At 44.2% G+C, this 144,179-nt stretch overlaps 2 protein-coding genes and 5 long non-coding RNA genes across 8 annotated transcripts; 4 read left to right on the top strand and 3 right to left on the bottom strand.

Annotated features, from left to right (window-relative positions):
- Window positions 1-6,534: 6,534 nt before the first annotated feature.
- On the bottom strand, window positions 6,535-24,186 carry LOC115138361 (mitogen-activated protein kinase kinase kinase 7-like). Its single transcript, XM_065025647.1, has 15 exons — window positions 23,885-24,186; window positions 23,684-23,778; window positions 23,168-23,278; window positions 22,839-22,904; window positions 22,561-22,606; window positions 19,712-19,850; window positions 19,319-19,447; window positions 19,028-19,152; window positions 17,291-17,421; window positions 12,043-12,130; window positions 11,725-11,852; window positions 10,048-10,198; window positions 9,820-9,881; window positions 9,495-9,610; window positions 6,535-9,175 (listed from the first exon to the last, which is right to left on the bottom strand). The coding sequence occupies exons 2-15, from the start codon at window positions 23,747-23,749 to the stop codon at window positions 9,004-9,006; spliced, it is 1,530 nt and encodes a 509-aa protein (XP_064881719.1). The 5' UTR covers window positions 23,750-23,778; window positions 23,885-24,186; the 3' UTR covers window positions 6,535-9,003.
- Window positions 24,187-37,709: 13,523 nt separating this feature from the next.
- Window positions 37,710-66,620, top strand: LOC115138362 (rab3 GTPase-activating protein non-catalytic subunit-like). Of its 2 annotated transcripts, XM_029675152.2 has the most exons (34): window positions 37,710-38,115; window positions 38,966-39,048; window positions 43,147-43,267; window positions 43,381-43,462; window positions 43,762-43,809; window positions 43,907-43,982; window positions 44,074-44,175; window positions 44,285-44,384; window positions 45,349-45,447; window positions 48,138-48,286; window positions 48,451-48,530; window positions 48,834-48,923; window positions 49,097-49,236; window positions 49,407-49,596; window positions 49,668-49,811; window positions 49,945-50,027; window positions 50,133-50,197; window positions 50,295-50,385; window positions 50,468-50,595; window positions 52,891-53,104; window positions 53,524-53,621; window positions 53,882-53,987; window positions 54,298-54,458; window positions 54,522-54,696; window positions 60,494-60,661; window positions 60,751-60,857; window positions 61,052-61,118; window positions 61,197-61,267; window positions 61,631-61,666; window positions 61,791-61,865; window positions 62,938-63,153; window positions 63,236-63,538; window positions 63,675-63,839; window positions 64,005-66,620. In XM_029675152.2, the coding sequence occupies exons 1-34, from the start codon at window positions 38,007-38,009 to the stop codon at window positions 64,155-64,157; spliced, it is 4,095 nt and encodes a 1,364-aa protein (XP_029531012.2). In that variant the 5' UTR covers window positions 37,710-38,006; the 3' UTR covers window positions 64,158-66,620. The 2 variants fall into 2 exon arrangements, with proteins under 2 accessions (XP_029531012.2, XP_064881720.1); XM_065025648.1 differs by having other exon boundaries at window positions 54,298-54,696.
- On the bottom strand, window positions 65,348-70,621 carry LOC135574346 (uncharacterized). The gene is made up of 3 exons (XR_010465377.1): window positions 68,066-70,621; window positions 67,567-67,705; window positions 65,348-67,262 (listed from the first exon to the last, which is right to left on the bottom strand). It is a non-coding gene; the product is annotated as an uncharacterized LOC135574346 (long non-coding RNA).
- A 2,424-nt stretch (window positions 70,622-73,045) lies between these two features.
- LOC115138364 (uncharacterized) lies at window positions 73,046-76,256 on the bottom strand. The gene is made up of 3 exons (XR_010465378.1): window positions 76,015-76,256; window positions 75,004-75,166; window positions 73,046-74,620 (listed from the first exon to the last, which is right to left on the bottom strand). It is a non-coding gene; the product is annotated as an uncharacterized LOC115138364 (long non-coding RNA).
- A 567-nt stretch (window positions 76,257-76,823) lies between these two features.
- Window positions 76,824-78,412, top strand: LOC115138363 (uncharacterized). Its single transcript, XR_003864925.2, has 2 exons — window positions 76,824-76,943; window positions 77,560-78,412. It is a non-coding gene; the product is annotated as an uncharacterized LOC115138363 (long non-coding RNA).
- A 20,289-nt stretch (window positions 78,413-98,701) lies between these two features.
- On the top strand, window positions 98,702-100,187 carry LOC135574183 (uncharacterized). Its single transcript, XR_010465210.1, has 2 exons — window positions 98,702-98,825; window positions 99,454-100,187. It is a non-coding gene; the product is annotated as an uncharacterized LOC135574183 (long non-coding RNA).
- Window positions 100,188-136,261: 36,074 nt separating this feature from the next.
- On the top strand, window positions 136,262-138,267 carry LOC135574347 (uncharacterized). The gene is made up of 2 exons (XR_010465379.1): window positions 136,262-136,797; window positions 137,456-138,267. It is a non-coding gene; the product is annotated as an uncharacterized LOC135574347 (long non-coding RNA).
- The last annotated feature ends 5,912 nt before the right edge of the window (window positions 138,268-144,179 follow it).

Genomic DNA, 144,179 nt, shown 5'->3' on the forward strand with positions numbered 1-144,179 from the left:
GGCTAGGAATGAAAACAGCATACAATGACGATAATCCTATGATGATCAACCATTAATAAAGGACAAAATAACATCCCATCGTCATATCAGCCCGAAGCCATAAAAAAGCTACAATAACAATTAAAAAAATTCATAATAATAATAATGCATCTCATTGATGACACATTTAAACACATTTATGATTGTCATCACTCAGAGCAAACAATCCCCCAATCCCCTTATTGCACATCACCAGTCTCCTTGAGTAGCAGAGATTCTTGTCAGACTCTATTCACATCACTGTTAGACCTCAGGACACAGAAAGCATGATCTCATCCTGCTACAGATCCATGACTGACTGACTGAACAATAGCCAGCATCAGCCTTGTTCACAACCCCATTCCCCATTATGCTACTAAAACCCTACACAATCACCATCAAGTGATGATGACATAGGCTATATAATGGTAATGCTACTGATAGTATATTTTTCTAAAATAAATCATATTATGGCCTATGAGTTTCAAGTTTCAAAGCATATTTGCGGAAGGCATATGACCCTCTATGTGTCTGTTTGAGCATGCAGCTAAAGGTGAGAATGCCACAGGCAGGAAACAGTGGGCTTTGACATGATACATGCTTGTTAGTTGCCTACACAGAAATCCTATTTAAAGATCATTGTTTCAGGCTGTAACACAGAATGTGTGTAAAATATCATGGCAAATCTCTCCACTGGCCAAAAAAAAACCTACCTACATTTCATTTGAATGATCAATTCTAGACAATAATCATCAACAGCCATTTGTTACATAATTAGACAAATACAATTCAGAGGTTACAGCAGACACGAGACTGTCCACTCCTCTGCATTATGCAGAACCATATTGGTTCAGTATGGAGGCCACTCTAATATAGGTTGAACAAGGCAGCAATAGTCAGGCAGAGAGAGTGTGTTTTCTAATATAGAGACAGCGGATCCCCAAGGAGCTTTGCACGCTATAACGTTTTATCAGGTTGTCACAGACTTGCTGCTCCTGGAGCCCATTTATTTTCCCTGTGTGGCATGGGCTGGCTAGGACAAGAATTCGGCCCAGGCATTTTATCCACACCAGCCCACATCAATGCGCACGCTGCCAACTCATATGCTCAGTATGGTGGAAAGAGGAGTGTCTTTGTAGTGTATTTCTTTGCTTGTATGTGTGTGTGTGGCAGGGGGGGGGCTTAAGTGTAGGCCTTGTCAAAGAGATTGGGCTGGCTTTAGAAAGGACTGAAAGTTGGGGATGGACTCAGAGTCACAGATGAAGTTCCGGAGCCTAGGAGCAACCCTGGAGAAGGCCATGTCGCCGAAGCTCTGGAGCTTCGTCCTGAGGATGACAAGGTGGCCTGCTGTGGTGGAACAGAGTGCACGTGTGGGTTGGTAGGGAAGAAAAAGGTCTGAGAGGTAAAAGGGGGGCAAGATCGTGAAGGGCTTTGTAGGTCAGAAGGAGGGTCTTGTAATCAATGTGTTGGGAGACATAGAGCCAGTGGAGTTCACAAAGGAAAGGGGTGATGTGCTGCCAGGTCTTAGCGTGGGTGAGGAGTCGGGCTGCAGAGTTTTGAACCATTTGGATCTTATGGAGAGAGCTTGAGTTGTTTGCTGGAGAGAACTGAGTTGCAGTGGTCAATAAGACGGGAAGAGATGAGTGCATATATGAAGGTTTCAGCGACAGGATGGGAGAGGATGGGAGAGGGAGGACCTGACTTTGGCAATGTTGCAGAGGTGGAAGAATGAAGAAGACAGTCTGTCTTGTGTGGTGGTCAAAGGAGAGGGTGGAGTCCAGGATGACACCAGGGTTGTGTGTGTGGGGAGAGGAAGAGACTTGGGGAGAGGAAGAGACAGGGGTGTCAATGGTGAGGTTGCCAGTTTTGGGGAGGTTGGATTTGGTGCCTATGAGGAGGAGTTCTGTTTTATCACTGAGACCTTGAGTAAGTTTTGTTGCATCCATGTTTTTATTGTAGAGAGGCAGGATTCAGTGTGGGTCAGAGGTGGGTTGAGGAGGGATTTGGTGCTGTTGTAGAACTGGGTGTCATCGGCATAGTAGTGGAAGTCAAGGTTGAAGTGACGGAGGATCTGACCAAGGGGGCTGATGTAGATGATGAAGAGTAAGGGACTTAGCACAGAGCCCTTGGGAACACCCTGTGTAACTGCAGCTGAATCTGAGGTGTGGACATTGAGGGAGATGTAGTGGGTCCGGTTTGTGAGGTATGATTGTAGCCAGGACAGTACAGATCCCTCAACACCTAGACCCTCAAGCCTGATGAGGAGGATCTGATCGCTCACTGTGTCAAACGCGGCACTCAGGTCGAGTTGAGTCAGAATGTTTACGGCACCAGCATCAGCAGAGGTGAGGTCATTGACAACTTTTGAGGGGGCGGAAATCAGACTGGAGGGACCCTACACACCCTACTTAGACACAGGCAGTCGTGCTGACCCATAACATTGGCAGGACAGTACAGCATTTCTCAACCTTTCCTGTACCAGTGACTGGCGAGACATGGTCCTCCTCTTGTTTAACCAGCTCATGTTTAAAACCAATGCAAATTTGTAACACACTGGAGATACAACTCATCACTATAACTGGACTTCTGTTCTAGCCATTTTGTTTAACTCTGTTGTGCTGTCTGTCTGTCTCAGCATCTTCTCTGCTGTCACTCTGTGCTTCTTTTCTTCTCTGTGTCTGTCGGCTACCTATTTTGCAACAAAGCCTCCTTCACTCATGCTGCCAAACATACCTTCGTAAAGCTGACTATCCTACCGATCCTTGACTTCGGCAATGTCATTTACAAAATAGCCTCCAACACACTACTCAGCAAACTGAATGTAGTCTATCACAGTGCCATCCGTTTTGTCACCAAAGCCCCATATACAGTACTACCCACCACTGCGACCTGTATGCTCTCGTTGACTGACCCTCACTACATATTCGTTGCCAAACCCACTGGCTCCAGGTCATCTATAAGTCTTTGCTAGGTAAAGCTCCGCCTTATCTCAGCTCATTGGTCACCATAGCAACACCCACCCGTAGCACACGCTCCAGCAGGTATAGTTCACTGGTCATCCCCAAAGCCAACACTTACTTTGGCCGCCTTTCCTTCCAGTTCTCTGCTGTCAATGACTGGAACGAATTGCAAAAGTCACTGAAGCTGGAGTCTTATATCTCCCTCTCTAACTTTAAACATCAGCTGTCAGAGCAGCTTAGCAACTGTACCTGTACACAGTCCATCTGTAAATAGCACACCCAACTACCTCATCCCCATATTGTTATTTATCCTCTTGCTCTTTTGCACCCCAGTATCTCTACTTGCACATCATCATCTGCACATCTATTACTCCAGTATAAATGCTAAATTGTAATTATTTCGCCTCTATGGCCTATTTATTGCCTACCTCCCTACTCTTCTACAGTACATTTTCACACACTACATAGATTTTTCTTTTCTTTTGTGTTATTGAGTGTACGTTTGTTTATGTCTAACTTTGTGTTGTTCTTTTTGTCACACTACTTTGCTTTATCTTGGCCAGGTCGCAGTTGTAAATGAGAACTTGTTCTCAACTAGCCTACCTGGTTAAATAAAGGTGAAATAAAATAATAATTTTAAAAAACAAGTCTATCTGTCTGCTTCATCCGTATACATTATAAAACCCAAGCAAACGGCTTAGGCTATATTTCAAATTAGTACCTGTCATATGTGATCCCCCGAATCATTGCCTGAATCATCACCAACCCTCAGTGTTCATTACTATTACAGGGCTACAGACTAACATTTTCCCCTGGTGTCACTGGTGCCACTAACTTTTACAGTTGGTGGCACCAGGCCAGGATTTGGTTGGACCCAAATCACGAGTTATCATCTTATAAAGTCATTCACAGTTCTTTATTAAGAAGTGTAATAAATAGACTACTGATGTATTCAGGAAATAACTTATTTCATATAACATGTCAAAGCAGGAATGCATGACCAGAAATTGTCATGACTTTTGGGCTGACAATTAGACTGTAGTTGCTATATTTTACTGTCAATTTCCAGATTCTTTTGTTCAACAGAGATTAATTCCATACATCTTTGTGCACTAACTAATATCATAGGCGTATTAATTTGGGGTTACACATTAACTAGATCGCTAACTCTAAATATACTACTCACTGCTAGTAGGCTTGTATATATCCAACAGTAAATGTAATGTCTTTAAAAAGCATTGCAGTTGTAGGCTACTACCCATGAGACCTATAGGCCTATGCCATTTCGTGTGCGTGCTGCTCCATATCTCAATGCCTTATCAAATATCTTGGTTGTAAAATAGTTGCTATTGAGCTGAATATTAAGAAATCAGTCATTGTACCTACAGAAAGCTGAGGCACTTCACTAGGGACAAGGGAACAAAGTTTGAAATGTTATATGATCAGAACACACTTATCTCTCGAGCGCATGGGGGAGAGGAGAGTGGCTCGCTCATTATAGCAGCAAGCCCCACAAAACAGGAACAGGGGCAGGGCACACACTTTCATGACAGAAATCATGAGTTACTGTTTGACCAAATCATGGTTTTAGCCATCCAAAAATGGGATGTTTTGTGTGAGGTGACAATGTAGAATGTGCTGTTTCTGTATTCATAGGTTGCACCTCTGTCACGTCATGCCATGCCATTCTTATGAACATTCTCAAACCGCCCGCTATCGGTGGCGCCATAGTGGTGCCCTAAAGTGATGATAAGCAAAGTCATACCGGACAGAGGCTAACTAGCTACTGTTTAGTCTAAATTACACTATAGTGTCTGGAAATATGCCATTTCTAAAATATTAGCGGGAAACAACTTTGCCAGCATTATCATGTTGTCAAATTTACTTTAGACAGATGGCAATGTTGTCATTAACTAGCAAAGTTCGTAAAAAAATATTGTAATGAAACAGGCAGGGAGCAGGTCTCGAACCCTCAACCTTCTAGCCCGAGATTCGGCGAGCTATCGACTGTGCCGCAAAAGCATGCTCGTGCGGCAGAGTCAATTTCCGCACTTATAAACCCAGGGTCGTTACACTATGTTAACGTTAGCTATCTAAAATCTGGTGGCCTCCCATCAATCTTAGCTAGCTAGCTAGCGAATGTTATACTGCACCTAAAGTCAATCTGGTGACATCAAAATGTTTTCTACTAATTATTTGCCTCCTTTTGTATTTCCAAGCCACTTCCAAGTATTTTTGATGAAATCTTCGTCATTGCTCATTTTTGCCAGAATTGCCAGATGGGCAATCCACCCCTGATGTGTGGTATTCAGATTGGCCCACATTTTCAATGTCAAGTGGTATAAATAACCAAAGCTGATTCTCACTGCAGATATATCTGTTCAACAGCTGGACATGGTGTACTAAGTGGTAATGCAATGAGCCAGTGATGGGAAGAATCACACATTTTACACTTGCTTCAAATGCCAAACTGACAAGTCCCCCAGGAGGCCATGGCCTACACTTGAACATGACCTGAAATTGGAACAAAATTCTGCAGTCACTTCTCTAATTTCCTCTACTTTCTTTTAAAGGAGAGATTAAAGATGACACAGCAGTGACAGATCAGCTTGTTATTTTTCTTGATGGAAACATGTAGGCTACATTCCTGCGTGGGCAGGTTGGTGGGTGGGTAACTGGGTTCAAACTCAGTCCAAATGTTTTGTTTAAGACTGAGGGTTGTATGGAAGCATTCATACACAAAACATGAAATCAAACAACCTTATCAAATTGCCAGGAATCACAGTCTTATTGCAGCCAAGATTATCATACTCCTTTTGACCTAATTAAGCTACTGAAATAGCCTACTTTGGTAACTATGGAAACACTTTCAAGTAAATTGGTTTCGCAAACATTATGAACACAATATCTATCATACATACAGATGAAGGATCTTAATTTGATCACCCTGTTGCAGGAGAACTTGTAGTGTATTTGAGGTTTAAAAAAGGCTTCCGAAATAATTTCTACTTTGAAATTTGAATTGATTTTCTCTTATGAAAAATGTATCAACCCTACAAAAAAAAAAAAAAAAATACAATCCACATAATCATTTACCTTTCCTGTTGCTGCAGGATTATTTTCCTGCTGTAGCAAACTGGCTCAAATTAAGATCCCACATCTGTACTGCGCAAAATAACATTTACATTTTTGGAAAGAACTTCATACTCAGAACAAGTCAATGTAAGGGTCAAAGGCAAAGCATACTCAACATGCAGGGAAAACAACTGTATGAAGACCAGCATTTTCACATTAGCTGAGCAGCTTGTAACAGGAATGCCAGGAATGACAGAGAGAGTGAGATCATCAGTCTTTTTCGCCAACACAAGCCAGTCATGTTAATCACTAGCCAGTGATTTAGCCGTCATATCCCCACTGCACTGCAGACAAAGCAAACCCCCTCTGTCAGGACTGAGCAAGCCCTTTGTCATCACACTGTTTCAACCGCGAGACAAAACATACTTCAGAGACATACAAATTGTTTCAAATTTGTTCCATACCATACTCATATACTTAATTTAGATGTAAAGGAGTTCATGACTTTATTCAGTATGTTCGATGAGAATGCAAATGGCCATATGCACATAAGTTTATTTTGAAGAGGGGCTACCAAAATGATTTGGTATGCATAAACGCATGACCAAGCACAATGTTTAAATAGAGGATATACAACAACAAAATAGTGCGCAAAGGGTGTCACCAATTTACAAAAAGGGGGGAACAAGTCAATTGAAATAAAGGACATTTATGCTGATATTATTCTACTTCCCCAAAACACTATCTGAATAAATATTTTTCTAAGAATATATCAAACCATTGAAAACATAGATAATAGGAAATGTTTTATGCACTCAAGCATACAGGCGTTTCAGAACTGCCAAGTGACACACAAAGTGCAGATGAAATCAAAAAGATATGCTAGGGCAACAGATTATATTATATTCAATCACGAATGCCTTAATACCAAGAATGTAAAAGCAGCCTTTTCTTGTGTGCATTCACTTTTTTATTTCAGTACTTTTGAAGTTCTTGAGATATACATTCAAAAGTGCATTGACAACCTTTCCGATTTTGCAAGTCAAAGCGCTATTCAGAAAAATACAATACATAGTGAGATACAACCTTTGGCAACTTGTGAACACACACGCACACAGAGGGCAAATCAAGCAAACAAGTGTATAACACATTTGTGGAAGTACTGGAACAAGACCAAACTCAAAGTCCACAACCAGCACATACACATTTTTAGGAGTGAATACAAAAGTGAAATATTTGACAAAATGAACAAAATATAAACACAAATACTGAGTGGACTACGTGGTGGTGGTATTCTATGAGAAAATATATCGAAAACATCTAAGGCAGATAAGACTTGAGAAAGACCTCAAAATATAGGCTACATAAAATTACTAAAAACAAAGATCCTTTTGAAATATTGTCATTGCTTCTCAAGGAGCCATTGCATATACATTGAGTACAAAACATTAGGAACACCTGCCCTTTCCATAGCGTAGACTGACCAGGTGAATCCAGGTGAAAGCGATGATCCCTTATTGTTGTCACCTGTTAAATCCACTTCAGTCAGTGTAGATGAAGGGGAGGAGACAGGTTAAAGAAGGATTTTTAAGCATAAAAGACAATTGAGACATGGATTGTGTATGTTTGCCACTCAGAGGGTGAATGGGCAAGACAAAATATTTAAGTGCCATTGAACGGGGTATGGTAATAGGTGCCAGGTGCACCGGTTTGAGTGTGTCAAGAACTGCAACGCTGCTGAGTTTTTCACACTCAACAGTTTCCTGTGTATATCAAAAATGGTCCACCACCCAAAGGACATCCAGCCAACATTGGAATCAACATGGGCCAGCATCCCAGTGGAACACCTTCGACACCTTGTAGAGTCCATGCCCTGACAAACTGAGGCTGTTCTGAGGGGAAAAGGGTGTGCAATGCAATATTATGAAGGTGTTCCTAATGTTTTGTTTACTCTGTGTACGTAAAAAGGGAATACAGATATAAGAATGAGTATAAACATTTAAAAACACAACTTAGTAATCTATTTGTCATCTCCATACCAAGCTAGCTGTCACAGAGAGGTCAGAGTCAGACAGTGAAAACAAGCTGAGTCACTTCTTTTACAACCAGCACCTCTAGAACAGTCCTGGGGAGGGTATAGTGACAGTCATCTGCTACAAGACAGGAAACACCTCAAGTCATCTGAGGTGTTACTGCAAGTCACCCCCCTTCACATCATCAATCATTTTCTACAAAGCCTTTCTGATAATTCCTGGATGTCGAGCTATGGACAGAAGTTGCCCTTAGGCACAATGGTGAGGGGGGGGGGGGGGGGTACTAAACTGACCCAAGATCAGTCTCTAGGGGCAACTGCATTTTCCTCTTGATGTCAATAGCTACAGTAGGAGATGACTTTACAGGGCCTCAGACTTTCCTTGTTCAACTAGTCCAGTGTACCTCTGGCAGAATAGAATGACGTCTTTCCGAAAACATGCATGTAAATGAACTTAGCTGTTCTTAATAGGTCTTGCACAACATTTCGCAACATTGTTGTACTGAACGCAGCTCTGGATTGAGACAGGTGGAGTATGTTGTTACTGTACAGCACATTGGGGAGCAAGAATCTGAGGGGAGACATGCTTTGTGCAGTCCGCTGCTGACTGGATCAGTTGGGGATCTACAAAGCATTCATAATGACATGGCCTTCCGCTTTGGCCAATGATCCAGGAACAGCTTAAGAGCAACAGGGAAGAGTTCACTAAATGGCCAGTCTCTTGGGCTGCTCATCTGAAAACAGTTGATGAGAAATATGAAGCAGTCATCACAAATATGGCAGGTATATTTGGCTGCAAATCCCAAAACAGTTGAGGGTCTACAGAGGAGACCACACAAAATGGCCCCTTGACAGTCAATTTGGCTGCTGATGATCTGAGGACAGTTCTGGGGCAGCAAGCACACATCAAGAGGTATTCTAACTCTTCTGTTGTTGCTGACTCTGAATCCGCTCCAGCTTGTTCTTACAGATGTGGAAGTAGGTGGAGAGGCTCTTGTTCTCGTCCAACAGTTTGTTGTGCTCCTGAACCAGACGGGAAGTATTTTGCTGCTCCCTTTCATCCTGGTCCAGCTCAGAGATTAACTCCTTCCTACACATCCCCACGACAAAGGGAGAGAGAACATGTTTAGCATTTAGGTAGCCTGCATTCACTGTCACTCTACAACTAATTACTACATACAGTAAAATACTACAATATTCTGTACAGGAAACAATGTTATTAGATTCAATTCTAATGAATGTATTCACGTTAAGAGTAACTGGTATCACAACAAATAGAAGTTAGCAAAACATCTTCGACAGTAATTAATTAGACATAACACCAGATTACGGTGCCATCTTCAGTACAGTTTGTACATATTGGACAAACATCTTCTGCATAGGGAATACTGGGCTCATATGTGACTTACTTTCTCTGGGTGAGTAGGGCAATTTCAGTCTCCACTTTCAGGTACTCCTGGGCCATTCTGCAGTGCTGCTCAAACACAGCCATGGACTCGTTGGAGTTTGAGAATGGGGCCAGGGGCTAAACCCGACCCAGGAATACACACATTCTTATAATGAACAGTACTTGACTTTTTAAACAAATGTAATATTTCAAGGGGAGGACACATGAAATCCAAACAGGGCAGTGAGTAGGCTATGGAGATGTAAGAATGTAAAACATTGCTAGTTGGTTATCAGTATTAGGATTTAGTATCTGTCAGGACTGAGGATGAATGGAGAAAACAGTACCTGCAGCTGGTGATCTAGTGTCAGATAAGCCATGGGGATGGAGCTGTCCAAACCATTAATATCTGAGGACATAGAAAACATAATGGTGAGCATATACTGTATGTTGTATGGTACTGCCCCCTGGTGAACACTGTAGTGACAGTGTCAGATATTCAGTAGGTTTCATGCATATACAATCTTTGGTAAACTAGCTCTATTGTTTCAACCAATACTAAATAGGGCCCATACCTGTGGGACTGATAGGTGCTCTCAGCTCTGGCCCTGACTGGCCAGCACATTGCCCTTTGACCTCAGTGGGGGCAGGGCTCTGGGTACGCTCAGGCAGGCTCTCCATACTAGGCCCTCTGGATAGGGGCAGGCTGTGGCGTAATGTTCCCCCCTGAGAAAGAACATGAACAGCATGAACATGGATGGGATGAGTTATTACTTTAGCTTTTGCGACAACTAAACTCAGCAAAAAAAGAAACATCCCTTTTTCAGGAGCCTGTCTTATAAAGATAATTTGTAAAAATCCAAATAACTTCACAGATCTTCCTTGTAAAGGGTTTAAACACTGTTTCCCATGTTTGTTCAATGAACCATAAACAATTAATGAACATGCACCCGTGGAACGGTCGTTAAGACACTAACAGCTTTCAGACGGTAAGCAATCAAGGTCACAGTTATGAAAACTTAGGACACTAAAGAGGCCTTTCTACTGACTCTGAAAAACACCAAAAGAAAGATGCCCAGGGTCCCTGCTCATATGCGTGAACGTGCCTTAGGCATGCTGCAAGGAGGCATGAGGACTGCAGATGTGGCCAGGGCAATAAATTGCAATGTCCGTACTGTGAGACGTCTAAGACAATGCTACAGGGAGACAGGACGGACATCTGACCGTCCTCGCAGTGGCAGACTACGTGTAACAACACCTGCACAGGATCAGTACATCCAAACATCACACCTGCGGGACAGGTACAGGATGGCAACAACAACTGCCCGAGTTACACCAGGAACGCACAATCCCTCCATCAGTGCTCAGACTGTCCGCAATAGGCTGAGAGAGGCTGGACTGAGGGCTTGTAGGCCGGTTGTAAGGCAGGTCCTCACCAGACATCACCGGCAACAACGTCGCCCATGGGCACAAATCCACCGTCGCTGGACCAGACAGGACTGGCAAAAAGTGCTCTTCACTGACGAGTCACGGTTTGGTCTCACCAGGGGTGATGGTTGGCTTCGCGTTTATCGTCCCAAAAAAATAGCGTTACACCGAGGCCTGTACTCTGGAGCGGGATTGATTTGGAGGTGGAGGGTCCATCATGGTCTGGGGCGGTGTATCACAGCATCATCGGACTGAGCTTGTTGTCATTGCAGGCAATCTCAACGCTGTGCGTTACAGGGAAGACATCCTCCTCCCTCATGTGATACCCTTCCTGCAGGCTCATCCTGACATGACCCTCCAGCATGACAATGCCACCAGCCATACTGCTCGTTCTGTGCGTGATTTCCTGCAAGACAGGAATGTCAGTGTTCTGCCATGGCCAGCGAAGAGCCCAGATCTCAATCCCATTGAGCACGTCTGGGACCTGTTGGATCGGAGGGTGAGGGCTAGGGCCAAATGTCCGGGAACTTGCGAGTGCCTTGGTGAAAGATTGGGGAAACATCTCACAGCAAGAACTGGCAAATCTGGTGCAGTCCATGAGGAGATGCACTGCAGTACTTAATGCAGCTGGTGGCCTCACCAGATACTGACTATTACATTTGATTTTGACCCCCCTTTGTTCAGGGACACATTATTCAATTTCTGTTTGTCACATGTCTGTGGAACTTGTTCAGTTTATGTCTCAGTTGTAGAATCTTATGTTCATTCAAATATTTACACATGTTAAGTTTGCTGAAAATAAACGCAGTTGACAAATGCATCACCTTTAAAGGTTTGAACTGAAGTGGAAATTTTTCGTTTTTCAGGGTGTCATCTCTCTCTTGACAGTTTGTTCCATGCTCCATGTTGCCTTCGGATCTGTAGCTGTTGATAGTGTTGTCTGCATTGGAACCTACAGAAGAGAAGATAGCTTTTTTAAATGTTTTTCCAGAAACTTCTGTAATAACAGCAACTTCTGAACTTCATTAATATGCATTTCCAAAGTTTTGACTCAATTTTAATACAAGATATAGTGTTACTTGTCTCCAAATGTTTATATAATCCATAAACTTTCAAAGCGTATCTAAATCTATGGAACTCACCTGTGCTTGTGGCTGATGAGGAGCCACTCCTGCTGTTGCTTGGACACTGGTGGGGGTACTGAAGAGGCTCATCAGACCCTGGGAAGTACTGCAGACACATGGGAGGAAGAGTGCAATGAACAATGCTTACAGGAAATGTATACTGAACAAAATATAAAAACTCAACATGCAACAATTTCTAAGATTTTACTGGGTTACAGTTCATATAAGGAAATCAGACAATTTAAATTAATCTATGGGTTTAACTGGGAAAACAGATATGCATCTGTTGGTCACAGATACCTTTATAAAAAATAAATAAAGTAAAGAAAAAAGGTAGGGGCGTGGATCAGAAAACCAGTCTATCTGGTGTGACCACCATTTGCCTCATGCAGCGCGACACATCTCCTTCGCATAGAGTTGTTCAGGCTGTTGATTGTGGCCTGTGGAATGTTGTCCCACTCCTCTTCAATGGCTGTGCGAAGATGCTGGATATTGACGGGAACTGGAATACGCTGTCATAGACGTCGATCCAGAGCATCCCAAAAATGCTCAATTGGCGACATGTCTGGTGAGTATGCAGGCCATGGAAGAACTGGGACATTTTCATCTTCCAGGAATTGTGTACAGATCCTAGCGACATGGGGCCGTGCATTATCATGCTGAAACATGAGGTGATGGCGGCGGATGAATGGCACAACAATGGGCCTCAGGATCTCGTCCTGGTATCTCTGCGCATTCAAATTGCCATCGATAAAATGCAATTGTGTTCATTATTCATAGCTTATGCCGGTCCCAGACAATCCCGCGGGTGAATAAGCTGGATGTGGAGATCCTGGGCTGGCATGTTTACACTTGGTCTGCGGTTGTGAGGCCAGTTGGATTTACTGCCAAATTATTCAAAACAACGTTGGAGGCGGCTTATTGTAGAGAAATGAACATTCAATTCTCTGGCAAAAGCTCTGGTGTACATTCCTGCAGTTAGCATGCCAATTGCACACTCCCTCAAAACTTGAGACATCTGTGGGATTGTGTTGTGTGACAAAATTGCATATTTTAGAGGCCTTTTATCGTCCCCATCACAAGGTGCACATGTTTAATGATCATGCTGTTTAATATGCCACACCTTCTTTATATGCCACACCTGTCAGGTGGATGGATTGGCAAAGGTGAACTGCTCACCAACAGGGATGTAAACAAATGTGTGCACAAAATTTAAGAGAAAGAAGCTTTTGGTGCATATGGAATATTTCTGGGATCTTTTATTTCAGCTCATAAAATATGGGACCAACTCCTTCAATGTTGCATTTACAATTGAAGTCGGAAGTTTACATACACCTCAGCAAAATACATTTAAACTCAGTTTCACAATTCATGACATTTAATCCTAGTAAAAATTCCCTGTCTTAGGTCAGTTAGGATCACCACTTTATTTTAAGAATGTGAAATGTCATATTAATAGTAGAGAGAATGATTTATTCATATTTTATTTATTTCATCACATTCCCAGTGGGTCAGAAGTTTACATACACTCAATTAGTATTTGGTAGCATTGCCTTTAAATTGTTTAACTTGGGTCAACGTTTCGGGTAGCCTTCCACAGGCTTCCCACAATAAGTGGGGTGAATTTTGGCCCATTCCTCCTGACAGAGCTGGTGTAAATGAGTCAGGTTTGTAGGCCTCCTTGCTAGCACACGCTTTTTCAGTTCTGCCCCCAAATTTTCTATGGGATTGAAGTCAGGGCTTTGTGATGGCCAATGCAATACCTTGACTTTGTTGCCCTTAAGCCATTTTGCCACAACTTTGGAAGTATACTTGGGGTCATTGTCCATTTGGAAGACCCATTTGCAACCAAGCTTTAACTTCCTGACTGATGTCTTGAGATGTTGCTTCAATATATCCATATAATTTTCCTCCCTCATGATGCCATCTATTTTGTGAAGTGCACCAGTCCCTCCTGCAGCAAATCACCCACACAATATGATGCTGCCATCCCCGCGCTTCACGGTTGGGATGGTGTTCTTCGGGTTGCAAGCCTCCCCCTTTTTCCTCCAAACATAACGATGGTCATTATGGCCAAACAGTTCTATTTTTGTTTCATCAGACCAGAGGACATTTCTCCAAAAAGTACGATATTTGTCTCCATGTGCAGTTGCAAACTGTAGTCTGTCTTTTTTATGGCGTTTTGGACCAGTGGCTTCTTCCTTACTGAGCGACCTTTCAGGTTATATCGATATAGAACTCGTTTTTACTGTGGATATAGATACTTTTGTACCTGTTTCCTCCAGCATCTTCACAAGGTCCTTTGCTGTTGTTCTGGTATTGATTTCTACTTTTCACACCAAAGTAGGTTCATCTCTAGAGATCTCCTTCCTGAGCGATATGAAGGCTGCGTGGTCCCATGGTGTTTATATTTGCATACTATTGTTTGTACAGATGAACGTGGTACCTTCAGGTGTTTGGTAATTGCTCCCAAGGATGAACCAGACTTGTGGAGGTCTACAATTATTTTCTGAGGTCTTGGCTGATTTCTTTTGAGTTTCCCATGATGTCAAGCAAAGAGGCACTGAGTTTGAAGGTAGGCCTTGAAATACATCCACAGGTACACCTCCAATTGACTCAAATTATGTAAATTAGCCTATCAGAAGCTTCTAAAGCCATGACATAATTTTCTTGGATTTTCCAAGCTGTTTAAAGGCACAGTCAACTTAGTGTATGCAAACTTCTGACCCACTGGAATTGTGATACAGTGAATTAAGTGAAATAATCTGTCTGTAAACAATTGTTGGAAAAATTACTTGTGTCATGCACAAAGTAAGTGTCCTAACCGACTTGCCAAAACTATAGTTTGTTTTAACAAGAAATTTGTAGAGTGGTTGAAAAACTAGTTTTAATGACTCCAACCTAAGTGTATGTAAACTTCTGACTTCAACTGTATATTTTTGTTCAATGTAGATATAAAATCAAACACTCAAACTGTGGAACAAAGACACCATTTCTTAATAACTAAGGGCCCGATTCAGACTTCGGTCAGAAATGTATGCGCCTTTTCAACGCATTTTGAATGAAGCACTTCTCAGTATTTGTTATTCCGACTTAACCTTTATGCAGGTGCGCAACGCAATGTGCTCTGAATAAATGCAATTAAATCGCTGAAAAACCCTCCCACTTTCCTCAAGGACTTTATTAAATTTATCTAAAGCCATCCCTTTAAATACAGTGCATCTTTCATTAGAATTTTCTCGACAGACTCAATATAATATATAGGGAGAACGGGTTCAGAACGTTAGGGATCAATTAAAGAAAGCCATCTATATACAGTGGCTTCAGAAAGTATTCACACCCCGTGACTTTTTCCACATTTTGTTGTGTTACAATTGTTCTTTTTTGTCAGCGACCTACACAAAATACTCTAATGCCAAACTGGAAGAAAAATTCTAACATTTGTAATTAAAAATACAAGAAATAAACACTAATATATCTTGATTGGATAAATATTCAACCCCCTGAGTCAATACGTGTTAGAATCACCGTTGACAGCGATTAAAACTGTGACTCTTTCTGTGTAAGGCTCTAAGCTCTTTCCAAACCTGGATTGTGTTGTGCAAAATTTGCCCATTATTCTTTTCAAAATTCTTCAAGCTCTGTCAAATTGGTCAGGGCGTGAGTTGGGGTGGGCAGTCTGTTTGTTTTTCTAGGTTGTTATATTTCTATGTGTTTGGCCTAGTATGGTTCTCAATCAGAGGCAGGTGTCATTCGTTGTCTCTGATTGAGAATCATACTTAGGTAGCCTGTTTTCCCCATTTTGGTTGTGGGTGTTTATTTTCTGTTCTGTGTTTTGTTGCACCGTTCAGGACTGTTCGTTTGTCGTGTATAGTTTTTTTTGTTTCAGTATTCATTCTTTATTAAGTTACAATGAATACTTACCACGCTGCACCTTGGTCCTCTCTTTCTCCCGACGACAACCCTTACATTTATCCTGAAAACTCCCCAGTCCTTGACGATTACAAGCATACTCATAACATGATGCAGCTTGAAAATATAGTCGTACTCAGTAATGTGTTGTATTGGTTTGCCCCAAACATAACACTTTTTTACCCATCTACCAATAGGTGCCCTTCTTTGTGAGGCATTGGAAAACCTCCCTGGTCTTTGTGCTTGAATTTGTGTTTGAAATCACTGCTCGACTGAGGGACCTTACCTTACAGTACGTGTGGGGAACAGAGATAACATAGTCTTTCTAAAATCATGTTAAACACTATTATTGCACACATTGCAACTTATTATGTGACTTGTCAGTCTTGTCAGAATGTCAGTCTTGCTATAACAAAGGGGTTGAATACTTATTAGCTCAATATGTTTCAGCTTTTCATTTGTAACTAATTGGTAAACACTTCGAAAAACATAATTGTGTGTAGGCCAGTGTCAAAAAAATCTCAATTTAATCCATTTAAATTCAGGCTGTAACACAAAATGTGGAAAGTCAAGGGGTGTGAATACTGTCTGAAGGCACTGTATATGATACAAATTGTTTTTTTTTTAACTGAGAAAAGCCAGGGCATATAATTAAAACATTCTAGAGTGCATAAATCTACTTGGTAGGTTAGGCGCTAAATAAGCCTATAGTTTGGGTCTCCAAATCAAATTTCATCCCCTCAAATTACGAGGACATACAATAACAATTGTGAATAAAGGCACAGCTATTTACAGCCTACTTCACTGTGGAGAAGGGTCCGAAATATATGTCTTGTTGAAATGATTTTCAGTTTGCTTCTTTGTGACTGGTTTTACATTCGTCTCCAGCAATCATAAGGAAAAATATTTTTAAACAATTGCCATTTGTAGGCCTAATTATAATCCCTTTCTCCAAAAGGATAAAAAAATAACCAAGCTCTTATCAATTTATACATTTCAGTGCATGTAGAATGGTGTTATTTCTATTGGAAATAGTCCATACTTTTCTACTTGGAAACGACAGGTGCTCGACCTTATTCATGATTTCCTGTAGACACACCTCTGCCACACCTACATTTCTATGACCTCCACCCCAAACAAATAGCTGGCTGTGTTTCCTCATACTTAAGTTCAAGGTCAGAATACTCAGAGAAAAGGGAATAAAGTTCCATTTCCGCATGTAACTTAGGTCTGAATTCCCCTCTAAGAGCGAAGTCTTGAAATTGCAGGTATTACTAACATATATGGGTTATTATTAGAGTTGTGAGTGTGAAGTTCTGAGAACATGGGTCTGTGGGGTTTTCCAGTACTGTACCTTCATGAGGCTTGCCATGGTGTTTCTGACCTCCTCCATGGAGGGCCTCTGGGCAGGGTCTTTGTCCCAGCAGTGTGTCATCAGGCCATCAATGGGCTCCGGGAGGTCCTTTATCAGGGGTGGGCGAGTACCTGAGAACACATACAGGAGACTAACGTGTCAGTGGGTAATGTCAGTCTAAAGTGGCTTCCTCTACTCACCTTCTTTCCGTCATTTAACAAATAGGTGAGGCTTTCTTCAAACTTACACAATCGTTCAAAAGTTTGGGGTCACTTAGAAATGTCCTTGTTTTCCATGAAAATATACATAAAATGAGTGTCAAAATGAATAGTAAATATAGTGAAGATGTTGACAAGGTTATAAATAATGATTTTTAATTGAAATAATAATTGTGTCCTTCAAACTTTTCTTTCGTCAAAGAATCCTCCATTTGCAGAAATTACAGCCTTGCAGACCTTTTGCATTCTCGTTGTCAATTTGTTGAGGAAATCTGAAAAGATTTCACCCCATGCTTCCTGAAGCACCTCTCACAAGTTGGATTGGCTTGATGGGCACTTCTTACGTACCATACAGTCAAACTCAATAGGGTTGAGATCCGGTGACTGTGCTGGCCACTCCATTATAGACAGAATACCAGCTGACTGCTTCTTCCCTAAATAGTTATTGCATAGTTTGGAGCTGTGCTTTGGGTCATTGTTCTGTTGTAGGAGGAAATTGGCTCCAATTAAGCGCCATCCACAGGGTATGGCATGGCGTTGTACGGTGTTGCATCGAACCCACAAATGCTGATACTCCAGATACTCAACTAGTCTAAAGAAAGACAGTTTTATTGCTTCTTTAATCAGAACAGTTTTCAGCTGTGCTAACATAATTGCAAAAGGGTTTTCTAATGATCAATTAGCCTTTTAAAATGATACACTTGGATTAGCTAACACAATGTTCTATTGGAACACAGGAGTGATGGTTGCTGATAATAAACTCTGTACACCTATGTAGATATTCCATTAAAAATAATCAGCCGTTTCCAGCTATAATATTCATTTACAACATTAACAATGTCTACACTGTATTTCTGATCAATTTTATGTTATTTTAATGGACAACAAATTTGTGACCCCAAACTTTTGAACGGTATTGTATATTCCACCTCACTACACAGAGTAACAGTCAAAAGTTTGGACATACCTACTCATTCAAGGGTTTTTCCTTCTACATTGTAGAATAGTAGTGAAGACATAAAAACTATGAAATAACACATATAAAATCATGTAGGAACCAAAGAAGTTCCCTTTTTTAAAGTTATTTACATTTTCCGGATTGACTGACCTTCATGTCTTAAAGTAATGATGGACTGTCGTTTCTATTTGCTTATTTGAGCTGTTCTTGAGCTGTTCATGAGGTAGTCCAGGTGACTACCTCATGAAGCTGGTTGAGAGAATGCCAAGAGTGTGCAAAGCTGTCATCAAGGCAAAGGGTGGCTACTTTAATGAATCTCAAATATAAAATATACTTTGATTTAACACTATTTTTGGTTACTACATGATTCCATATGTGTTATTTCATAGTTTTGATGTCTTCACTATTATTTTACAATATAGAAAATTGTAAACAATAAAGAAAAACCCTTGAATGAGTAGGTGTGTCCAAACTTTTGACTGGTGCTGTACATTTTCCTCTTTATTCCTCTGTGTGTGTGTATGTATGTAACTAAGAGTCTATGGCTCTGTGACCTCTCACCTCTGTGCACGGCCCACATGATGCAGAAGGCCGATCCTCCGATCTCGTCAAAGGGCTTCCTGCGAGTGATCACCTCCCACAGGATGATACCCCAGCTGAACACATCACACTTTTCACTGTAGTTACTGCCTGGACAACAGAGTCACAGAGAGAGATATAGGTGAGTGAAGGAATACAGGTTAGACTGAGACCCTAGATTGTTCTATTGGTGACACAGAGAGAATTGGTGCTCAGACCATTTTAGTCTTTTGCTTTTGAATGAAAGGAGGAAAGCGCCTTGCTATAGGATACATGCCTTCAAACACTTCTGGTGCCATCCAGGCTGCGCTTCCTTTGTTGTTGGTCATGTGTGTCTGAATGTCACAGGCTGTCCCAAAGTCACATATCTTCAACACTGTGCCCCCCTGTACAAGTAGCAGACTGAAACAAATGTCTATGGTTTAGGTTCAGAGAGTGCAAAAACTTCATTAAATATGTAACAGACTTGTGTTCATGAAATTCTGGTAACTTTCCCACAATTCCCCCATTTTCCAGAAATCCTGGTTGGAGGATTCCCAAAGTTCCTGCTTATTGCCCCGTACTTCCAGGAATATTCAGGAAAACTGGGAACATTTGGGAAAGTTTCCAGTATTTTGTAACCCTAAAACAGACAGTTTAGGAACAGCACACACAAAAGGGTCATACTTGGGTGGTTTGAGGTCTCTGTGAATGAGGGCCTTGGGTTTCATGCCATGGAGATAGGAGACCCCCTGAGCACACTGCAGACACCAGCTCATAGCATGGGATGCACTGTACTGGGGCAGGGGCTCAGCTCCATGCAGCACTGGGAATGGACAGACACAACACGGTCAAAAAAATATTTATGTATTCTGTCCTTATTTATGACACTTTTTGGGGGGCCAATTATAGTCTTCAATAAAGGGCAAAAAGAAAAACAAGTTCCCTATCTTCTCCCCCTTCCACTTGCCTCCTCCATTTTTGTAGTACTGCTTTTATCAGTTGGTTGTAATTTTGGACAGAGTAAACATTCCCATATATGTTTGTTAGCTGCACCTGTGGCATAACTACACCGTATATTTGAATTTAACCATATTATTTATTGGAATATTTGTTCTGTCTTTTCTGGAGGATAAAACTGAAATTGCAACCAGCTTTGTATGGCTTGTTTTGGAAAGGGCGATATTTTCAAAAAGGGTCCATTTTCATTTAACTGAAAGTGAGAGGTTGTAATCTGGATAAATGCCATTTTTGAACAAGGGATGAGCCATTCTTAATAATCTACTGGAGATCCAATTTGGGTTTAAGTATAACTTTTGTAATACTGATCATTTTAGTGAGAGGTTTAATGCTTTAATATTTAATAATTTTAGCCCCCACCGAACTCATATTCATTATATAAATATGCACGTTTAATTTTGTCTGGCTTGCCATTCCAAATAAAGTGAAATCATTTTTGTTAAAATAATTTAAAAGACAACTCGTTTGGCATAGGCAGGGCCAATAGAAAATAGGCAGTGGTGTAAAGTACTCAAGTAAAAGTACTTGAAAGTACTACTTAAGTTGTTTTTTGAGGAATCTGTGCTTTACTTTACTATTTATATTTTTGACAACTTTTACTTCACTACATTCCTAAAGGAAATAATGTACAGGTAATTGATGCAGGTACCGGTTTGAGTTTTTACTTTACTTTCTATACCGGTATTTGAATGTTTGGTTTGTTAAATGTGATACGCCGTGTGTAATGAACATTGTTGTATTTGCTGCATTGACCATGCAGACTGAACGAAGTGTCTTGTGGTTGAGAAACATCAAATGCGCTCCTTGAGTGACAGGGGGCGTGGCTTGGTCTGTGTGGAAAGTGGCTTGGAGCGAGAGAGATGAGAAGTAAACTATAACTTTTTAAACTTTTCTTCTTAATATAAATCCACTATCGTTCTATAATGACACTATTAGTTTGTGTTTCTTACATCAGCAAACAGCTAGTTTGTATTTTCTTAGCAAGTTGCCCTAAATCTTGTGAGATGCTGATTGTTAGCCGCTAATGCTAATAGCTACTAATAAATGTACTAAGAGCAAACGTAGCTAGCTAATAGAGACTGATTACTAGCGATGGTGTGTACCTAAATCAGCATGTTGTTTGTACAACAGTATATTCTATATCAAAGAGGAATATGCAAAGCAATATTATATTTTAGCAACATGAAGTAGCTAAGAGAAAACATGCAATGTAGCCAAAACTTTTAAGGTCCCCCTAGGAAACACTTATCAACAATTTAGTTCCTACCCTGTCGCAATAACTCCTCCCTGGCATTTTAATTTGTTGTCATCTCAAACAACACGTTATTCAAAGTGCCCACTATTATATTCTAACTATAGAATTATAATAGTCATATTTCCATGATTCCAACAGTTTTGCTCTAATTGGCAAGTCAAATCGCAATTGCAACATTTGGTTAAAAATAAGTCCTATATGATTTGCCCATATCATGCAGTGTGGAAATTCTCTCAATTGAACAGTGGTGTAAAGTACTTGAGTAAAAATACTTTCAAGTACTACTTAAGTCGTTTTTTTTGTATCTATACTATTTTTTTTACTTCACTACATTCCTAAAGAAAATACTGTACTTTTTACTCCATGCATTTTCCCTGACACCCAAAAGTACTCGTTACATTTTGAATGCTGAGCAGGGCAGGAAAATGGTCCAATTCACACACTTGTCAAGAGAACATCTCGGGTCATGTACTGCCTCTGATCTGGAGGACTCACTAAACACAAATTCTTCGTTTGTAAATTATGTCTGAGTGTTGGAGTATGCCCCTGGCTATCCGTAAATAAAAAATGGTGCCATCTGGTTTGCTTAATATAAGGAATTTGAAATGATTTATACTTTTACTTTTGATACTTAAGTACATTTTAGCAAATACATTTACTTTTGATACTTAAGTATATTTAAAACCAAATACTTTTAGACTTTTACTCAAGTAGTATTTTACTGGGTGACTTTCACTTTTACTTGAGTAATTTCCTATTAACGTATCTTTACTTTTACTCAAGTATGACAATTGGGCACTTTTTCCACCACTGTAAATAGGTAAACTGGGATATGACTAAATCATTTAATAATTTTTCCACAAATAGGTATTTACCATTCCATGGTAGCAAGATCTTATCTATTTTTGCTAACTTTCTGTTAAAATGTGTTGCAGCTCCTTTATTTCTTTAGGGATATGAATACTGATTGTGTCCACATCCCCGTCAGACCATTTTATTGGTAAACTACACGGTAATGTAAAAGTTGCATTTAAAAAAAATGTAATATGGTACACTTATCCTAGTTCGAGGTCAGAAAAATTATCTAGATCCTCTGAGGTTGTGGAGGGATCCAGATTGCAGATTTAAGAGGACGTTTGAGTCGTCAGCATACAATGACACCCCTATGTATTATTGTTGGATCTGATTTCAATAGCTAACATTTCGATGGCCATAATAAATAGATATGTCGTCAGTGGAGAGTTAAAGAGTCATTTCTTACCATTGTATAAAGAGCCACCTTCAGCGTATTCCATAACAAGACAGACCTGTGTGTGAATGTTTCAATCATTGTGATCAAAAGGGGAAAACACTTACACTAGGCATACTGTATGGGATTGCAAATCTGGTGTCAAATTAATGTAGACAAAAAAGTGTAGACCTAATAAATGAATAATAACTACTAATAATAACAACTAATAAAGGAATAATGACACTACAGTATATCGTTGAACACCAGGCAAATCATACTAAGAAGACAACTTTCCTGAATGTACTTACTGGATTATGACATGAACCATAGAGCTTGACAATATTTGGGTGATTTACTCTGGAAAGCTGGCGGAGCTGGATGAAGAAGAGACATGGATAAGTGAAATGGACCTCACCATCTAAACACGCACGCACATTTCCTTTCCATTGTAATTGGATATCATTTGACTGCTGCTACCTAACATAAAATGTGTCAATAAATGTTAGAGGTATTTTTTTTTAAAGGATGGATATTATTGTGATAACAAGACAAACGCATTTCAACAATACACTATACCCAAAACCAGGCTTACACACACAGAAAAAAAGTGATTTTTCAGGCAAGGATGTTCCTGTACCTCTACTACAAAAGCTTTCCTCTCAGATTCACTCTCTATGGTCTTGATGGCCACATCTTTGCCTTTCCATTTGGCCTTGAAGACAACTCCAAATGTTCCTCTGCCAACAACCTGGAGAAACAAATGTCACACATCCATAAAACACTGCAACTCTAGTCTAGTAGCATGTTTTCAAGGAAGACCTTGCATTTTCATTTCTGTCCCTTCTGTGAGTCTTGGACAGACAGGCTCCCCTCTAGGCTATAATTTGACATGTTTCAGAGTGGTGGTCTGTCTCGTTCTTTTCTGTATAGTCTACAAATCATTCTTGATACTGTAGCTGGTGTTTTGAAATAGGTTATCTTGGCTCCATAGTTGAAATGGGCATTCAGAAGTTACATGGATGAACACAAAACTAAACTTCTCTACTATTCAACTAGGCTAGCTAGTGTGATTTCTCTCACCCCTGCCTGTCTTCATTTTCTCACTCATTGAAGGCTGATGGTTTGGTATGTATAGCTATCATACGACACTTACCTCTTCAACTTCTATATCCTCATATTCTATCTCTTCAAATGGATACCCAGGAGGTGTCTCGAGCATCTTGACGGCTTTAGACTCCTTACAATAAGCTAGAAAACAACAACATATTGTATTAGCGTACTGTCTGTCGTTAAAACCTAGTTATTTCATGTCATAACCCCTCCGTAATCGTTTCCATTCGCTGGTGAAACATACATCAGAACAGGAAGTATGAGTTGGTTGTCCGTTCCTAGACCAAGCCGCTGTTTCGAACACTCAGGACGAAGAGTTACATTTTATTAAAAGTGATAAACTATGAACAGCTGTTTATCAGCATTCTGTCTGAGTAAGTTTGTTACAACCGAAGTGGAAAACCCAATGGAGTGAATAGCAAATTAGTACGAGTTTTATAGGTTTAATGTCAGAGAAGAGTCCAAACAAATGCCGTTTGTTCCATGGTTTGCGCAGTGAATGTTCCCAGCCTTGGGGTGCATTCAAGAACAGTAAACTCTTACATATTATCAACAGTCGGTGCGGAACTCTCAAAATACATCCCAGGCTCAACCCCAGATTGAAAAGAGGAGCACCTCCAACAAAGATCTGATAGATATAACAGATTATTATTGTAGTGCGTGAGCGTATTTATTGGGTTGTCAACCTTTGCTGATCTGAAACAAAGCTCACTTTTATTGTTGCATCTGCCTTCCTGGGCGATAGAGGGCGACATACACGAGAGCGCCTCTGAATATACGTGCCTGTTTTTTTTTAATGGTTAGCTATGTGTCAAAGTACGTGTCATACCGCTGAGAAGTGACCAAGAATAAGCAAGACCTAGCAATAAATAACGACGTGACCTCGGCGATTTCGATTCAAAATAAAAGTTCCGGGAAATGACGATATGAAATTATACAAATGGTCGGAATTCGTAAAATGCTATTAGGAAATGTTAGCAGACTTCGAATTGATCACAAAAGGTCAAAAGTTAATGGCTTTAAAAGAACACATAATAGCATTAAAATGAACGATTACTAGATAGTTATTATGGTAACATAATAACTATCTGGGGGGGGGGGGGGGGGATTAAAAGCCAATTGGAAACTGGGGAGGATTAGGTGACCATGATGTTATGAGGGCCAGACAAAAAGTATGTATAATGCAACTATTAATATTAATAGCAATAACAATTTTAATATAGAAAGAATTATATATATATTAGTAGTTATTATATTTATAATTTAAATCACATTGTGAATTAACACATTTGTATTGCACAATGTTACGTACACTCTTCATATTGGACATAGTGCATTCGGAAAGTATTCAGACCCCTTCCCTTTTTCCAAATTTTGTTGCGTTACAGCCTTATTCTAAAAATGGATTTCATTTTTTTCTCTCATCAATCTACACACAATACCCCATAATGACAAAGCAAAAACAGGTTTTTAGATATTTTTGCAAATATATAAAAAATAAAACACAGAAATACCTCATTTACATAAGTATTCAGACCCTTTGCTATGAGACTCGAAATTGAGCTCCGGAGCATCCTGTTTCCATTGATCATCCTTAAAGTGTTTCTACAACTCCATTGGAGCCCACCTGTGGTAAATTCAATTGATTGGGCATGATTAGGAAAGGCACACACCTGTCTATATAAGGTCCATCCGCCCCAATTCAGATTATATAATTTTCATAGTCATGGCATGCTATTGAAGATTAAAAGCACAATTTTTTTTTTTTAAATGACTAAATATTTTTTTTAAACTAATGTTGTGGATTTTTGTCCATCCTCTCCTGATTCTGAATGTATCATGTTCATAGTAATGGCACGCTTTGTGTAAGAGCTATTGAAGATTGAAAGCAAAAAAATTAAACAATTCAAGATATTTTAACAACAAAAAAATAGCAGTGGATTTGTCTCCATGCTCCCCTGATTCAGGATATATAATTTCCATAGTCATGGTAGGCTTGTGCAAGCGCTATTGAAGATTGAAAGCACAAGAAAAAATATATATACAGAATTTGACACAAAAAGCTGTGGGTTTTTAATCATCCTCCCCCAATTCAGAATATATACTTTTCATAGTCATGGCACACTTTGTGTAAGAGCTATTAAAAATTGAAAGCAAGCGCAAAAAAATAATATATATTTAGATATGACATTTCACACATAAAAGCTGTGGAATTTTGTCCATCTTCCCCCAATTCAGATTGTATAATTTTCATATTCATGGCACGCTTTGTGTAAGAGCTATTGAAAATTGAAATCTCCCCAAAACAAAAATGACTCCAATAAACTAAAGCCATGGATTTTTGTCCATCCTCCCCTGATTCAGAAAACATAATTTTCATAGTCATGGCATGCTTTATGTAAGAGCTATTTTAAAATGTAATCAAAACAAAAAAAATATTACATTTCACACAAAAATAAGCCATGAACTTGAAGATTGAGCTACTGAAGATTGAAAGCAAAACAAATACAAAATACAGTCAAATAACTAAAAGCTGTGGATTTTCGCTGTCGAAAATCTCTTCACAGCCATTTTTCAATCTGTATAGCACAGCTGTAAAAATGTTGGTCCTAAAATGAAACTAGTATACATTCTTATTTATCACAATTTTCTTTAAACAATTTTGGTCTTTAATGCAGGGCCGACAGACAAGTTCCTTACTTTCTCCCCCTTCCCCTTGCCTCTTCCATTTTTGTGGTAATGCTGCAATTCGTTGGATGTAATTTTGGATAGAGCAGACATTTACATATATTAGCTACATGTGTGACATAACTCCAACACTCCTTTTTATAATATCATTTACAAAGACTATACCATTATAAAACATTTTTTGATCAATTATTATATTTGAGTTTAACCATAATATTTGTTCTGTCTTTTCTGGTGGATTAAACTGAAATTGCAACCAACTTTTTCTGGCTTGTTTAAAAACAATAGCAATATTTGGAGACTATTTCATTTTCAAATAACCGAAAGTTAGAGGTTGTAATCTGAATAAAGGGAAAAAGGCCATTCTTGAACATGGGATGAGCCATTCTTACTAATCTGTTATAGAACCAATTCGGATTTAAGTATAGCTTTTCTTGACGGAAGCCTTTAGTGAGAGGTCTAATACTGTCACGTTCTTTCAAAATCGAACCCAGAAGCAGACCAGGACAAGGAGAGTAGGAAGAAGGTGAGTATTTATTTACAAGTGAATGTGAATGGGTAGATATATCCAGGTGGCGTAGCGGGCAGCGGTGGTGAGTTGATGGGAGTAAATAGGTGGATCCAATGGGGTAGCGGAATCCTCCGACGACCAGGCGGGAATGGGGTAAATGATCCGGGTGAGTAACTGAAGACAGAACAAACGGAGGTAAGTTTAAGGCAAGCAATACGTAAAAAACAACAAAACAAATTCTATCCAACTTGACGCTGATACTATGGCACAACATACTGTTCGTGGCTAACGATCCGGCAGGGAATGGATGTCAGGTCAGAGCCTTTGAAGGGGAGAGGTGATGATCAGGACAGGTGTGCAGATTACTGATGAGATACAGGTGCGGGTGAACATCGATCTCCCAACAAGCTAATTCGCCCGGCAACCAGACAGGGTGCGTTCCAGGACACCGGAAACACACCCCAGGACAGAAACACAGGCAAACACAGACTCAGGATTCGTGACAAATACTTTAATATTTAATAATATCTGTCCTCTTGCCATTCCAAATAAAATTGAATATTTTTTGCTCATATCATTTAAAAAACAAGTCGTTAGGTGTAGGCAGGGCCTTAAGCAAACAAAGAGGTTAGAAAAATGATCTAGATCCTCTATGAGGCTATGGAGGGATCCAAATGGTGGATTTAGAAGAAACTGGAATCATCAACGTACAATGACACCTTTGTTTTTAAGCCCTGGATTTCTAGCCCCTTGATATTAATAGCAAACATTTCGATGGCCTTAATAATAAATAGGTGTGCCGGTAGTGGACAACCTTGTTTTACTCCTCTTGACAGTTTAATACTTTCTGAGAAGTAGACATAATTTAATATTTTACACCTTGGGTTACTATACATAACTTTAACCCATTGTATAAGAGATTCTCTAATGCTGACATATTTCAGGCATATACAGTGCCTTGCGAAAGTATTCGGCCCCCTTGAACTTTGCGACCTTTTGCCACATTTCAGGCTTCAAACATAAAGATATAAAACTGTATTTTTTTGTGAAGAATCAACAACAAGTGGGACACAATCATGAAGTGGAACGACATTTATTGGATATTTCAAACTTTTTTAACAAATCAAAAACTGAAAAATTGGGCGTGCAAAATTATTCAGCCCCCTTAAGTTAATACTTTGTAGCACCACCTTTTGCTGCGATTACAGCTGTAAGTCGCTTGGGGTATGTCTCTATCAGTTTTGCACATCGAGAGACTGAAATGTTTTCCCATTCCTCCTTGCAAAACAGCTCGAGCTCAGTGAGGTTGGATGGAGAGCATTTGTGAACAGCAGTTTTCAGTTCTTTCCACAGATTCTCGATTGGATTCAGGTCTGGACTTTGACTTGGCCATTCTAACACCTGGATATGTTTATTTTTGAACCATTCCATTGTAGATTTTGCTTTATGTTTTGGATCATTGTCTTGTTGGAAGACAAATCTCCGTCCCAGTCTCAGGTCTTTTGCAGACTCCATCAGGTTTTCTTCCAGAATGGTCCTGTATTTGGCTCCATCCATCTTCCCATCAATTTGAACCATCTTCCCTGTCCCTGCTGAAGAAAAGCAGGCCCAAACCATGATGCTGCCACCACCATGTTTGACAGTGGGGATGGTGTGTTCAGGGTGATGAGCTGTGTTGCTTTTACGCCAAACATAACGTTTTGCATTGTTGCCAAAAAGTTCAATTTTGGTTTCATCTGACCAGAGCACCTTCTTCCACATGTTTGGTGTGTCTCCCAGGTGGCTTGTGGCAAACTTTAAACAACACTTTTTATGGATATCTTTAAGAAATGTCTTTCTTCTTGCCACTCTTCCATAAAGGCCAGATTTGTGAAATATACGACTGATTGTTGTCCTATGGACAGAGTCTCCCACCTCAGCTGTAGATCTCTGTAGTTCCTCCAGAGTGATCATGGGCCTCTTGGCTGCATCTCTGCTCAGTCTTCTCCTTGTATGAGCTGAAAGTTTAGAGGGACGGCCAGGTCTTGGTAGATTTTCAGTGGTCTGATACTCCTTCCATTTCAATATTATCGCTTGCACAGTGCTCCTTGGGATGTTTAAAGCTTGGGAAATATTTTTGTATCCAAATCCGGCTTTAAACTTCTTCACAACAGTATCTCGGACCTGCCTGGTGTGTTCCTTGTTCTTCATGATGCTCTCTGCGCTTTTAACAGACCTCTGAGACTATCACAGTGCAGGTGCATTTATACGGAGACTTGATTACACACAGGTGGATTGTATTTATCATCATTAGTCATTTAGGTCAACATTGGATCATTCAGAGATCCTCACTGAACTTCTGGAGAGAGTTTGCTGCACTGAAAGTAAAGGGGCTGAATACTTTTGCAGCGCCCAATTTTTCAGTTTTTGATTTGTTAAAAAAGTTTGAAATATCCAATAAATGTCGTTCCACTTCATGATTGTGTCCCACTTGTTGTTGATTCTTCACAAAAAATACAGTTTTATATCTTTATGTTTGAAGCCTGAAATGTGGCAAAAGGTCGCAAAGTTCAAGGGGGCCGAATACTTTCGCAAGGCACTGTATATATACATTCCAGTCACACTTTATCAAAGTCAGCTTTGAATACCAGGTCTGGTTTCCCAGATTGGTCATAGTGTTCTATTGTTTCCAGTACTTGTCTTATATTATCTCCAATGTATCGTCCATGTAAAAAACCTGTCTGATTACGATTATAAATATCCAACAATACCTTTTTAATTCTATGCGCTATGCATTTTTCTTGAATTTTTGTATCACAACACTGAAGTGCAAGGGACCTCCGTTTAAAAAAAAAAATGGACTGGATCTTTATATTTAGCACCTGGGTTTTGTTTCAGTAATAGTAAAATCAGACCTTCTTGCGTATCTGATAATCTACCATTTTTATAGGAGTGGTTAAAACATGCTACAGTAATAATGGTCCTCTGAGTACATCAAAAAAGGTTTGATATACCTCAAATGGTATGCCATCCAGCCCTGGAATTTTCCTGGAAAATTCAGGCCCCTTTACTTTTTTCACATTTTGCTACGTTACAGCCTTATTCAAAAATGTATTACAATGTTTTTTTCCTCATCAATCTACACACAATACCCTATAATGACAAAGCAAAAACATGTTTTTAGAAATGTTTGCTTATTAAAAAACTTAAATATCACATTTAAATAAGTATTCAGACCATTTACTCAGTACTTTGTTGAAGTATCTTTGGCAGTGATTACAGAGTGGGGAGTTTCTCCCATTCTTCTCTGCAGATCCTTTCAAGCTCAGTCAGGTTGGATGGGGAGCGTCGCCGCACAGCTATTTTCAGGTCTCTCCAGAGATGTTTGATCGGTTCAAGTTCGGGCTCTGGCTCTGGCTCTGGCTCGGCCACTCGAGGACATGAAGAGGCCTGTCCCGAAGCCACTTATGCGTTGTCTTGGCTGTGTGATTAGGGTTGTTGTCCTGTTGGAAGGTGAACCTTCGCCCTAGTCTGAGGTCCTGTGTGCTCTGGAGCAGGTTTTCATCAAGGATCTCTCTGTACTTTGCTTCGTTCATCTTTCCCTCAATCCTGACTAGTCTCCCAGTCCCTGCCGCTGAAAAACATCCCCACAGCATGATGTTGCCAACACCATGCTTCACCTTAGGGATGGTGCCAGGTTTCCTCCAGACGTGAGTGACTCTTGGCATTCAGGCCAAAGAGTTCAAACTTGGTTTCGTCAGATCAGAGAATCTTTTTTCTTATGGTCTTTGAGTCGTTTAGGTGTCTTTTTTGCAAACTCCAAGCGGGCTGTCATGTGCATTTTACTGAGGAGTGGCTTCCATCTGGTCACTCTACCATAAAGGCCTGATTGGTAGAGTGCTGCAAAGATGGTTGTCCTTCTGGAAGGTTCTCCCATCTCCACAGAGGAACTCTAGAGCTCTGTCATAGTGACCATCAGGTACTTGGTCATCTCCCTGACCAAGGCCCTTATCTCCAATTGCTCTGTTTGGCCGGATGGCCAGCTGTAGGAAGAGTCTTGGTGGTTCCAAACGTATTCCATGTAAGAATGGAGGCCACTGCGTTCTTGGGGACCTTCAATGCTGCGTTAATGCTGCGATTTCCCGGATAGACTTGTGCTGCAGGCCGTGCTATCTGGGATCCTTGGGACGTCCCTTCCCCATTGAAGTTGGAATTTAAAATGGTTAGGGTAAGTGTAAAGGTAGGAGTTAGAGTTACTATCTTGATTTCGAGTTCAGTACATCTACTTCCGGGTTGGAGCGAGCGGTCGCATTCGCACTTCGGCCCGCAGGTAGTATAACTTTTCATTACATTTCATTACATTTCACTATAGCACAACGGTTTGATTTGTCTAATCTTAGCAATTTCTTCTTAGCTAGCTACATAGCCGTCTTTGTATCAAAGATAATTGCGTAATTATCGTATTTCGTCGTCCTAACGTAGTCTACACTGCTATCTGCCCAGCAGCTAGCCAGCTAGCCAGCTAGCTAACGTCCACCGTCTACCGAATAGCAGCACTGTAAAAACTATTACACTCAACTGAACGACTTGATTAGTGTAGTGTTAGCTAGCTACATAGTTGTCTTTGCTGTCTTCGTATCCAAGATAATTGTGTAGTTTAGAGTGTGTAGTCTTAGAGTGATTATCTTAATTTACCGAGGTTAGCTAGCCAGCTATTTGTCGTCCTTAACGTAGGAGACACTGCTAGCTAGCCAACAGCTAGCCAACAGCTAGCCAACGTCTACCGAATAGAACTTCCTCACTCAACAACCCGGTCGCATTCCGCTTCGCTCCACAGGTAGTATCACATTTTCATTTCATTTCATTACAGTACAACGGTTTGATTTGTTTGATCGTAGCTAGCTACATAGCTAGCTACATAGCCGTCTTTGTATCAAAGATAATTGTGTAGTCTAGAGCGATTTTCTAGGTTAGCTAGCCAGCTATTGTCGTTCTTTTAACGCAACGTAACGTAATCAACACTGCTAGCTAGCCAGCTAGCCCCCGAATAGCAGCACTGTAGAAACTATCACACTCAACGGAACGACTTGATTAGTGTAGTGTCAACAACGCAGCCACTGCCAGCTAGCCTACAAAGTCAACAACGCAGCCACTGCCAGCTAGCCTACTTCAGCAGTACTGTATCATTTTAATCATTTTAGTCAATAAGATTCTTGCTACGTAAGCTTAACTTTCTGAACATTCGAGACGTGTAGTCCACTTGTCATTCAATCTCCTTTGCATTAGCGTAGCCTCTTCTGTAGCCTGTCAACTATGTGTCTGTCTATCCCTGTTCTCTCCTCTCTGCACAGACCATACAAACGCTCCACACCGCGTGGCCGCGGCCACCTAATCTGGTGGTCCCAGCGCGCACGACCCACGTGGAGTTCCAGGTCTCCGGTAGCCTCTGGAACTGCCGATCTGCGGCCAACAAGGCAGAGTTCATCTCAGCCTATGCCTCCCTCCAGTCCCTCGACTTCTTGGCACTGAAGGAAACATGGATCACCACAGATAACACTGCTACTCCTACTGCTCTCTCTTCGTCCGCCCACGTGTTCTCGCACACCCGAGCTTCTGGTCAGCGGGGTGGTGGCACCGGGATCCTCATCTCTCCCAAGTGGTCATTCTCTCTTTCTCCCCTTACCCATCTGTCTATCGCCTCCTTTGAATTCCATGCTGTCACAGTTACCAGCCCTTTCAAGCTTAACATCCTTATCATTTATCACCCTCCAGGTTCCTCGGAGAGTTCATCAATGAGCTTGATGCCTTGATAAGCTCCTTTCCTGAGGACGGCTCACCTCTCACAGTTCTGGGCGACTTTAACCTCCCCACGTCTACCTTTGACTCATTCCTCTCTGCCTCCTTCTTTCCACTCCTCTCCTCTTTTGACCTCACCCTCTCACCTTCCCCCTACTCACAAGGCAGGCAATACGCTCGACCTCATCTTTACTAGATGCTGTTCTTCCACTAACCTCATTGCAACTCCCCTCCAAGTCTCCGACCACTACCTTGTATCCTTTTCCCTCTCGCTCTCATCCAACACTTCCCACACTGCCCCTACTCGGATGGTATCGCGCCGTCCCAACCTTCGCTCTCTCTCCCCCCGCTACTCTCTCCTCTTCCATCCTATCATCTCTTCCCTCTGCTCAAACCTTCTCCAACCTATCTCCTGATTCTGCCTCCTCAACCCTCCTCTCCTCCCTTTCTGCATCCTTTGACTCTCTATGTCCCCTATCCTCCAGGCCGGCTCGGTCCTCCCCTCCCCGCTCCGTGGCTCGACGACTCATTGCGAGCTCACAGAACAAGGCTCCGGGCAGCCGAGCGGAAATGGAGGAAAACTCGCCTCCCTGCGGACCTGGCATCCTTTCACTCCCTCCTCTCTACATTTTCCTCTTCTGTCTCTGCTGCTAAAGCCACTTTCTTCCACTCTAAATTCCAAGCATCTGCCTCTAACCCTAGGAAGCTCTTTGCCACCTTCTCCTCCCTCCTGAATCCTCCTCCCCCTCCCCCCCTCCCTCTCTGCAGATGACTTCGTCAACCATTTTGAAAAGAAGGTCGACGACATCCGATCCTCGTTTGCTAAGTCAAACGACACCGCTGGTTCTGCTCACACTGCCCTACCCTGTGCTCTGACCTCTTTCTCCCCTCTTTCTCCAGATGAAATCTCGCGTCTTGTGACGGCCGGCCGCCCAACAACCTGCCCGCTTGACCCTATCCCCTCCTCTCTTCTCCAGACCATTTCCGGAGACCTTCTCCCTTACCTCACCTCGCTCATCAACTCATCCCTGACCGCTGGCTACGTCCCTTCCGTCTTCAAGAGAGCGAGAGTTGCACCCCTTCTGAAAAAACCTACACTCGATCCCTCCGATGTCAACAACTACAGACCAGTATCCCTTCTTTCTTTTCTCTCCAAAACTCTTGAACGTGCCGTCCTTGGCCAGCTCTCCCGCTATCTCTCTCAGAATGACCTTCTTGATCCAAATCAGTCAGGTTTCAAGACTAGTCATTCAACTGAGACTGCTCTTCTATGTATCACGGAGGCGCTCCGCACTGCTAAAGCTAACTCTCTCTCCTCTGCTCTCATCCTTCTAGACCTATCGGCTGCCTTCGATACTGTGAACCATCAGATCCTCCTCTCCACCCTCTCCGAGTTGGGCATCTCCGGCGCGGCCCACGCTTGGATTGCGTCCTACCTGACAGGTCGCTCCTACCAGGTGGCGTGGCGAGAATCCGTCTCCTCACCACGCGCTCTCACCACTGGCGTCCCCCAGGGCTCTGTTCTAGGCCCTCTCCTATTCTCGCTATACACCAAGTCACTTGGCTCTGTCATAACCTCACATGGTCTCTCCTATCATTGCTATGCAGACGACACACAATTAATCTTCTCCTTTCCCCCTTCTGATGACCAGGTGGCGAATCGCATCTCTGCATGTCTGGCAGACATATCAGTGTGGATGACGGATCACCACCTCAAGCTGAACCTCGGCAAGACGGAGCTGCTCTTCCTCCCGGGAAGGACTGCCCGTTCCATGATCTCGCCATCACGGTTGACAACTCCATTGTGTCCTCCTCCCAGAGCGCTAAGAACCTTGGCGTGATCCTGGACAACACCCTGTCGTTCTCAACTAACATCAAGGCGGTGGCCCGTTCCTGTAGGTTCATGCTCTACAACATCCGCAGAGTACGACCCTGCCTCACACAGGAAGCGGCGCAGGTCCTAATCCAGGCACTTGTCATCTCCCGTCTGGATTACTGCAACTCGCTGTTGGCTGGGCTCCCTGCCTGTGCCATTAAACCCCTACAACTCATCCAGAACGCCGCAGCCCGTCTGGTGTTCAACCTTCCCAAGTTCTCTCACGTCACCCCGCTCCTCCGCTCCCTTCACTGGCTTCCAGTTGAAGCTCGCATCCGCTACAAGACCATGGTGCTTGCCTACGGAGCTGTGAGGGGAACGGCACCTCAGTACCTCCAGGCTCTGTTCAGGCCCTACACCCAAACAAGGGCACTGCGTTCATCCACCTCTGGCCTGCTCGCCTCCCTACCACTGAGGAAGTACAGTTCCCGCTCAGCCCAGTCAAAACTGTTCGCTGCTCTGGCCCCCCAATGGTGGAACAAACTCCCTCACGACGCCAGGACAGCGGAGTCAATCACCACCTTCCGGAGACACCTGAAACCCCACCTCTTTAAGGAATACCTAGGATAGGATAAAGTAATCCTTCTCACCCCCCTTAAAAGATTTAGATGCACTATTGTAAAGTGGCTGTTCCACTGGATGTCATAAGGTGAACGCACCAATTTGTAAGTCGCTCTGGATAAGAGCGTCTGCTAAATGACTTAAATGTAATGTAAATGTAAATGTAAATGTTAATGTTTTGATACCCTTCCCTAGATCTGATTCTCGACACAATCCTGTCTCGGAGCTCTACGGACAATTGCTTTGACCTCATCGCTTGGTATATAGACCTTATATATACAGCCTTTCCAAATCATGTTCATTCAATATAATTTACCACAGGTGGACTCCAATCAATTTATAGAAACATCTCAAGGATGATCAATGGAAACAGGATGCACCTGAGCTCAATTTCAGCATCTCCAATCAAAAATGTAATCTAGAATCGGTTTCCTATTTCGTAACAAAGCCTCCTTCACTCATGCCACCAAATATACCCTCGTAAAACTGTCTATGCTACCGATCCTTGACTTCGGCGATGTCATTTACAAAATAGCGCCCAATACCCTACTCAGCAAACTGGATGTAGTCTACCACAGTGCCATCTGTTTTATCACCAAAGCCCCATATACTACCCACCACTGCGACCTACCTGTATGCTCTCGTTGGCTGGCCCTCACTACATATCCGTCGCCAAACCTACTTGCTCCAGGTAATCTATAAATCTTTGCTAGGTAAAGCCCCGCCTTATCTCAGTTGGTCAACTGGTCACCATAGCAACACCCACCCATAGCACGAGCTCTAGCAGGTATATTTCACTGTTCATCCCCAAAGCCAAAACTTACTTTGGCCGCCTTTCCTTCCAGTTCTCTGCTGCCAATGACAGGAATGAATTGCAAAGCTGGAGTCTTATATCTCCCTCTCTAACTTTAAGCATCAGCTGTCAAAGCACCTTACTGATCACTGTACCTGTACACAGCCAATCTGTAAATAGCACACCCAACTACCTCATCCCCATATTATTACTTACATTCTTGCTCTTTTGCACCCCAGTATCTCTACTTGCACATCATCATCTGCACATCTATCAATCCAGTGTTAATGCTAAAGTGTAATTATTTTTGCCTCTATGGCCTATTTCTTGCATACCTCCCTACTCTTCTACATTTGCACACACTGTACATAGAGTTTTCTATTTTTATTTTGTGTTATTTACATTACGTTTGTTTATGTGTAACTCTGTGTTGTTGTTTTTGTCACACTGCTTCACTTTATCTTGGCCAGGTCACAGTTGTAAATGAGAACTTGTTCTCAACTGGCCTACCTGGTTAAATAAAGGTAAAATAAAAAAAATTGAGTCTCATAGCAAAGAGTCTGAGTACTTATTTCTGTTTTATATTTTGAAATAAATTTGCAAACATTTCTAAAAAGCGGTTTTCGCTTTGTCGTTATATGGTATTGTCTGTAGATGGCTGAGGATTTATTTTTTAAATCCATTTTAGAATAAGGCTGTAACATAACAAAATGTGGAAAAAGTCAAGGGGTCTGAATACATCTGAAGGCACTAGCAATAGGCTATAATACAGAGACCTACATATATCACACACACCCAACTCTCTTATACCTTCCCAGTCATTGCATGTATCTAACTGTATGTTACATCACAATACAATGCAACAGAGCAACAAACCATATGTCCAGAGTTAAATATGCAAAATGTACTGCATTTCAACTGAGTTGCTACTCTTTAATGGCCACAAAATGATCAGTGATAAGTGAATTGTTGTGCTTAATGTTTGCTTAAAGTTTTGAAAAATGAGCCATTTTAATGATCTGTTTAGATTTCTGTGCTTAGACTTGTGAAAATATACCACATACTTGAGGAAATTGCTCTAACTTCATAAAACAAAACGGTAATATGTTTATCTTTTAATCATGTTTATTTCCTTCCTTATTTCCTTTCCTTCCTATCTTATGAAAACTGCACTTCAATTGAAAAGTTGTCCATTGTGGCACATGTATTTGTGTAAATATAACCTATCGGTCTCATATGAAAAAAAAATATTCGGATTGGGCTCCTGAGTAGAATGGATCACCCTTTTTAATTTAACACAATGTACAGGAAATTGTGTACGGTGCCAAAGGCCTATGTATATCCAATATGAAAAACATACTGCATTAAAGCTGATCCCCCACAAAAAAAATTGAAATCAGAGTGCCGTTTAACTGCAGCATGCTGCAAATACTGCATCCAAAATAACACAGTTTTTTTTACTAGAGTAATTTTGCAGTGTAACTGCAGTATAACTGCAGTTATTCTGCAATTACTGCATCCAAAATACCACAGTTGACTGCAGTTACTACACTTTTACTGCAGTTTCAAAACTTCAATGTTTTTGTAAAATAATAAATTATAGGAGTAGACCTACACACACAACAAAACATTATTGACCATTTAGGCTTGAAAAGAAGAAGAAAACTCACAAAATATCTTATAGAAATACTTTACATTATTGTTTGTATGATAACGTGTACAAAATGTATTATGATAACTGTGCACATTTTCCATCATTTAAAAAAAACTTATTATCAATTTACAAAGCATGCAGGACGGGACTCTTATTCTGAAGTAGCCTATTCCAAAAATCCGTGACCTGTAAAGTGTTAAGTTATTCTTGCCTGTTTCACAACGGTATTTGTCGTCACCAAAACACTTCAAGTAAAGAGTGGAAACCGTGCAAATAGTAACGAAAACCACTGACAGCAACAGCCTGTACACTTCATTTTCTACCGATATTCCTGGGAACGTTACAGATATCAACACAACGTTTCGCCGAGGACTCTAGTCTTGTCTATTGTATAGATTAGCGAAAACTTAATCGTACTGCAACGTTGTTCCCCCCCTGTTGGACTGTAGCTGCTAGCTAGCCTAGCTGGCTAATTCCCTGTATCCGTTCTGGTCGGGACTGCATCGAAATGTCCTGCTGCCTGTTCGAGTACTGTCGGGTCCAAGAACTCAAAGCAGTCCGGGAGTTCTTGTTCCAGAGCCAGCAAAACAACAATTCGTCGGCGGACAAGAAAGGAGGTAGCTAACGCTCAGCTCTGGGAGAGAGAAGTTGCTGTTTATGACCAACTTGTGTGCTTGCTTTTCAAAAAGAGACTGCAAACGTTAATGTTTTAGCTATGGGCGAAGTCACCTATCGTCTAGTGTCTGCAGAATTTGCCAGCTGTCGAAGTCGCACTTTTTGTTCGTGTTCTAGATGTTAGAAATGCCAGGGGCACGGAATGTAAACAATGCATCTCTTTAAATCCTTGGCCTGTCACATAATGAATAATATAATTAGAGATTATATCAGTTAATATGCGCAAGGTGTAGTGATGGTGAGCCGGAGAGTTGCTTCGCTCCGCAGTGACAGCGGGATGCAGACAGGGATGGAAAGAAAGAGGGGGGGGGAGGAGTTTTGCCCTTTGTCGTATGCAATGAGTCATCCTACAGGAGGGCATTTTAACAGATTACTGCATGATACTGGACAAAAGAAGACACGCACACAATCCACATGCATGCTCTTAACCCTGAGCCTGTGTGCATGCATGTTTCAGTAAGACCATAGCAACAGGCGTCTCCTTGGCTGTCAATAGGAGTTCTGTCAATAGCTCTCCTCCCACTCATTGATATTTATAGCATCTCTAACTTCATCCGTTTTCTCTCTTGGGTCAAGGGAATTCTCTTGTCCTTCATGCTCTTCTCTCTCTCTCTGCTTTCTCTGTTAGTGTGACCCCACCAGTTTGAAATATGTTGTACAAGTGTGTGTGTGTGTGTATCATCACCTGGTCTGAATAAATGTTCAACTTTATAGCCTTTATAGCTTTTAAAACTGACAATTGATTCTGGATTGCACCTTGAAATAATTTGTGATTTCCTTTCTCCCCCTCAGAGAATGAGCTGGCCTGGGACGACTCCAACTGGGGGTCATGGGATAACCCTGAGGCCAAAGAAGTTGGAAGTGGGGAAACCACGGTCAGTTTGTCTGTCTCTTACATTCTTGTTCTCTGTAGTGGCGATTCCCTATGAGAAGCCACTGGCACAGGAGAGAGCTATCCATAACATGTCCTCAAATCAGGTTTCCAAACGTTAATCTTTTTGGCTGAAGTTCAAATTTATTGCGCATATATAAATAGCTTAAACACATTCCTATACTAAAGGTGCAGAGATGCATTCTATAAGCTGTATCTGTGATACGGTAAGAACTGTACGTGCTCTCCTCTCACCTCTGCTAACCCTGCGCTATCCCTTCCCGGTCACCTGCGCTATCCCTTCCAGGTCACCTGCGCTATCCCTTCCCGGTCACCTGCGCTATCCCTTCCCGGTCACCTGCGCTATCCCTTCCCGGTCACCTGCGCTATCCCTTCCCGGTCACCTGCGCCAGCCCTTCCAGGCCACCTGCGCTATCCCTTCCAGGTAATCTGCGCTATCCCTTCCAGGCCACCTGCGCTATCCCTTCCAGGCCACCTGCGCTATCCCTTCCAGGCCACCTGCGCTATCCCTTCCAGGCCACCTGCGCTATCCCTTCCAGGCCACCTGCGCTATCCCTTCCAGGCCACCTGCGCTATCCCTTCCAGGTCACCTGCGCTATCCCTTCCAGGCCACCTGCGCTATCCCTTCCAGGCTACCTGCGCTATCCCTTCCAGGCTACCTGCGCTATCCCTTCCAGGCCACCTGCGCTATCCCTTCCAGGTCACCTGCGCTATCCCTTCCAGGTCACCTGCGCTATCCCTTCCAGGCCACCTGCGCTATCCCTTCCAGGCCACCTGCGCTATCCCTTCCAGGCCACCTGCGCTATCCCTTCCAGGCCACCTGCGCTATCCCTTCCAGGTCACCTGCGCTATCCCTTCCAGGCCACCTGCGCTATCCCTTCCCGGTCACCTGCGCTATCCCTTCCAGGTCACCTGCGCTATCCCTTCCCGGTCACCTGCGCTATCCCTTCCAGGCCACCTGCGCTATCCCTTCCCGGCCACCTGCGCTATCCCTTCCCGGTCACCTGCGCTATCCCTTCCCGGTCACCTGCGCTATCCCTTCCCGGTCACCTGCGCTATCCCTTCCCGGTCACCTGCGCTATCCCTTCCCGGTCACCTGCGCTATCCCTTCCCGGTCACCTGCGCTATCCCTTCCAGGCCACCTGCCCTATCCCTTCCAGGCCACCTGCGCTATCCCTTCCAGGCCACCTGCGCTATCCCTTCCAGGCCACCTGCGCTATCCCTTCCAGGCCACCTGCGCTATCCCTTCCAGGCCACCTGCGCTATCCCTTCCAGGCCACCTGCGCTAACCCTTCCAGGTCACCTGCGCTAACCCTTCCAGGCTACCTGCGCTAACCCTTCCAGGCCCTTCCAGGTGACCTGCGCTTACCCTTCCAGATCACCTGCGCTTTCCAAACGCCTGAAAGTACCACGTTCATCTCTACAAACAATAGTACGCAAGTATAAACACCATGGGACCACGCAGCCGTCATACCGCTCAGGAAGGAGGCACATTCTGTCTCCTAGAGATGAATGTACTTTGGTGCGAAAGTGCAGATCAATCCCAGAACAATAGCAAAGGACCTTGTGAAGATGCTGGAGGAAACAGGTACGAAAGTATCTATATCCACAGTAAACGAGTCCTATATCGACATAACCTGAAAGGCTGCTCAGCAAGGAAGAAGCCACTGCTCCAAAACCGCCATAAAAAAGCCAGTCTATGGTTTGCAACTGCACATGGAGAAAAGTCCTCTAGTCAGATGAAACAAAAATGGAACTGTTTGGTCATAATGACCATTGTTATGTTTGGAGGAAAAAGAGGGAGGCTTGCAAGCAGAAGAACACCATCCCAACCGTGAAGCTCAGGGGTGGCAGCATCATGTTGTGGGTGTGCTTAGCTGCAGAAGGGACTGGTGCACTTCACAAAATAGATGGCATCATGAGGTAGGAAAATTCTGTGGATATATTGAAGCAACATCTCAAGACATCAGTCAGGAAGTTAAAGCTTGGTTGCAAATGGGTCTTCCAAATGGACAATGACCCCAAGCATACTTCCAAAGTTGTGGCAAAATGGCTTAACGACAACAAAGTCAAGGTATTGGAGTAGCCATCACCAGTGTCTGACCTCAATCCTATAGAAAATTTGTGGGCAGAACTGAAAAAGTGTGTGCGAGCAAGGAGGCCTACAAACCTGACTCAGTTACACCAGCTCTGTCAAGAGGAATGGGTCAAAATCCACCCAACTTATTGTGGGAAGCTTGTGGAAGGCTTCCCAAAACGTTTGACCCATGTTAAACAATTTAAAGGCGTTGCTATTAAATACTAATTGAGTGTATGAAAACTTCTGACCCACTGGGAATGTGATGAAAAAAATAAAAGCTGAAATAAATAATTCTCTCTACTATTATTCTGACATTTCACATTCTTAAAATAAAGTGGTGATCCTAACTGACCTTGGACAGGGAATTTTTATTAGGATTAAATGTCAGGAATTGTGAAAATTGTGAATTTAAATGTATTTTGCTGAGGTGTATGTAAACTTCCGACTTATATTTACATTACATTTAAGTCATTTAGCAGACGCTCTTATCCAGAGCGAATTACAAATTGGATACGCAACACATAAACAGGCCAAAACGTCTCCAACACTCCTTCTGTCCAGCTGTCTCCCAGTAGTCTTTCTTATAAAATAACGTCAGGGTTGTTCTGGATCAAAAAGGGCAATGGCCTTGGTCTGCCAGGCGGCACAGCTAAATTATAGGGAAGATTTTAGAAGCCCCCATCTTGGCGGTGTAGAGACAGTTTAGCAGTTTTAAAGCAAATTTCCTGCAATTCTACCCACTTTGCCATGGAACTGAGAGAAAATGTTGCAGTTTTAAAGCTAATTTCCTGCAATTCTATGCATTTTGTAACAGAGAAGGCTGTGTTCATTTACTCAAACATAATAACAAAAGCAATACTACTAAATGTATTGTTTTGGGCATTTTCACTGCCTGTCTAGATTTTATTTTGGTGATTGTTAGTTCTCGAAGATTATATTATTTTAAATAATACACTCCCTTAAGCGGTTTATTAGGTACACCACCCTGTTCACGAAAACGTTGGCGGTGTCTTGCTATATAAAGCAGGCAGACAGGCATTCAGTTACTTTTTGATTGACATTAGAATGGGCAAAACAAGTGACCTAAGCGGCTTTGAGTATGGTATGATCGTCTGTGCAAGGCAGCACCGATATCTCAGAAACGTCTGGCCTCCCGGGCTTGTCACGCACAACCGTTGTCTAGGGTTTACCGAGAATGGTGCTTGAAACAAAAAACATCCAGCCCACAGCAGTCTTGTGGGGGCGAAAACGGCTTGTTGATGAAAGGTCAAAGGAGAATGGCAAGAATTGTGCAAGCTAACAGGCGGGCCACAAACAGGCAAATAACGGTGCGGAACAACAGTGGTGTGCAGAACGGCATCTCGGAACTCGTCAGTCCTTGTCACAGATGGGCAAACGACTACACTGGGTTCCACTTCTATCAGCTAAAAACAAGAAGAACTAGCCGCAGTGGGAACCCGATCACCAAGACTGGACAATTTAGGAGTGGAAAAACATTGCCTGGTCTGGCAAATCCTATTTCCTGTTGCGTCATGCTGATGGCAGTCAGGATTTGAAGTAAGCATCATGAGTCCATGGACCCATCCTGTCTGGTGTCAATGGTACTCGGGGGTGTAATGATGTGGGGAATGTTTTCCTGGCACACGTTAGGCCCCTTGATACCAATTGAGCAATGTTTCCAAGCCCCAAATAATTAATTCTGTTCTGGCTGCAAAAGGGTGGTCTGACCCAGTACTAGATGGGTGTACATAGTTTATATCTGGTTTTAGATGTTTAAGTTTACACTGAAAGCGTTTTTCCATCCCAAATGTTTTATTATTTCACTGTTTGGAAAAAACAAACAAAAAAATGCTTAGGCGGCCCGCCCAAGGATTACAACAGCAGAAAAATCCCTAAAAATCCTTCATTATGCCTTTTGTCCTGTGCACAAAAATCAGATAGCACTCTTCCATAGCCGTCTGTGATCTCTGAGGATTGGTCCTGTTGTGGTGTGTTCCTCAGGGGGTGGAGGAGGACACTGCAGCAGTCAGCGCCCCTTGGCTGCAGGACTGTGTGGTGTCTCTGTCTCCCTGCTCAGACCTGATGGTCGTCGCCAAAGGCAGCAAGGCTGTGTTTCTCTCAGGTATGTCTCCCAAAACACAGACGCTCACGTTTAATGTACACACGCACAGACATGACACACTGCTGTTGATTGTGAGGGGGATGTGTGTTGCCTTTTTCTCTCGTCTCCGACAGCGAGGTGGCAAACAGATGACGGAGGCAGAGAGGGGATGACGCTGGCTGTGTCCTGGAGTGGAACTCTCAGCACCAACGAGGGGTGAGAGAACAGTGCGAGGAGGGGTGGTAGAATCCGGGGGACGAGAGAGAGGAGGGGAAGAAACATGGGGGTGGATGGATGAGACAGGGGGAGAGAACAGGGGGAGGAGGGGTGGTAGAATCCGTGGGACGAGAGGGAGGAGGGGAAGAAACATGGGGGTGGATGGATGAGACAGGGGGAGAGAACAGGGGGATGAGGGAGGTGGGGAAGAAACACGGGCAGATGAGAGAGGAATGTGAGGAGAGGAAAGGACACAGAAAGCAGATGTGATTCCAGATTCACTGTGCGTCTCTCTACAGGGAGAGTGTGAGCAACGTAATCTGTATACCTTTGGCCAGCCAGAAGAGGTAAGCCACCTAATGTGTTCACTTCTGTGCACATATCAGTGTGTATCTTAAGTTTGTTCTATTGCTGAGTATTAACCTTCTCTCCGTCTGCGTTCAGGAGTTCCACGGGTCGACCAGACTGGACATGTATTGTCGTGGGCTTCTCATCTGGCTATGTACGCTTCTACACCGAGGTATAGCAGCATTTACTTCCGTGACCTGGAAGGCAGAATATCATCAGGAGTCTGGCTGGTGTTAATCTAACGGTGTTGTGTGTTTTGTCAGAGTGGGGTCCTACTCCTAGCCCAGCTGTTGAATGAGGACCCTGTCCTGAGGCTCAAGTGTCGCACTTATGAGATCCCCCGCCACCCCGGTGTCACCGAGCAGGTACGACTATGGCACACGTCGAAACACTGACTGCTCTCTGGGCCTGGAGACCAAGGTTCTCTTGGTGACACTTTGTATTTGTGAGTCTCTCTCTTTGTCTCTGTGTCAGCATGAGGAGCTGAGTATCCTTTACCCAGCAGCCCTGGTCACCATCGACGGCTTCAGTCTCTTCCAGTCTCTACGGGCCTGCAGAAACCAGGTGGCTCGAGGTACTGCTGCATGTGTGTGTGTTTTTGTGTCTGTTTGTTAAAGTACTATAGTAGCAGGACAGGTATGGTAGTAGTAGTTGTAAAACTAGTTTTAGTAATGCATTAATGGTGCTATGGATAAGAGCGTCTGTTAAATGACTAAAATGTAATTAAAAAATAATAATTGCATTTTCATTTCAGAAAATATCCATAATATATCTGTCGCTAGTAGTGTAACGATAGTGTTTCACAGTGTTGTGATTGGCTGTGGTATTCGCCTATTGATTTCTGCCGCCGGAGAGGCATCTGTTGTCAAATTGGGAAAGCTGTTCTGACTTTGAGACTGTGTTATCTAGTGGAAATCGCTAAGTAATTTCCTGGTTGCAAAAATTCTACACTGTTCGCTCAATTTCAGTTTATCATTGTGCCATGTAAATCTCTGAAATATATTTTCAATTAAAAAAAATATAATTTTTAAAGCTCATGGTAAGTTACTTTCGGTTTTGGTCCACTAGCTTCAAACAGCTGTACAGAGGGTAGTGCGTACGGCCCAGTACATCACTGGGGCCAAGCTTCCTGCCATCCAGGACCTCTACCGTTACTGTTATTTTATTGTTGCTCTTTAATTATTATTATTATTATTATTTATTTTTTTTATTCTGAAATTTCAATGTAAAAATTCAAAGTAGTCCTATGTTTTAATAGAACCATCTTCTCTATTTGCTGGCTGGGTTCGCCAGAAAGGATGCAGGTACTGACACGCGCACACAAGCTAGTTTTTGACACTTAGCATAGTACCTGTAGTGTGTTTTGTATATTTCGTGTATTGTAGCTTGAGGTGATATACAGTATACTGGAATTCCATACCATTTACTTTTTTCCTCATCTCCTCTTTCTCTCTGTCTACCCTCTCTTCCTCCAAAACCCTTCCCTTTGTCATTATTCTTAACTTTCTATGTGCATGTCTTCTTTCTCCCCTCCCCAGCGGCGGCAGCAGGCAGTGAGGTGGTCCAGCCTCCTCCTCTGGCCTATAAGAAGTGGGGTCTACAGGACATGGATGCTATCGTTGACCACAGCAGCGTGGGTGAGAGACAGGAGGGAGGGTTGGATGGATGGATGGGGATAGGGAGGGGCAGGAGGATATGGTGTGGGGGGCTGGAGGGGGAAGGAGGACGGAGTGGGGGGCTGGAAAGGAGGACAGGGAGTGTGGGGGGGAAGGAGGACAGGGGGACGGACAGGGAGTGGGGGGCTGGAGGGGAAGGAGGACAGGGAGTGGGGGGAAGAAGGAGGACAGGGAGTGGGGGGACGGACAGGGGGAGGGGGGGGGCAGGAGGATAGGGAGTGGGGGGGAAGGAGGACTGGAGGGAGAAGGAGGACAGGGAGTGGGGGGCTTGAGGGAGAAGGAGGACAGGGAGTGGGGGGGGCTGGAGGGGGAAGGAGGACAGACAGGGAGTGTGGGAGGGGGCTGGAGGGGGAAGGAGGACAGGGGAGGGATAGGGAGTGGGGGGAGTGCTGGAGGGGTAAGGAGGACAGGGAGAGGGGGGGAGTGGGAGTGGAGGGGGAAGGAGGACTGACAGGGAGTGTGGGAGGGGGAAGGAGGACAGGGGGACGGACAGGGAGTGGGGGGCTGGAGGGGGAAGGAGGACAGGGAATGGGGGGAGGGAGGAGGACAGGGAGTGGGGGGACGGACAGGGGGAAGGGGCAGGAGGATAGGGAGTGGGGGGCTGGAGGGAGGAGGACAGGGAGTGGGGGGCTGGAGGGGGAACGAGGACAGGGGAGGGATAGGGAGTGGGGGGCTGGAGGGGGAGGACTGAGTGGGGGGCTGGAGGGGGAAGGAGGACAGACAGGGAGTGTGGGAGGGAGGCTGGAGGGGGAAGGAGGGCAGGGGGAGGGATAGGGAGTGGGGGTGCTGGAGGGGTAAGGAGGACAGGGAGAGGGGGGCTGGAGGGGGAAGGAGGACTGACAGGGAGTGTGGGAGGGGGAAGGAGGACAGGGGGACGGACAGGGAGTGGGAGGGCTGGAGGGGGAAGGAGGACGGACAGGGAGTGGGAGGGCTGGAGGGGGAAGGAGGACAGGGGGGACGGAAAGGGAGTGGGAGGGCTGGAGGGGGAAGGAGGACGGACAGGGAGTGGGAGGGCTGGAGGAGGACAGGGGGATGGACAGGGAGTGTGAGGGCTGGAGGGGGACGGAGGACGGACAGGGAGTGGGAGGGCTGGAGGGGGACGGACAGGGAGTGGGGGGGAAGGAGGACGGGGCGGACAGGGAGTGGGGGGCTGGAGGGGGAAGGAGGACAGGGAGTGGGGGGAAGGAGGACAGGGGGACGGACAGGGAGTGTGGGGACGGACAGGGGGGGGGGGCTGGAGGGGGAATGGGGGGGGATAGGGAGGGGGCAGGAGGATAGGGAGTGGGGGGCTGGAGGGGGAAGGAGGACGGAGTGGGGGGAAGGAGGACGGGGACGGACGGGGAGTGGGGGAAGGAGGACAGGGGGACGGACAGGGAGTGGGGGGAAGGAGGACAGGGAGTGGGGGAAGGAGGACAGGGAGTGGGGGGGAATTAGGGAGTGGGGGGCTGGAGGGGGAAGGAGGACAGGGAGTGGGGGGCTGGAGGGGGAAAGAGGACAGGGAGTGGGAGGGCTGGAGGGGGAAGGAGGACGGACAGGGAGTGGGAGGGCTGGAGGGGGAAGGAGGACAGGGGGACGGAGTGGGAGGGCTGGAGGGGGAAGGAGGAGGACAGGGGGACGGACAGGGAGTGTGAGGGCTGGAGGGGGACGGAGGACGGACAGGGAGTGGGAGGGCTGGAGGGGGACGGACAGGGAGTGGGGGAAGGAGAACGGGGCGGACAGGGAGTGGGGGGCTGGAGGGGAAGGAGGACAGGGGGACGGACAGGGAGTGGGGGACGGACAGGGGAGGGGGGCTGGAGGGGAAGGGGAGGGGGAGATAGGGAGGGGGCATGAGGATAGGGAGTGGGGGGCTGGAGGGGAAGGAGGACGGAGTGGGGGGAAGGAGGACGGGGACGGACAGGGAGTGGGGGGAAGGAGGACAGGGGGACGGACAGGGAGTGGGGGGCTGGAGGGGGAAGGAGGACAGGGAGTGGGGGGAAGGAGACAAGGGAGTGGGGGGACGGACAGGGAGGGGGGGGGATAGGGAGTGGGGGGCTGGAGGGGGAAGGAGGACAGACTGGGAGGGGGCTGGAGGGGGAAGGAGGACAGGGGGAGGGATAGGGAGTGGGGGTGCTGGAGGGGTAAGGAGGACAGGGAGAGGGGGGCTGGAGGGGGAAGGAGGACGGACAGGGAGTGTGGGAGGGGGAAGGAGGACAGGGAGAGGGGGAAGGAGGACAGGGTGAGGGGGCTGGAGGGGGAAGGAGGACAGGGGTGACTGACAGGGAGTTGGAGGGGAAGGAGGACAGGGGGACGGACAGGGAGTGGGGGCTGGAGGGGGAAGGAGGACAGGGGGACGGACAGGGAGTGGGGGGCTGGAGGGGGAAGGAGGACAGGGAGTGGGGGAGGGGAAGGAGGACAGGGAGTGGGGGATGGAGGAGGACAGGGGGACGGACAGGGAGTGGGGGGCTGGAGGGGAAGGAGGACAGGGAGTGGGAGGGGCTGGAGGGGGAAGGAGGACAGGGAGTGGGAGGGGCTGGAGGGGGGAAGGAGGACAGGGAGTGGAGATGAAAGGGGGAGAAGATCATGAAGAATCGATTGGATGGATACTGGTTGAGTGAAAGTGTAGCTAGGTTCTCCAGTCTAACTGTGCTCTCTTTCTATACCTCACTACACAGGTATAATGACCCTGTGTGTGTTTGACCAGATGAGGAATGCGTCTATCCTGGGGGGTTTCCATGCCTCTGTGAAGGGCAGCCTCCCCGCCATGAGTCAGTACATAACTGTGGGGGGAGGACCCTACACAGGCTTTTACTATGCCATAGAGGTGTGTGTTTGTGTCTGGCTGCTGTCCATCATTTTCTCACCTCACACATGTTTATTTATCTCTGAGAGAAAGTCGTAGTTATTATCGGCTAAGAAAACAGTCAGCATTTGTTCAGACCAGTAGCAGGGATTCCTGACTCTCCTATTCTCTCTCCCTCCCTCTAGGGCAGCTCTCAGCCTCTCCTCTCCCACGTTGCTCTGGCTGTGGCCAGCAAACTCACATCGGCCTTATTCACCGCCGCCAGGTGTGTATTTCTCAGTGAATGTTAGGCTCGGGCGGTATACCATGTATACCGGGGTATTTTGAAATACCCACGGTATGATTGTCAATACCCTCACGGGGGGTGGGTGCTATGATTCTGCTTATAACCATGAGTTTAAATATCTACGATTTCCTCCAGCTCAGGGCTCCGTCTATGCATTTCGTTTGCCGTGTATTTTTCATCTCCTTTCCCTTCTGTCTCTTCTCACTCTTTCTTCTGCATTGCCTCTGTACCCTTTCTCTTTCTCCATCTAATTTTCTCTTTCTCTCTCTCGCTGTCTCTCAGTGGGTGGCTGGGGTGGAAGAAACCGAATGAGGAGGAGCCAACTCAGAAACAGAAGCCCAAGGTGGAACCGGCCACGCCCCTGGCAGTCAGGTGACAACACGTCCCTCTTATTAGAAGAACTAGGAAATGGTTTCTTCTGCACATTTACTCTGACGCAGTCAACTTGCCTAGTTACCTTATCACTTTCACTTGTTTTCCATTTCTAAGTGAACTGATTACCTAGCCCATCCTCACCCTGTCCTTCCTCTCTGTCCCGGCCCCAGGTTTGGTCTCCCAGACTCACGGCGTCATGGGGAGTCCATCTGTCTGTCCCCCTGTAACACTCTGGCTGGGGTCACGGACGACTTTGGCAGGGTCATGCTGCTCGACGTGGGGAGAGGCATCGCCATCCGCATGTGGAAGGGTGAGAGGGAGAGAAATAGAGTTTCCCTTTGACACTCAACAGTAACAAGAGTTTTTTTGGTTTATTATAAAGACAGCAAACATTGTGTAGGGTTTAGTTTTTGTTGAATTGGAAAAAGGCCCTGGTTATACATCTAGTTCTAATCTAATTCTGACTGTCTCCTGCCCCAGGCTACCGGGACGCCCAGCTGGGTTGGGTACAGGTGTCTGAGGGGAGGGGCGAGTCCTCCCCGTCCGCGCCCCTCCCACGGCGCCATGCTCAGTTTCTGGTCATCTACGCGCCCAGGAGAGGCATCCTGGAGGTGTGGGGCACACAGCAGGGCCCCCGAGTAGGAGCCTTCACTGTCGGGAAACACTGCAGGTACACACACACACACACACACAGTTCTGATTTAAAGCAGTTGTAACCATTCCCTTGTGTGTGTGTGTCAGGTTGCTGTATGCAGGCTACCGGCTGATGGGGGTGAACAGTGTGACCAGTCAAGGCTGGCAGCTCCACACACAGCAGGTGTGTCTGTTCGACCCTGCTACTGGAGCACTACGCACTGTCACTGTCCCCTTCCATCTGGCCCTCAGGTGAGTACATACACACACTTTGTATCAGGTGTACAATTATTTGAACGTGAAAAGCTATTTCGAACACTGTGGTCTCTCGATTGTCATACATGGCAAAGATACACACGCAAAACAGCGTTGACTCCTGTTTCAGTGATAAGAAGAGTGAGAGAGCAAAGGATCTGCACCTGCTGAAGAGACTGACCACACTACTGAAGAGCAGAGAGTTGGAACCAGGTGAGATGGAGGGGGAACATGAAGAGGTTGAAGGAAGCCCTTTACAGAAATATTTCGACAGGGCAAACAACGAGCTCTTTCTTACCTTTGACCTTCTCTCCTCAGATTACCTGGAGAGCGAGGCCCAGCGTGTACTGCTGGACATCAAACACCCTGCCATTAAGAAACAGGTCAACGAGCACACACACCCAGACACAGATGGGGGGGGTCAGCACACCCAGGGAATGTCGTTTCTTATTACTTGCTGCTCTCTGTCCTGCCCTTTAGGCCCTGGAGTGTCTGCTAGCCAATAAAAATGCTCCAGTCTCCTGTCTGACCAACATCACCCGACTCTTACTGGCCAGTCTCAGGGAGAAAGGTACTGTGCGTTTCTGGACATTCATTGAGAATTAATATCAAAACCATGTTTTTGTACAAATGTGTGTGTGTTGTCCCTGCAGACCCTGAGGCGGTAGATGAAGCATTGCTCCAGTTGTGTTCCTCCCAGCTGAAACTGCTCCAGCTCTACACTGACATCCAACAGCTGCACTCTACTGTGGAGGCTAGCACAGACGCACACACTAAACCTGTGAGGGCAGAACCACTACGCATTCACACGCATTTTGTTCTTCTATCCTCGTTGGGATCTAAAATTTATTTCCATTCAAAATCAAATTTACCCTTCCCATAACCCTATCCCGGCAGGTAGCCTATTGGGTAGAGCGTTGGGCTAGTAACAGAAATACTGGATCGAATCCCCGAGCTGACAAGATAAAAATCTGTCGTTCTGCCCCTGAACAAGGCAGTTAACCCACTGTTCCCCGGTAGGCCTTCATTGTAAATAAGAATTTGTTCTTAAATGACTTGCCAAGTTAAACAAAGGTTAAATCAATTAAATTGAATCAAGAACCCCTTAGCCTTAATTTAATTCTAAACTTAACCCTAACCCCTAAGTTTAAAATAGCCTTGCCCTCGTGGGGATGTGGAAAATGTCCCCATGAGGGAGAATTTTCCTTGTTTTACTATCCTTGTGGGGATTTTGTATTTATTATGGATCCCCATAAAGGCAGCAGCTCCTCTTTCTGGGGTCTGGCAAAATTAAGGCAGTTATACCATTTTAAAAACAATACAATGCATTCATAACAGATTTCACAACACGCTGTGTGCCCTCTGGCACTTACTCCACTACAATATATCTACAACACAAAATCCATGTGTACGTGGGTGTATAGTGCCTATGTTATCGTGTGTGTGCATGTGTTTGTGCCTATGTTTGTGTTGCTTCACAGTCCCTGCTGTTCTATAAGGTGTATTTTTTTTCATCTGTTTTTTAAAATCTGATTCTACTGCTGGTGTGAGTTACCTGATGTGGAATAGTGTTCCATGTAGTCGTGGCTCTATGTAGTACTGTGCTCCTCCTGTAGTTTGTTCTGGACTTGGGGACTGTGAAGAGACCTCTGGTGGCATGTCTTGTGGGGTACGCATGGGTGTCTGAGCTTTGTGCTAGTCATTTAAACAGACAGCTCAGTGCTTTCAACATGTCAATACCTCTCACAAATACAAGAAGTGATGAAGTCAATCTCTCCTCCACTTTGAGCCAGGAGAGATTGACATGCATATTATTAATGTTTCCTCTGTGTACATCCAAGGGCCAGCCTTGACAGTCCCTCTTTGTGGCACCTGTCTACACGAATAAACAGTAGTCCTGGTGCGACAAAACTAGAGCCTGTAGGACCTGCCTTGTTGATAGTGTTGTAAAGAAGATAGAGCAGCGCTTTATTATGGACAGACTGTTGTCTCTGTTGTATCAATGTTTTTACCATCACAGTTTACAATCCAGTGTTACTCTGAGCAATTTAGTCACCTCACCTTGCTCAATTTCTATTTGATTTATTACAAGATTTAGTTGAGGTTTAGGGTTGAGTGATTGATTTATCCCAAATACAATGCTTTGAGTTTTAGAAATATTTAGGATTAATTTATTCCTTGCCACCCAGTCGGACACCAACTGCAGCTCTTTGTTAAGTGTTTCAGTCACTGTAGTAGCTGATGTGTATAGTGTTTAGTCATCCACATACATAGACACACTGGCTTTACTCAAAGCCAGAGGTATGTCGCTAGTAAAGATTTGAAAAAAGTAATGGGCCTAGATAGCAGCCTTGGGGAATTCCTGGATTATGTTGGAGAGGCTTACATTAAAGAACACCCTCTATGTTCTGTTAGACAGGTAACTCTTTATCCACAATATAGCAGCCATAACGCAGACTATGATCGATAATGTCAAAACCCACACTGAAGTCTAACTAAACAGTCCCCCAAATCTTTTTATTATACATTTCTCTCAGCCACTCATCAGTGCTGCATGCTGAAAGTCTGTTGTTAATTTGTTTACTGTGAAATAGCTTTGTATCTGGTCAAACAATTCTTTTTTTTGAGGCAGTAAAGGGGCTTTAATATTCTTAGGTAGCGGAATTACTTTCGCTTCCCTCCAGGCATGAGGGCACACACTTTCTAGTAGGCTTCAATGGAAGATGTGGCAATATCGTCTGCTATTATCCGCAGTAATTTTCCATCCAAGTTGTCTGACCCCGGTGGCTTGTCTTGTCAATAATTTTTTTTCACCTCTTCCACACTCACTTTACGAAATTCAAAATGACAATTCTTGTCTTTCATAATTTGGTCAGATATACTAGGATGTGTAGTGTCAGCGTTTGTTTCTGGCATGTCATACCTACAATATGTTTGCTAATCTTGTCAATTAAAAAAATGTGGGTCCCCACAAGGATATAAGAACCAACCCATACACACATACACACCCTAAACCTGTGAGTACAGCATTCTGAACTACTCTTCTTTTCTCTCTTTTCTTCCTCTTCCTATCCAGACGGAGGTTGCCGGTGTAGAGGAGGAGCTAGCCCGTGTCTCCCTCATCCTGCAGCGCTACACCGAGCTCACCTCCGGCTCCCGCCCCTCCGTCTCATTTGCCCAGGACTCCCCTGACGCATCACTTCCTGTACGCGGCTTCCTGTCCCAGATGGAGTGTGAAGGAGAGGAGATCAGGGTGGTCCCAGGGCCTGACGCAGACTGGACACAACTGGGTAGGAGGAACGCGCGCACACACACACACACAAGTCACATTACCCCTATACAAATCTACCTCTATCACTCCAGTATCTCTTGCACATTGTAAATATGATATTGGAACTGACTGAACCTATAAAATGTATTCTTGCTTTCTCGTATCTTGTGTGTTTTTGTTATACCTTATTATTTGTAGTATTACATTGTTATTGATTACTGCATTGTTGGGGTTAGAGCTTGCAAGAAAGGCATTTCACTGTACTTGTGCACGTGACATTGAAAATGTGTAAAATTGCAGGAAATTAGCTTTAATTAAAACTGCTACATTTTCCCTTCGCTCCATGGCAAAATGTGTAATTGTGCCCGTGACATTAAAACGTGAAACTTGAAACCTATGAGTATAAAGGGTAAGACTGTGTTGTTGTTTACCCTGTAGGGAGCTTTCTGTTCTGGGGCTGTCTGATAGGAGAGAGCCCTCTACAGAAGGTCTGTGACACACTACAGGAGACAGGCATCAGCCCACAGCATTTACTGGTGAGGAGAGGGAGGGTGGTACGGCAAAAGGATGGGAGTGTGACGTGCACTAATATCCATTCTGCATGCAGCACATGCTTTTTACCTGTGCTTCAGTGCAGGGACATTTCTTCATCTGCCCAACTGTATGTATTCATCCATCTTTTTTGATCCGTACCTCCGATTCAAGGAAGGGGAGATTTAGGTATGGGAGGAAGAATAGACTCAAATAGACAACATGGATGAGTTACATTTCCTTATGTGTGTGTTCTTTCCCTCAGTCTCTGCTGCTGAGTGTATGGCTGCACAGAGAGAAGGAAGTATTGAAGAAACCAAAGGCCGTCAGACACCTACACACACTCCTCACTGCCCTCAGCTCCATGAAAGGTGTGCGATCACATCGTATTTTGTAAGGTGGTCTGTGCTGTGATACAATTGAGTTAGCAGTTGGGTTGTGGTTAGATAATAGGTAGTGGAGTCCACAGGAGGCTAGTGGCACCTTCTTTGGGGCGGACAGGTTTGTGGTAATGGCTGGAGCAGAATTGTGGAATGGTATCACATGTATGGTTTCGAAGTGTTTGATGCCATTCCATTTGTTCTGTTCCGGTCATTATTATGAGCCATCCTCCCCTCAGCAGCCTCCTGTGGTGGACTTCCATTGACTTTCAGAGACGTCTCTGTTTCCTCCTCTCCTTAGGTGCGGTGGAGTCGTCGTGGGACATGCAGTGTGTCTCCCCCTGGTGGCAGCAGGTGCGGTCTGCGTGTGTCCAGTCACACAGTGCTGCTGCTGCCCTGCTGGCTGCAATAGTGGCTCACCGCGCTGCCAAGGATAACATCACCAGCCTGGCCGAGACTAAGGTAACACACACACACACACTGATGTGTGTGTGCTTCATCACTGACTCTGTGTGTATGTGTCAGTTTCAGTCAGAGTGGGAGGCGGTGTCGTTGGAGCTGGAGCAGTGGGCGGTGTGTGTGAGACAGCTGGAGGACGTGCTGGCCCTGCAGACGCTGCTGTGTGTGGCGCCTCTTAAAGGAACACCAGGGGGCGCCACACCACACTGCTCAGTCAAAGCCCTGCTGGAGGGGGGCCGAGGTACTGAACGAATACTTAACCTCTCTGGGATATTCAGGACGGTAGCGTCCCACCCCGTCAACAGCCAGTGAAAGTGCAGGGCGCCAAATTCAAAACAACAAAAATCTCATAATTAAAAATCCAAGCATACAAGTATTTTACACCATTTTAAAGATACAATTCTTGTTAATCCAGCCACAGTGTCTGATTACAGCGAAAGCACCACAAACGATTGTTAGGTCACCACCAAGTCACAGAAAAACAGCCATTTTTCCAGCCAAAGAGGGGAGTCACAAAAAGCAGAAATATAGATAAAATTGATCACTAACCTTTGATGATCTTAATCAGATGACACTCATAGGACTTCATGTTACACAATACATGTATGTTTTGTTCGATAAAGTGAATATTTATATCCAAAAATCAGTTTACATTGGCGTGTTATGTTCAGTAGTTCCAAAACATATGGTGATTTTGCAGAGAGCCACATCAATTTACAGAAATACTCATAATAAACATTGATAAAACATACAACTATTATACATGGAACTTTAGATAAACTTCTCCTTAACTTGTTATGGCTGCAATCCCCCTATCGGGATAAGTGTCATCAACAACCACTGAATAGCATAGCGCTGCATTCAATAAATATTACTACAAATATTTATATTCATGAAATCACAAGTGCAATATAGGAAAACACAGTTTAGCCTTTTGTTAATCCACCTGTTGTGATGCTTTACAGCGAAAGCAATCCAAGCGTTTGTGTAAGTTTATCGATCGCACGATAAAACATTAAGTACATTTAGCATCAGGAAGCTCGGTCACGAAAATCAGAAAAGCAATCAAATTAACCTCTTAAGTCGACCCTCTACTTTTTTGAACATTCTGTTAAAAATCGCGCAACATTTCAGCGCCCTGCTACTCATGCCAGGAATATAGTATATGCATTTGCTTAGTCTGTGTGGATAGAAAACACTCAGACGTTTAAAAAACTGGTTAAATCACTGCTGTGGCTTTACCAGAACGGCATTTACATCGAAAAGCACAGGAAAAACTGATCACTGAAAATGGGAAAATATATCCATGCGCTACTTGAACCCATTGATAAAGGTGAACCACAATTAATTGACTGAGGTTGCAGTACCTACAGCTTCCACACGGTGTCTAGAGTCTTGTCATTTCCCTTCGAGTTTTTTCTTGGTCAAACACATGCAGGGCACCGTATCTCCTAGGTCTAGGACCGGATATTTTCGTTGAGTTTCTAGCCGGACATTTTTCCAGACGGACAGCTAATGATCTTTACATCGCCTCCTGATGAATTTTATCGCTTATTAACGTTTACTAATACCTAAAGTTGCATTACAAACGTATTTCAAGTGTTTTGTGAAAGTTTATCGTCGACTTTTGAATTTAAAAAATGACGTTACGTTTTGAAACTATGTTTTTTTCGTTTATCACACAGTCTACATATAACGATATCTAGGCTTTATATGGACCGATTTAATCGAAATAAAGACCCAAATAGTGTTTATGGGACATCTAGGAGTGCCAACAAAGAAGATGGTGAAAGGTAATGAATGTTTTCTATTTTATTGTGGGGTTTGTGTAACGCCGAAATGCTAATTATTTTGTTTACGTCCCCTGTGGGTCTTTTGGGGTGTTGCATGCTATCAGATAATAGCTTCTCATGCTTTCGCCGAAAAGCATTTTAAAAATCTGACTTGTTGCCTGGATTCACAACGAGTGTAGCTTTAATTCGATACCCTGCATGTGTATTTTAATGAACTTTTGAGTTTTAACTAATACTATTAGCATTTAGCGTAGTGCATTTGCATTTCCAGAGCTCTAGTTGGGACGCAAGCGTCCCGAGTAGAAGCAACAGGTTAATCGTTTACCTTCGATCTTCGAATGTTTTCACTCACGAGACTCCCAGTTACACAACAAATGTTCCTTTTGTTCCATAAAGATTATTTTTATATCCAAAATACCTCCGTTTGTCGCGTTATGTTCAGAAATCCACAGGAAAGAGCGGTCACGACAACGCAGACGAAAATTCCATAATGTCCACCGAAACATGTCAAATGTTTTTTTATAATCAATCCTCAGGTTGTTTAAAAAAAATATAATCGATAATATATCAACCGCAAATGTCTTTCACAGTAGGAGAGGGAAAAGCAATACCTATCCAAACTCTGTTGCGTGAGCAAAACTCATGTGACCACTTAACGCGATGTTATCGTTCTGGCTCAATTTTCAAAATAAAAGCCTGAAACTATGTCTGAAGACTGACACCTTGAGGAAGCGATAGGAAAAGGAATCTGGTTCATATCCCTTTAAATCCAGCAAAGGGAGGCTATGGAACATGGAGTTTTCAAAATAGAAGCCACTTCCTGTTTTGATTTTCCTCAGGGTTTTGCCTGATATATCAGTTCTGTTCTACTCACAGACAATATTTTGACAGTTTTGGAAACTTCAGAGTGTTTTCTATCCAATACTAATAATAATATGCATATATTAGCAACTGAGACTGAGGAGTTGGCCGTTTACAATGGGCACCTTTTCATCCAAGCTACTCAATACTGCCCCTGCAGCCATAAAGTTAATGCAACCGCTGTGTCAGATTTTTTTCTTTACGGAAAAAGCATACCATGCAATCTGAGTACGGCGCTCCAAAACAGCCAAAGAGATATCCGCCATGTTGTGGAGCCAACATTAGTCAGAAATAGCATTCTAAATATTCACTTACCTTTGATGATCATCAGAATGTACTCCCAGGAATCCCAGTTCCACAATAAATGTTTGATTTGTTCGATAAAGTTCGGAATTTATGTACAAATACCTCCTTTTGTTAGGGCGTTTGGTAAACAAATCCAAACGCACGTGCAAGTCCAGCCGAAAGGTCTGACAAAGTCCAAAAAGTTATATTACATGTCGTAGAAACATGTCAAACGAAGTATAGAATCAATCTTTAGGTTGTTTTTAATCATAAATCTTCAATAATGTACCAACCGGAGAATTCCTTTGTCTGTAGAAAAGCAATGGAATGCAAGCTAACTTTCACGTGACCGCTCGTCACGAGCTCGTGGAAATCTGCCAGACACCTGGCTCAATCCCCTCTCATTCGGCCCCACTTCACAGTAGAAGCATCAAACAAAGTTCTTAAGACTGTTGACATCTAGTGGATGCCTTAGGAAGTGCAACATGACTAATATCCCACTGTATCTTTGATACGCTATGAGTTGAAAACCTATAAACCTCAGATTTCCCACTTCCTGGTTGGAATTTTCTCAGGTTTTCGCCTGCCAAATGAGTTCTGTTATACTCACAGACATCATTCAAACAATTTTAGAAACTTCAGTGTTTTCTATCCAAATATACAAGTTATATGCATTTTCTTGCTTTTATGGCTGTGTAGCAGGCAGTTTACTCTGGGCACCTTATTCATCCAAGCTACTCAATACTGCCCCCCCAGTCACCAAGAAGTTAAGAAATACTATAAGAAATAAAAAAGGCTGTGGCTGCGAATCTGTAGGTAAACGCCAATTTCCGCCCCGTCTCACTAGAACCCAATGGAAAGATCCGGATCATGTTCTGCGCATGTGTTACTTGGCGCACAAATTTGTGTGTTCACCCTCCCTTCACTTTTCTCACTGTCAATCGTGAATGATAATTATTTTTTGGAGCGAACTTTTGAGCAGATGGTGTTAACAAACAGCATACCTGTGTTTTGATTCAATCAAAGCACATGCATTATGTGACCAAAAGTATGTGGACACCTGGTTGTCAAACATTTAATTCCAAAATCATGGGCATTATTATGGAGTTTGTCCCCCCTTTGCAGCTATAGCAGCCTCCACTCTTCTGGGAAGGCTTTCCACTAGATGTTGGAACATTGCTGTGGGGACTTGCTTCCATTCAGCCGCAAGAGCATTAGTGAGGTCGGGCACTGATGTTGGGCGATTAGGCCTGGCTCGCAGTCTGCATTCCAATTAATCTCAAAAGTGTTCGATGGGGTTGAGATCAGGGCTCTGTGCAGGCCTGTCAAGTTCTTCCACACCGATCTTGAGAAATAATTTCTGTATGGACCTCGCTTTGTGCACAGTGGCATTGTCATGCTGAAAAAAGAAAAGGCCTTCCCCAAACTTTTGCCACAAAGTTGGAAGCACAGAATCGTCTAGAATGTCATCGTATGCTGTAGCGATGATATTTCCCTTCACTGGAACTAAGGGCCTAGCCTGAACCATGAAAAATAGCCCCAGGCCATTTCCTCCTCCACCAAACATTACCGTTGGCACTATGCACTGGGGCAGTTAGCGTTCTCCTGGCATCTGCCAAACCAAGGTTCGTCTTTTGTACTTCCAAATGGTGAAGGGTGAGTCATCACTCCAGGAACATGTTTCCACTGCTCCAGAGTCCAATAGTGGCAAGCTTTACACCACTCTAGCCAACGCTTGGCATTGCGCATGGTGATCTTAGGCTTGTGTGTGACTGCTCGGCCATGGAAACCCATTTCATGAAACTCCCGACGAACAGTTATTGTGCTGACGTTGCTTCCAGAGACAGTTTGGAACTCGGTAGTGAGTGTTCCAGCCGAGGACAGACGATTTTTACTTCGCTATGCGTTCAGCACTTGGCGGTCCTATTCTGTGAGCTTGTGTGGCCTACCACTTCGTGGCTTAGCTGTTGTTGCTCCTAGACATTCCCACTTCACAATAACAGCACTTACAGTTGACCGGGGCAGCTTTAGCAGGAAAGAAATTTGACGAACTAAGGTGACATTCTACTGTCAATGTTTGTCCATGGAGATTGCATGGCTTGTGTGTTTGATTTTATACACCTGTCAGCAACGAGTTGTCCAATTTGAGAAGAAAAAAAAATATATAGCGTATTTTTGCCCAGTGGCGCGCGCTGTGGCCGCATGAGAGAGAAATGCCACCACTCACACGTCATCCTGAGATCTCATAAGAAATGGCCGGAGAAACGATGTCCGTAGGGGGAATAGCAGGTAAGTGAGAGTTGAGGGTGTGGGGGTAGAAACTATTGGCCAGTCTCAGTTTTTTGCCATGTACTGCCTGCTTCTGAGTGATTGAATCGGGGAGAACAGGGCATGGCTGGGGGTCCCTGATGATCCTCTTGGCCTTCCTGCAGCACCTGGTGTTGTAGGTGTCCTGTAGGGTAGGTAGTGTGCGCCCAGTGGTGCATTCGGCTGCACGTATCACCCTCTGAAAAGCCGTGCGGTCCACGGCGGTGGAGTTGCCGTACCAGGCTGTGACGCAGCACGACAGTATGCTCTCAATGGTGCTCCTGTAGAACACTGAGAGGGCCCACGGGGACAGGCTGAATTTTTTCAGCATCCTGAGGTTGAAGAGTCGCTGTCGTGCCTTCACTATGGTGTCCTTGTGGTTAGACCATTTCAGCTTCATTCCAATAACGGTATACTATGCTATTATAAATTGTCACTGTGATGTTGCAGACATTGATTCAGCTTTGATCTACCGGTAACTATTAAACGAGCACCATTTGCCAGAGTAGCCTGTTCTCTACGAGTAGAGCAGAGACTGTGTGTAAAGTACAGAATCCAACATGCGCAGAAGCTTCTAGACCTTTAACCCCCAGGAAGAAAGATCTAGAAAAGTCAGAGCCGCAGCCACTTTGAATAAAAAGCCCATAATCCTTACCTTAAATCCTTGAAGGAATCTCAGATCTGAGAGGCTTGGGATTGGTGAGAGTGGTAAAGTGAAACTTTGCTTTCACCAATCCAATCACATGAACAGTAGATTTCCCCCCCCCCTTTTTTTTTTCTTCCTTCTCTCAGGTGGTATAGCAGACAGTGTGGCTAAGTGGGTGTTCAGGCAGGACTTGGCCCCTGAGTGGCTGAAGGACATGCTGCAGAGGAGGGGGGAGGCCCAGAGGACAGAACAGCCCTCCCAGCCAGTGCTGAGGGAGAAAAGCCAGGAGGATGCAGACTTCAATAGGGCAGCAGGTGAGTGGGTACTCTATGGTCGCTAAACTGATTCCTCTATAGAAAGTGTGGTTGTTGTATTAAAGAGTGTGTTTTCTGTGTTCCTCCAGAGCTGCTGGTGTCTGTGTGTCAGCGTTTCCCAGACTCCCTCTCTCCTGACCTGCTCTTTGCCCACTGCTGCTGGGAGTACGTGGTGCAGTGGAACAAATACCCAGAGGTTTGGCTCCAAACAGTACCAGCATACAGACTCACATCTATACACATTTCAGTTGAATGCATTCAGTTGTACAACTGACTAGGTTATCCCCCTTTCCCTTACAGACACTCACATCAATACACATCTATATACACACACACACACACACACACAGTTTAAGGTGTAAAATCTAATGTTTTCTTCTCTCCCTGAAGGAGGGGCGGTATCTGTGTTGTGCAGTGGAACACCTGAAGCTGGTCTCTAGTCCTCACATCCAGCTGGGTCAGACAATACAGAATCATATTTAATATTCACGCTGTGTGTCCCTTGGTTTGTACTATAAGAGTCTTTCTCCTGCAGGCATCTCCTCAATGATGTGGAACACGTTCATCGTTAAACGTTTCTCAGCTGCTGCTTTCCTTATGGAGAAGGTGAGCAGCAATTTCTTTTTTGTGTGTGTTTGTATGTGAGAGAGTTCTGATGCATGAAACGTCACGATCATAATTATTTTTTATAATGCTCTTCACTTTTCAACTGAAGGCGATAAAACTGACATTTCACTTGTGTAGAAATACGATTTTACATTTAGTTTGGTCGAAGTTGTAGGGTTTTCTGCAGACATCAGCTGAAATGTACCAATATATTTGCATAGCTGAACATTCTCACGCTATTACAACTGTCACAAGATTAGTATTTCATAGTGGGACTCAAATGGGTTCTGTTTTCAACAGAACAGAAAACTGGTGTCCTATATTTTTGTTTCATGAAAGATTGTTTGTGTTTCCTCTCCACAGGTGGGGAAGGCCCCTAAAGACCGCCTGTGTCGACGGGTGAGCAGAGCCCTGCTCTATTCAGCTACACATCTACCTCTCTGATTGGGACTTGTTGAGCTTGGGCTGTGAATAGACGTGCACATAATGGTATATAACATTGGTGGTGTCTCTGTGTATTCAGGATGTGGGAATGGGAGACGGTGCCACGACATCATTCCTGGGCTCCTGTGTTGCGCTGCTACAGATTCTGATGGAGGTACACACAAATAGATAGATGGATGCATACAGTTAGGCAGATTAACTGCAGCACAGGTAAAAAGCATGTGCTGCATGCAAAGTGGATGTAAGTACAAGAGGATTTGTCACAGCAATGATGTACCATTCAGGGCTCGAAATGAAGTGCTTCCCGTCTTCCCGGGCACAATAAAAATAAATTCTGTGATAGTTCAAAACAGACATTGGGACGGTTCTAAATAGAAGTTGGGGGACCATAGGCCAGAAAAATATAAAATGCATACAACAGTGGTTCCATACTAAAATGTTTAAGCACAAAGACGAGGCTGCTGAAACAGATCACAACATTTAGCTTAAAAGTTGCTAAACTATGAATAATTCACATTACAAGAGCAGCAATGTGTTCACTCCTCTCAGCCATATGCGTGAATGTTCCAAAATGTTATTACGGGAGAACAGCATTCCCAAACGTGCAACTGATGCGAGAGGTTTTTAAAATGCGATGGATATTTGATTTATTTAACCTTTTTTATTTAACCTACTAAAATGTACAAAAAGTTATGTAAGGTCAAGGCCACCATTCTTCAGTGACTGAAGAGGGAAGGTGAAGCAGAGAAAGTGAAGGCTGGGAACACACACATTCTTTATTGTATAGGCTATTGTTGTTTTAATGGGCAGCTGTTGGTGGAATGTAATGTCTCTAACTTAAGTTTATTCAGTAACCAGTTCACAATAACATAGTTCTCTCTTAGATAAGATGCTCAACATTTTTTTCTTAAATAAATAATATAGACTGTATCTGTCTCAGAAATACACACACACAACAAAATCACTGCAAATGACCTAGACCCATGTTGGCATATCAAAAACATAAAAATAAAAATAATAATATTTTAATTTTGGGATAGTTCAACTTCAGTTTGGGACAGTTGAAATTGCACTTTGGGACGGTGAGGAAACAAGTTAGTCGCGAGCCCTGGTACCATTGCTGCAGCATTGAAGAATTACTTTTGAACTAAAGCATTTGTAGATTGATAGTGGCAAGTGAGGATTTTCCTTGGTAACTCTGAACCCCTTCCCCCCCTCTCCTCCAGGCAGACTCGGGGATAGAAGAGGTGACCCCTCCAGAGCTGTGTGTGGAGGAGGTGTGGGGGGGAGCGGAGGGTCCTGCCTCCATAGTAGAGTTAGCCCTGGAGCAGAGGGGAATCCACTACCCCCTTGTACAACACCACTGTCTCCTGGCCACTCTACTACACACTGCTATGACCTTCAACCTCCGGGTCAAACCACTCAGTCTGTTCGACAGCAAGGTGAGACAAACACGTGGCGTAAACCAAAGAGTACACACATGCATAACACCTACAGTATACTCACTGCAAGTTATCCTTCCAGGGTAAGAGTGCCTTCTTCAGAGAGTTGGTGTCCATCCAGCTGATGTCCAGCGGAGATATGGACCCTGGACTGGTCTCTCTTAGACAGGAGTTCCTGCTCAGGGTGTTGACAGGCTGGGTGAAGACCCAGAGTGAGGCAGGGATGGCTCCTGCATCCACCCGGCTGGACCTTGACTCAGGGGACGAGACGTGGCCCTCTCTGTGTCTGGACCTGGGGACCCTGCTGCAAGTCAACCCAGACATCCTGCGCAGACACCTGGTGTGTGAGCTGTACAACCACGGCCTGGACCCCCGGGCAGAGCAGGTAGGTAGTCATAAACACCAACAACTCCCTCAATACAAAATACATGTTACATTATACACACATTAATCAAATGAATATGATCACTCAAAGTATATTAAAAAAGCGGAAGCTAGCCTGTGTGTGTGTTATCTGTCAGGTGATGTTGGAGGTGGAGGATAAGGACGTGTTGGGTTCTCAGCTGTTGGTTCTAACAGGCCAGAGGCTGAGCTACTCCCTGCTTCACACCCAGACCCAGACCAAGCCCGCCATGGAGCTGCTGGCACGCCTCCCCCCCACACTCTGCACCTGGCTCAAGGCTATGGTGAGACCAACCTCTGTGTTACCTTACAGCATGCTAGAACAACTGCTCAGGGTGATTAAAAGCATCTCTTAGCCTAATTCAACCCCCTAGTGTTGCCTGGTTTACTGATGGTGTTTGTATTTATCTCTGCGTGTGTGTGTGTTTATCTGTGTGTGTTATCCCCAGGATCCCAGTGAGCTGGGGTGCCTGTCGGTGCCCCTGAGCCAGACCAGCAGGCTGGTGAGCCGCCTCATAGAGATCCTACCTGAGAACCACGGCCAGTACAGCCTGGCACTACACCTACTGGAGGCTGTGGATGTCCTGCAGGGAGAGGACTGAGTGAGAGGGGGGAGGAGAGCAAGAGGCTCAGGAAGAGAGATGGCCTGTGTGCAATTCCGTTCCTGCTGTCATTGCTAGCATCCAGGATAAGAGTGAGAGAGTAAACTGTTGAAGTAGGAAATATATAGGATTATACAACTATCATGTACAGGAAGGAGATGTCAGGGAAATGGCCACCCTGTTTGAGAGGAGGCTCATGTGTTCAGTTGAAAAAATGTAATTGTAAATGAAGGATGGAGGGATAATTGTTTTGTTTGAAGTCTGCATTTCTGAAGGGGATATGCTATATGAGCATGGTGTTATATATCCATTTGTTTTTGTCACTTCCTACTTATTTTTTAAAACTTTGTCTGTCAGCTATACCTAGCAGCCCCTGTACTGCCCATTCTAACAGACTTAACAATCCAATCCAATCAAAGGGGGTTGCAGGGTGTGTTTGTGTGCCATATCATTGTTTAGTAAGCATCCCTTTCTCTTCACCTGTCCCTCAGATGAGTAACGATGATGTATGATCTGGTTATTTATACACGCTGCAGTACTGTACTAGCTGTGCCTGTACCCTCTGTACTGTTCTACACCCTGGCTGAGGAACCCACTGGGGGCAGACAGAACAGACTAAATGCTCAGCATGGTCTAGCTTTGGTCTCTTTCTCTCTGGGTCTGGGGTAAGAGCAGTCAACGCTGGTCATGGTGGTACTTTCCATTCCATATTCTCTCCGGACCATTCAGGTAGACTGACTGTTTATAACGTTTTGTACAGTAGCTCACTGACCTCATGCAGAGGGTGATTGGAATCACTGACTATTTGATTACTGTAAGGTAGCGCAATTCCCAACATACCATATCTGGCTTCCATGTGTATTATGTTGGTCAATATTCAAACTAAAGTAAATCATTCTTTATTTAATGAGTTTGGTATAGGAGTATTATACAGACGTTTGCATTTACAAGTAAAAATATGGAAGAACAATTACCCAAAACCATAATCATCATAGTTTGTTAAAAACGTCTTAGGGCTGAAATCCCGTTAACGGGATCGATATGACAACAGCCAGTGAAAGTGCAGGGCGCCAAATTCAAAACATCAAAAATCTCATAATTAAAAGTCCTCAAACATACATGTATATCTTATACCGTTTTCAAGGTAGTCTTGTTGTTAATCCCACCACAGTGTCCGATTTCAAATAGGCTTTACGGCGAAAGCACCACAAACGATTACAAAAAGTCACAAAGAGATAAAATTAATCACTAACCTTTGATGATATTCATCAGATGACAATCATAGGACTTCATGTTACACAATACATTTATGGTTTGTTTGATAAAGTTCATATTTATCAAAATATGAGTTTACATTGGCGCGTTACATTCACTAGTTCCAAAAACATCCAGTGATTTTGCATAGCCACATCATTCAACAGAAATACTCATCATAAATGTAGTTGATAATACAAGTTATACACATGGAATTATAGATATACCTCTCCTTAATGCAACCGCTGTGTCCGATTTCAAAAAAACTTTACGGAATAAGCAAACCATGCAATAATCTGAGACTGCACTCATTACAAATAGTCACAATAGCCGCCATGTTGGCGTCAACATAAACAAGAAATGACATGATAAATATTCCCTTACCTTTGATGATCTTCATCAGAAAGCACTCCAGGAATCCCAGGTCCACAATAAATATTTGTTTTGTTCGATAATGCCCGTTATTTACGTCCCAATACCTCCGTTTAATATACATATCCAAACGCTCATTCTGGTCAGAGTTACGACCAGACAAAAACTTCAAAAAGTTATTACAGGTCGAAGAAACATTTCAAACTTAGTACAGAATCAATAATTAGGATGTTTTTAACATATAGCTTTAAAGTTCCAACCGGAGTATTCCTTTGTATCTTGATGAGCAATGGAACGCAAGTGGATACCATGAGGAATGAGCGTGATCAGAAAATGGCTGACTGCCAGTCACCTGATAGATTCTGCTCTCATTCAGTCCCACAACACAGAAGTCTCATTCAAATTTCTATAGATGGTTGACATCTAGTGGAACCCCTAGAAAGTGCAACATCATTAATATCTCAAGGGGATTTCATTGGGAACTGTGGTGAATACATACCAAGCTCAGATTTCTCACTTCCTGTTTTGATTTCTCCTCAGGATTTTGCCTGCCATATGAGTTCTGTAATACTCACAGACATCATTCAAACAGTTTTAGAAACGTTTGTGTTTTCTATCCAATACTAATAATAATATGCATATATTAGCAACTGAGACTGAGGACCAGGCCGTTTACTTTGGGCAACTTATTCATCCAAGCTACTCAATACTGCCCTCCAGCCATAAGAAGTTTTAATGAACTCAAACATCTCTTCTTTACTTGTCACATTATAAGATGAGTTACATTATGACTTCCATTTCAACATTAAACTTGAATAAAAACCAAAGCACTCAGAATTGTACCATCCCCTATATATCCTCTCAACGCACACACAAACTTGAATCTGACTTCATGTCTGCCCTTTGACTTGATTCTCTCAGTAGGTATCTTACTGTACTGTGTGCCTCATAGGAGTGATTCAGAAGTAAATACGTTTCCCTTTCCAGGGAACATCACTGACATGTGCCCTTTTTTGGGAGAGGTGTCTTATCAACCCAAAAGGACTGCATAGCCCTTACACCAGATGATAATTCTCTCCTTTCTTAAATAAATAACACAAAATGAGTGCTGAACCAGCCATCCTCACTCTGCATGCAGCAACAACATGCCAGAGTCAATGTCACTTATAGTATTGTGGGTAATGTAGTTTTGGCACTGCTAGACAGTGGCTGTCGCTCTGTTACCCCTCTCAGTACTGTTGCTAAGCAGGGTGTGTTTCAATGTTGACCCCTGGTTGTCCTGGCTAAATTCAAGCAGATTGACCGGATCAGAGGGTCATTTGCAGGTTGACGGGTGAGGGTGTCACTGCGGCCTGTTGAGGATGGTCTGTCAGGGGCAGTCCAGGGAGACTGAGGTGTAACGGTGGAACCTCGGGCACCGGACCATAGAGGTGGGCACTGCCGCTACTTGGTAAGCACTGTCCTCACAGATAACCCCATCTGATTGGACAGAGGGAAGGAAGGTTACTAGGGGCTATGATTAGGAAGCTTACCAAGGTCGTATTCATTAGTGCACACCGTAGTAAAACATTTTGCAGCAGAAACACTCCTTATTTCAAAAGATCAGGTAGCAACTCTCTGTTTCGGTCCATTTTCTTCTGTTTAGTGTCTCTAGTGGTGAATATGACCCGGGTTACTATATGACCTCTAAAATACTTGGGTCTTTTGAACTCATGTTTTGTTATGGAGACAGCTGCCACAGTACTGTCAATTTGTTAGTGTTAGCGGCTTGTCTGGGACTCACCCTACAGGTAGGTTGATGAGAAAGTTGACCTTGCTGATAAGGGCATGTCTCTGGGCAGGGCGCTGTTCAGGGTGGTCCATGATAACACCATCAGCTCCGTTAGCTGGGCGTAATAGGAAGTAGGCTCGTCCTGGAGAGACTGGAAGACAGAGAGAAAGAGAGAGAGTAGATAGGTACAGTTAGTGGCAGGACTGTCACTTCAATACAACTACAGCTCAGCCGTTTGTGGTATAGTGATTATGAGGACATCAGAGTGCATTCTGCCCCCTTTCCTGAATGAGTTTGAACAGTAGGCCAGGCTCAATCTCTATGGTCAGCTCATACTCGGCTGCGCTGCGTCCTGGAATAGAGGACAGGAAGGAATCCCTGATAGCACATGCTTCCGCCACACAGGACTGCTTTTAATCCAGCCACTCCTGAACAGGGTCTCCCCCTCTGGAGATACAGAGATTTACTTTGAGTCACTAAGACACACTCACACGTACACACAGGGCCGTACCGTCATGTCCTGGGGTGTGTAGGTTGACCTCAACCAGGTGAGACACGATGGGAGCGATGGAACGTGTCACTGCGCCCAGAATCGCCTCTAAAACCATCTGACAGGAACTCCGACCCAACGAGTCCTCAGGTTCACAGTACAGCCTGGGAGGGGGAAGAGTAGTTGTATCAGACTATTCATTAATGACAGTGTATTAGTAGTAGTGTTCTATTAACAGTGTAAACGAGTCGGGGCCGGTCCTTGCCGTTCTGCCACCCTAGGTAAGACCAAACAAAATGACTCCCCCGCCAAACTAGAATAGTCCCAGTAAGCAAAATGACATTGAAAAACTGTTTAAAAATACATTTTCCAGATGTTGAAATCAGTCTAATTTATGGTTTGAATGAAAGATGAAAAGACATAATTTATAGATGTCTATGTTTGGGCAAAATCAAGGCTGGTCCAGACCTGACAAAATCTGAAACCAAATAGACCATTGGTTCAGATTTGGATGTGGAAATCAACGCTGGTCCAGACAGCACCAAAAAAAGATGTCCAAAAGGCATCTGCCCGTGCCCACTGAGGTGTAGCCTATAGTGTTGCCTGAAATATAATTTTATGAATGCCCATCTGTGGTAAGCCTGCCATTTGTAAAACAAACAAAAAAGACGTTGGCTCGTGCTTACTGGGGTGTAGCCTACCATGTCGGCACCCAATGGAATTTTACGAATGCCCATCCATGTGGTAGGTCCACCATTTGTTAAACAGGCCGTTGCATTGGATTTAGTCCTGATTCCTGTGACTAATCAATTTGGCTATTTAAGCTCTGAATATCAGCTACCCAACTTTATCAGGAGTTATAGTGAGTCTAGTCTGTTTACACAGCAGGAAATGCAGAAGTATTTTTCACTATGATCGGCTTGTCAAAAATTGACGGATACAAACTTGAAACCACTGATTATGACAATGGGGTGAAACTCCTGGACAACAGTTGTGATGATGGTCCATTCCATATTGTCCATTTAACTTTGACCTGTCCTGTTTTTAGGATGTTTGTTAACATGACAGCGCATTCTTTATTTGATTGATTTAGGTTAGGCTATTTGATTGGAGAAACCTGCATGATTTAAAAAGTGTCTCTCATTACATTATCATCCATTTTATCTCCAGCCTGTAGGCTACAGAAAAGGAAACACACTCTTTCTGCTACATGATTCATGTGAGATGATTTATTTGACGGAACGTTGGTGGAGCGCCGGAGCGATGCGTCTCTCCAACAGCACCCTGGGACAAAGTGAGCACTGCTTATCACAGGGCGGCATCATCTCTCACCTAAAAACCCTCATGCCACTGGTTGAGAGAAATTGTCATTGTTTTGGGGCAACATTATGTGAGGTTTTGTGTTGTTGTTGGAGGTGCGTCTTGGTCAGTTTAGCTCAGTTAATTCCGCCCTCGTCAATCTGCCGCCATGGGCCGCCGCCTATTGCAGGGAGACAAACTTCCACACTGACAGACATATTTTCAGATGAATTGACAGACACACACAGAAGACACCATGAGATACTCACCTTATCGATGTTGTCTCTGGCTGAGTTGAGCACGGTCGAGCCGATCTGGACCTCAGAGAAGACGTTGGACTTTGCCACCCACCAGAGCAAAACATCCACCTCATAGGCAGGAGACACACTGGGGGATCTCATCTGCTAAATTGTAATTATTTTGACACTATTGGCTTATTTATTGCCTTACCTCCCTAACCTTACAACATTTGCATACACTGTACATATATGTGTTATTGACTGTACGTTTGTTTATCCCATGTGTAACTCTGTGTTGTTGTTTGTTTCGCACTGCTTTGCTTTATCTTGGCCAGGTCGCAGTTGTAAATGAGAACTTGTTCTCAACTGGCCTACCTGGTTATATAATGGTGAAAAGAAAATAATAATAATATCCACTGCCTCTCACCGTGGATGGCTGAATCTGGGTCTACTAAGTTGCCTAAAACCTTCTCTCCTTTCTCACTGACCACAAAGTCATGTACCACTAGAGCCCTGAGAGAGAGAAATTACTAATATATACAAATTTCGTCATGGAAAGAGCAGTTCCTCATGTTTTGTACAATCATCCTCACCATCAACAATAAATACTTATGTACGGTGTCACAGTTTGTGTTCCACAGGGAGACTAAGCTAGTTGTTGATGTAAGAGGACTAAGCTGCTACATACTATGTAGAGATAGAGTTTAAGTAATTGCTATTCACAATGATCAATGTGGCAAATAGAGAGAGCATTACCAGGCAGTTTGTAAGTCTTCAGTAACTGCGTAGTGCAGTAAGGAGACTTAGCATTACTGGCTGTGTGAGTAGAGGTAGGCACTTACCAAATTGGGATTTAGCTAGCCCTAGCTAAGATGACGCAACCTTCAGAAACAACCTTGAAATTAAAGTAATCGCTAGTGTAAGAATACTTGGCAGCAGTAGTACGTAGCTTTTCCAGGGTAGCTAACACCTTCAAAAACAGCAGCCAAGGAGGTTCCACTGTCAAACCAGATGTCCAACACATTGTCTCCACCCTCAAAGTCTGTTACCTACTCCTGCTTTACTCTGACAAACACACAACATGTTAACCTTCACACACGGCGCTAAAATCATTGCTGAATGATACAACCGTATTCACTGACGTGTGAGTGAATGTAGCAGTTACAGTGCCTTCAGAAAGTATTCACAACCCTTGACTTTTTCCACATTTGTTGTGTTATACAGCCTGAACTTAAAATGGCTTAAATTAAGATTGTGTCACTGATCTACATACAATACCCTATAACATCCAAGTGGAATTATGTTTTTACAAATGAATTAAAAATGAAATGCCTCGAGTCAATAAGTATTCAACCCTTGTGTTATGGCCTAAATAAGTTTGGGAGTAAAAATGTGCTTAACAGGTCACATAATAAGTTGCATGGACTCACTGTGTGCAATAATAGTGTTTAACATGATTAAATCTACCCCAACTCTGTACCCCACACATACAGATAATTGTAAGGTCCCTAAGTCAAGCAGTGAATTTCAAACACAGATTCAACCACAAAGACCAGGGAAGTGTTCCTATGTTTTGCAAAGGGTAGATGGGTATAAAAAAAGCAGACAATGAATACCCTTATAGCATGGTGCAGTTATTAATTTGACACTTTGGATGGTGTATCAATAGACCCAGTCACTACAAAGACACAGGCGCCCTTCTTAAATCAGTTGCCAGAGAGCAATGAAACAGCTCAGGGATTAAACTATGAGGCCAGTGGCGATTTAAAAGGTCATGAACAGTCAAAATCCTGTTTTTCATGAAATTGGGTGATATTTGGATGAAACCATATCAAAATATTAAAAATGACTGGCTAATACAATGATAAAGTTACTGGTTCACTCTCTCATTTCAAACATTTGGATTTAGGAGGTAGGATTTTTAAGGGGACAGGGTGACATCACCCTAACTCTCATTTTAATACACCAATGGTAACATGATATTCTCTTACCTAATCTAAATAAGTACCCCCTTGTAACCAACAGTGGAAAAGGTGTGTTTGGATGGGCATGGTTTTTATAGCTAGATATCTACTGGTGCCAAAATGTCACTTTACATTTACATTTAAGTCATTTAGCAGACGCTCTTATCCAGAGCGACTTACAAATTGGTGCGTTCACCTTAAGACATCCAGTGGAACAGCCACTTTACAATAGTGCATCTAAATCTTTTAAGGGGGGGGTGAGAAGGATTACTTTATCCTATCCTAGGTATTCCTGAAAGAGGTGGGGTTTCAGGTGTCTCCGGAAGGTGGTGATTGACTCCGCTGTCCTGGCGTCGTGAGGGAGTTTGTTCCACCATTGGGGGGCCAGAGCAGCGAACAGTTTTGACTGGGCTGCGCGGGAACTGTACTTCCTCAGTGGTAGGGAGGCGAGCAGGCCAGAGGTGGATGAACGCAGTGCCCTTGTTTGGGTGTAGGGCCTGATCAGAGCCTGGAGGTACTGAGGTGCCGTTCCCCTCACAGCTCCGTAGGCAAGCACCATGGTCTTGTAGCGGATGCGAGCTTCAACTGGAAGCCAGTGGAGAGAGCGGAGGAGCGGGGTGACGTGAGAGAACTTGGGAAGGTTGAACACCAGACGGGCTGCGGCGTTCTGGATGAGTTGTAGGGGTTTAATGGCACAGGCAGGGAGCCCAGCCAACAGCGAGTTGCAGTAATCCAGACGGGAGATGACAAGTGCCTGGATTAGGACCTGCGCCGCTTCCTGTGTGAGGCAGGGTCGTACTCTGCGGATGTTGTAGAGCATGAACCTACAAGAACGGGCCACCGCCTTGATGTTAGTTGAGAACGACAGGGTGTTGTCCAGGATCACATCAATAAAACTTTAATAAAACTTTAGGATGTTAGCAAATATAATTACGTTTACACTATTCATCTATGGCAAATATACTTTTGTCTGTGTCTGGTGTTAGCTAGTTATTGGCTAGCTAGGTCTTCAGTCGGCATGGAACAAAAGGGGGGAGGGTCATTCAAAACTCTGACACAGTTGTCATGGCAACACATCCGTCAGTGCTATCAAGAGACATGCCAAATGGGAGATGTATATTTTAAGAAATGCAATCAATTTTGTTTGAGTTTCTTTGTGCAACAACAAAAAAAGCCATCAATTTTGTTTGAGTTGCTTTGTTCATTACCACATTTGCTTGAGATGATATTACTGCAACACTGCTCACTGCATCCACGTTTCTTAACATAGGCGTTTCAAAGATCTGTCAGTCAAGGCGAGCTCATGAATATAAGGTCCCCTCCCACTCAGCCTGTCTTTTCAAACTTCCTGGTAGTTAGCCATGAGATAAAAAGAGTACTTTTTCAAAAATGTTGAGCATTTACATCCCCCCCAAAATATTATGGGTGATATTTTAGTCATTTAAAAAGGCTATTTTACAAGGTTTGGGACCTTTAAAGACAGTTACAGAGTTTAATGGATGTGATAGGAGGTAACGGAGGATGGCTCAACAACATTGTAGTTACTCCACAATGCTAAAATAAATGACCGAGTGAAAAGAAGGAACATACATCCTGTTTGCAATAAGGCACAAAAGTAATACTGTAAATAATATGGCAAAGAAAATCACTTTTTATCCTGAACAGAATGCATTTATGTTTGGGGCAAATTCAACACAACACATCACTGGGTATTTTCATATTTTCAAGAATGGTGGTGGGTATGCTTGTAATCAGCAAGGACGAGGCAGTTTTTTAGGACAAAGTAAACAGAATAGAGCTAAGTACAGGCAAAATCCTGGAAGGAATTCTTGTTCGATCTGCTTTCCAACAGACACTAGGAGACAAATGAACCTTTCAGCAGGAAAAAAAATCTAAAATACAAGGCCAAATATACACTGGAGTTACTTACCAAGACCACATTGAATGTTCCTGAGTGGCCTAGTTACAGTTTTGACTGAAATCGGCTTGAAAATCTATTGCAAGACTTGAAAATGTCCGTCTAGCAATGGTCAATAACTTGACAGAGCTTGACACATTTTTTCAAGAGCAATGGGCAAATATTGTACAATCCAGGTCTGCAAAGCTCTTAGACTTAACCAGAAAGACTCTCAGCTGTAATCACTGCCAAAGGTGATTCTAACATGTATTGACTCACTGGGTTGAACACTTATATAATCAAGATATATTAGTGGGTTTTTTTCCATTCATACATTTTTTTTAGAACTTTTCTTCCACTTTGACAGAGTACTTTGGGTAGATCATTGACAGAAAAATTACAATTCAATACATTTTAATCCCACTTTTTAACACAACAAAATGTGGAAAAGGTCAAGGGGTGTGAATACCTTCCGAAGGCACTGTATATATACTGTTCCCTGCTCTGCACTGCACTGCAGTGATTCACCTTCTTGAGCTCCTCAGGGGGCAGTAGGGATTCCAGGGGCAGCTCCCACCAGCAGTCACTTCCCTTCTCTGAGAACAACTGGGCCACATGGGGAGAGTGCAGGGGTCAGAGTGGGGTTGTGGTTTGTGTGTGTGCATGTATGTAATTACTTGTTCATGAGAGGCTCTCCTGTCTCTATGTGGTAGAAAACAGGTATGGGCATACCCCAGCTTCTCTGGTGAGAGATACACCAGGACGGTCTCCTGTCCAGCTGGGCAAACAGACGGCCCCTCGCTGACTCTGGCATTACACGCATCTTTGCCAGCCCGTCCTACACACACAGTCAGAAAGAGTTTCTTGATCCTAGAGAAAGACACATTCTCAGTTTCTAAGAGTCCAACTAACTGTGTGGGACTTGTTCTAAGTTACGTGAGTTAGAGTCAATGCCTGTTTGAAATAATATTTCTTAAATTTATCCCAGTGAGAACTGAGAATCATTCGCTGTTTATAAGAGTTATTCCCAGTGTGCGACTCCTGCCTTGGCATTGTCTTCGAGGCTGGCGGTGTTGATGAACCACTATTTGCTGGGTCTGATGACTACAGGCTGGATAGCTGTGGACACACTCCTCCTCCTTCACTAGAGCACCGACCGCCTTCAGCATGGAAATCACTGACACACACACACACACAGAGAAAACAAACAAAAGCGTGTACAGAGTGGCAGAAGCTGAACTAGAACTCTTTGTCGCTCACACACATAGTTTCTTCCTACCCGTGTCGTTTCCCTCCCCCATCACAGACAGATTGTGTAGCTCAGGCCCAGCTAGCTCATTGAACCTACCTTCCTCATCCGCCATACACTCCTGGAACAGGAGAAACACACAGCCGTACATATATCATTGGAAGTTCATAAAGACTTACAACCTACTGTATTAGCCTGGACGCCAGACTGTTTCAGGAGGAGGCTCATCAGAAATGAACTGGCATCCAAGCTGGTGAACTCACTCAGCTCTGTCAATCTAGCTGCTATATCAGTCAACTAAAAGAACGTACCACTGTTAGTTCAAGACCACACTGTAGTTCTCCATCTCATGGGCAGGAGCTGTGTGGACCAATCCTGTTCCTTTTCCCATGGTCAAAGGATTAGCTGGAAGCAATGGAACCTCCTTCCCGGAAATGGTGGGATGCTGGCAGACTCCGCCCTCAAGTTCTGCACCTAGAGGTGGGGATGGGAAGAAAAAGCTTTAGAATGACAATAAGTGGTTGTATAGTTTACCTGTGAAGGTGCCACTACTCTCCAGCTCTGTGCCCAGCAGTTGCCAGGCTCTAAACGCACTCTGTGGCCAAGTCAGTTAATTTGATGCCCTACCCCATACCAAATTCTAACCTGGACAACACTGAGCCAATTGTGCGCTGCCCTATGGGACTCCCAATCACAGCCGGTTGTGATACAGCCTGGAATTGAACCAGGGTCTGTGGTGACAACTCTAGCACTGAGATGCAGTGCCTTAGACCTTTCTCAGCCGCTTATTTACAACAGATAGGAGATATACCTTATCATGTTAGTGATTCTAGTGAATGTGCAGTCTGGAGGTAGTCTGTTGACAATGGCAGATAGCCTGGTTGGCTGGGATGGTCCATGGTTGGGTGGTCCACACCAACACAGAAATGTTGCCCAACTCCCCCTCAGCTTCTACCATCTTAGGGGGCAGGTTGACCAGGGCGAAGCTGGTGTAGATTGCCTTGCTCACATGCTGGGGGTTATACTCTAGTTCTGCCTCTGAAAGAGCCGTCCTGGAGAGATAGAAGGTAGAGGAAGAAATAGAGGTATGGAGGGGGAGAATGGAAGGAGGGGTGAGAGGGGGGCTAAGAATGAGGAGGGACAGAGAAAGCCACCAAAGGTGTGTAGCAAAGACTTGTGACATCCAGAAGGCACCCAGTGCTGCCTACGGGGAGGAAGGAGACCAGAACACTGGTGTATAGTCCCGGTCGATCAGCCCCTGGAAATGAAAACACAAGAACAAACAGTCCGATCCTGAGATGAACGGCGGCTGCAGACTTAACGGTGCATTCGGTGGAGCTGACATTTTGACATCAGCTGGAGTTGAAAGAGAGTGCGGGGTGTGGAGTAGGGCGCTTCTCCGGGCACTCGGTCACCATCTCACTACGGTCAGGCTCACTGCTAAGATGCGGCACCGCAGCATGGAGAGGCAAGCACTTTGTAATATTCAGATCTAGCTACCAAAATTTTAAAAAAGAGACCGTTTGGTTGGTTTTGTTGTTGTGAAATGGTCATCCAGAAGAGAATTCTACGGACACTATGAAGGGACAAATTAATTGAATTGCGTTGTGGTAATTTGTTTATTTTTAGCGCAAGAGGTGGCCATAAGAACTGTTTATGTGTAAAACATTTATTTGCCATTTAAGGCAGAATGTCTTTCATAATAGCCAACATTTTGAACACCATAGGCTATAACCTATAATAGTATTGTAGAAAATTCCCCCATCATGTTCAGGGACAACAACCGTGATACATCTTAGAAGGAAGGGAGACCCTAGCCTAATATGTCAAGATCTTCAAATTATAAACCTGTGAATTAATAGGGATATTCATTGACCGTTACAGGCATATAGGCCTAAAAAAAGCCCATTATTAATAAAACAAAGGCAAGTATTTGTATTGCTGAAAGTCACACCCTTACATTTTGTCAAAGAAGAGGTCTTAGTGGTGTGGTTTATGATGAGGTTTCGGATAAAGTGTAGGTTTCCATTGAAGGATAAGACAGGTGGTTTGGGGGGTGCGCCTTTTTGACCTGACGTCACACGGCGGGGGTATAAAATCCCCTAGATTTGTCCTCCAGTCATTCATTGTGAAAAAGCCATCGACAGGACAGTTATACTAAGCGGCTGAGAAAGAAACCGACAACAAAATGGCTAAAATGGTGACGGCTTACATTGGATTGCTTCTCCTTGCCTTGCCTTGTTCATCACAGGTAGGCTAAGATCTTATAAATTGACTTACTCTTTACCATGTTTCTTTCTAATCTGTTTTAATTAGGGTGTCCATTGTGTATAATAAATGCATTTCAACAGGTGCAACATTGGCTTTTGAAACCATAAATGGATCATACTGAATCTAAATTTAGCGTTTATTGGCAATTGGTGGGTTTTCTCATTGAGAACCTAATGATGGCGTGGATACTTATAATAAGACTCATCTGAGGAGAACGCCAAAATGTATTCGAAATCTAACGTGCCTTAGGAGGCGCAATTTTGAATCCAGGAATGATAATTGACCTATGTGGGAAATGTGTTCATAGCATAAGGTCGACTTAATTTAATGACATTTTATTTGAAGTGCATTTTGTTTGGGAAACATATTTGCCGTGGGGTTAATTTCTTAGGCACAGGATTACCTACACTTTATGTAGGCTAGATCTTAACTTTACGCATGCTTTTTTTTCAGCTTGAAATTAGTCTGACGAAAGTATGACGTACTGGGAATTGTGACGATTTGTCAAATGTTTCATATTTAATTATTTTTATATAGTTTCACATGTGAACTTTGTGGCCAATGCTCAGTCAGTGACGCTCCCATGCTTGTTTTAGGTCCACGCGCAAAACACTACCACAAAGTCCCCTGCCATGACTGCTATGACCGAAACTGGCGGCGCGAGTTCCAACATGACCAAGATGCCCGATGTTGTCGCTACCAAGAACATCACCATTCCCAAAGGAGCCAGTGTGTCCTTGCTGTCCAGCTCGGTCACGCTCTTTTCCATCGCGTTGGCGGGCGCTCTCCTACACGGCCGCTTCTAGAAGGCTCCTGTGCACTGAACAGACACTGCAATGACTAACATTAGCGGCCTAGATGGGGAAATTGTTTTAGGAAGAGCACACTTTTATAACTTCAAGGCAGTCGTGTTCACCTAACCATAGATTGAGTGCAATTAGGCTGTTGCAGTGCTGCAGAACACCTTTCTAATTCACTGATGGGATTTCTTATTTGGGCTCACACCTCCCTGGCCACTTCAACCAGTAGGCCTATACAACTTGTGCACTGGCCATGGGGCCTATGGTGTGGACCCCTCCATGGCAGTAGGCCATGACGAGGATGTGTGAAACTGGACTCTTTGACTCGTTTGGTCCCACTGGTCTTGTGTAGATGGCAGGGTTGTGTTTTTAAATATATGAAGTGTAAATTTGCGCAGTGTTTGGGTCGTCTACTAATATAAGGAAGTTGGGGTGCATTGTGGAACATAATGTATCCAGTAGTCTGTTCTTTTGCATGCATAGCTGAAGTGTTTCTAAACTGGCAACTGCAATGGACACTAAAGCTTGTGATTATTTGAAGTATCATTTTAGTATAAATTGTCATGTGTTAACTAATTATTTGAAATGTACTTGTGACAAAATGTATTTATTCTTGTAGCCTACAATAAAATGACATGGGCCTAACTGATTTGTGTCTCTGTAGTCTAAAGCTTGACGTGCCAACTAATTGGCTCTGTTCCATTTGTCTCCAGACCTGGCTAGGCTATCGTGGCCTAGTAGGAACGGCGCATACTGAACACCTCGTTTGATACTTTATGCAACGATCTCTTGGTTTCACCAATTTGAATGAAGTGTGACGTTGAGCCACATTTTTCAATGTCAGTGTTTGACACCCTGAGTTCACTCCTGTGCAGTATTCAGTCACCTTTTGAAGTTAAGGTTTTGGCTGTGGTTGCAACACGTTTAGGTATTAATTTTGAATGTTAAACGGATAAGGTTTGGTGGGGTTAAAACAAACGGGTACCGCGAGGCTTGAACACAACCTTCAGATTGGAATTATTTTAGCTAGCGACTATTAGCATTGCTAGTTAGACAATTTCCTAGTAATTAACATTGCCATCTCTAGAAAAATTCACATGTTTCTTGAGCTATTTTTATAATTGAGGGATGACCATTGTTTCTGTTAGTGCACAGTTGGGTGCCAGTCTGATCCCCCTATTTCTGAACGGATGCCGGGACCTACCAGATTGCCTGCTGCAGTTATTCGAAATGTCCAGTTTGCAGCCCAACATGCTGGTCTTCTCTAGGCTGCAAGGGGGCCCTCATCAGCATCATGCAGACATGCCCTCGCTGTGAGCATTCCTGTGAATGAACAATCGGCCACATGTTGGCCAGCAACCTTCACCTGTCAGTGGCAACTGCTTTCACTGGCTCATTTGTACAAATACAAAAGGTAACCTTTACTTGACATTTAACCCAATTGTGAAACATTTTTGTGAAGACATTTGATTATTTAGATGCATATACTGCCCTGCCAAGCAAAAAGGCAGTAACTGCTCATTTGGTCAAATGCTACATTAAATACATGATTAATCATGTGGACAAGTATCCTGCCTTGTATTGTTTTGGAGAAAATGGGGTCATATTAGCAGGAACTGTAAATGTATGATAGTGATACAATCAACTTGATTTATATAGCCCTTAGATCAGCTGATTTCTCAGTGCTGTACAGAAACCCAGTTTAAAACACCAAACGGTAAGCAATGCAGGTGTAGAAGCACGGTGGCTAGGAAAAACTCCTTAGAAAGGCCAAAACTTAGGAAGAAACCTAGAGAGGAACCAGGCTATGAGGGGTGGCCAGTCCTCTTCTGTCTACCGGGTGGAGACTATAACAGAACATGACCGAGATGTTCAAATGTTCATAAATGACCAGCATGGTCATAATAATCACAGTAGTTGTCAAGGGTGCACCTCTACCTCTCCTGTCTCGAGTTGTAAACAGCAGGTCTGGGACAGGTAGCACATCCGGTGAACAGGTCAGGGTTCCATAGCCGCAGGCAGAACAGTTGAAACTGGAACAGCAGCACAAATCAAATTTATTTATATAGCCCTTTGTACATCAGCTGATATCTCAAAGTGCTGTACAGAAACCCAGCCTAAAACCCCAAACAGCAAGCAATGCAGGTGTAGAAGCACGGTGGCTAGGAAAAACTCCCTAGAAAGGCCAAAACTTAGGAAGAAACCTAGAGAGGAACCAGGCTATGTGGGGTGGCCAGTCTTCTGGCTGTGCCAGGTGGAGATTATAACAGAACATGGCCAAGATGTTCAAATGTTCATAAATGACCAGCATGGTCGAATAATAAGGCAGAACAGTTGAAACTGGAGCAGCAGCACGGCCAGGTGGACTGGGGACAGCAAGGAGTCATGTCAGGTAGTCCTGGGGCATGGTCCTAGGGCTCAGGTCCTCCGAAAGAGAGAAGGGGAGAATTAGAGAACGCACACTTAGATTCACACAGGACACCGAATAGGACAGGAGAAGTACTCCAGATATAACAAACTGACCCTAGCCCCCCAACACAAACTACTGCAGCATAAATACTGGAGGCTGAGACAGGAGGGGTCAGGAGACACTGTGGCCCCATCCGAGGACACCCCCGGACAGGGCCAAACAGGAAGGATATAACCCCACCCACTTTGCCAAAGCACAGCCCCCACACCATTAGAGGGATAACTTCAACCACCAACTTACCATCCTGAGACAAGGCTGACAGCAAGGTGGACTGCCTTTTGAGATGATTTTGGGGAGGGATGTGCCTGTACTCTGATCTGTTGGAAAGTGTGGGGGTCAGCTATATGAGCAGTCAGTTTGCCAGTCTGATGTTCAGATGTCATGTTCAGTTGTCACTCTTGCCCAGGCCAAAGCTGGTTTACCACCTCTGCCTGACTTGTGTGACAGTCTGTGCGAGGGGCGAACCAAAGGGCCCAGAAAGTCACGCCGCCAGCGGCGTCTTGAGAAGTATGTGGGAACCCCTGTACCTGTTGCTGATGTGTCTGGGTTAGAGGTGCAATGGGATGTTCTGCAAAATTTTGCTACACTGCAGAAGTCTGACGCAACCTTGAAATGTTTGATAAGGCCTTAGCTGGGGACAGTCAATCTTCATGTGGGGGGATTTACACAGACGACCACATACTCTACCTTGGGTCAGAGGCAGATAGCAGGAAGTTGGTGGTGCCATCTACCTGTAGACCACTTGTTCTCAACCTTGCACATACAGTTCCATGGGCAGGTCATCTAGGGCAACATAAGACCTATCTTAGGCTCCTGTTTCCTTTGGCCCTCTATGTATACTGATGTACAAACCTACTGCAAATCATGCCCCACGTGTCAGAAAACCAGTGCTGTCCGTAGGTCTGACCGGGCTCCTCTATGTTCACTGCCAGTTATCTCTACCCCATTCAAGAGAATTGCAATGCAATCGACTATCCTACCGATCCTCGACTTCGGCGATGTCATCTACAAAATGGCTTCCAACACTCAGCAAACTGGATGCAGTCTATCACAGTGCCATCCGTTTTGTCACCAAAGCACCTTATACCACCCACCACTGCGACTTGTATGCTCTAGTCGGCTGGCCCTCGCTACATATTCGTCGCCAGACCCACTGGCTCCAGGTCATCTACAAGTCCATGCTAGGTAAAGCTCCGCCTTATCTCAGTTCACTGGTCACGATGGCAACACCCATCCGTAGCACGCGCTCCAGCAGGTGTATCTCACTGATCATCCCTAAAGCCAACACCTCATTTGGCCGCCTTTCGTTCCAGTACTCTGCTGCCTGTGACTGGAACGAACTGCAAAATCGCTGAAGTTGGAGACTTTTATCTCCTCACCAACTTCAAACATCAGCTATCCGAGCAGCTAACCGATCGCTGCAGCTGTACATAGTCTATTGGTAAATAGCCCACCCATTTTCACCTACCTCATTCCCATACTGTTTTTATACTGTTTTTTTTTTTAATTGCTTTACTTTTCTGCTCTTTTGCACACCAATATCTCTACCTGTACATGACCATCTGATCATTTATCACTCCAGTGTTAATCTGCAAAATTGTATTATTTGCCTACCTCCTCATGCCTTTTGCACACATTGTATATAGACTGCCCATTTTTTTTCTACTGTGTTATTGACTTGTTAATTGTTTACTCCATGTGTAACTCTGTGTTGTCTGTTCACACTGCTATGCTTTATCTTGGCCAGGTCGCAGTTGCAAATGAGAACTTGTTCTCAACTAGCCTACCTGGTTAAATAAAGGTGAAATTAAAAAAAATAAAACATGGTTGGACCCTTGGAGAAGAGGAGTAGTGCAGGTTACAAGTATATATTGGTGATCTGTGACTATGCCACCTGGTTCCCAGAAGCCTTCCCACTCCGTTCCATAACCACTCCAAAAATAATCAGTGCTCTTGTTCAGCTCTTCTCTCGTGTAGGAATCCCAGTTGAAATCCTGACGGACCAAGGGACAAACTTTACCTCGCGACTGATGGTTCAACTCCATCGACAGCTGGGCATTAAAGGCTTGAGGATCACTCCCTACCATCCCCAAACTGATGGGCTCATAGAGAGATTCAACCAAACGCTCAAGAACATGCTGAGGAAGTTTTGTGGCTGACACTGGTAAAGACTGGGATAAGTGGTTACCCTTTCTGCTTTTTGCTTACAGGGAGGTGCCTCAGGCATTGACAGGTTTCTCACCATTTGAACTCCTCTATGGATGGCCTGTGCAGGGACCACTGGACCTGCTGAAGAAGTGCTGGGAAGGTTCCCCAGTAGCTACCCCAGGACAGGGGATTGTCCAGTACTTCCTTCAGATGCGAGACAGGTTGGAGCGGTACCGAGAGGAAGCTAGGGCAAACTTTCAGAAGGCCCAGAAAAGAGGGTATGACCAGCACGCTCGCCACAGAGTTTGAGCCAGGACAGAAAGTCCTGCTCCTCCTTCCCTCATCTACCAGCAAGCTCCTTGCGCAATGGCAAGGACCGTACCTAATCGGGAGGAAGATGGGCCCGGTGACCTACGAGGTGCTGCACCCGGACAAGGGTAAGAAGAAGCAAACCTATCACGTGAACCTCAAGGCCTGGGAGGAGAAAGAGGAACTATCCAAGGGAAAGTCCTTTCTGCTCCGCAGAGGACGAGTCGGATGGGGTCACAGAGTATGGAAAGGACGAGCAGAAGTCATACTGGCTCACCTAGAAGAAAACAAGCAAGATGAGCTGAAGCAGCTGTTTGGCAAGTATCCGGACCTCTTCAGTCAGAGACCAGGAGGAACCAAAGTCCTAGAACACGTCATTCGTTTGAAGCCTGGCCAGAACCCTGTCCCCCAGCATCCTTACCGTGTGCCTGAGAGGCTGGTGGTAGCCCTCAAGGAAGAGGTCCACACCATGATAGAAAGGGATGTTGTCGAGCCATCTTCAAGTGAATGGAGCAGCCCTATTGTCATTGTCCCATCATTGCGTGTCTGCATGGACTTCAGTAAAGTGAATACCATCTCCCAGTTTGATGCCTACCCCATTCCCCGCATTGATGACTTACTGGAGAGAATAGCTAGAGCTCATTATATCACCACATTGGATCTCTGCAAAGGGTACTGGCAGGTGCCCCTGAATGAACAATCCAAGGCCTACACTGCATTCCCGACGCCATTGGGCCAGTTCAAGGTCATGCCGTTTGGCCTGCACGGGGCCCCTGCGACTTTCCAGAGGCTGATGGACAAGGTCCTCCAGGAATGTGACGATTACTGTGCTGCTTACTTGGACGACGTGGTGATCTACAGCCACTCCTGGGAGGAGCACATACAGCATCTTAGCAGAGTCCTGGGGAAGATCCATGATGCAGGCTGCACACTTAACCTCCTGAAGTGTGAGTGGCCGAGAGATTTCTCGTGCAGGTGGACACTTCGGCTGTGGGAATTGGAGATGTACTGGCCCAAGGGGAGCCAGGAGAAGAGCTTCCTGGGCTGTACCTGAGTCGGAAGATGTTGCCCAGGGAAACCAGGTATTCTACAATCGAGAAGGAGTGCCTGGCTATAAAGTGGGCCCTAGATAGTAACGGAGACTTATCTTCTTGGGAGGGAATTTGACCTGCACACAGACCACAGAGCCCTGACCTGGATCCAGACCATGAAGGACTGGAATTCTCGTGTGACCAGGGGGTATCTGGAGCTCCAGCCCTTCAGGTTCTGTGTCTGTCACAAGGCAGGAAAAGAGAACGTCACGGCGGACTACCTATCAAGGCTCCGAACCTGGTCGCTTCAGGAGAGGAGGAAGGTAATGTGACGTAGAAGTCCGTCACTAGCCGCGGGCAGCACACATTCATCACTCCTCCCTGCTCCATTATCAGATAAGGTAACAATGTGGGTCGACACAAGTTAACTTCTCTGTCTAAGTACATACATTTCACACTTATGTCAATGTTCATATTTAATATAGGAAATATGTATTTACTTATCGATGTTGTGGATGAGCGTGTTTGTTTGTTCTGTTCCTCTCTCTCTCTCTCACACACCATTTTAAAGATAAACTTCTTGTTAATCCAACCAGTGTCCGATTTCAAAAAGGCTTTACGGCAAAAGCACACCATGCGATTATGTTAGGACAGCGCCTAGCCACAAAAACCATACAGCCATTTTCCAAAGAAGGAGAGGTGTCACAAAAGTCAGAAATCTTTGATAATCTTCATCTGGTAGCACTCCCAGGTCTCCATGTTAGACAAATGTTTGGTTTGTTCGATAAAGTTCATCTTAATGTCCAAATACCTCCTTTTTGTTTGCGCGTATAGTCCAGTAATCAAAGTGCGGGCACAAAGTCTAGACGAAAACAGTTTGTAGAAACATGTCAAACGATGTTTCTCATCAATCTTTAGGATGTTTTTCATCATAAATTTTCAATAATATTCCAACCAGACAATTCCTTTGTCTTTCGAAAGGAAAAGGAACGGAGCTCGGGCTCACGGCCACTCTCGAGACTTAGCTAAAGGCTTTCAGCCAGACCACTGGTTCAAACAGCTCTTATTCGCTCCCATTTCATAGTAGAAGCCTTAGGAAGTGCAATCTGACCCCACAGACTGGATATTCGATAGGCATTCACTTGAGAACTACAAACCTCAGAATTCCCACTTCCTGGTTGGATTTTTCTCAGGTTTTCGCCTGCCATATGAGTTCTGTTATACTCACAAACATTATTTTAATAGTTTTGGAAACGTTAGTGTTTTCTATCCAAATCTACTTATATGCATATTCTAGCTTCTGGGCCTGAGTAACAGGCAGTTTACTCTGGCCATGCTTTTCATCCAAACTTCCCAATGCTGCCCCCTATCCCTAAAGAGTAAATACATTCCACACCTTAAGTGAAGCCACTCCAACCACATTCAAGTCTCATTGGCTCACACCTCCCCGGCCACTTCAAACCAGTAGATCCACAAACACCTTGTGCACTGGTCCCAAGCTCATTGGGCCCACAGTACGGTGCCCTCCATGGAGGCGGGCCACGATGAGGATGTACAAAACTCTGCTCTTTGACTTGTTTGGTCCCACTGTTCCTGTGGGAACAGTAGGCTACAATAAAAGGCTAAATTTGTTATGCCGGTGAGTGAGGACCCAAAAGCGGTTTAACAAAAACAGAGTCCTTTAATGTCAAAACACAGGGAAGACATAGATCCTCTTCAGATGTATAGATTGACAAAATAGACAACCCACAGAGAGGGCGACAAATAAATCATAAAGTCCTCTGATATTTACTGAAGAGTCCCCTTCTTAGCAGCAGAGGAGAATAGCAGGGTTAGCGGCGACAGACTGCTGGTCTCTCTGGGTAGACGCGGGTTGTAGAGGACAGAGGTACCTGATCACACGTAGCATCAGATGAACAGGCAGATTCCGACAGGACGGGACAAGGGTGAAGCAAACGAGACGATAGTTTGGTTCTGGCATGAGAAACTCAAACGAGAATCTGACAAAGACAGAAGCAGGAACAGAGAGAGAAATAGAGACCCAATCAGAGGGAAAAAGAGAACAGGTGGGAAAAGGGTGAACGAGGTAGTTAGAAAAGATGAGGAACAGCTGGGGGAAGGAGAGGAAGAGAAGGTAACCTAATACGACCAGCAGAGGGAGACGGAGTGAAGAGAAAGAACAGGAACAAGACATAATATGACAATACATGACAGTACCCCCCCCCACTCACCGAGCGCCTCCTGGCGCACTCGAGGAGGAAACCTGGCGGCAACGGAGGAAATCATCGATCAGCGAACGGTCCAGCACGTCCCGAGAGGGAACCCAACTCCTTTCCTCAGGACCGTACCCCTCCCAATCCACTAGGTACTGATGACCACGGCCCCGAGGACGCATGTCCAAAATCTTACGGACCCTGTAGATAGGTGCGCCCTCGACAAGGATGGGGGAAGACGAGCGGGGGCGCGAAGAACGGGCTTAACACAGGAGACATGGAAGACCGGGTGGACGCGACGAAGATATCGCGGGAGAAGAAGTCGCACTGCGACAGGATTAATGATCTGAGAAATACGGAACGGACCAATGAACCGCGGGGTCAACTTGAGAGAAGCTGTCTTAAGGGGAAGGGTTTGAGTGGAGAGCCATACTCTCTGACCGCGACAATATCTAGGACTCTTAGTTCTAAGCTTATTAGCGGCTCTCACAGTCTGCGCCCTATAACGGCAAAGTGCAGACCTGACCCTCTTCCAGGTGCGCTCACAACGTTGGACAAAAGCCTGAGCGGAGGGGACGCTGGACTTGGCGAGCTGAGACGAGAACAGCGAAGGCTGGTACCCGAGGCTACTCTGAAAAGGAGATAGCCCGGTCGCAGACGAAGGAAGCGAGTTGTGGGCGTATTCTGCCCAGGGGAGCTGTTCTGACCAAGACGCAGGGTTACGAAAAGAAAGACTGCGTAAGATGCGACCAATAGTCTGATTGGCCCGTTCTGCTTGACCGTTAGACTGGGGGTGAAAGCCGGAAGAGAGACTGACGGAAGCCCCAATCAAACGGCAAAACTCCCTCCAAAATTGAGACGTGAATTGCGGACCCCTGTCCGAAACGACGTCTGATGGAAGGCCATGAATTCTGAAAACATTCTCGATGATGATTTGTGCCGTTTCTTTAGCAGAAGGGACCTTAGCGAGGGGAATAAAATGAGCCGCCTTAGAGAACCTATCGACAACCTGTAAGAATAACAGTCTTCCCCGCTGACGAAGGCAGTCCGGTGATAAAGTCTAAGGCGATGTGAGACCACGGTCGAGAGGGAATGGGAAGCGGTCTGAGACGGCCGGCAGGAGGGGAGTTACCGGACTTAGTCTGCGCGCAGACCGAACAAGCAGCCACGAAACGACGCGTGTCACGCTCCCGAGTGGGCCACCAAAAACGCTGGCGAATGGAAGCAAGCGTACCCCGAACGCTGGGGTGGCCGGCTAACTTGGCAGAGTGAGCCCACTGAAGAACGGCCAGACGAGTAGGAACGGGAACGAAAAGAAGGTTCCTAGGACAAGCGCGCGGCGACGGAGTGTGAGTGAGTGCTTGCTTTACCTGCCTCTCAATTCCCCAGACAGTCAACCCGACAACACGCCCCTCAGGGAGAATCCCCTCGGGGTCGGTGGAGGCTACTGAAGAACTGAAGAGACGAGATAAAGCATCAGGCTTGGTGTTCTTAGAGCCCGGACGATTTTTTGGGGGACAGCAAAATGATCTTTGGTATGACCTTCTTAAAACAATTCCATATAGTTTAGTGGAGCCTCCTCCCCCGGCTTAGACTGTAATAGGTTAAGGACATGTGTACTCCTGAATTTATTTAGGCTTGCCATTACAAAATGGTTGAATAGTGATTAACTCAAAACATTTTAGCTTTATATTTTTTATTAATTAGGAAATATTTCTAAATACATAATTCCACTTTGACATTACGGGGTATTCTATTTTTGTAGATCAGTGACACAAATCTACATTTAATCCATTTTAAATTCAAGCTGTAACACAACAAAATGTGGAAAAAGTTAAGGGGTGTGAATACTTTCTGAAGGCACTGTAAACTGTCATCTTGGTCGACATTTTGTGTGCTTGCTGAAAGCAAGACTAGTCTAGTAGGCTACTCTTACTTACTTTTATTAATATTCTATTTTGCCTCTAGCACTAAAACTCTTTAAACTATAAACACAATCAACATTAAAATGCGCAGATGGCCCCAACTTAGACTTCTTGATACTATTTATACTTTTTGTAATACCATATTTGTTTGAAACTCGATGCACGTCAATGACCATCTACTTTAATGGTCAAACGTTCAAAATTCTAGATGCTACTTCTTGAACCGCTTAAACTATCAAATCAATCGATGTTGAAATGTGCATAGTGACACAACTTTACGTGTATACAGCTTTTTGATACCATTTATTCATTTGAAACTATAGACATTTAATTGGCATAAACATGCAACCTCATGGATTCAATGGGAGAATCTCAGTTGGTTTTCTTTGCCTCCTGCCTCCTCTGTCCTCTCCTCACCTCATTTTGAAAAAGATCATCAAGGAGAGGCAGCGAGGAGAGGGAACGTGGAAACAAATGATATTATGAACACAGCGCTGCAACTGATAGCTGCCGTCTTACAGGCAGGCTCCTGACCAATTCTGCCATTTTGTGTTTTACGCTGATCGTAACTTTTTTTTGTACATAATATTTAATCCATTTCCTATGACCGAAAGCAACTGTGGACATCAGAACAACGATCCCTAACCTCGATTTGGATGAAGATTTCTATTTCAGCGAGTCGGCAGCTGTGGACGTGCTGCACATTTCGGACCCTAATCCCCGGGACTCAAAAGGGGAAGTGACGGTGCAAGAGTGGGCTCCCTGACGAGAATACACAGGTGAGAAAATAAACCGCAGAACGTACAATCACTGAGAACAATCAGGTCAAGCTCCGTTCGAGACTATCAATGGGACCTGAAGAAATGTAATGTCTTGTGTTTTTCAGAGTCGTGGCTGAGCAAGGACATGGATAACATATATCTAGTTGGTTTTATATGCATCATAAAAACCGAACGGCAGCTTTGTGTAAGGTTAAGTTATGGGGGAGGTGTGTGTCGCTTAACAACAGCTAGTGCGTGATCTCTAATTTAAGGAAGTCTCAAGGTTTTGCTCGCCTGAGTTAGAATACCTCATGATGAGCTGCAGACCATACCATCCCTAGGAGGGGTGCGCCACTTGAGTGGGTTGAGTCACTAACGTGATCTTCCTGTGATCTTCCTTGGGTTCGTGCTGTGGGGGAGATCTTCGTGGACTATACTCAGCCTTGTCTCAGGGTAGTAAGTTGGTGGTTTGCGGATATCCCCCTAGTGGTGTGGGGGCTGTGCTTTGCAAAGTTGGTAGGGTTATATCCTGGCTGGTTGGCCCTGTCCGGGGGTACCGTCGGATGGGGCCACAGTGTCTCCTGACCCCTCCTGTCTCAACCTCCAGTATCTATGCTGTAATAGTTTGTGTCGGGGGCGAGGGTCAGTCTGTTATATCTGGTGTAATTCTCCTCTCTTATCCAGTATCCTGTGTGAATTTAAGTATGCTCCCTCTAATTATCTCTCTCTCCCTCCCCTCCAGTCTTGAGCCTGGGACCATGCCTCAAGACTACCTGGCCTGATGACTCCTTGCTGTCCCCAGTCCACCAGGTCGTGCTGCTGCTCCAGTTTCAACTGTTCTGCCTGCGGCTATGGAACCCTGACCTGTTCACTGGACGTGCTACCTTGTCCCGGACCTGCTGTTTTCGGCTTTCTCTCTCTACTGCACCTGCTGTCTCGAACTCTGGATGCTCGGTTATGAAAAGCCAACTGACATTTACTCCTGAGGTGCTGGCCTGTTGCACCCACTACAACCACTGTGATTATTATTATTTGACCCTGCTGGTCATCTATGAACGTTTGAACATCTTGGCCATGTACTGTTATAATCTCCACCCGGCACAGCCAGAAGAGGACTGGCCACCCCTCAGAGCCTGGGTCCTCTCTAGGTTTCTTCCTAGGTTCCTGCCTTTCTAGGGAGTTTTTCCTAGCCACCATGCTTCTACATCTGCATTGCTTTCTGTTTGGGGTTTTAGGCTGGGTTTCTGTATAGCACTTTGTGACATAGGCTGGTGTAAAAAGGGCTTTATAAATACATTTTATTAATTGATTATGCTAGCAAGAAGTTGCTGGCACGAAGACGCACTCAATGAGCTGTATTCCGCCATAAGCAAAGAGGAAAAAGCTAATCCAGAGGCGGCGCTCTAGTGACCGGGGACTTTAATGCAGGGAAACTTAAATCTGTTTTACCAAATTTCTATCAACATGTTAAATGTGCAACCAGAGGGGATAAAAACGTGTAGTCCACACACAGAGACGTCGCCCTCCATTTGGCAAATCTGACCATAATTCTATCCTCCTGACTCCTGATTACAAGCAAAAATGAAAGCAGGAAGCACCAGTGACTTTGTCAATAAAAAAGTGATCAGATGAAGCAGATGCTAAGCTACAGGACTGTTTTTGCTAGCACAGACTGAAATATGTTACAGTATTCTTCCGATGGCATTGAGAAGTACACCACATCAGTCATTGGCTTAATCAATAAGTGCATCGATGACGTCGTCCCAACAGTGACAGTTATTACATACCCCAACCAGAAGCCATGGATTACAGGCAACATCCGCACTGAGCTAAAGGCTAGAGATACCGCTTTCAAGGAGCGGGACTCTAACCCGGAAGCTTATAAGAAATCCCGCTATGCCCTCCGACGAACCATCCAACAGGCAAAGCGTCAATACAGGACTAAGATCGAATTGTACTACACCTGCTCAGATGCTCATCGGATGTGGCAGGGCTTGCAAACCATTACAGACTACAAAGGGAAGCACAGCTGAGAGCTGCCCAGTGACACGAGTCTACCGGATGAGCTAAACTACTTCTATGCTCGCTTTGAGGCAGATAACACTGACACATGCATGAGAGCACCAGCTGTTCCGGACGACTGTGTGGTCACGCTCTCTGCAGCCGATGTGAGTAAGACCTTTAAACAGGTCAACATTCACAAAGCCGCAGGGCCAGACGGATTACCAGGACATGTACTGCGAGCCTGCGCTGACCAACTGGCAAGTGTCTTCACTGACATTTTCAACCTCTCCCTGTCCGAGTCTGTAATACCAACATGTTTTAAGCAGACCACCATATTCCCTGTGCCCAAGAACACTAACGTAACCTGCCTAAATGACTACCGACCCGTAGCACTCACATCTGTAGCCATGAAGTGCTTTGAAAGGCTGGTCATGGCTCACATCAACACCATCATCCCAGAAACACTAGACCCACTCCAATTTGCATACCGCCCTAACACATCCACAGATGATGCAATCTCAATTGCATCCACACTGCCCTTTTGTTAAAGGAATTAAATTCCTCTGTTTTTAATACCCAATTAAAATCAAACACTCTGTCAATTCATAAGAATTTGTATGACCCTTATTTGTATAAAATGGACAGAGCCCAGTCTTAAAGTCAACCAGCAGCTTTTATTCACGAGAGTACTGCCCATTACACATTTTAACACAGGTTATAAACTGAAAATTACGTCATTAGTTTTAGTCCTAGCCCGTGTCATCTCCGCTCCAGTACAATGGGCTGTATGGTTCTCACATGTCTCTCCCTATTAAGATAATATATGACCGAGCCAAGGCCAGCTTGTGTAGATAAGCCTTCTAGCCAGTCTGGCTATAAGTTCATTCATTTCTACTATGGTACAGACTGTCATTGTTCTAATTCTTGATTATATTTACACACATTATATTCAGTACTAGGATTAAAAAGAAATGTCATACATATACAGTAACATAATAGTATTCTGATTAGTACATATGCAGTAACATAATAGTATTCTGATTAGTCAGTCCTGATTGATAAAAATTCCCTTAACACCTTTCCCACCTGGACAAAAGGAACACACCTATGTCAGAATGCTATTAATTAATGACAGCTAAGCATTCAGCACCATAGTGCCCTCAAAGCTCATCACTAAGCTAAGGACCCTGGGACTAAACACCTCCCTCTGCAACTGGATCCTGAACTTCCAGATGGGCCGCCCCTGGTGGTAAGGGTAGGTAACAACACATACGCCACACTGATCCTCATCACAGGGGCCCCTCAGGGGTGCGTGCTCAGTGTCCTCCTGTGCTCCCTGTTCACTCATGACAGCACAGCCAGGCATGACTCCAACACTATCATTAAGTTTGCCGATGACACAACAGTGGTAGGCCTGATCACCGACAACGATGAGACAGCTTATAGAGAGGAGGTCAGAGACCTGACCGTGTGGGTGCCAGGACAACAACCTCTCTCTCAACGTGATCAAGACAAAGGAGATGATTGTGGACTACAAGAAAAGGAGGACTGAGTACTCCCCCATTCTCATCGACGGGGCTGTAGTGGAGCAGGTTGAGAGCTTCAAGTTCCTTGGTGTCCACATCACCAACAAACTAACATGGTCCAAGCACACCAAGACAGTCGTGAAGAGGGCATGACAAAACCTATTTGCCCTCAGCTTCCTGCCATCCAGGACCTCTATACTAGGCGGTGTCAGAGGAAGGCCCTAAAAATTGTCATAGACTCCAGCCATCCTAGTCATAGACTGTTCTCTCTGCTACCACACGGCAAGTGGTAACAGTGCCAAGTCTAGGTCCAAGAGGCTTCTAAACAGCTTCTACCGCCAGGCCATATGACTCCTGAACATCTAATCAAATGGCTACCCAGACTATTTGCATTGCTCCCCCCCACCCCCTCTTTTACGACGCCGCTACTCTCTGTTATTATCTATGCATAGTCACTATCTATATGTACATATTATCTCAATTACCTCAACTAACCGGTGCCCCTGCACATTGACTCTGTACCGGCACCCCCTGTATATGGTCTCCCTATTGTTATTTTACTGCTGCTTTTTACTGCTGCTCTTTAATTATTTGTTCCTTTTATTTTTTAAACTGCATTGTTGGTTAGGGGCTTGTAGGTAAGCATTTCACTGTAAGGCCTACCTACACCTGTTGCATTTTGCAACAGTGACTAATACAATTTGATTTGAGTATGTTGATAAAATGTGTACATATGCTTTGATGGCAGGTTTGAAACCTGTTATCAAAATGGATATTGCGGGGGTAGTGGACCAACATTTTTCATTGGGATGAAATAGTAAAGGAGGTTTTGAGAATGGAATCAAATACAGCCACAATGAAAGTCACCTTGTTTTAGGTGTGGAGCCGTTGGTCATTGCAAAAGTGAGTGTAGTGGCAGTAGAGCTCGAAATTGGCTTAAATTACGACAGGATAAGTATTATATTTAGTGGGGTTACAGGAAGAATCAAAAGCGATACAGCTACTACCTATATCTTTGAACATAGGTCCAAAACCCAGATCATTTTACACGATGACGGAGGTGGAGACAATTTTGGGCTTTGATAATCCTTGCCAGAATCAAAGAAAGGGGATTCTAAAAGGCAACAAGTAAACATTGGCAGTATACATGGGCGCGAGCACGAATGATGTTTACAAATAGTCCAACTTTCTATCACGCCGCATTTAAACAATCGCTAAAGGGGGCAAATTTGAGGGTTCTGTGTTGCATCAGTATGTAGTTAATTGGTTATTGGCAATAACAGACAAAGAAAGTCATATGCCAGATGTCACCACATTAGTAAACTATTTGGCAGAGCAGGGTCACAAGGCATCATATGGGAAAGTACAACCAGCGAAAGAAGAGATAACATATTTGGGGGTTTCGATTTTGGACGTCACGAAGCACATTACAAGTGATCGAGTAGGAACAATGCATTCTTTGGAACGAACGAACAATCCTTGCAGACTCAGGAAAACCCTAGGGTTTTTTTCAATCTTATGAGACACTTTATTCATTATTCTGAAATAGCTTTATAGAATTTACGAAAGGGAGGAGGGGTCACGAGACGTTAGAGTGGAGTTAATAGTGTGAGGAAGCGTTTGTCGAACTAAAGGAGCAATTGGGTCAGGCTCCAGCATTGGGGTTGCCAAACCTAAAATTACCTTTTACATTTTAGACCAAAACGATTAATGAGTGGAGGGAGGACAGTGGAATCCATGTGAACAGAAATGATCATGTTTTGTCTGTCATTTAAAACTTTTTGTTCACATGGTTAAGTAACGATAGACGGAAAGCCAGAGTTAGAGTATAGTAGAGATTGTAGAGGGAAACAAGTGTTAGAGTGGAAACGACATGTACCGGGTCATGGTGATTGAGAGGGCTTCTGAGTTAAGGAAACAGAGATGTGGATTAATCAGAAAGTCACAATTTAGCAAAGTTGTGACATCCCGTGGGTTTACAATCTGCAGGAGGTCAGCTGTATGGAACCTTGCAGGAAGGAGCACAGAGTAGTGTGAACTGTGACAAAACGCAGTTATACTGTTGAGCTCTCGTGCTATCAACCTCATTCTATCTTGATGTGCACAGACAAGCCAATCGCCTTTTAAACTATGTTTTGAACCTGTTTCCACACATCTGCTAAACTGCCACGTAGACAAAAGAGGATGTACCTTTCTATAAAAGCTGAGACCCAACTCTTGTTCGATGGGCTTTCAGCATTGAACTACTTGAGTGATGCTGGTTACTCCATTTTTGCTAATCTTATAATTAAGTGTGTTGGAAGAGTCTACATTCTCTCTCTTCTTTAGAATTTCCCCCACACCCTCCAAGCTCATCACTAAGTTCAGGACCCTGGTACTCCCCCTGCAACTGAATCCTCAACTTCCTGACATGCCGCCCCCAAATGGTGAGGGTAGGCAACAACACATCCGCCAAGCTGACACTCAACATGGGGGCTCCTAAGGGGTGCGTTCTTAGTCCGCTCCTGTACTCCCTGTTCACCCATTTTTGCGTGGCCACGGCGCTACTCCTACACCATCATGAAGTTTACTGGCGGCACGACGGTGGTTGGCCTGATCACCAACGACGATGAGACAACCTATAGGCAGGAGGTCACTGACCTGTGTCAAGATTATTAAGGAATTGTTGTCACATTGGTATGAAGAGATTCAGGAGACAGACGCTTGAATGCGTAATAGTTTCTATATATTTCGTATATATTTTACAAATATTTTTAACCTCAGTTTCAACATACTCTCCTGCAACCCGCCTCACCCAATGTGGTATGGATCTGCTATTTTCTATACTTTAGCACTGAAACCCCCAACAGAACCTAGCCAGCTAACTAGCTAGTAGTCCATTAGCCACTGCTAGCTGTCATCAGCTAACCTTAGCTCGGTCAACCCTGGCAGTCTACACAGCGGATTCAACCCAGAGCATACCGGACTGCTTTTTCTCCACATCTCCGGATTCCTATCGCAAGCTCTGAACCTTTTCGCCTGGATCATCGCAGCTAGCTAGCTGCTATTCGAGTGGCTACCCCTGGCTAACGTCTCTGTCCCTAAGCAACCACCAGTGAGCCTGGAACTAGCCTCGTGCTATGACCATCTCCCGGCTAGCTGAAGAGGTCCATCAGCCACGCCTTGCGCTACAATACCTATTTTGCCAATTGGCCTGGACCGCTTTTACTGCCGACATGGAGCCCTGCCGATCCATCACGACTGGTCTACTGAAGTAAATCTGCCAGAGGGGTTTCAACAGGCTCCTCCGTCGCGACGTTCCCTGAAGGCCCATCCGCTAGCCTACTAGCCGTGGCCGGCTAGCTGTCTAGAGCATATCGGACTGCTAGCTGAAGAGGACCATCAGACAATTTCTTGGGCTACAATACATATTTTGCCAATTGACCTGGACCCTTTTACTGCCTACACAGAGCCCTGCCAATCCAACACGACTGGTCTGCCAACGTAACCGTCCGAGGGGGCTACAACAGACTCTTCCATCGCAACATCCCCCTAAGGCCCTTCTGCTAGCCTGCTAGCCCCGGCCCGCTAGCTGTCTGAATCGCCGTGTCTCCAGCTCGCCTAGCTACCCACTGGTCCCTATGATCACTCAGATACGCATGCCTCTCTCTAATGTCAATATGCCTTGTCCATTGCTGTTTTGGTTAGTGATTGTTGTCTTATTTCACTGTAGAGCCTCCAGCCCTGCTCAATATGCCTTAGCTAGCCCTTTTGTTTCACCCCCCACACATGCAGTGACCTCAACTGGTCTAAATGATGTCTCTAGAGACAAAACCTCTCTCATCGTCACTCAATGCCTAGGTTAGCTCCACTGTATTCACATCCTACCATACCCTTGTCTGTACATTATGCCTTGAATCTATTCTTCCACACCCAGAATCCCCGCTACTTTTGCTCTCTGTTCCGAACGCACTAGACAACCAGTTCTTATAGTCTTTAGCCGTACCCTTACCCTACTCCTCCTCTGCTCCTCTGGTGATGTGAAGATTAATCCAGGCCCTGCAGCGCCAGCTCCACTCCCCAAAACATCCTGTGGCGTACAGCATTAGCATCGAATAGCCCCCGCAATATGCAACTTGTCAGGGAAGTTAGGAACCAATATACACAGGCAGTTAGGAAAGCAAAGGCTAGCTTTTTCAAACATAAATTTGCATCCTGTATCACAAACTCCCAAAAGTTCTGGGACACTGTAAAGTCCATGGAGAATAAGAGCACCTCCTCCCAGCTGCCCACTGCACTGAGGATAGGAAACACTGTCACCACTGATAAATCCACGATAATTGAACATTTCAATAAGCATTTTTCTAAGGCTGGCCATGCTTTCCACCTGGCTACCCCTACCCCGGTCAACAGCCATGCACCCCCCACAGCAACTAGCCCAAGCCTCCCCCATTTCCCCTTCACCCAAATCCAGATAGCTCATGTTCTGAAACAGTTGCCAAATCTGGACCCCTACAAATCAGCTGGGCTAGACAATCTGGACCCCCTCGTTCTAAAATGATCTGCCGCAATTGTTGCAACCCCTATCACTAGTCTTGTTCAACCTCTCTTTCATATCACCTGAGATTCCCAAAGATTGGAAAGCTGCCGCGGTCATCCCCTTCTTCAAAGGGGGAGACACTCTAGAGTCTAGACGCAAACTGTTACAGACCTATATCTATCCTACCCTGCCTTTCCAAAGTCTTCGAAAGCCAAGTTAACAAACAGATCACCGACCATTTCAAATCCCACCGTACCTTCTCCGCTATGCAATCTGGTTTCCGAGCTGGTCATGTGTGCACCTCAGCCATGCTCAAGGTCCTAAACGATATCATAACTGCCATCGTTAAAAGACAATACTGTGCAGCCGTATTCAAGGCTTTTGACTCTGTCAATCACCACATTCTTATTGGCAGACTCAATAGCCTTGGTTTCTCAAATGACTGCCTTGCCTAGTTCACCAACTACTTCCCAGACAGAGTTCAGTGTATCAAATCGGAGGGCCTGTTGCATGAACCTCTGGCAGTCTATATGGGGGTGCCACAGGGTTCAATTCTCGGGCCGACTTTTCTCTGTATACATCAATGTTGTCGCTCTTGCTGTGGGTGATTCTCTGATCCACCTCTACGCAGACGACACCATTCTGTATACTTCTGGCCCTTTGGACACTGTGTTAACTAACCTCCAGACGAGCTTCAATGCCATACAACTCTCATTCCGTGGCCTCCAACTGCTCTTAAATGCAAGTCAAACTAAATGCATGCTCTTCAACTGATTTTACTTGACCTTAGTTCCCACCAGTGAAGTGTTGCTTCCATGCAGTGGCAGATTTAGGTAAAGGCGACATGAGCAGCTGCCCAGGGCGTCATCTTGCTGGGGGCGGCACGGGGCGCCCACGCAAAAAAAATGTGGAATTGTGACATTTGCACGATTGATTTTCTATCGCTCATTTGCACGTTACGTCAATGATATCATGTAACCGTGTGGGACTGTTGGTCAATTAACCGTGGGCGCCCTGATTCTAGTTTGTGAGCTAGGCAGGCTACTGCTTGGGAAGGTCTCGCACTCAGAAGTACAAGATGGGTTGACCTCAGGTCTCCCCACTGGAAGCCCGAGGTAGGGGGAGCGGGGGAATCTATCAAATAGTGCACCTCTAACTTTGTACACTACTAATGCAATTAGTAAAATCAGTCACACTATGAAATGCTACCAAATTAAACCACAATTCATTCATTTTACTGTGAATATATAGTTTCACAGACATATTTTTGCCATTTTAAGGTGGGGTTCGCCTAGGGAGCCATACAAGCTAGAACCGCCACTGCTTCCATGTGAGACCAGTATGCCTACTATTACGGATGGGGAAGGGACATAATGTATGAATCGAATTGTGGTAAGTAGTTTCTATTGTTTTCATTTCTTTACTTACCTATTGTTCACCTAATACCTTTTTTGCACTATTGGTTAGAGCATGTAAGTAAGCATTTCACTGTAAGGTCTACCTACACCTGTTGTTTTCAGTGCACGTGACAAATAAACTTTGATTTAATTTGATTTACCTCAAGAGGAAAGACCTGTTTACGTGTAAAACTTTTCTTTGCCATTTACCAGGCAAAATATCTTCCATAAATATATGTTGAGCACCATAAACTAAACTACCTATAGGAGTAGTATTGTAGATGTCCCCATCATGCTCATTGAGGTCCACCTTCTCTGAGGAAGGTTTAGAGAAAAATAGTCTCGAACTTCAAATGATTTGCCTGTGAATTTGCCTAATATTCACTGACATTATATAAAGAAAGACAATAATTAAAAACACAAAGGATATTTGTATTGCTGATAGTCACCCCCTAAGATGATATATATAGGAAGAGGTCTCGGCCCTTTGGTTTATGGGAGGTTTCTGATAAACTGTAGGTTTCTATTTGAGGGGTAGGCCAGACAGTTGGTTTTGGGGATGTGCCCTTTTGACCTGACGTCACACTCTATAGGGGTATAAATTCCCCTGGATTTGTCCTCTTGTCATTCGCGGTGAGAAAAGACAGGACAGTCACACTACGCGTAATTGAGGTTGAGAAAAAAAACAATAACAAAATGACTAAAATTGTGATGGCTTATATTGGATTCCTTCTCCTTGCCATTCAGTTTTCATCACACGTAAGAACTTTTTTAAGATGACTTACTCTTTAACATGTTTGTTTCGGTTGAACAAAATATTTAATAAGGCTATCCATTCTGTAGAGTAAAGGCATTTCAACAGTACAGCTGCAACATTCAATATGGATTATTGTTAAAACATAAATGAATCAGTGTAGGATTTATTTAGACTATCGACGGGTGTTCTCATTGACAAGCTAATGATGGCGCGTATAATTGGTATCTGCTGTTTTCTGTCTGACTGGCCAAATCTAGCGTGCGAGCGCAATATGAAACGGTGACGCCTCCCATCAAATACTGAATCCTTACTATAGTTACTTCAAGATGCATAGGCCAATAACTTGAGAGCGACGGTATCTTTCTGCTGCGCAATTCAAATGCAGGGTATTGGCAGTTAACATTCCCACAAGATGATGGCACTTATGACATGTCTCAAGTTTTGTAAGGCGCATGGCAATATGTTCTCCGAACATAATGCACATGTTTTTGCCGCTTGGAATTAGTCGGAAGGTATGTAGGCCTATTGAGAATTGTCCTGATTCGTCAATTGCTTATGCTTGACTTGTTTGTAACATGTGAAGTTCTTCGCCAATCCTCAATGACGCGACCCTCTGCTCTCCTGTTTTAGGTCCACGCGCAAAACACTACCACACAGTCCACTGCCATGACTGTTCCGATCAAAGCTGGCGACGTGAGTTCTAACATGACCAAGATGCCCGATGTCACTACCAAGAACATCACCATTCCCAAAGGAGCCAGTGCGTCCTTGCAGTCCAGCCCCGTCACGCTCCTCATCCACATTGCGGTGGTGGGTTCGCTCATACAGGGCCGTTTCTAGAGTACTCATGTGCATTGAACACACAGCCAGGATTAACATCGGCGGCCTAGCTGGGCAAACTGTTTCACAAACCAATCTTTAAAAATTATTTGAGGACCGTCATGTACGCAAATTGGGAAGTACCGGACGAGAACACCGTTCTACTTCACGCATGGGAATTCATATTTGCGCTCAAACCAGTAGGCCTACCCATTCCGTGGACACTGGCCCCAAGCACATATGTCCTAACGTGTCGTCCACTCTGTGGAGGCAGGCTATGAGGATGTACGAAACTCCTTACTTTTCTGGTTCCTGTGTACAGACGACAGGGGTCGTTAGTGATTGTTGATGCTAACACATCCATTTATCTGACCTGTTGCATGTGTCCATACAGTGGTATTTCTATTCCTGCAAAGGATACTTTGTCAGAGGGTTGATGTACACTTGTGATTTTAGTGTAGTATAACGTTTATTGTAAAAACATCATGATATAACTGTTGCAGCCTAATATGCTCATAGATTGTTCAATAAAGTTTTGACATGTACTTGTGTCAATGTATGTTTCCACTTTCTCATAGGCTACAATAAAATTTGAAATTAACATAGCCCTTAGTATTGTAAAGCTTAGCCTAGCTGCCCAGTAATACTTATTCCACTTCCTCTAGTGCTAAATGATTACCTAAAACACATTTTAAAATATAAGGTGTAGTGTCCCAATATTTCATTACGCATCCTTGACTAGGCTACTAAACTTTAAACGGTCTTCGCAGATGACCTTTTTTTTGCCTCAGTTTCGCACACATTGATGGGCTTTTACAACAATACATTTGTAGAATTATATCTTTTTATTCACATTGTAAAAGTCAACCATGTTCGTGTCGCGTCACGCTGTGCTTGAACCTTTTCTGCTGTCACTAATTGGTGTTTCACTGTGGGGGTGCTGTGTTTTGTACGGTGTTTCACATCCGCTAATTATAGTCTAATTCTCCACTACTCAAATCTGGCGTTGGAAGAATTGTATTTTGATAAAGTAACAGCATCAATCTAACATTGTTGCAAACAGCTGCTGTTTTGACCACTACCTCAAGTTAGACAAAGTTACAGGGTATGTAATTGTCTACTTTGTCTGTTCACTGACTCAACATATTGACCATGGAACTTGCAGTACAGCTGTTTGAGTAACTGTATTACCACATCTTCCAACTTTTCCTGAACAACTGCGGTTTTGACCACTAACGCATCAAGTTAGACATTTTCAAAGATATTAAACATTCCCATGCTTTTCAAATCTGGATTTGGAATCATATGTACCAATCTCTAGCAGGTGCCGTTTTAGTAACCCATTTCCTGTTATCTTCAAACACCTGTCATTGAGATTCCAAAATGGAACCGTTGCTAGGATACTAATCAGATGCCATTTTAAACCAAGTATCTTTCCACCTATTTAAGCATTCACCTTGCGCTAGCTGTCTGACTGGTGGTTCATACTAAATATGCTTCTCTGCATCTCTGGTCAAATATTGAGAATGTGACTCTTAGAACATTTAATTACTTGCTCTCTTTAGTCTAGCAACCTTGCCAGCAGGCACACCAACTAAAATAGTTAGACAAGCTCTAACTTGATAGCCTAAAATGGCTTGGTAGCTAGTTGAGGTATTGTATTAGGATCCCCATTATCTGTTGCAGAAGCCTACACATCAATACATACAAACAAACTATCTAGGTCAAATAGGGGAGAGGCATTGTTATGAAGTGTTAATCTGTTTTTTTTTAAACCATGTTTGTTCATTTGAACAATGAGATGAAACTGAGTTCCATGCAATAATGGCTCTATATTATACTGTACACTTGAATTTCTTCTAAATTTGGGGACAGTGAAAATACCCCTGGAGTCATGTTTGGTTGGGTAAGTGTGTGTCAGAGCTGTATGTAAGTTGACTATACAAACTATTTGGAATTTTCAACACAATGTTTCTTATAAAAATAAGGCAGTCAGTCTCAAGTCTTATCCAAGAGAGACTGGCATGCATAGTATTTATATCAGCTCTCTGATTACAATGAAGAGCAAGACGTACCGCTCAGTTCTGGGCCAGCTGCAGCTTAACTTGGTCTTTCCTTGAAGCACTCGACGACACGACTGGACAATAATCAAGATGAGACAAAACTAGAACCTGCAGGACTTGCTTTTGGGAGTGTGGTGTCAAAGAAGCAGAGCATCTCTTTATTACGGACAGACCTCTCCCCATCTTTACAACCATTGAATCTATATGTTTTGACCATGACAATCTAAGGTAAGTAATTTAGTCTCAACTTGTTCAACAGGTACACCATTCTGTCACGACTTCCGCCGAAGTCGGTCCCTCTCGTTGTTCGGGCGGTGTTCGGAGGTCGACGTCACCGACCTTCTAGCCATCGCTGATCCATTTTTCATTGGTCTTGTCTTCCTTCACACCTGGTTCCAATTCCATCAATTACATGTGTATTTAATCCTCTGTTTCCCCTCATGTCCTTGTCGGTGATTGTTTGATTGTATGTTATGTGCAGGTGTGCGACGGGTTTTGTACCCACTTTAATTATGTATATTTTGGTTTTCTGAGTTTTGTGAGCACTTATTAAACGTTTATACCAAGTTTGTTCTCCTGCGTCTGACTTCCCTGCCACCAGCACGCACCCATTACACATTCATTACCAGATTCAGCTGGGGTCTAGAACTTAGGGAATTATTTATACCAAATACAATGCTCTTAGAGATGTTCAGCGCCAGTTAATTATTGGCCACCCATTCCTAAACAGACTGCAACTCTTAAGGGTTTCATTTGACTTCAATAGCTGTGGTTGCTGATGTGTATATAGTGGAATTGTTTACATTTATTTAACCTTTATTTAACTAGGCAAGTCAGTTAAGAACTGAATCATCAGCATACATGGACACATATGCTTTGTTTAATGCCAGTGGCAGGTCATTAGTAACCGGCAGCTAAAATCAAATCAAACGCTGTGTGTGACACTCTACTGTAAGGCGTCTAGGTGTAGCAGGTAAGGCGGAGTCAGGCGCAGCACACAGAGATGAGTATTAAACGTAACTTTACTCAAAACAACGAATATCCCAAGAAGGAAAAATAAACAAGCTCACAAATGAGACCAACTTACAATGAACAAACACACACAAAACCATGGGGGAACTAGAGGGTAAAATAAGGAACATAATTATGGGAAGAGAAACCAGGTGTGTACAATGAAGACAAAACAAATGGAAAATGAAAAGTGGATCGGTGGCGGCTAGAAAACCGGTGACGTCGACTGCCGAATGCCGCCCGAACAAGGAGAGGGACCAACTTTGGCGGAAGTTGTGACATTACACTCCCTCTCCTCCTCCACTGACGATACTGCACACACTAGTCTATCCAATGGCCTGCCTAGCATTTCTTTGCTCAGTGCAACTTGGAAATAATCACTTACTAGGGAGAATAGGGGGGTCCAGTTAGTGTGCCCCTCCACAATAATTCTGATGAATTATGATAAAACGTGGACTTAAAAATTAAGTTTAGTAATTATTTTAACATAAACAGGACAAATCTGAGTGGGCACATGCCATTGTGCCCCCTATGGGCATGACGCCACTGTCCATGCTAGACGCTGGGAGGATTCTATCCTCCCGGTCAAGGACAGAGGACAGAGTCAAGGAGAAGGTGGCATAGCCGCGGGAAGTAGTTTTTAGCAGGGGGTGCTGACTGAAAAAAATGTTCACCTTTATAATAAAGGACTGCATGCATGATGCATCTATGCAGGCTAACAAAATCCAATTCCTCATGTGATGAGTAGCTTAAGCATGGGACAAGATTCGGTAGCAGTATCACTGCAGTCTAAATGCATGGAGAGCTGAGGGCAAGAGAATGCCATGTTCCTTACTTGATATTATTCCCATTCCCTTTTCTCCAAGTTTAGAATAGTAAATTCATAGAAAATCGAAGTGAGACTATTGCGAGCACTGGGGAGAGAAGAGAAAAGAGAGAGAGGGGGGAGAGAGGAGGGTGAGAAAGAGACCTGACTCAACTCAAACCCCCATAACTGAATAGATAAGAGCATAAATATCTATGCATAGTCACTTTACCCCTACCTACACGTACAAATGACCTCGACTAACCTGTACCCCTGCGCGTTGACTCGGTACCGGTACCCCCTGTACATCGTCTCATTATTGTTATTTTATTGTGGGACTCACCGTGTTTGTCAAACAAATGTCTCTTGACCGTAAAGTGTCTGATAACTCTTTCAACTCCTTTCACGCATCCATCATGAGACCCATATTCTTCATAAAATGACCAAATAAAATAAAATGTTACTTGTTACATGCGCCGAATACAAATGCTTACTTACAAACCCTTAACCAACAATGCAGTTCAAGAAACAGAGTTAATAAAATATTGACAAAGTAAACTAAGTTTAAAAAATCAAAAAGTACCACAAGATATTTACATAACAATAGCGAGGCTCTATACAGGGGATACCGGTACCGAGTCAATGTGGGCGGGTACAGGTTAGTCGAGGTAATTTGTAAAGTGACTATGCATAGATAATAAACAGCGAGTAGCAGCAGTGTTGATCTTCACTGGCAGTACACAAGTCATTGTAAAGTGCACCATGCATCGACCAGACTGCTTTAGCAGTTCTATATGATGACGCCACCCATCGTACCCCTAAGACATTAAACTTGACATTAAACACCTTATAAAGACATTAGAACTTGTCTATAAAACATGTTAAGTGATTGATTTCTGTACAACACTTCACTGCATCCCTAACAGACAACTCTTTAGACAATTTAAACAATGCCAGCCAATCAGATGTGGAAACTGGCCATATGTCAGTTTCCAGTTGAGCGTTGCATTTGTGACTCTCAAGTTCCAGAACATCTGGGAAAAATGGTCAGTGGTTCTGAGTTGTGTGTGGATGTTCTAAGGTAGACAACCAAACAAGACCTCTTGCTAAGATAAGTGCTCTCATTGATGAGAACAGTGAGTTTTGGCCTAGTGCTTTTGATACTGGCCACCAAAGCCTGTCTCATCTCTTTTGAAATGAAATGTATATTGTCTGAACATGTCACGTTTGAATGTAGGACTCGACCCATGTTACCACCGTTGACCCTCTCTAGGTCTATCAGCCCAGGATGGTCAGTGAAGGGACGTTTAGGTGACATAGTAAGCCGTTCTGAAGAGATTTGGTAGAAAAAATATACAAATCTGAGGGGGCACATACCCTTGTGCCCCATATGGGCATGATGCCACTGTCCACTCTAGACACTGGGAGGATGCTCTTGTGCATCCTCTGCTGAAGTAGATAATTAATGGGAGGAGGACACTCCTTTGTTCACCTACAATCATTTACACTATCCTAGACCCCTCGACTACTTAGTGGTTTACGAGTTACGGAAGAGAGGAGGACGGAGGAGTCAAGGAGAGGATGGCATAGCTGCGGGAAGATGTTTTGAGTAGGGCATGCTGACTGAAAGAAAATCACCTTTATAATAAAGTTACTACTTTTCCAATATTTCTCTATTTTCTTTCTCTCTGCATTGTTGGGAATGGCCCGTAAGTTAGCATTTCACTGTCAGTTTACACCTGTTGTTTACGAAGCATGTGATGAATAAAATTTGATTTGATTTCAACTCCATCTCCATCGCAACACCAGCACCCCTACTTCCTGCGGCTATGGAGGATGGGCTTTAGACCAATAGAGAATCTCCCAATGCCAACCATAAGAACACAGTGATATACATTTTAAATGCTACTGCTCTTTCACCATTTCAAATCAAATCAAATCTTATTTGTCACATACACATGGTTAGCAGATGTTAATGCGAGCGTAGCGAAATGCTTGTGCTTCTAGTTCCGACAATGCAGTAATAACCAACAAGTAATCTAACGAACCATTCCAAAACTACTGTCTTATACACAGTGTAAGGGGATAAAAAAGATGTACATAAAGATATATGAATGAGTGATGGTACAGAGCAGCATAGGCAAGATACAGTAGATGGTATCGAGTACAGTATATACATATGAGATGAGTATGTAAACAAAGTGGCATAGTTAAAGTGGCTAGTGATACATGTATTACATAAGGATGCAGTAGATGATATAGAGTACAGTATATACGTATGCATATGAGATGGATAATGTAGGGTATGTAACATTATATTAGGTAGCATTGTTTAAAGTGGCTAGTGATATATTTTACATAATTTCCCATCAATTCCCATTATTAAAGTGGCTGGAGTTGAGTCAGTGTCAGTGTCAGTGTCAGTGTGTTGGCAGCAGCCACTCAATGTTAGTGGTGGCTGTTTAACAGTCTGATGGCCTTGAGATAGAAGCTGTTTTTCAGTCTCTCGGTCCCAGCTTTGATGCACCTGTACTGACCTCGCCTTCTGGATGATAGCGGGGTGAACAGGCAGTGGTTCGGGTGGTTGATGTCCTTGATGATCTTTATGGCCTTCCTGTAACATCGAGTGGTGTAGGTGTCCTGGAGGGCAGGTAGTTTGCCCCCGGTGATGCGTTGTGCAGACCTCACTACCCTCTGGAGAGCCTTACGGTTGAGGGCGGAGCAGTTGCCGTACCAGGCGGTGATACAGCCCGCCAGGATGCTCTCGATTGTGCATCTGTAGAAGTTTGTGAGTGCTTTTGGTGACAAGCCGAATTTCTTCAGCCTCCTGAGGTTGAAGAGGCGCTGCTGCGCCTTCTTCACGACGCTGTCAGTGTGAGTGGACCAATTCAGTTTGTCTGTGATGTGTATGCCGAGGAACTTAAAACTTGCTACCCTCTCCACTACTGTTCCATCGATGTGGATAGGGGGGTGTGGTGTGGTTGAGATTGCATCGTCTGTGGACCTATTTGGGCGGTAAGCAAATTGGAGTGGGTCTAGGGTGTCAGGTAGGGTGAAGGTGATATGGTCCTTGACTAGTCTCTCAAAGCACTTCATGATGACGGAAGTGAGTGCTACGGGGCGGTAGTCGTTTAGCTCAGTTACCTTAGCTTTCTTGGGAACAGGAACAATGGTGGCCCTCTTGAAGCATGTGGGAACAGCAGACTGGTATAGGGATTGATTGAATATGTCCGTAAACACACCGGCCAGCTGGTCTGCCCATGCTCTGAGGGCGCGGCTGGGGATGCCGTCTGGGCCTGCAGCCTTGCGAGGGTTAACACGTTTAAATGTCTTACTCACCTCGGCTGCAGTGAAGGAGAGTCCGCATGTTTTCGCTGCAGGCCGTGTCAGTGGCACTGTATTGTCCTCAAAGCGGGCAAAAAAGTTATTTAGTCTGCCTGGGAGCAAGACATCCTGGTCCGTGACGGGGCTGGTTTTCTTCTTGTAGTCCGTGATTGACTGTAGACCCTGCCACATACCTCTTGTGTCTGAGCCGTTGAATTGAGATTCTACTTTGTCTCTATACTGACGCTTAGCTTGTTTGATAGCCTTGCGGAGGGAATAGCTGCACTGTTTGTATTCGGTCATGTTACCAGTCACCTTGCCCTGATTAAAAGCAGTGGTTCGCGCTTTCAGTTTCACGCGAATGCTGCCATCAATTCACGGTTTCTGGTTAGGGAATGTTTTAATCGTTGCTATGGGAACGACATCTTCAACGCACGTTCTAATGAACTCGCACACCAAATCAGCGTATTCGTCAATGTTGTCATCTGACGCAATACGAAACATATCCCAGTCCACGTGATGGAAGCAGTCTTGGAGTGTGGAATCAGATTGGTCGGACCAGCGTTGAACAGACCTCAGCGCGGGAGCTTCTTGTTTTAGTTTCTGTCTGTAGGCAGGGATCAACAAAATGGAGTAGTGGTCAGCTTTTCCGAAAGGAGGGCGGGGCAGGGCCTTATATGCATCGCGGAAGTTAGAGTAACAATGATCCAAGATTTTTCCACCCCTGGTTGCGCAATCGATATGCTGATAAAATTTAGGGAGTCTTGTTTTCAGATTAGCCTTGTTAAAATCCCCAGCTACAATGAATGCAGCCTCCAGGTAAATGGATTCCAGTTTGCAAAGAGTCAAATAAAGTTCGTTCAGAGCCATCGATGTGTCTGCTTGGGGGGGATATATACGGCTGTGATTATAATCGAAGAGAATTCTCTTGGTAGATAATGTGGTCGACATTTGATTGTGAGGAATTCTAAATCAGGTGAACAGAAGGATTTGAGTTCCTGTATGTTTCTTCCATCACACCATGTCTCGTTAGCCATAAGGCATACGCCCCCGCCCCTCTTCTTACCAGAAAGATGTTTGTTTCTGTCGGCGCGATGCGTGGAGAAACCCGCTGGCTGCACCGCCTCCGATAGCGTCTCTCCAGTGAGCCATGTTTCCGTGAAGCAAAGAACGTTACAGTCTCTGATGTCCCTCTGGAATGCTACCCTTGCTCGGATTTCATCAACCTTGTTGTCAAGAGACTGGACATTGGCGAGAAGAATGCTACAAACATTAAAACAACTTCAACATTTTCAAAACTTTATAAATGATAACTATTTACATTTTCATTAATTAGCATAAATAACCCACCAACAGTAATATTATAGGCCTAACTCTAGAACCGTTCAAGCTAGAGACACCCAACCAAATTTCACCAGCTCCAGCTATCCTTTCTATCAACCATATTACTTCAAGACAAGCTAGCAAGCACACATATTTTCTTTATGATATGTACTTTTCGAGTATTCAGTTGACCTTAGTCACCGCAGGTGAATTATAGCTTCCATGTAAGACCAATAGGTCTACTACTACGGACGGGGAATGGACATATGAACCGAATTGCGTTGTGGTGAAAAGCTTATATTTACCGCAAGAGGACGCTATAAGAGCTGCTTATCTGTAAAACTTTTCTTTGCCATTTACCATGCAAAATATCCCCATAAATATATTCTGAACAACAAAAACTAGACTAACTGTATAATTATCATTGTTCGAAAAATGTCCCCATCGTGCTCATGGAATCAACCTTCTCTGAGGAGGAAGGTAGAGAGAATAATTGTCTCAAACTCTTCAAATTGTAAACCAGTGAATTCATATCAAAAGACAATGATTATAAACACAAAGGCTATTTGTATTGCTGACAGTCACACCCCAAAAACGTATAAGAAGAGGTCTCAGAGGTGTAGTTTATGGGATGTTTCTGATAAACTGTAGGTTTCCATTTGATTGGAAGGCTGAACAGGTGGTTTGGGAGATGCTCAGTGTTGCCCGACGTCACACTCGGTGGTGGTATAAAATCCCCTGGGTTTGTCCTCCAGTCATTTATCTTGAGAAAAGACGAAGGCAGCAAAACTACATTACGCGCAATTGGTGCAGGGAAGATCCCGTTGACAAGATGACTAAAATGTTGATGGCTTACATTGGATTTCTTCTCCTTGCCATGCATTTTTCATCACAGGTAGGAATTTTTCTTCTAATAATGTACTTTTTTTTTACCATGTTTTGTTTCAGATTAACCCAGATTTTAATTAGACTACCCATTATTCTGGAGAGCAAATGTATTTCAACAGGACCGGTGCAACTTTCATTGTGGCTTATTAATCAGGCATTTGTTACCATAAATATATTATTTTCGACATTGACAATCGAATGACGGCGCGTATAATTGACCTCAGATGTTTTCAGTCAGTATGATTGACAACATGTTGGCAAAATCTAGTGTGCCATCGCAATGTGGAGCGGTGACGCCTCTTCAGATAGGTTACTGAGTCCTTGATCTGACGTTACTACGTCATGCTTAGGCTGGCTAATTGTATTTTAAGCGTGACGGTATTTTTTTTAAAAATTCTACCCTGCGCAATTCAAATGCAGGGCGTTGCCCATTATCCTATAGGCTATGGAAACCGTTGTCCACAAGGTGATGGCACTTACAACCTGTCTTAAATTAAGGTGCATATTGTTGGAATATATTTCCAAAGAGCTATTGTGTGTTTACTGCTTAGGCTACTCCGTGTGCCTAGATGAACGTTTGCCCTTTTAAAAATTAGTCGGACGAAAGTGAAGTCCTATTGATAATTGTCCCGACTCGTCAAATGTTTCAGGTTTACCTGTTTCACATGTGACAAGCCCCTCTGCTCTCCCGTTTTAGGTCCACGCGCAAAATACTACAACACAGTCCCCTGCCATGAATGCTACGACCAGAGCTGGCGGTGCGAGTTCCAACATGACCAAGATGCCCGATGTCACCAAGAACAACAACATTCCCAAAGGAGCCAGTGCATCCTTGCAGTCCAGCTCGGTTGCGCTCATCATACCCATCATGGTGGGGGGCTCACTACAGGGGCGCTTCTAGAGGGCTGATGCGCAGTGAACCGACACCGGCAAGACTTTAAACTCAGCAGCCGAGATGGGGCAAACTTTTTTACTAAGAGCACATTTTGTATATACTTTTCAGAAAGGCAGTCATGTGCGCTCCTAACCGAAGAGATTTGGTGGACTTCCGTGCTGGACGAGAACCTATTCTACTTCACTGATGGGAGTTGTTATTTGCCCTCACACCTTCAAACCAGTAGGCCTTCACACCTCACACACTGGCCCCATGCCCATAGGCCGAACTGTACGGTCCTCTCCATTGAGGCAGTCCATGATGAGGGTGCACTCTGCTCTTCAAACCGTTTGGTCCCGCTGTTCCTGTGTAGACACCAGGCGGTAGTTTAGGCACTTTGAAAATAAGGTATAGAATCTGTGGCACATGCACGAACAGTGGCATTTCTGCACCTGCAGTGAGTACTTTGTCAGAGGCTTGATGTACACATGTAATTTATTTCTAGAATATGGAATTGTATGGGTTAGCATGTGAGATTTAATTGTATAAATCATGATGTGATATGCTTAGATCTGTTTTTAAGGCCAGGTTCAATGAACCTTTGAAATGTAGCATACATTTTTTTCTTGTATAATAAAAATACTTTAACATGTTTCTTCTCCTTTCTCTAAATTCTAAAGCTTGACCTGACATGTAATTTGCTCTGTTCCACTTGTGTCCAGCCCCTTTATTGATCACATAGCTAAGCCCAGGGATTTCTTTAAGGTAGACTAGGTTTGATGTGCCACAAATTAAATCCTTATTTTAGAATGGGGTATAGGAATGTTCACCTTTGAGTTGTAGCATTTATGCCAATTCAACTAGGACATGACTTGTCTTTCATTCCTTGTGGCCAAAACAGTTCAGTTTCCTGAGAGTTGACTCTCTTGCAGGCTGCTTTAATTAGATGTACTTTACCCTAGCTACATTGACCTGTAACCAGTCATTTACTAACTAGCCTACAAAGATGTTCAGGGGAAGGCTGGCTGTAAAGTATATTTGAACTAACACTAGTTTCTTGACACTGGGTCTTGCTGGTTGGCTCTCAGCCAAAGGGATGCTTAACTTTTTAGACTGATCATCCCATAAGTCTAAGCCAGGGGTTTCTAAGCTATATTGTGTGGTTTACAAGGTCATACCAAGGTGAATTTTCCATATTCACACCTCCCTTGACTCAACTAATGTAATTATTTACGATTAGCCCATAGTTTGTTCTGTCTGTCCTAGCTAGGTCTGAGAGATCAGGATACTTTTCTGGCACTAAGTCTATTCAACTGATACTGTGGGACCTTCAAGTGATGTTTGAGTCTGACCTTTCCAGAGGAGTTGTAGTGTGTAGACTGTTCATATGCTACAGAAAAGTTAGGAATTTCAGACTAGTCCCAAGATGTTGTAGAGAAAATGAATGTGTTTGCTAGTGAAGCGAGTAGACTGGTTTTTGGGATGTCTCATGGTCTTACTAACACACCTTACACACAGGCAGATGCGGTGGATTGAGATGCATCCAATGCAAAACACATCCTAAACTGAGTTTGGTGGGAATGTAATACTAATGGACCTTAGGTGGTTTGAAACGATGCTGTAGATTTGTCATTTTCAATTTGCTTTTTGGGCTTACCTGTTTTGCATGTTGGGCATTAATGTCTCAGTTTGTAAAAATAAATATTTATTTAAATAAGCTGCATACAAACGGTCTCTTTTGCTTTCTTGAGTAAGGCAGATCCAAAACGCAGGTGTTTCAGCCTAGCTCAGTGCTTTCTGTGGTGGGGTAGCCAGCGGAAATATGTAGTGCGTGTCGCTAATGTTCTCTAGTTGCACCATGATTATCTCTGTTCTGTCACTCGTGGGGAGGGGAGACCTTAAATGAAAGCACCTTTGGTGCTGCCATAGTTACATTAGTGTCCATCCGAGAGGTGGCTGACAATACTTTTTTGACCCACTGTACTTCCTTCCTAGAAAAACGATACGAGGAGAAAGTCAGTCAAATCAGTTTATTTGTCACGTGCCCCAAAAACAACAGGTGTAGTAGACCTTACAGTGAAATGCTTACTTACAGGTTCTAACCAATAGTGCCATTTTTAAGTTAAAGGTATTAGGTGAACAATAGATTAGTAAAGAAATAAAAACATCAGTAAAAAAAGACAGTGGAAAATAACAGTAGTGAGGCTATAGGCTATATACTGTAGTTAGGCTACATACAGTAGCGAGGCTATATACAGTAGCAAGGCTATATACAGGCACTGGTTAGTCGAGCTAATTGAGGTAGTATGTACATGAATGTATATTTAAAGTGACTATGCATATATAATAGACAGAGAGTAGCAGCAGCATAAAAGGGGGGTTGGGGGACACACACAATGCAAATAGGCCGGGTAGCCATTTAATTACCTGTTCAGGAGTCTTATGGCTTGGGGGTAAAAACTGTTGAGAAGCCTTTTGGTCCAGACTTGGTGCTCTGGTACCGCTTGCCATGCGGTAGTAGGAATTTCTCTCTATGACTGGGGTGGCTGGGGTCTTTGACCGTGATGTACTGGGCCGTACGCACTACCCTCTGTGGTGCCTTGTGGTCGGAGGCCGAACATTTGCAGTACCAGGCAGTGATGCAACCAGTCAGGATGCTCTCAATGTTGCAGCTGTAGACCCCTTTGAGGATCTGAGGGCCCATGCCAAATCTTTATAGTTTCCTCAGGGGGACTAGGTTTTGCCGTGCCCTCTTCACGACTGTCTTGGTGTGTTTGGATCACTCTAGTTTGTTGGTGATGTGGACACCAAGGAACTTGAAGCTCTCAACCTGCTCCACCACAGCCCCGTCGATGAGAATGAGGGCGTGCTCGGGTCTCCTTTTGCTGTAGTCCACAATCATCTCCTTAGTCTTGGTTACGTTGAGGGATAGGTTGTTATTCTGGCACCACCCGGCCAGGTCTCTGACCTCCTCACTATGGGCTGTTTTGTCGTTGTCGGTGATCAGGCCTATCGCTGTTGTGTCGTCTGCAAACTTAATGATGGTGTTGGCGTCGTGCCTGACCACGCAGTCGTGGGTGAACAGGGAGTACAGGAGGGGACTGAACAAGCACCCCTGATGGGCTCCAGTGTTGAGGATTAGTGTGGCAGATGTGTTGCTACCTACCCTCACCACCTGGGAGCGGCCCGTCAGGAAGTCCAGGATCCAGTTGCAGAGGGAGGTGTTTAGTCCCAGGATCCTTAGTGATGATCTTTAGTGATGAGCATTGAGGGTACTATGGTGTTGAACGCTGAGCTGGAGTCAATGAATAGCATTCTCACATAGGTGTTTCTTTTGTCCAGGTGGGAAAGGACAGTGTGGAGTGCAATAGAGGTTGCACCATCTGTGGATCTGTTTGGGCGGTATGCAAATTGGAGTGGTTCTATGGTTCCTGGGATAATGGTGTTGATGTGAGCCATTACCAGCCTTTCAAAGCACTTCATGGCTACGGACGTGAGTGCCACAGTTCTGTAGTCATTAGAGCAAGTTGCCTTCGTGTTCTTGGGCACTGGGACTATGGTGGTCTGCTTGAAACATGTTGGTATTACAGACTCAATCAGGAGCATGTTGAAAATGTCCGTGAAGACACCTGCCAGTTGGTCAGCACATGCCCGGAGCACACGTCCTGGTAATCTGTCTGGCCCAGCAGCCTTGGGAATGTTGACCTGTTCAAAGGTCTTACTCACGTCGGCCATGGAGAGCGTGATCACACAGTCGTCCGGAACAGCTGATGCTCTCATGCATGCCTCAGTGTTGCTTGCCTCGAAGCGAGCAGAATTGATTTAGCTCATCTGGTAGGCTCGTGTCACTGGGCAGCTTGTGGCTGTGCTTCCCTTTATAGTCTGTAATAGTTTGCAAGCCCTGTCACATAAGACGAGCATCGGAGCCGGTGTAGTACAATTCAATCTTAGCCCTGTATTGATGCTTTGCCTGTTTGATGGTTCGTCGGTGGGCATAGCATGATTTCTTATAAGCTTCCGGGTTAGAGTCCCGCACCTTGAAAGCGGCAGCTCTAGCCTTTAGCTCAGTGCGAATGTTGCCTATCATCCATGGCTTCGGGTTGGGATATGTACGTACAGTCAATGTGGTGACGACGTCCTCGATGTACTTATTAATAAAGCCAGTGACTGATGTGGTGTACTCCTCAATGCCATTGGAAGAATCCCAGAACATGTTCCAGTCTGTGATAGCAAAACAGTCCTGTAGTTTAGCATCAGTTTCATCTGACCAATTTCTTTATAGACCGAGTCACTGGTGCTTCCTGCTTTAATGTTTGCTTGCAAGCAGGAATCCTGAGGATATAATTGTGGTCATATTACCAAATGGAGGGTGAGGGAGAGCTTTGTATGTGTCTCTGTGTGTGGAGTACAGGTGATATAGATTTTTTTTCTCTCTGGTTGCACATTTAACATGTTGATAGAAATTAGGCAGAACTGATTTAAGTTTCCCTGCATTAAAGTCTCCGGCCACTAGGGGCGCTGCCTCTGGGTGAGCGGTTTCCTGTTTGCTTATTTCCTTATACAGCTGACTGAGTGCTGTCTTTGTGCCAGCATCCGTCTATGGTGGTAAATAAACAGCCAAGAAAAGTATAGATGAAAACTCTCTTGACAAATAGTGTGGTCTGCAGTTTATCATAAGGTACTGTAGGCCTCCCGGGTGGCACAGTGGTTAAGGGCGCTGTACTGCAGCGCCAGCTGTGCCACCAGAGACTCTGGGTTCGCTTAGCGTCGTCCGGGTTAGGGAGGGGTTGGCCAGTAGGGATGTCCTTGTCTCTTCGTGCACCAGCGACTCCTGTGGCGGGCCGGGCGCAGTGCGCGCTAACACAAGGTTGCCAGGTGCACGGTGTTTCCTCCGACACATTGATGCGGCTGGCTTCCGGGTTGGATGGATGTTAAGAAGCAGTGCGGCTTGGTTGGGTTGTGTATCGGAGGACGCATGACTTTCAACCTTCGTCTCTCCCGAGCCCGTAAGGGAGTTGTAGCGATGAGACAAGATAGTAGCTCCTAAAAAAACAATTAGATACCACGAAAAAAAAAAAAAAAAGGTACTGTACTTTAGGCAATCTAGACATTTCGTGCACCAGCTGTTGTTTACAAATATGCACAGACCGTCGCCCCTCATTTTACCGGAGTGTGCTGTTCTATCTAGCCGGTGCAGCATATATCCTGCTAGCCGAATATCAATGTCGTCATTCAGACACGATTCCGTGAAACATAAGATGTTACAGTTTTTTATGTCCCGTTGGTAGTATATTCGTGATTGTACCTCATCTAATTTAATGTCCAATGATTGCACTTTGGTGAGTAATATTGACGGTGATGGCAGCTTTCTCACTCGCATTCTGCGGATCCTTACTAGGCACTCCGCTCTGTGTCCTGTGTACTTAAGTCGGATCCTTACCCACTCCTCCAATGGTATGACATGATATCCTTCTATTAGCTAGCTAGCTAACATTATGCTGTTTTTAGCTTGCTACATAAATAGATATGCTAGCCTATTAGCCACATTATGACTGACTTGTGATCATTGCCCTTGCTAGTTTGATTGTATTGACATTTTTGTCCAGAATATTCTGTAATTGAAATTGAAACAGTGTAACCTGAATGGAGGCAGCAAACAATGTACCAGGCCATCTGTGATTTACAACCTGATAGCAATATTTTTGGGATTACCAAGAAATATGCCCCCAATTTGTATTAATCATTCATTAATCAAACTTTTACAGATGCACAATCGAGAGCATCCTGTCGGGCTGTATCACCGCCTGGTATGGCAACTGCACCGCCCTCAAACGCAAGGCTCTCCAGAGGGTAGTGCAGTCTGCACAACACATTACCGGGTGTAAACTATCTGCCCTTCAGGACACCTACAGCTCCGATGTCACAGGAAGGCCTAAATGATCATCAAGGACAACAACCACCCGAGACACTGCCTGTTCACCCCGCTATCATCCAGAAGGCGAGGTCAGTACAGGTGCATCAAAGCTGGGAGCGAGAGACTGAAAAACAGCTTCTATCTCAAGGCCTTCAGACTGTTAAACAGCCACCATTAACATAGAGAGACTGCTGTCAACATACAGACTCAAATCTCTGGCCACTTTAACAAATGGACTTAATAAAGGTATCACTAGTCACCTTAAATAACGCCACTTTAATAATGTTTACATATCGTACATTACTCATTTCATATGTTTAAACTGTTCTATACCACCATTTCTTTCCAAGATGGCGTAGCAGTCAGACGTCCTGTCGTGTCGTGTCGTGTCCCTTGTATATTTCGTTTTTTCCCATATTTTTCTTCGCATATCTTTTAAAACATTTTGCTAAACCTCAACATCTAAATACTCTCCTGCAACCCGCCTCACCCAATGTAGCGTGGATCTGCTTTTTTTTACTAAAGTATTTATATTTACTTCGGATCCGGAACCCCTCAACTGAAGCTAGCCAGCTTACTACCAGCTATCAGCCAGCAAACCATTGCTAGCGGTCATCAGCTAACCTTTAGCTCGGAAAGCTCTCGCCAGGTAGAACAACGCGACTCTAACCAGAGCATAACGGACCTATTATTTTTATCCCCGGATTCCCACCGCAAACTGAACATTTTCATCTGGATCTTCACAACTAGCTAACTAGCTAACCGCAACCCCGGATGATTACTCCTGGCTAGCGTTTCCATCCACTTAGCTTTAAGCTAGCCCGGCCAGTGCTACCACCGAAGCATACTCCTGGGCTACAATATCCGGACCCACGACCGGTCTATCGATATCACCGCATGAAGAGGCATAAACAGACTTAACCCCATCGCGACGTCCCCCAAAGGCTAACTTTCTAGCCCTTGCTATCTGCTTGCTTGCTAATTCGGCCTGCTAACTGCTAGCTTGTTTAGCCCCGGTCTGCTAACTGCTAGCTTGTTTAGCCCCGGCCTACTAACTGTTAGCTTGTTAGCACAGGCCTGCTAACTGTCTGAATCGCCGCGTCCCCAGTCAGCCCAACCACTCACTGGACCCATATTTACTTTCAATCTCTTTTCAATTTTTAATTCGATTATACCTTCCAGTAACCTGCCTCACCCAATGTGATATGGATTCGCAATTATTTTTAATTTTTAGAACACATTCAAGAACCTCCAGAAGCTAACCAGCTAACTAGCAACAAGCTATTTAGTCATTGTTAGCCACTGCTAGCGGCTTTTACCTTCTGTACAGCCAGCCAGTTTTTTAAAACCTGGATAATACTCACCAGTCTAGCTTCCCTGTCCCATCCACCGCTGCCCCCTGGACACTGATCACTTGGCTACATAGCTGATGCATGCTGGACTGTCCATTAATCACGGTACTCCATTCTGCTTGTTTATGTTTTATCTGTCAGCCCCAGCCGCACTCAGGCTCTGTGTGTAGTTAATCCGACCCTCTCTGCCTAGTCAACGCCATTTTACCTGCTGTTGTTGTGCTAGCTGATTAGCTGTTGTTGTCTCACCTACTGTTTTAGCTAGCTCTCCCAATCAACACCTGTGATTACTGTATGCCTCGCTGTATGTCTCTCTCTGTATGTCAATATGCCTTGTATACTGTTGTTCAGGTTAGTTATCATTGTTTTAGTTTACAATGGAGCCCCTAGTTCCACTCTTCATACCCCTGATACCTCCTTTGTCCCACCTCCCACACATGCGGTGACCTCACCCATTACAACCAGCATATCCAGAGATACAACCTCTCTTATCATCACCCAGTGCCTGGGCTTACCTCCGCTGTACCCGCACCCCACCATACCCCTGTCTGCGCATTATGCCCTGAATATATTCTACCATGCCCAGAAATCTGCTCCTTTTATTCTTTGTCCCCAACGCTCTAGGCGACCAGTTTTGATAGCCTTTAGCCGCACCCTCATACTACTCCTCCTCTGTTCCGCAGGTGATGTGGAGGTAAACCCAGGCCCTGCATGTCCCCGGGCACCCTCATTTGTTGACTTCTGTGATCGAAAAAGCCTTGGTTTCATGCATGTCAACATCAGAAGCCTCCTCCCTAAGTTTGTTTTACTCACTGCTTTAGCACACTCTGCTAACCCTGATGTCCTTGCCGTGTCTGAATCCTGGCTCAGGAAGGCCACCAAAAATTCTGAGATTTCCATACCCAACTATAACATTTTCCGTCAAGATAGAACTGCCAAAGGGGGAGGAGTTGCAGTCTACTGCAGAGATAGCCTGCAAAGTAATAGCATACTTTCCAGGTCCATACCCAAACAGTTCGAACTACTAATTTTGAAAATTACTCTCTCCAGAAATAAGTCTCTCACTGTTGCCGCCTGCTACCGACCCCCCTCAGCTCCCAGCTGTGCCCTGGACACCATTTGTGAATTGATCACCCCCCATCGAGCTTCAGAGTTTGTTCTGTTAGGTGACCTAAACTGGGATATGCTTAACACCCCGGCAGTCCTACAATCTAAGCTAGATGCCCTCAATCTCACACAAATCATCAAGGAACCCACCAGGTACAACCCTAAATCTGTAAACAAGGGCACCCTCATAGACGTCTTCCTGACCAACTGGCCCTCCAAATACACCTCCGCTGTCTTCAACCAGGAACTCAGCGATCACTGCCTCATTGCCTGTATTCGCTACGGATCCGCAGTCAAACGACCACCCCTCATCACTGTCAAACACTCCCTAAAACACTTCTGTGAGCAGGCCTTTCTAATCGACCTGGCCTGGGTATCCTGGAAGGACATTGACCTCATCCCGTCAGTTGAGGATGCCTGGTCATTCTTTAAAAGTAACTTCCTCACCATTTTAGATAAGCATGCTCCGTTCAAAAAATGCAGAACTAAGAACAGATATAGCCCTTGGTTCACTCCAGACCTGACTGCCCTCGACCAGCACAAAAACATCCTGTGGCGGACTGCAATAGCATCGAATAGTCCCCGCGATATGCAATTGTTCAGGGAAGTCAGGAACCAATACACGCAGTCAGTCAGGAAAGCTAAGGCCAGCTTCTTCAGGCAGAAATTTGCATCCTGTAGCTCCAACTCCAAAAAGTTCTGGGACACTGTGAAGTCCATGGAGAACAAGAGCACCTCCTCTCAGCTGCCCACTGCACTGAGGCTAGGTAACACGGTCACCACCGATAAATCCATGATTATCGAAAACTTCAACAAGCATTTCTCAACGGCTGGCCATGCCTTCCGCCTGGCTACTCCAACCTCGGCCAACAGCTCCGCCCCCCCCCCCCGCAGCTACTCGCCCAAGCCTCTATAGGTTCTCTTTTACCCAAATCCAGATAGCAGATGTTCTGAAAGAGCTGCAAAACCTGGACTCGTACAAATCAGCTGGGCTTGACAATCTGGACCCTCTATTTCTGAAACTATCCGCCACCATTGTCGCAACCCCTATTACCAGCCTGTTCAACCTCTCTTTCATATCGTCTGAGATCCCCAAGGATTGGAAAGCTGCTGCAGCCATCTGCCTCTTCAAAGGGGGAGACACCCTGGACCCAAACTGTTACAGACCTATATCCATCCTGCCCTGCCTATCTAAGGTCTTCGAAAGCCAAGTCAACAAACATGTCACTGACCATCTCGAATCCCACCGTACCTTCTCCGCTGTGCAATCTGGTTTCCGAGCCGGTCACAGGTGCACCTCAGCCACGCTCAAGGTACTAAACGATATCATAACTGCCATCGATAAAAGACAGTACTGTGCAGCCGTCTTCATCGACCTTGCCAAGGCTTTCGACTCTGTCAATCACCATATTCTTATCGGCAGACTCAGTAGCCTCGGTTTTTCTGATGACTGCCTTGCCTGGTTCACCAACTACTTTGCAGACAGAGTTCAGTGTGTCAAATCGGAGGGCATGCTGTCCGGTCCTCTGGCATTCTCTATGGGGGTGCCACAGGGTTCAAATCTCGGGCCGACTCTTTTCTCTGTATATATTAATGATGTTGCTCTTGCTGCGGGCGATTCCCTGATCCACCTCTACGCAGACGACACCATTCTGTATACTTCCGGCCCGTCCTTGGACACTGTGCTATCTAACCTCCAAACGAGCTTCAATGCCATACAACACTCATTCCGTGGCCTCCAACTGCTCTTAAACGCTAGTAAAACCAAATGCATGCTTTTCAACCGTTCGCTGCCTGCACCCACACGCCCGACTAGCATCACCACCCTGGATGGTTCCGACCTTGAATATGTGGACATCTATAAGTACCTAGGTGTCTGGCTAGACTGTAAACTCTCCTTCCAGACTCATATCAAACATCTCCAATCGAAAATCAAATCTAGAGTCGGCTATCTATTCCGCAACAAAGCCTCCTTCTCTCACGCCGCCAAACTTACCCTAGTAAAACTGACTATCCTACCAATCCTCGACTTTGGCGATGTCATCTACAAAATAGCTTCCAACACTCTACTCAGCAAACGGGATGCAGTTTATCACAGTGCCATCCGTTTTGTCACTAAAGCACCTTATACCACCCACCACTGCGACCTGTATGCTCTAGTCGGCTGGCCCTCGCTACATATTCGTCGCCAGACCCACTGGCTCCAGGCCATCTACAAGTCCTTACTAGGTAAAGCTCCGCCTTATCTCAGTTCACTGGTCACGATGGGAACACCCACCCGTAGCACGCGCTCCAGCAGGTGTATCTCACTGATCATCCCTAAAGCCAACACCTCATTTGGCTGCCTGTGACTGGAACGAATTGCAAAAATCGCTGAAGTTGGAGACTTTTATCTCCCTCACCAACTTCAAACATCTGCTATCTGAGCAGCTAACCGATCGCTGCAGCTGTACATAGTCTATCGGTAAATAGCCCACCCAATTTTACCTACCTCATCCCCATACTGTTTCTATTTATTTACTTTTCTGCTCTTTTGCACACCAATATCTCTACCTGTACATGACCATCTGATCATTTATCACTCCAGTGTTAATCTGCAAAATTGTAATTATTCGCCTACCTCCTGATGCCTTTTGCACACAATGTATATAGACTCTCTTTTTTCTACTGTGTTATTGACTTGTTAATTGTTTACTCCATGTGTAACTCTGTGTTGTCTGTTCATACTGCTATGCTTTATCTTGGCCAGGTCGCAGTTGCAAATGAGAACTTGTTCTCAACTAGCCTACCTGGTTAAATAAAGGTGAAATATATATATAAATAAACCATCAACTTTCTTGCCTAAAATTCCATAATGTTTACATATCCTACATTACTCATTTCATATGTACTGTTCATCTTGCCTATGCCTATCATTAGTCACTTTCAATAAGGCCACTTTAATCATGTTTACATATCCTTCATTTCGCATCTCATATATATATATAATGCTCTATACCATCTACTGCATCTTGCCTATGCCACACAGCTATCGCTCACCCATATATTTATATGTACAGTGGGGAGAACAAGTATTTGATACACTGCTGATTTTGCAGGCTTTCCTACTTACAAAGCATGTAGAGGTCTGTAATTGTCACGTTCTGACCATAGTTCTTGTGTGTTTTCCTTGTTTTAGTGTTGGTCAGGACGTGAGCTGGGTGGGCATTCTATGTTGTGTGTCTAGTTTGTCTATTTCTATGTTTGGCCTGATATGGTTCTCAATCAGAGGCAGGTGTTAGTCATTGTCTCTGATTGGGAACCATATTTAGGTAGCCTGTTTTGTGTTGGGTTTTGTGGGTGGTTGTTTCCTGTCATTGTGTTTTCTGCACCAGATAGGGCTGTTTCGGTTTTCACGTTTATTGTTTTGTATCCTGTTCATGTTTGAGTTACCTTATTAAATTACCATGAACGATAACCACGCTGCGTTTTGGTCTGCCTCTCCTTCCCAGGAAGAAAGCCGTTACAGAACCACCCACCACAACAGGACCAAGCGGCGTGGTGATAGGCAGCGGCAGCAGGAGCAGCGCAAGGAGGAATGGACATGGGATGATGTGTTGGACGGCAAGGGTTGCTACACTTGGGAGGAGATCCTGGCGGGAAAGGATCGCCTCCCATGGGAACAGGTGGAGGCAGCTAGGAGAGCAGAGGCAGCCGGAGAGAGGAGCCGGCGATATGAGGGAACACGGCTGGCAAGGAAGCCCGAGAGTCAGCCGCAAAAAAATCTTGGGGGGGCACACAGGGAGTATTGCGAAGCCAGGTAGGAGACCTGCGCCAACTTCCTGTGCTTACCGGAGGGCGAGAGCGACCGGGCATACAATGCTCTTAGAGATGTTCAGCGCCAGTTAATTATTGGCCACCCATTCCTAAACAGACTGCAAATCTTAAGCGTTTCATTTGACTTCAATAGCTGTGGTTGCTGATGTGTATATAGTGGAATTTTTTACATTTATTTAACCTTTATTTAACTAGGCAAGTCAGTTAAGAACTGAATCATCAGCATACATGGACACATATGCTTTGTTTAATGCCAGTGGCAGGTCATTAGTAAAAAGAGTACAGGGCCTAGAGAGCTGCGGGACACCACGCTTTACATGTTTAACATTAGAGAAGCTTCCATTAATGAAAACCTTTTGAGTTTCCTTTGAGTTTTATTAGATCGAAAGGTTCCCAATCTTCCAACTGAATTATCTAGCTGGCTAGCTAAAGCCAACTTCATGAAATTGCTAGGCGGCTGGTATTACAGAGAAACAAAAAAACATTGTTTTTGTATTTATTAATCAAGAAGAAATCACTAGCTTAATCAAATCAATTTACAAACATACCTCCTGCAAGGTCCTTCCCATCACCGGCAGCTAAAATCAAATCAAATGCTGTGTGTGGCGTCTAGGTGTAGCAGGTAAGGCGGAGTCAGGCGCATCACACAGAGATAAGTAATAAACGTAACTTTACTCAAAACAACGAATATTCCAAGAAGGAAAAATAAACAAGCTCACAAATGAGACCAACTTACAATGAACAAACACACACAAAACCATGGGGGAACTAGAGGGTAAAATAAGGAACATAATTATGGGAAGAGAAACCAGGTGTGTACAATGAAGACAAAACAAATGAAAAGTGGATCGGTGGCGGCTAGAAAACCGGTGACGTCGACTGCCGAATGCAGACCGAACAAGGAGAGGGACCAACTTTGGCGGAAGTTGTGACATTACACTCCCTCTCCTCCTCCACTGACGATACTGCACACACTAGAGTCTATCCAATGGCCTGCCTAGCATTTCTTTGCTCAGTGCAACTTGGAAATAATCACTTACTAGGGAGAATAGGGGGGTCCAGTTAGTGTGCCCCCTCCACAATAATTCTGATGAATTATGATAAAACGTGGACTTAAAAATTAAGTTTAGTAATTATTTTAACATAAACAGGACAAATCTGAGTGGGCACATGCCATTGTGCCCCCTATGGGCATGACGCCACTGTCCATGCTAGACGCTGGGAGGATTCTATCCTCCCGGTCAAGGACAGAGGACAGAGTCAAGGAGAAGGTGGCATAGCCGCGGGAAGTAGTTTTTAGCAGGAGGTGCTGACTGAAAAAAATGATCACCTTTATAATAAAGCACTGCATGCATGATGCATCTATGCAGGCTAACAAAATCCAATTCCTCATGTGATGAGTAGCTTAAGCATGGGACAAGATTCGGTAGCAGTATCACTGCAGTCTAAATGCATGGAGAGCTGAGGGCAAGAGAATGCCATGTTCCTTACTTGATAGTATTCCCATTCCCTTTTCTCCAAGTTTAGAATAGTAAATTCATAGAAAATCGAAGTGAGACTATTGCGAGCACTGGGGAGAGAAGAGAAAAGAGAGAGAGGGGGGAGAGAGGAGGGTGAGAAAGAGACCTGACTCAACTCAAACCCCCACAACTGAATAGATAAGAGCATAAATATCTATGCATAGTCACTTTACCCCTACCTACATGTACAAATGACCTCGACTAACCTGTACCCCTGCGCGTTGACTCGGTACCGGTACCCCCTGTACATCGTCTCATTATTGTTATTTTATTGTGGGACTCACCGTGTTTGTCAAACAAATGTCTCTTGACCGTAAAGTGTCTGATAACTCTTTCAACTCCTTTCACGCATCCATCATGAGACCCATATTCTTCATAAAATGACCAAATAAAATAAAATGTTACTTGTCACATGCGCCGAATACAAATGCTTACTTACAAGCCCTTAACCAACAATGCAGTTCAAGAAACAGAGTTAATAAAATATTGACAAAATAAACTAAAGTTTAAAAAATCTAAAAGTAACACAAGATATTTACATAACAATAGCGAGGCTCTATACAGGGGATAGCGGTACCGAGTCAATGTGGGCGGGTACAGGTTAGTCGAGGTAATTTGTAAAGTGACTATGCATAGATAATAAACAGCGAGTAGCAGCAGTGTTGATCTTCACTGGCAGTACACAAGTCATTGTAAAGTGCACCATGCATCGACCAGACTGCTTTAGCAGTTCTATATGATGACGCCACCCATCGTACCCCTAAGACATTAAACTTGACATTAAACACCTTATAAAGACATTAGAACTTGTCTATAAAACATGTTAAGTGATTGATTTCTGTACAACACTTCACTGCATCCCTAACAGACAACTCTTTAGACAATTTAAACAATGCCAGCCAATCAGATGTGGAAACTGGCCATATGTCAGTTTCCAGTTGAGCGTTGCATTTGTGACTCTCAAGTTCCAGAACATCTGGGAAAAATGGTCAGTGGTTCTGAGTTGTGTGTGGATGTTCTAAGGTAGACAACCAAACAAGACCTCTTGCTAAGATAAGTGCTCTCATTGATGAGAACAGTGAGTTTTGGCCTAGTGCTTTTGATACTGGCCACCAAAGCCTGTCTCATCTCTTTTGAAATGAAATGTATATTGTCTGAACATGTCACGTTTGAATGTAGGACTCGACCCATGTTACCACCGTTGACCCTCTCTAGGTCTATCAGCCCAGGATGGTCAGTGAAGGGACGTTTAGGTGACATAGTAAGCCGTTCTGAAGAGATTTGGTAGAAAAAATATACAAATCTGAGGGGGCACATACCCTTGTGCCCCATATGGGTATGATGCCACTGTCCACTCTAGACACTGGGAGGATGCTCTTGTGCATCCTCTGCTGAAGTAGGTAATTAATGGGAGGAGGACACTCCTTTGTTCACCTACAATCATTTACACTATCCTAGACCCCTCGACTACTTAGTGGTTTACGAGTTACGGAAGAGAGGAGGACGGAGGAGTCAAGAAGAGGATGGCATAGCTGCGGGAAGATGTTTTGAGTAGGGGGTGCTGACTGAAAAAAAATCACCTTTATAATAAAGTTACTTCTTTTCCAATATTTCTCTATTTTCTTTCTCTCTGCATTGTTGGGAATGGCCCGTAAGTTAGCATTTCACTGTCAGTTTACACCTGTTGTTTACGAAGCATGTGATGAATAAAATTTGATTTGATTTCAACTCCATCTCCACCGCAACACCAGCACCCCTACTTCCTGCGGCTATGGACGATGGGCTTTAGACCAATAGAGAATCTCCCAATGCCAACCATAAGAACACAGTGATAGACATTTTAAATGCTACTGCTCTTTCACCATTTCAGCTACAAACATTAAAACAACTTCAACATTTTCAAAACTTTATAAATTATAACTATTTACAATTTCATTAATTAGCATAAATAACCCACCAACAGTAATATTATAGGCCTAACTCTAGAACCGTTCAAGCTAGAGACACCCAACCAAATTTCACCAGTTCCAGCTATCCTTTCTATCAACCATATTACTTCAAGACAAGCCAGCAAGCACACATATTTTCTTTAGGATATGTACTTTTCGAGTATTCAGTTGACCTTAGTCACCGCAGGTGAATTATAGCTTCCATGTAAGACCAATAGGAATAATACTACGGACGGGGAATGGACATATGAACCGAATTGCGTTGTGGTGAAAAGCTTATATTTATAAGAGCTGCTTATCTGTAAAACTTTTCTTTGCCATTTACCAGGCAAAATGTCCCCATAAATATATTCTGAACAACATAAACTAGACTAACTGTATAATTATTATTGTTCGAAAAATGTCCCCATCGTGCTCATGGAATCAACCTTCTCTGAGGAGGAAGGTAGAGAGAATAATTGTCTCAAACTCTTCAAATTGTAAATGTAAGGAATTGCTATTTCGTATGCAGGTGACTAACTTACTGCTAATTACATGGCTACAACTCACAGTAAAGCCTGTGGGGTCCCCTACAGGATAGCTCCCACATTACACACATAATCTCCCTTTTTTAACCGAACACTGTGTGCCCGAAGAAGATCCTACGATGACGGACAGACAACTGAGCCAATGGCGGAAGACTACAGACTACAACCAGCTGAACCAATCCGGAGATCCGATCTTCCTAGGGTCAACCTACTTTCTGGGACGTATATAAGGGCTGTGCTGACTGTTTACGCTCTCTGCCTGCCGTTCCACACGAACTAACGGAAGATCCGTAATTACGTTGTACTACATATTTTAACTCTGAATAAACTGTTTACTTGTCATAAAATTTATCACTTAGTCTGAATCGATCCTTGACCGGCTCACCCATCTACATATCCAATTGCTAACATAAACCAGTGAATTCATATCAAAAGACAATGATTATTAACACAAAGGCTATTTGTATTGCTGACAGGCACACCCTAAAACGTATAAGAAGAGGTCTCAGAGGTGTAGTCTATGGGATGTTTCTGATAAACTGTAGGTTTCCATTTGATTGGAAGGCTGAACAGGTGGTTTGGGAGATGCGCAGTGTTGCGCGACATCACATTCGGTGGTGGTATAAAAAACCCTGGGTTTCTCCTCCAGTTTATCTTGAGAAAAGCCTGAGACAGGATAGCTACATTACGTGCAATTGTTGCTGGGACAAGATGACTAAAATGTTGAATGCTTACATTGGATTTCTTCTCCTTGCCATGCATTTTTCATCACAGGTAGGAATTTTTCTTCTAATATGTACTTTTTTTTTACCATGTTTTGTTTCAGATTAACCCAGATTTTAATTAGACTACCCATTATTCTGGAGAGCAAATGTATTTCAACAGGACCGGTGCAACTTTCATTGTGGCTTATTAATCAGGCATTTGTTACCATAAATATATTATTTTCGACATTGACAATCGAATGATGGCGCGTATAATTGACCTCAGATGTTTTCAGTCAGTATGATTGACAACATGTTGGCAAAATCTAGTGTGCCATCGCAATGTGGAGCGGTGACGCCTCTTCAGATAGGTTACTGAGTCCTTGATCTGACGTTACTACGTCATGCTTAGGCTGGCTAATTGTATTTTAAGCGTGACGGTATTTTTTTTAAATTCTACCCTGCGCAATTCAAATGCAGGGCGTTGCCCATTATCCTATAGGCTATGGAAACCGTTGTCCACAAGGTGATGGCACTTACAACCTGTCTTAAGTTAAGGTGCATATTGTTGGAATATATTTCCAAAGAGCTATTTATTGTGTGTTTACTGCCTAGGCTACTCCGTGTGCCTAGATGAACGTTTGCCCGTTTAAAAATTAGTCGGACGAAAGTGAAGACCTATTGATAATTGTCCCGATTCGTCAAATGTTTCAGATTGACCTGTTTCACATGTGACAAGCCCCTCTGCTCTCCCGTTTTAGGTCCACGCGCAAAATGCTACAACACAGTCCCCTGCCATGAATGCTACGACCAGAGCTGGCGGTGCGAGTTCCAACATGACCAAGATGCCCGATGTCACCAAGAACAACAACATTCCCAAAGGAGCCAGTGCATCCTTGCAGTCCAGCTCGGTTGCGCTCATCATACCCATCATGGTGGGGGGCTCACTACAGGGGCGCTTCTAGAGGGCTGTTGCGCAGTGAACCAAGACTTTAACCTCAGCGGCCGAGATGGGGCAAACTTTTTTACTAAGAGCACATTTTGTATATACTTTAAAGAAAGGCAGTCTTGTGGGCTCCTAACCGAAGAGATTCGGTGGAGTTCCGTGCTGGACGAGAACCCATTTCTACTTCACTGACGGGAATTGTTATTTGCCCTCACACCTTCAAACTAGTAGGCCTTCACACCCCGCACACTGGCCCCATGCCCATAGGCCGAACTGTACGGTCCTCTCCATTGAGGCAGTCCATGATGAGGGTGCACTCTGCTCTTCAAACCGTTTGGTCCCGCTGTTCCTGTGTAGACACCAGGCGGTCTAGTTTAGGCACTTTGAAAATAAGGTATAGAATCTGTGGCACATGCATGAACAGTGGCATTTCTGCACCTGCAGTGAGTACTTTGTCAGAGGCTTGATGTACACATGTAATTTATTTCTAGAATATGGAATTGTATGGGTTAGCATGTGAGATTTAATTGTATAAATCATGATGATATGCTTAGATCTGTTTTTAAGGCCAGGTTCAATGAACCTTTGAAATGTAGCATACATTTTTTCTTGTATAATAAAAATACTTTAACATGTTTCTTCTCCTTTCTCTAAATTCTAAAGCTTGACCTGACATGTAATTTGCTCTGTTCCACTTGTGTCCAGCCCCTTTATTGATCACATAGCTAAGCCCAGGGATTTCTTTAAGGTAGACTAGGTTTGATGTGCCACAAATTAAATCCTTATTTTAGAATTGGGTATAGGAATATTCACCTTTGGCCAGTTGTAGCATTTATGCCAATTCAACTAGGACATGACTTGTCTTGCATTCCTTGTGGCCAAAACAGTTCAGTTTCCTGAGAGTTGACTCACTTGCAGGCTGCTTTAATTAGATGTACTTTACCCTAGCTACATTGACCTGTGACCAGTCATTTACTAACTAGCCTACAAAGATGTTCAGGGGAAGGCTGGCTGTAAAGTATATTTGAACTAACACCAGTTTCTTGACACTGGGTCTTGCTGGTTGGCTCTACGCCGAAGGGATGGTTAACTTTTTAGAATGGTGACGTTGAGCCCATAAGTCTAAATCGGGCATTCTAAGGTTATACCAAGGATAATTTAGTCACCTCGAATCAATGTAATTATTTGACATTCCTGCTATTAGCCCATACAGTTTGTCCTAAATTCTGTCCTACATCTGAGATCAGGAGACTTTTGTACAATGTATTTACTTTTCTGGCACCATTTTTCAACTGATACTGTGGGACCTTCAAGCAACGTTGTCTCGCCTTTCCAGAGGGGTCATAGTGTGTAGACCGTTCCTATGCTGCAGACTCGTTAGAGGCTGTTCAGACTAGTCCCAAGATGGTTGGAGTAGACTGATTTTCGGGATATCTCATGGTCTTACTAAAACTCACCTTCCACACAGGCAGTTGCGGTGGATTGAAACTCATCCAATTCAACAAAAACTAGCTTAGAATTTTTAATGGTGATTTAATGCTAATTGACCTTAGGGGGTTGAAATGCTGTAGATTGTGGTAATATTCCATTTGTTTTCAGTGTTTAGCATGTTTGTAAAAAAATAATGTGGAGGTGAATGCGTTCGAGGCTGGGATAGGAGCCGTGCTCTCTCAGAGCTTGGGCACACCACCGAAGCTCCGCCCCTGTGCTTTCTTCTCAAGAAAGCTCAGCCCATCAGAGCGAAACTATGATGTGGGGGACCGGGACCTGTTGGCTGTGGTTAAGGCTTTGAAGGCGTGGAGACATTGGCTTGAGCGGGCTAAAGACCCTTTTCTCATCTGGACTGACCACTGCAACCTGGAATACATCTGGGCAGCGAGGAGACTGAATCCTCGTTAGGCAAGGTGGGCCATGTTTTTTTAACCCGTTTTGTGTTCACCCTTTCCTACATACCAGGTTCCCAAAATGTGAAGGCAGACGCACTGTCTCGGCTGTATGACACAAAGGAGCGGCCCATGGATCATACTCCCGGCCTCCTGCCTGGTAGCGATGGTAGTGTGGGAGCTGGATGCGGACATTGAGCAGGGGTTACGTGCAGAGCCCGCTCCCCTCCAGTGTCCTGCTGGGCGTCTGTACGTTCCGTCTGCTGTCCGTGACCAGTTGATCTACTGGGCCCACACGTCATCCTCCTCTGGTCGTCATGAGATCGGTCGGACGGTGCGCTGTTTGAGTGGGAAGTACTGGTGGCCTACCTTGGCCAAGGACGTAAGGGTTTATGTTTCCTCCTACTCGGTGTGCGCCCAGTGTACGGCTCCTAGGCACCTGCCCATAGGTAAGCTCCACCCCTTACCTGTTCCACAATGGCCTTGGTCAAACCTGTTGGTGGATTTTCTTACCTATCTCCCCCTTCAAAGGGTAACACCATGATCCTGGTCGTTGTGGATTGTTTCTCTAAGTCCTGCCGTCTCCTCCCTCTGCCCGGTCTCCCTACGGCCCTACAGACTGTGGAGGCCTTGTTTACGCACGTCTTCCGGCACTACGGGGTACCTGAGGATATCGTGTCTGAACGAGGTCCCCAGATCACTTCGAGGGTCTGGGGGTCTCGATCAGCCTTATCTCAGGGTCTCATCCCGAGAGTAATGGGCAGGTGGAGAGAGTGAACCAGGATGTGGGCAGGTTTCTGCGTCCTTATTGCCAGGACCGGCCGGGGGAGTGGGCAGCGTTCGTGCCCTGGGCCGAGATGGCTCAGAACTTGCTCCTCCCCTAACCTCTCCCCTTTCCAGTGCGTACTGGGGTACCAGCCGGTTCTGGCGCCTTGGCATCAGAGTCAGACCGAGGCTCCTGCGGTGGACGACTGGTTCAGGCACGCGGAGGAGACATGGGTCGCCGCCCATATTCACCTCCAGCGGGCCGTGCTGTGCCAGAAAACCAGCGCAGACCGTCACCGCAGTGAGGCCCGGGTGTTCGCACTGGGGGACTGGGTCTGGCTCTCAACCTGAAACCTTCCCCTCCGCCTGCCCTGCCGGAAGCTGGGCCCACAGTTTGCGAGGCCAATTAAAGTCCTGAGGAAAGTGAATGGGGTTAGTTACAGGTTACAGCTTCCCCCAATTACCGTATTAACCCCTCGTTCAATATGTCTCTCCTCAGGCCGGTGGTGGCTGGCCCGCTCCAGGAGTGTGAGGTGTCGGAGGTTCCTCCGCCCCCTCTGGACATCGAGGGGGCCCCGGCGTACTCCTTTCGCTCCATACTGGATTTGAGGCGTCGGGCGAAGGGCCTTCAGTACCTCGTGGAGTGGGAGGGGTACGGTCCGGTCCAGAGGAGAGGTGCTGGGTTCCGGTGGAGGACGTGTTGGATACTGTCACGACTCCCGCCGAAGTCGGCTCCTCTCCTTGTTCAGGCGGCGCTCGGCGGTCGACATCACCGGTCTTCGAGCCAATGCCACTCCACCTTTCATTTTCCATTTGTTTCGTCTTGTTTTCCCGCACACCTGGTTTACATCCGCTCATCACTCGTGTATATTATCCCCTGTTCCCCCCTATGTCTGTGTGTGTAATTGTTCGTTACGTTTATTGTGTGATGCGTAAGGCTGTTTTTTCCCGGGTAATGTTTTGAACCCGTGGTATTGTATTGTTGTACATGATTTTGTGTGACAAGTGCGCTATTCGCTTTTGCCTTTGGCTGGAGTGTTGTGATGCTGTTGCTCCGAATGATTTGCTTCTGCCAATTAAAGTTAGCATGTTCACTCATCTCTGCTCTCCTGTACCTGACTCCAGTTGACCAGTTGTGCACACAGTCTGACAAGTTCTTTAGCCATGTTCTGGCTCTAATCTCTCCCATGGTCAGCACTGGTTTTCCCCTGCCTATGTGGGGGTACTAGCCATGGATTTAATCCCTTGCCAGGCCACCGTTTTATTAGTATTTTTTTAGTTCACCATTATTTCACCAGGTAGGCCAGTTGAGAATAAGTTCTCATTTACAACTGCGACCTGGCCAAAATAAAGTAAAGCAGTGCGACAAAAACAACACTGTTACACATGAACAGATGTACAGTCAATAACACAATAGAAAAATCTATATACAGTGTGTGCAAATGTAGTAAGAATAGGGAGGTAAGGAAATAAATAGGCCATAGTGGCAAAATAATTACAATTTAGCATTAACACTGGAGTGATAGATGTGCAGATGATGATGTGCAAGTAGAGGTACTGGGGTGCAAAAAACAAAAATAAGGGGATGAGGTAGTTGGATGGGCTATTTACAGATGGCCTGCGTACAGGTGCAGTGATCGGTAAGCTGCTCTGACAGCTGATGCTTAAAGTTAGTGAGGGGGATATAAGTCTCCAGCTTTAGTGATTTTTGCAATTCGTTCCAGTCATTGGCAGCAGAAAACTGGAAGGAAAGGCAACCAAAGCAGATGTTGGCTTTGGGGATGACCAGTGATGGGTAGTATATGGGGCTTTGGTGACAAAACAGATGGCACTGTGGTAGACTACATCCAATCAGTAGGATAGTCAGTTTTACGAGTGTATGTTTGGCAGCATGAGTGAAGGAGGCTTTGTTGCGAAATAGGAAGCCTATTCTAAATTTAATTTTGGATTAGAGATGCTTATTGTTAGTGTGGAAGGAGAGTTTACAGTCTAACCAGACACCTAGGTATTTGTAATTGTCCTCATATTCTAAGTCAGAACCGTCCAGATGCTAGTCGGGCGGGCGGGTGCGGGCAGCGATCGGTTGAAGAACATGCATTTAGTTTTACTAGCCTTTAAGAGCAGTTAAGCTGCTCTGACAGCTGATGCTTAAAGTTAGTGAGGGGGATATAAGTCTCCAGCTTTAGTGATTTTTGCAATTCGTTCCAGTCATTGGCAGCAGAAAACTGGAAGGAAAGGCGACCAAAGGAGATGTTGGCTTTGGGGATGACCAGTGATGGGTAGTATATGGGGCTTTGGTGACAAAACAGATGGCACTGTGGTAGACTACATCCAATTTGCTGAGTAGAGTGTTGGAGGCTATTTTGTAAATGACATCACCGAAGTCAAGGATCAGTAGGATAGTCAGTTTTACGAGTGTATGTTTGGCAGCATGAGTGAAGGAGGCTTTGTTTCGAAATAGGAAGCCTATTCTAAATTTAATTTTGGATTGGAGATGCTTATTGGTTGAAGAACATGCATTTAGTTTTACTAGCCTTTAAGAGCAGTTGGAGGCCACGGAAGGAGTGTTGTATGGCATTGAAGCTCATTTGGAGATTTGTTAACACGGTGTCCAGAGAAGAACCAGATGTATACAGAATGTTGTCGTCTGCGTAGAGGTGGATCCGAGAATCACCAGCAGCAAGAGCGACATTGATATATACAGAGAAAAGAGTTGAGAATTGAACCCTGTGGAAACCCCATAGAGACAACAGGCCCTCCGATTTGACACACTTTAATCTATTTCTGAGAAGTAGTTGGTGAACTAGGCGAGGCAGTCATTTGAGAAACCAAGGCTGTTGAGTCTGCCGATATGAATGCGGTGATTGACAGAGTCAAAAGCCTTGGCCAGGTCGATGAAGACGGCTGCACAGTACTGTCTTTTATCGATGGCGGTTATGATATCTCCACCCTTTGCTTGTATGCCTCCTTGTCCACCAGTATCTGTCTTTTGATCTCACGTTGTGAGTTTTCCTGTAGATTTATCTGATTTTCACTCTCAAAATCACAAAAGTAGATGGGCTAACTCCACAACAATGCTTAAACCACATCAGTCTGATTGGGTGTGCCGGTCAGGGCCTGTCTTCCATGCCGATGAGCCTTGGTCCACCCAGGCCCATCCATATCTACACCCTGATGCAAACAGCCCATGATGACAATTGAGCATCACAAATAGCCTACTAACCAACACTTTGATCTAAACTTTTTCAATACCTGGTTTGCATATCATTGTTGTCTTAGTTAGCATTTACTGGTAGATATCATAAGTTGAAACTTCTTTCCTACCCTACCGGTTTACCGAAGTCATTCATCTGTGAGCTGCACCATTGATAGAGGAAATTATAGTTGAAATGATTAATTATGTATACATTATTGATTAGAACCATTTATTCTAATACTATTATGTTATGGTATGAAAAGTATGAGTTCATGGTTCTTGGCTGTTACTGAAAATGTAAGCAGAACGAATTAATTGTCTGTGCCTCTCGGGGGGTTAAGGGGGCGAGATGCTAAAGCTTTTCAGGCAGATAAGAAATGTTTGGATGGTGTTCCATTAGTGGAGAAAAGTATATCTTTTAGACAGTTTGGAATGTAGTTTTATGGGGGGAGTAGGAGAAGAGTTTCAGACCTAAAAACAATGGGCTCTTGTGAGAATCGGAGAGAGGGTGTGAAACTGATGACGTCATTTTATGTTCTCTCTTTAAAATGTAATGTTCTTTGTATTATGGGTCAGTACTCTCTGGAATTAAACGCTCTTACCTGGCTTTTAAGACTGGTCTCAATCTACTTCATGCATAATTAATGAACTTACAACTCATTAATGAATTAGAAATTTAATGAATTAGGAATTTAGAATTCCTCTATCAACCATGCCACAACCAGTTGAGAGCTCCACACTCTGGCTGCCTCCAAATTATATTTAGCTGAAACTAGGCTTTGTGTGCTGTGCACATGTGAATATACTTCACGTGCTTTGCGATTTATGTTGGCAACTTTGTGCATTTCTCTACATTTCACTACAAGTCGTATACCTCCTACACTACTTTGATATGCATCAGTAGGGATTAAGGAGTGAGTATACGCAATGCCAACTGAAAACAAAATACCTGCTATACCCTCCACTACACCACTGGCCCTTTGTGTTTTACAAAAAGTGCACTCTCCTACATGAGAGCTCTGGTATTACGGTTGCTGTTCTTTCAGAATCACAAACCTGGCACAACCTGAAAGCTGTGCAAACATGTCTATAATAGATAACGGCTGTTAAGATATTGTTTCAAGCAAGGAGTGATTATATATTTGGCCTGAGGAAGCGCTTTTATGCGCTGACTTAATGGAAGCTTATAATTATGAGGTTTTTTTACTCTGCTGGTCTCAGTAATAAATGATGAGTCCTCACTGTCCGAGACCGAGTCAAGACCAAATACAAATGTATCCAACAATGAGACAAGACCGAGATGCTTAATATGTGGTCTCGAGACAAGATTCTGAGTACTACAACAGCTGAGTACAACAACACAAACATAAATATCAAGATCTTAGGTACTAGTGCCAATTCTATGTGCAGGGGTACGATGTAATTGACGTATGTGCATATACAGGTTAGAAACAACAAAACACTTGTTTTATGTTTTGTTTAAGAAGTAATCAATAGGCTACATAGCTTAATCAAATTCATTCACAAACGTACTTCCTGTGAGTCCTTGCCTGGTAATCCTTGCCTGGTCCAGTCAGTGTGCCCTCTCCGCAAAATACCGCTGGCAGATATTTTCTATTAATAATTATGATAGAATGTGGGCTAAAAATGAAGTTTAGTGATTAATTTAACATCTGAAAAATAAAAAGGATAAATCTGAGGGGGCACATGTCCTTGTTCTCCACATTGGCATGATGCCACTGTCCATGCTAGCCACTGGGAGGATGCTCTTGTGCATCCTCTGCTGAAGTAGGTAATTAAGGAGAGGAGGACACTCCTCTGTTCACCTACTAACTCATTTACACTATCCTCGACTACTTATCGCTTTCCAGTTCACGGAGGAGAGGAGGATGGAGGAGTCAAGGAGGGGATGGCATAGCCGCGGGAAGATGTTTTGAGTAGGGGTTGCTGACTGAAATGTTTTTACTACTTTTCCAATATTTCTCTATTTTCTTTCTCTCTGCATTGTTGGGAATGGCCCGTAAAGTAAGCATTTCACTGTCAGTTTACACCTGTTGTTTACGAAGCATGTGATGAATAAAATTTGATTTCAAAGAACATCTCCACCGCAGCCCCAGCACCCCTACTTCCTGTGGCTATGGACGATGGGCTTTAGACCAATAGAGAATCTCCCAATGCCAACCATAAGAACACACTGATAGACATTTTAAATGCTACTGCTCTTTCACCATTTCAGCTACAAACATTAAAACAACTTCAACATTTTCAAAACTTTATAAATTTTAACTATTTACATTTTCATGAATTAGCATAAATAACACACCAACAGTAATATTATAGGCCTAACTCTAGAACCGTTCAAGCTAGAGACACCCAACCAACTTTCACCTGTTCCAGCTATCCTTTTCTATCAACCATATTCCTTCAAGACAAGCTAGCAAGCACACCCATTTTCTTTAGGAAATGTACTTTTCGAGTATTCAGTTGACCTTAGTCACCGCCGGTGAATTTTTGCTTCCATGTAAGACCAATAGGAATAATACTACGGACGGGGAATGGACATATGAACCGAATTGCGTTGTGGTTAAAAGCTTATATTTACCGCATGAGGTCGCTATAAGAGCTGCTCATCTGTAAAACTTTTCTTTGCCATTTACCAGGCAAAATATCCCCGTAAATATATTCTGAACAACTTAAACTAGACTTATTGTATAATTATTATTGTTTGAAAAATGTCCCCATCGTGCTCATGGAATCAACCTTCTCTGAGGAGGAAGGTAGAGAGAATAATTGTCTCAAACTCTTCACATTGTAAACCAGTGAATTCATATCAAAAGACAATGATTATTAACACAAAGGCTATTTGTATTGCTGACAGGCACACCCAACGTATAAGAAGAGGTCTCAGAGGTTTAGTTTATGGGACGTTTCTGAAAAACTGTAGGTTTCCATTTGATTGGAAGGCTGAACAGGTGGTTTGGGAGATGCGCAGTGTTGCCCAACGTCACACTCGGTGGTGGTATAAAATCCTCTGGGTTTGTCCTCCAGTCATTTATCTTGAGAAAAGACAAAGGCAGCAAAGCTACATTACGCGCAATTGTTGCTGTGAAGGAATCAATAACAAGATGACTAAAATTGTGATGGCTTACATTGGGTTCCTTCTCCTTGCCATGCGTTTTTCGTCACAGGTAAGGACTTTTCCTCTAAAATGTACTTTTTACCATGTTTGTTTCAGGTGAACCCAGATTTGAATTAGGCTACCCATTATTCTGGAGAGCAAATGTATTTCAACAGGACAGGTGTAACGTTCAGTATGGTTTATTAATCAAACTGAAATTTGTTACCTTAAATCTTAATTGACTTCAGATGTTTTCAGTCAATATGATTAACGCCATGTTGGCAAAATCTAGCGTGCCAGCGCAATGTGGAACGGTGAAGCCTCTTCAGATAGATCAAGGATTCAGTAGCCTAACGTTACTACGACATGCGTAGGCTGGCTAATGTAATATCAGCCCGACGGAGTATATATGTATTTTTGTATCCTCCACTGCGCAATTCAAATGCAGGACGTTACCCATTAGCCTATAGGCTATGGAAAACATTGTCCACAAGGTGATGTCACTTACATGTATTAAGTTTTCTAAGGTGCATTTTGTTGGAACAAATTGCCATGTATTTGTTGTTGTATTTTTACTGCATAGGCTACTCCGTGTGCTGAGCTGAACGTTTGCCCTTTAAAATTAGTGGTACTAAAGTGAAGTCCTATTGATAATTGTCCCGATTCGTCAAATGTTTTAGGCTTACATGTTTTGCACATACGACAAGTTCTCTGCTCTCCTGTTTTAGGTCCACGCACAAAACACTACCACACAGTCCCCTGCCATGAATGCTACGACCAAAGCTGGCGGTGCGAGTTCCAACATGACCAAGATGCCCGATGTCACAAGGAACAACTTTCCCAAAGGAGCCAGTGCATCCTTGCAGTCCAGCTCCTTCACGCTCATCATACCCATCATGGTGGGGGGCTCACTACAGGGGCGCTTGTAGAGGGCTGTTGAGCAGTGAACAGACACCGGCAAGACTAACATTGGCCTAGATGGGGCAAACTGTTCTAAAAAGAGCCCAGTGGAAGAAAAAAAAATCATAAGAGATTTGATGCGAACCCATTTCTATTTCACTGATGGGAATTGTTATTTGCCCTCACACCTTCTGGCCGCTTCAAACCAGTAGGCCTTCACACCTCGCACACTGGCCCCATGCCCATAGGCCCGAACTGTACGGTCCTCTCCATGGAGGCAGTCCATGATGAGTATGTACTGTACGGAACTCTGCTCTTTGAACCGTTTGGTCCCGCTGTTCCTGTGTAGACACCAGGCGGTAGTTTAGTAATTTGTTAAGAAGTTAACATATCTAAAGAAATGTTGGTTGAGGCACTTTGAAAATAAGGTATAGAATCTGTGGCACATGCACGAACAGTGGCATTTCTACACCTGCAGTGAGTACTTTGTCAGAGGCTTGATGTACACTTGTGATTTTATTTCTAGAATATGTAGTTGTATGAATCATGATATCTGTTTTTAAGGCCAGGTTCAATAAACTGTTGAAATGTAGGATACTTGTGACAATGTTCTTGTATAATAAAAAATACTTTAACATAATGTTTCTCCTCCTGTCTCTAAATTCTAAAGCTTGACCTGACAAGTAATTTGCTCTGTTCTACTTGTGTACAGCCCCTTCATTGATCACATAGCTAAACCCAGGGATTTCTTTAAGGTAGACTAGGTTTGATGTGCCACAATTTAAATCCTTATTTTAGAATGGGGTATAGGAATGTTCACCTTTGGCCAGTTGTAGCATTTATGCCAATTAAATTAGGATATGACTTGTCTTGCATTCCTTGTGTGGCTTAACTGTATAAGCTTCCTGACAGTTGACTCACTTGCAGGCTGCTTTAATTAGATTTACTGTACCCTAGCTACATTGACTTGTGACCAGTCAATTACTAGCCTACAAAGATGTTCAGGGGAAGGCTGGCCGTAAAGTATATTTGAACTAACACCAGTTGTTGACGCTGGGTCTTGCTGGTTGGCTCTAAGCCAAAGGGATGGTTAACTTTTTAGAATGGTGACGTTGAGCCCATAAGTCTAAATCGGGCTGACTAAGGTTATACCAAGGATAATTTTGTCACCTCGAATCAATGTAATTATTTGACATTACTGCTATTGGCCCATACATTCTGTCCTACATCTGAGATCAGGACACTTTCGTACAATGTATTTACTGTCTAGGCACCATTTTTCAACTGATACTGTGGGACCTTAAAGCAACGTTTATCTCACCTTTCCAGAGGGGTTGTAGTGTGTAGACTACTCATATGCTACAGACAAGTTAGAGGCCGTTCAGACTTGTCCCAAGATGGTTGGAGAGAAACTGAATGTCTTCGCAAGTGACGTGAGTAGACCGATTTTCGGGATGTCTCGTGGTCTTACTAACGCTCACCTTCCACACAGGCAGATGCGGTGGATTGAAACTCATCCAATGCAACAAAAAGTAGCTTACAGACTTATGGTGATTTAATGCTAATTGAGCTTAGGGGGTTGAAATGCTGTAGATTGTGGTCATTTTACATTTGTTTTCGGTGTTTAGCATGTTTGTAAAAAAAATAAAGCCGCATACAAACATGGTCTCTTTTTGCTTTAAGGCAGCTCCAAAATGCAGGTGTTTCAATCGAAGTGCTTTCTGTGGTGGGGTAGCCAGCGGAAAATATGTAGTGTGTCGGTAATGTGCTCAAGTTGCACCATGATTATCTCTGTTCTGTCACTCGTGGGGAGGGGAGACCTTGAAAATTCAAGCCCCTTGGGTGCTGCCATAGTTCCATTAGAAGTGTCCATCCGAAAAGGGTCAAGGTCATTGGACACGGATAAAATTACATCAAATCATGTTATCTACAGTAGCTTTGATTGGACTGTCAACAAACTTTCAAAATCTGAGCTAGCAGTCATGAATCAAGTCGCCAATCTACTGGCAAATCCTTTTTAATCCTTGTCATATTAAGAGAAATTATAGTGCATCGGTGCTCATCGGCCATTGAACATAAATATTACACAAGTTGGAAATCGCAAATTCAACAGTGGTTTGGAAGGAATCAGTGAAAGTGACTACCTGCAAGCATTGCAAAGCAATCACTAGCCTGCTACACAGTGGAGTGTATGTGTTGTCTCAAATCTGAGATTTTAAATTGAGAAACATTCAAATTAACTGGGAATTCCTTTAAAAAAACGAGCTCCGCCTGGGAAATATGTTTTGAACGGTCATCCAACTCAGAATTGTTGAGAACTCGACGCTGGGAACTCGACGCCTCTTTCTGGAGCTACAACCTGAAGATCAAGGATGTCATGCCGTGCCACCTTCTTGCTCAAGTGAGCACAGCACAACAAGCTGAGTCCAAAAATGTTGTGTATGCTACTTCATAAATTATGTAACATGCCAGGAAGATATGTGTACTGTAGCTAAGAAAGTAATACTAAGTGTATGTTGTGTAGTAAAAAGTTAGTCGCCCATGTGCCTCACATTAATCATTTGGTCTATTTACCCCTCTTTATTTATCCAATCGTTCTGACTTGGTTTACAGGGAGAAAGCCGTAAGAACGGCCCATGTTCTGAATTCTGTCGCTGGACATTTCAAAAGTGCTAAACAAATAGTTATATTGACTACGTCAGTCCTAGCTCACTCATTGTCTTGATCAAAATTTCGAATTGCCTCATCTCCTTTTTGTCCCCTTATGCCACAGTTTGAACATCTCAATTGTCATTAGAAACCACATTTGTTTAAGCAAGTCAGCCATATCAGCTATGTTTTATGAAGGCAATACATGAGGCTGAATGAACTGTTTGGCTGCCAGACAAGGCTCAGCTGATAGCCAGGTGTAGCAGCGGTAAGATGTTGGGACAGCTTTATGTAGGCCCAAACAGTTTGTGGGCACCGTTTGTCACTGTTCTAGTGCAATTCATGTATTTTTTAGTGTTGTGTAGTGCCTTTGCTCTCATGCATCCCACTTTTTATTATTTTTGGTCCACCAAGCTTTACATGCTAATAACATCGCCACTGGTTCCAATCGAGTAGTTTCGTGTCCCTCTTCTCCCTGTGAGCAAAGTATCTTATCAGTTACCTAAACCACCTACACCATGGATTCTGTGCATCAACCAAATGGGTTAATCTCCTTAAATCCTTGTTTTCCTGCTTTTGATGAGCGACGCTCCGTCAAGGTGTATTGGTTGGAAGCGAGATACAGGTGCCTGATGGTTTGCACCAGTTCATTTACACCTTCAGTCGGAATCTTGAACTTTGCCACAGATGTGCGGAAGTGTTGTTCAAGAAACAAAACAGATCACATCAAGATGAAACAAGTGACATTTCTACATGAGCATCGCTAAAAGGTCCTCAAGTGATTCATATGTAATCTCAGCCAAAAAATAAACGTCCTCTCGCTGTCAACTGCGTTTATTTACAGCAAACTTAACGTGTAAATATTTGTATGAACATAACAAGATTCAACTTCTGAGACATAAACTGAACAAGTTCCACAGACATGTGACTAACATAAATGGATAATGTGTCCCTAAACAAAGGGGGGGTCAAAAGTAACAGTCAGTATCTGGTGTGGCCATCAGCTGCATTAAGTACTGCAGTGCATCATCTCCTCGTGGACTGCACCAGATTTGCCAGTTCTTGCTGTGAGATGTTACCCCACTCTTTCACAAAGGCACCTGCAAGTTCCCGGACATTTCTGGGGGGAATGGCCCTACCCCTCACCCTCCGATCCAACCGCTCCAGACCATGACAGACCTTCCACCTCCAAGGTACAGGCCTTGGTGAAACGCTCATTCCTTCGGGGGTAAACGCAAATTCGACAATCGCCCCTGGTGAGACAAATCCGCGACTCGTCAGTGAAGAGCACTTTTTGCCAGTCCTGTCTGGTCCAGCGACGGTAGATTTGTGTCCATAGGCGACGTTGTTGCCGGTGATGTCTGATGAGGACCTGCCTTACAACAGGCCTACAAGCCTTCAGTCCAGCCTCTCTCAGCCTATTGCGGACAGTCTGAGCACTGATGGAGGAAATGTGCGTTCTTGGTGTAACTCGGGAAGTTGTTGTTGCCATCCTGTACCTGTCCCGCAGGTGTGATGTTTGGATGTACCGATCCTGTGCAGGTCTTGTTACACGTGGTCTGCGACTGCGAGGATGATCAGCTGTCCGTCCTGTCTCTCTGTAGCGCTGTCTTAGGTATCTCACAGTACGGACATTGTCCTCATGCCTCCTTGCAGCATGCCTAAGGCACGTTCACACAGATGAGCAGGGACCCTGGGCATCTTTCATTTGGTGTTTTTCAAAGTTGGTAGAAAGGCCTATTTAGTGTCCTAAGTTTTCATAACTGTGACCTTAATTGCCTACAGTCTGTAAGCTGTTAGAGTCTTAACGACCGTTCCACAGGTGCATGTTCATTAATTGTTTATGGTTCATTGAACAAGCATTGGAAACCGTGTTTAAACCCTTTACAATGAAGATCTGTGAAGTTATTTGGATTTTTATGAATTATCTTTGAAAGACAGGGTCCTGAAAAAGGGACGTTTATATCCTTGGGGCTCAGGTGCAAGGAGTTTGCATTGATTTTACATCCATTTGTTTTAATTTGAATCCCTTACTTTTGCATCCATCTCCTCCCTGCATGGTGTTTCCTACTTCACCACCTTTGAGGTAAAGTAGGCTGTTTATCAGAAGACATATAAAGGAACAGCATGAAAGCTCATATCTGCTTGTTGTACATGATAGTTAGGCTGTGTGCATTTTAATTTAATTTAGATGCAAACCTAAGCTCGAAGTGAAACAATTGAGAACAGCGGTCAGGCTGGTTTACGAGGCTAGGAAACACTGGGACTAAATGATGAACTGGCAGGTGATATGTTTTGTAAAGGTTCTAAGTTGTTGAGTCTTCAAAATCTAACATGGTGGAGTCCGCAATGACCCAAGGAAACTCTAAGGTTTAATGATCATTTTTCTGCCTTTGAATATCATTACCTCAGTCACAACAGAACCTTACCATGCACGTCACTGACCAGTAACACTCACTTGGAAAGGAAGAAGTAAAAAACAGGACATCTGTGGCTTTCCATATGCCCCAGTGGTGGAACACTTCTTTACCACGCTGTGCTGTAAAAACAACCACCAAGGATGGTTGAACTAAACTCCTGATAACTTTTACTTATTTGAAAGGTTGAGAGCGAGCATTAGAACCATTGTAAACCAGATTTGCCTTTGGGGGCATGTTGAGGAGGGTGGCCATTCTGAAAGGTCAACCGATAGCATCAGGGAGCAAACAACCATATTGACCTTTGATAATTGCTCATGCAGTAAGAAATCATGACTCAGTGAATTTGCTTTGACATAAAAAGGCAACAAGCACTTCCTATAGAATGCATCTCTAGCGGTGTATAGCCACCGAAAAACGATATGAGGGGGAAAAGTAAGTCACTCAAATCAAAGTTTATTTGTCACGTGTGCTGAGTACCTTACAGTGAAATGCTTACTTACAGGCTCTAACCAACAGTGCAATGTTTAAGTTAAAAAAAGGTATTAGGTGAACAATAGATAAGTAAAGAAATAAAAACAGTAGTTAAAAAAAGACAGTGAAAAATAACAGAAGCGAGGCTATAGGCTATATACAGTAGCGAGGCTATATAAAGGCACCGATTAGTCGGGCTGATTGAGGTAGTATGTACATGTAGGTATTTTAATGTGACTATGCATATATAATAAACAGAGTAGCAGTAGCGTAAAAGAGAGGTTGGTGGATGGCGGGACACAATGCAGATAGTCCGGGTAGCCAATATGCGGGGGGTACCGGTTAGTCGGGCTAATTGAAGTAGTATGTACATGAATGTATAGTTAAATTGACTATTTGATTACCTGGACCATGTTAGTTTGTTGGTGATGTGGACACCAAGGAACTTGAAGCTCTAAACCTGCTCCACCACAGCCCCGACGATGTGAATGGGGGCGTGCTCGGTCCTCCTTTTCCTGTAGTCCACAATCATCTCCTTAGTCTTGGTTACGTTGAGGGATAGGTTGTTACTCTGGCACCACCCGCCAGGTTTCTGACCTCCTCCCTATAGGCTGTCTCGTCGTTGTCGGTGATCAGGCCGATCCTTAGTTTAGTGATGAGCATTGAGGGTACTATGGAGTTGAATGCTGAGCTGTAGTCAATGAATATCATTCCTACGTAGGTGTTCCTTTTGTCCAGGTGGGAAAGGACAGTGTGGAGTGCAAAAGAGATTGCATCATCTGTGGATCTGTTTGGACGGTATGCAAATTGGAGTGGGTCCAGGGTTTCATGGATAATGGTGTTGCTGTGAGCCATTACCAGCCTTTCAAAGCACTTCATGGCTATGGACGTGAGTGCTATGGGTCTGTAGTTATTTAGTAAGGTTGTCTTAGTGGTTTTGGGCACAGGGAATATGGTGGTCTGCTTGAAACATGTTGGTGTTACAGACTCAATCAGGGACATGTTGAAAATA

The sequence above is a fragment of the Oncorhynchus nerka genome, linkage group LG12 (genome assembly GCF_034236695.1).
Source record: "Oncorhynchus nerka isolate Pitt River linkage group LG12, Oner_Uvic_2.0, whole genome shotgun sequence".
In the NCBI taxonomy this organism is placed as follows: Eukaryota; Metazoa; Chordata; class Actinopteri; order Salmoniformes; family Salmonidae; genus Oncorhynchus; species Oncorhynchus nerka.

What these genes read in the sequence shown, in the direction of transcription:
- LOC115138361 (XM_065025647.1), bottom strand. Translation starts at nt 23,749, where the DNA reads ATGCTCGAGACACCTCCTGGGTATCCATTTGAAGAGATAGAATATGAG. An exon ending in ATGGTTCATGTCATAATCCA is followed by an intron (nt 22,607 to 22,838) that starts GTAAGTACATTC and finishes ATTCACACACAG; the next exon opens with GTCTGTCTTGTTATGGAATA. An exon ending in CTCATCAGCCACAAGCACAG is followed by an intron (nt 11,853 to 12,042) that starts GTGAGTTCCATA and finishes TCTCTTCTGTAG; the next exon opens with GTTCCAATGCAGACAACACT.
- LOC115138362 (XM_065025648.1), top strand. Translation starts at nt 38,007, where the DNA reads ATGTCCTGCTGCCTGTTCGAGTACTGTCGGGTCCAAGAACTCAAAGCA. An exon ending in CGTTGACCACAGCAGCGTGG is followed by an intron (nt 45,448 to 48,137) that starts GTGAGAGACAGG and finishes CTCACTACACAG; the next exon opens with GTATAATGACCCTGTGTGTG. An exon ending in TCAGTCTGTTCGACAGCAAG is followed by an intron (nt 63,154 to 63,235) that starts GTGAGACAAACA and finishes TTATCCTTCCAG; the next exon opens with GGTAAGAGTGCCTTCTTCAG.